Below are 144,179 nucleotides of genomic sequence, written 5' to 3' on the forward strand. Positions count from 1 at the left end.
CTGGACAGGTCGTCAGTCCATCACAGGGCAAAGACACAGACAGACAACCACTCACGCTCACATTCATACCTCGGGGCCATTTAGAGTCGCCACCAATTATCACACCAATGAAACAGTACAAACAGAATTGTTTTTAAATACTCTGCCAGTGTCAGGTTTGGCAGCTCACATGACATTTGGAGTTATAAAATGATTCAGATTATGAAATAAACTGTCTCCATTGGGAAAAAAAAATCCTTGTTGTGATCAAGCAGTAATGCTGCAGACACGAAAGCTACTGAAAGTGTGCATTCATTCATTCATTCATTTAGTTCTTTTTTTTTATTAGAAAATGGATATAAGTACAGGTATAGCATTACAATATGATAAAAACAACAACTATGTACAAGTCATAAAAAATAAAATACATCTTGGTTTCAGTTACTGGATGAAGCATTGTAGTGTTACATTGATGAATGAATCAGCATCAGAACTAATGCGGTGTCACTTTGTTCACTAGTGTTTTAGATGGGTTGCTACCTGAGGATGCAGAATATGTGACAGTGACCTTTTAGAAACACCTGATATGAACAGTCACACGTCCACTCTAGTGATTGATGATACAAGGACCAAACAAAGATGGGATCCCATTTTCATATTCAAGCACTTCCCAATAAGTTAGTAATAGGTAGATGTAGATAAAGAAGGGAAGTAAAACAGTTGAAATCTCCTTTCTGAGCCAGTGGTGGACTTTTTTGGTGTTTAAGGGTTCCATCTGATTATCTTATTACTTATACATGTGAGAGTGGGCAGAGACATTAACAAGACAACAAGCTTTTGAATGACCGGCTGATGGGAGGTTTTCCAGCGATGAGAGCCAATAAACTGCCGGTTGAATCCAGGTTTTCTCCAGGCATCTTCCAGGCGTCTGCTTCTGGTCACATACATTTCGTCATGTGCTCGTGGCTTAATGCACTAACCGGCCACTCTCCCACATCCACTCTTTGTGCTTCTTGTTCAGTCAAGGTACCGATGGTGGCCGTAAACCACCGCCGCTCACTCGCACTATGTCACTGTTTCCAAGGAGCTTGCAAACAACCTTCACGCTTGTGTCTCTTTAAAGTGCTCTCAGTAGGGGTAGGCGGAGACAGCGATGTAGACAATGAAAGTTGTCTGGTATTCGATGCCTCCGTGCTCGTTATAAGAGAGGGCTCGCACCTTCATGCGGTACGTATGCGGCTCTCGCAGCGCCCGTGTAGTGAACAGTACCCCCTTCATGTTCTCATCTCTGAGGGCAAATGGCAACGTGACGTCCTCATCCACCACTAAGAAGGTGGTCCTGGGGTGCATTACTCCGTCTTGTGTGTAGGCCACCAGCCTGATGAGATCCTGGTTGGCTGCGATGCCAAAAGGGAGGGACAGCAGCTTGTACTCCAGGGCATAAGGACTCAGGGCACACTCCAGATCATTAGGAGGGCAGTTTTTCAGGCAGAACCTGCAATAAAGTGGATTTTAGTTCAAGAAGGTGGGTGTGAGAGAAAAATATCCAAAATATATAATTCTGACTGCATTGCAGTGGATTTCTTTTCATATTCACTTAAAATCCCGAGTTGAATTATTTTCAGAACAGTAAGATGCTTTACTGTTTTCCACAGGCTTGAATTTATGTCTATCTATCTATCTATCTATCTATCTATCTATCTATCTATCTATCTATCTATCTATCTATCTATCTATCTATCTATCTATCTATCTATCTATCTATCTATCTATCTATCTATCTATCGTATCTGAGAAAGAGCAAACATTTTTCTTTCAGGAGTGTTTTTATCCTATCTACTAACTAAGCTATGCTTTCTGAGTGGTGACTGTGGGTCAGTGATGTTTTACCCAGTGGCCGGATCCCTCTGGTAGTTTGGTGGACAGGGTGTGTCGATGCACTGGTAGCTTCCTCTCATATTGAAGCACATTCGGTTTGCGCCACACTGGATGTTTTGTTCCAGACACTCGTCTACATCTGCATATGCAGCAAAAAGGTGAGTGAGTACAGGAAGTAACATATGAAACCTGCAGCTTTGGTTTCCCTGAATGTTTGAGGTCAAGAAAAAGAGTGGCATAGAAAAGACACCTGGCTAAATAACTTTAGTCTATGAAAAAATAACAGAAGCTGAGAGCTAAATTTTGTAATGGTTATTTCCGTGTGTGTTAACAGAGTCAAGGGTGTGGCCACACAAACGCAGACATTTGCTTTATTTATAAACTTATGGACATTCTGCGTTTAGCAACGTTTGAATTTGCCTCTGGGATTAATGAAGTGTTTTTATTTGTGTTTTATAGACCGCTCTGAGACTGAGTCTCACCGGTCATCAAGGACAAGTGAAAAATAAATTACAAACTTCATCTCTAAATATGTATGTAATATATAATGCTACAAGCTAAGTTTCTGTGTGATTTGCTCAATCAAAATTGCTAAACCTGCATATTTTCAGGTTAAAGTGTGAGATGACGTTTCCAAGCCATGCCTCCACTTAGATTACACAATCCCACACACATTGATTTGAGCCTATGAACTGAATAATTTCTTTTATATGCACTAAACTGTCAAACGTAATCAAGGTTTTTCACACATGCTGATCATTTTGTAGATTTAACATTAAACAGTGCTGAAAAGGCAAGAGGTGAGGCTAACAGTACCACTGTGTCAGTGTATGGGGCTGAACTGGACACACGACCTGAGAAAAGGGACTGATGGTCTCACCTTGACATGTCTTGCTGTTGGCCATCAGGCGATAGCCCGCAGGACAGAGACATCGGTGGCTCCCTGGTGTGTTCATGCACTCGTGCTGACAGGTGTCTCTCACTTCACACTCATTAATGTCTGCATCACACACACACACACACCGAACACAGCATGATATAAAGAACACTGCAAAACACAGAACAACCTTTCTTAAGCTTAATTTGTTAAGCTCATAGTTTATAATTCTGATACTTTTGATCCTCTCTCTCATCTCAACCCTGCCTGTCCTCCATATTTACCTAAACAGTGGCCACCTCTGGGCTCAAACCCTTGCTGACAAGAGGAGAAGGTGCGTATGAGGGTCTCTCTGCGACTACGGCTCTGGTAGCGCCTCTGTCTGGCGGCAGCGTAGGAATGGTAGCTGTGAGAGGCCAGGTTGTGGTACACTCGCTGGCGGGCGCTGAGCTCAGGAGAGGACTGAGACGTGCGGTAGCCATACGAGTAACTCTCATAGTTGGGAAGGCGCTCGAGCCCAGCACAGGACTTGCCATCGCCCAGCAGGTGGCGCCCCGGGGGGCAGGTGCACTTGAAGCTGCCAGGAGTGTTGATGCACTGGTGGGCACAAGGCTGCGGAAGCCGCTCACACTCATTTATGTCTGCCCTCAGCACAAAGACAGACCAGCACCAGGGAAACATGGAAGGTCATAGAAAAAAGGTCAGAAGGACAAAAAGGTGCAAACAAAGAAAACAAAAGAAAAAGAGAATTAAGGTGATAAAAAGGAATAAACGAGTTGGTGCAGGTCATGAAAATAGAGGAGAAAGATAAGGGTGAGGGGGGGAAAAAGGGGATACGTCAATTACCCCACTCTGTCCCAATACATTTTCATGTCCCTGAGAAAGAAATGTATTGAGTCTAAACACATTCATTTTTAATTTGAAAGAGAGAAAGATAGATTCCCCCCCCCCCCCCTCTATATTAAAAAAGTTCTAAGGACAGTTCTTTCTTTTTAAATGTAATAATATCTGTTATGATAGATATATACAATGTTGAGATGAAATAAGCATCCAGTGTTAATGAAACATAGGACATAGATTTTAAGCCATTACAAAGCAACACTACTGAATAGCAAGATCCAAACAGTAAGAGGTAGGAAACAGTTTGAAAATAGTGTGAAATAAAAGACAGTGAAAGGAATATGAAGCTGTGATGTGATGGTGCTGGTCCTTTACTGGTCCAGAGGAGGAGCCACTTATTATCACTTCTCTTCCCCCCTAAACTTTTCTCTACCACTTATCCAACAGTGCAGGAAAGGAGAAATAGCACAAGCCCAGACCAGGCCAAACCCAGCATCATTGTAGGAAAGCAGTGGCACCATATGATCACTACTTTCCACTTCAGTACTCGGAGACAAGTATAAAAGCAAAAGCAAGCAAGCTCAAGGGAATTGTGCAGAGAAGCCAGTGCAAAACATTCCACAGTGTTTAATGGCTGGCCATTCTGCATGCTTTAGCAAAGGCATTGCTGAAGGAAGCGCTTAAATCGGTACGCCAATAAGAAAATAAGCATCATCCTAATTTGCCTGATCAGGAAGTCAATGGGATTTTTAAAATACATTTTAAATTGCTGCGGAAAAAGAAATGCGACTAACCAAAGTTTATCGTAGTTGCAGGTGTAGTTCAGCAAGATAATATACATAAACAATAACTTCCAGCTTGTAAACTGACTTAATGTACAAACTTACAGAAAACCCTCTTGTCTTGGCTTATCATTAAAAATACTCAAAATGTGTGAATGTATGATTTAGAAAATGTGAGCGTCTCAAAGAGGGTTTAAACATGAGGCAGCGAAGGTGGTCTAGTCTCTGTTGTGCAAATCTGGTCTGTTTTTACATGATGAAGGTTCTTTTTCCTGCTTCCAGGAAACAAAAACGATAAATCACAAATGAATATTTGTGATATATATGAAAATGTTGCGAGTTGATTTGGAACCCAGATTCAGATTTCATTTTAGGTACGCCGCCAAAACATATGAAATAAAATGGACATGCAAAAATAAGACCTTCTGTCCAGAATCCAGGATGCATTCCTGCAGCAGTGCAGCACAAGGTAATGAGCTGATTGAGAGTGCACAAGCAGAGTACATACCAACACAAGGTCGTCCTACTCCCTGGGATCGGTACCCGCGTGGACAGGTGCAGTGGTAGCTCCCTCTGGTGTTCTCGCAAATCTGGTTGTATCTGCACTGGTGGGTGCCATCGTTGCACTCATCAATGTCTAAGTCAGACGAACAGCACAAATAGTCCCTTCTTGAGTAACTCAGCACACAAATCTAACATCAGTCGGTCACTGCCTGTCTACAGCCGCTGCTCTGCTTCCTCGATGGTGGACGCAGGACACTCACCAACACATGTTCCATTTCCGCCTTTAGTCATCCCACTGGGGCACAGGTCAATACAAGTGTAACCGCCACGTGTGTTTTTACACTGCTGGTCTGAGCGACAAACCCTCTGTCTGCACTCATTTATATCTGAAGAGAAAAAGAGAATCATTTTCATCCAAATAGGCTTCATAATATTTGCAGCACTACAGCTCAAATGTTAAGACACATTATATAATTTTGCCAAAAACAAAAAAAGAGCCACATAAATTGTGAATAATTTCAACACATCTTATTCTACATAATATGTCATGTTATGAAAATCAGGTGCTTGGTATTTTTTAATTCACTATCAGATTTCTTACAAAGGTTTTATTAAAAATATGTTTGTCAGTAGTAATATGAAAGGACAAGAATGAGCAGTGGTTTTGGTCATGGTCATCTTTTTTCCCCCCCAAACAAATTGTACGTTAACAAGAAAAACTTTTAAGGGTTACAAACATTCCATATGTTCTATTGTTTACATATCATTCATAAAAGAAAGATGAAGACATTGCCCACAGCTGTCACACAGCACATACTTTATCTTTCTATGTTAATTATGAACATTCATTGTTAGCAGCGCTTGGGATCAGTAGTCAATAAAAAACGCGACTTTTCCATAACTGTTCATGACTGCCATAAAAGACTTTTAGAAACATGCTAAAGAGCAATAAAGTCATTATAACCAAAGGATTGCACACACAGTATTTGTAGCAGAACTTCAATGTGGAAAGTGTTTCACGTTAAGCGGTTAATGAAGAGGAGGAGCTGCCTCACCGATACAGCGTTTGTTCCTGAGTTGATAGCCTGGCTCACAGGCACAGCGATAACTTCCAATAGTGTTCAGACAGTGTTGATTACATGGATTGGACTCCAGACACTCATTCACATCTGAGCAACACATGAAATATCTCATTATTTTCATGAACTTTAAATGAACTTAAAAGCTCAGTGATGTGTGCCGTCATACCTGTGCAGCTGAGACCATCAGCGGTTCTCCTGAAGCCGCGTCCACAGCGCATGACACACCTGTAAGAGCCGATGGTGTTCTCGCAGTCCTGACCATTGTGGCACACGTTCCCACCCAGCGAACACTCATCAATGTCTAAGACCAAGGAGAACAGTTTGTTAGCTGTTCCGGTCGCTGTCATATAAAATTGTAAACTTCTGTAAATGTTTCACTTGGAGTGTATTTTACCCTGACAGGTCCTGCCATCAGCTGAGATGGTGAGACCTCGAGGACATGAGCAGTAGTAGGTGCCCATTGCATTGTGGCAGGTGTGAGAACATGGGTTCCCAACTTCACATTCATTCTCATCTGTGGTGCACAAGTGAGACATAGATTTATAACAATGTGGCAACAATAAGAACACACAGATTTCAAACTCATGTGTTATCGTTGTTTTACTGAAACAGGGTACAATGGATGTGAATACCTGAACAATAAGGTCCATCAGACACCAGAGTGAAGCCATTGGGGCACTGATTGCTGCGCTCACCTGAAATCATGAGAGGAGCAACTAAACCCAGACTCCATCTGATTCACATAAAAAATCTTTTTTTCTTGCTTGCAAATGTATCATTTCAATAGTCAAGCCATAACGCTCACCCTTGGTGATGCTCGCTTGAATGCTATACTCCAACACCTCCTCCAGAGGGTGGTAGTGAGCACTGATGGCTGTGGCCTGCAGCATTTCTACCAGGTAGGGCATCTTCCCTTTAGACAGGTCGTAAGAGATGGTGTGGTTCCAGGAGTATGGTACGCTCTCCTTGTCGATGCTGAACATGCGAGTGGACAGAGCGTACAGCTGGCCTGGACCCGTCTGGATATAATCCTCCGTGTAGTCCTGAATCAAAACAGTGTGCAAAGAAAGACTAATGAATACAGTTTGTGCAATTAAACAGGAGATACATTATTTCTTATTTTTTCTTGCATTTATTTCCTGTACCTTGATGCTAATGTCCGCATGTGACGGAAGCTGTAAGATGTGTCCATTTAAGACAATGTCGAGAAGCAGGGCTCCGTCAGAGTCCAGGCCTCTGGCGATATGGGTCATCCTCAGGATCTCACCTGGTGACGTTCAATCACATCCCGTCAAAAAATTTGGGGAGCCCACTTACTTAGCACACACTAATGTTACGTTTTCTCTGTCCATAGGCCCCCAAAAAACATTCCTACCTGTAGCAAACTCCACCTGAGTCTCTCGCCTGAAGACCCCCCCTGTTAGTGTGTAGCCATTGACAGCCTCTCCCATTTCCTGTGCAGTCGTCCAATAAACAGGATTCAGGATGGAGATAAGCTTCCTCATAGCCGGACCTTTGGTTTAAATATTTAAATTGAGTTTTGATCAGAAGAGTTTAGTGAACAGCTCAGATATGGACTTTGACAATGTACATAGAAAACTGCAGAACTGACCTAATGACCTGGGAACATTAGAAATAGTAGCTTTGATGATTCTGCTACCGGAGGAGCCGTCAGTGATGGTGGCATTGAGGATGGAGATGCCAAATTCAATATCATTGATGTTCCCTATGATGCTTCCTCGAGCTCTCTGGGGACCACCTGACAATGTCAAACAATTAAAATGTATACTTTATACAAACATACCCATGTACAGCGCTTTTATCACATGTCTTACCTGGACAGGCTTGAGTGTTACACCTGGACAGCTGGGTGGTGTCACCTGGACACGGCCGGCCGCCGTTGCTAGGAGACGGACTGTTACAGAGTCGGACACGTGTCCTCTCCCCACCTCCGCAAGAAGTGGAACATTCTCCCCACGTCTGCCATGGACCCCAGTTACCATCAACTGCAAGGACGCAGTCGACAACGACACATTAACGCAAAAACACACAAATCACAGTTTGTACATGATCGTGAGAAATATTACCTCATCAATAATTCGAGAGCAGTGAGACAGATGTGACAAAATACAGAAATTATGGATACTTCTAATAATAAAACAGTCGCTAAAGTATTTTTGTAACCAATTTTTTAATTGGTTTTAAGTTAATTAGTTTGAAAAGGGATGTGCGAATCAACCAATTTTGTCAGGCTTTTTGGAATTGGTATGGTGCAGTTTTTTGTATGAATAAGGTGTTTGCAGGTTCATATTATAAATTCCATTGCTCTTCAGATATTCCCCAAAACAATCACTGGATGTGAATTAAAAAAATTTATTTATGAACACCGGTCACATGTTTCAGGGACACTTCCTGAGCAAGCATCATGCTTTTGCTTAGTATTTTAAATAAATTTAAAGATTTAACAAAATGTAAATGCAAACTAAATGTAAATGCAAATTAAAGTAATGTGCATCTATCAAAACAAGTGTCAACTGTTTAAGTTGAGATCTATGGAGGCCTTTAAGGTCTGCAAATTGCCCAATAAGGCACCGATAAATAATGTCTTTCATACTGAAAGTGCTTGAAGGTCTATATCCTCATTAATTTTATTTAGATGGATGAAATATTTTGTAACAGTCATGTTGTGATAGATTTTCACAACCAAGCTGAATTAGGAAAAAGAAAAGAAAATAGGATAAAAGTAAAGATTATCTCTGGTCCTTTTCTGTTAAACAAAGCTACATTTCTTATTTTAGCAGGAAGGGCAGAAATTCAACATGCGTAATGCATGACATCAACGCGGCGGTAAACATTTTGACTCACCAGGGCACGTGGCTGTACTACATCTCTGTATTTGTGTATCAGCGCCGGCACATGCTCTCCCGCCATTGGCGGGTCTGGGGTTGTCACAGGTCCTGTAGCGTCGCATTTGACCACTGTTACAAGTCTTGCTGCAGCTTCCCCAGCTGCTCCATGGACCCCAGTTACCACTGACTGACACATGGGAAGTGAAAAATAATATGAAACATAACTTTAAGGACACAATTTCTCAAAATAGAAAACATTTGAAGGTGTTGAAGTGATTTTCTGTGAAATAAAATTGAATATCAGAACAGTGTGGGTTAAAATAACTCACTTGGACAGGGGTCGCTGTTACAAAAGTCTATTTGCACATCATTGCCCTCACATGGCCTTCCACTATGCTGTGGGGCAGGACTGGCACACAGACGTGTTCTCTGTCTGGTCCCACCACCACAGGAAACACTGCAGGCTCCCCAACTCACCCAAGATGACCACTTTCCATCCACTGGAAAATAATAGAAAATAAATTTTAATAAATCTAAAATTGTGCTAATCGCAATTGCCTGTGCATATAAATTCATAAAAGGTTCCTGAAAGCATAATCCAGCTCTTACCAGGACAAGGTCTTTCCTTGCACACTTGTGTTTGGGTGTCTGTGCCCTCACATTGAAACCCATGAAATGCTGGAGGAGGGTTGTTGCACAGCCGGATCCTGGACTGCATGCCTTTACCACAGGTTTCACTGCACTGGCTCCAAGGTAACCAAGACCCCCAGTTTCCAGCCACTATGAGAGTAAAGATTAGATATCACAGGTCTACATTTTATTATCTGCATACATATTCATTGCAGCACAAAATGTTTTATCACACAAGTTCAACAGTGATCACTCAATAGTTAGAAAATAGAGAACATTTCTTTGTGTGGAGTCAGAAAATCATTTTAGGAATCAAAAAGTAAAGAAAATCAAAATTTTATACAAAAACATGAGAAATAAAAAACAACAATCTTCATGAAACAGGTGCTGTTTAATAAATTCAATTTGGCATTTATATATTAAGTATTTTCTCACCAGGACAGGGTCTGACACTGCACATAATGACCTCCACCGCCTTGCCCTCGCACGGCTTGCCTCCATGCTGAGCTGGAGGATTGCTACAGGTCCGGACTCTGGTTCTGTTGCCCTGCCCACAAGTACGTGAACACTCCTCCCAGACAGACCACTCCGACCAGTTACCATCCACTGCAGTGAGAAAGAGGAATACATAATGTTTCTATCTTTGTTTATGAAGGATGAATCCTTTGAATGTGCCCTTTAAGGCAGTCTTACCTGGACAAGGCTTTCCCTGACACGTCCGTGTCTCCAGGTCTGCTCCAATGCAGTGACGGCCTCCATTGGCAGGAAGAGGATTGTTACACTGCCTCAGTTTGGTCTGGGCTCCGACACCACAGGACACACTGCAAGGACCCCACTCTGCCCACTCTGAGTAGCCTCCATGAACTGCAAAAATATGTAACTGAAATTAGCTGTATGGTATGTCTCAAATCTTAACCTGCAATTGTCACCCTTTTGGGCAGGTATAGATATCCTGCAGTTAATGGCTTTTCAGTTCGGACTGAAAGCACTTTTTTGATTTATTGAATTTACAGAACACAGAAGGATGAATGCTTCATTCAGAAAAAGATACAATGCAAAACAAAATCATGGTGTAGTGAAAAAGCCCAACATACCTTGTACAATGAGAGTGACTCTGACCAGCACTGAGCCAATCAAATTTCTGGCCACACACTCATACTCAGCCGTGTCCTCCTTTTGGGAGCTGCTGATCCTTAGCGAACCATTCGACAAAGTGGAGAAGCGGTCATTACCCAATAGGGGGCGGCCCTGACGGGACCACTCTATCATGGGAGTGGGTTCACCATCTGCCTGACAGTTGAGCACAGCGGTGGTGCCAGCATCCACTACCGTCTCAACTGGCTCTACAGTAATGATGGGTGCACCTGCAAGAACACAGCAGTGCTTTTCTTAGTGCTTGTTGTAAAAAGTTTTGTGAAGTTGATGTGAAATTTGACTGACGCAGATAGACTTACTTTGTAAAATAAGAGTGACACTTCTTTCCACCACTCCCGCATCATTTGTTGCTACACAGATGTAGCTGCCGGAGTCTTCACTCTGTATCAACAAAGACGACAATGATTTATATGTGTATGACGCAACTTTATGTCAGTACGTTTCATCATATACTAAATAGTAATGATGGAAGTCTATAATCATTGTCGGATGAACACTTAACAGACCATTTTATCGAGTGCAATTTTTGATGGGGACCACAAACTGCATATCAGAAGGTGCACATAATTAACGTGACTTATGCCAATGGTCCCAAGGTGGCTGCACACTCTGCAAATTGGTGTGTAGCTTTACACTGCACAAAAAATAAATCACATAGTTCAACTGCTGCCATTAGCTACAGTTACTAACCAACCATTGGAAATTAATAAGAAAATGACACAATCAAAGCTACACTGGCACAACAACACAGTTCTGGTTTGTTGGGATTATGACATTTGTGAGCAGTTGTTCAGGAAAGTTTATATTGGTTAACAGAATTGCATAACAAGTAAAGTAGACATAAGACATGTGTATGGTATTGCATTTAGAATCCATCTATTGTATACACGTGTTTACTGCTTGTGTCTTGTGTTTCAAGACTGGGGTCAGAGGTTTGGCTTTTAGAAATAGACTTAGACAGGTGTAGAAGGAATGCACCAGTCGGGGGGTTAAAAGCAGACTGAAGTTACCATCCTGCCTTAAAAGTTGTGGTTATTTACAGAAAGTCCAAAGGCTTTCCTTTTGAAGATAAGGCAAGAGGCATCCTACCACATATGGAATTTCAGGAGAATATAAAAAAGAGGAAAATAACACGTTTGTCTGTCTGTATCATGATCTGACTCGGGTTTGTCTGTGTGAGAATAAACTCTATTTCTCATCAAGCTCGGCATATTTCTTGAGTATCTGTTTGCCAACTGTACTCCATGTTGACTTTTTGGGGAAATAATGGGTAAAATTTTGGTCCAGTGATACTATTTGGCCCAAGTCAGGTCTGTCGGGCTTTTGACACGACACAGTATGGCACGCAATAAATTGACATATTAAATTGAAAAAGATCAACTGTCAACGGCATAAGTCTCAAGTGTTTTTGTACCACTGTCCCATAGATTGCCAATGAGCCGTTATCCAGTTGGCGAATTCGGTTGCTGATCTGGATGTTGATTCCATTTTTACTCCACTGGATGGTTGGCAGCGGCTCCCCTCGAACTTCACAGTTGAGAATGGCATTACCACCAAGAGGTTCAATGCGGTTAGCGTGAAGGTCGCCATCAATGATTGGAGGCTCTGGAGAACAGATGATAAGGAAAAGAGAATATCTGGTTTTACCTTACACATAAACTGGTTTATTTAGGGGAAAGTTTATTGTGTAAAGGAGCAAATATGAAGGTACGAGTTTGGGTTTACCTTTAACATAGACAAAGGACAAAGACTTGATGGTTCCTACACTGTTTTCTGCGACACATGTGTAGGTCCCCGAGTCGTCTTTGCTTACTCTCTCGATCACCAGCTCACTGTGGCCATTCATGTGGTCGTAGTGAACTATAGCATCAACCAAAAAGCACTGTTAGAGAATTGGATAGTAATACATGGTGATACAATGAACACATGGAGAAAAAGACTCATACCTGGGATGATGTTATTATTGAAGGCCCATGTGATTCTGGGTAGGGGGATGCCTTTTACCCCACAAGCCAACAGGAGGCGCTCTGCCTTGTTGAGCGCCACATCACTGAGAAGCTCAGTGAAGACTGGATGAGTGTGAACTGACAGGGTTACCATCACACTGTCCTGGCCGACTGGATTAGTGGCAACACAAGTGTAAATGCCAGCATCACTGGGCTGGGGCCGAGAGGGAAGGTTAAGAGAAAGGAGGACAGTGAGAAGGATGAAGGATTTACAAAAAAAGGAATAAGAAAGGAGTTCTCAAGCCAATTTTTAATATGACCCTTATACTACTAAAATGGGTGAAATGCACTTTAACCTTTACAAAAACAGTGCTCTCTCTTTTTGATACATACCTGAGCCATGTCAATCACCAGCTCCCCAGAGGGCAGGATGGTATACTCCCCTGCACCTTCACTGAGCGGAGTGTCATCTTTTTCCCAGGTTAGGCTGGGCTGAGGGATGCCTTCTGCCACACACACCAGCTGGGCCTGATTGTTCTCCACCACCACAACCTCTGGTTTTCCACCACGAATGGAGGGAGGAACTGACAATGATATAGAAGAAATTTAAAGTAACAATATCTTTCACTCAAGCATTGGTATAGTCATATATTTAAAAGTATCATGACTGCTGGAAATGTGCAATGAAATAATGAAACGTGATTGAGGTCTTAATAGAAAAGTAAAACAGTTATATTTCTACAGTGCACAACTGAAGCACTATAATTCTAGTTTGTGGAACATCGGTGTGGTACCTACTTTGTACAGTAAGACTCATTTCCAAGCTGGCAGTGCCTGCTGCATTGGCAGCTGTACAAGTGTATCTTCCTGCGTCATTTGGCTGAATGAAGGCGATCTGCAGGGATCCTGAGCTGAGCACCCGCTGACGGACAGACTCACTTAGACGCTGCCCTTCTCTATGCCATGTGACAGAAGGAGGAGGCAAGCCTTCAGCTTGGCACTGGAGTGTCACCGAAGAGTCCACAGGTGCAACATACTTCTGTGTCTCTGAGCTGATCAGTGGAGGTACTGCAAAACACAGTGCAAACAGGTTGTATACGATGAAAGTATTCCAACAATGATGGAAATTAAAGTATGGATGAAGTAAATGTTACTTATCAGGATAAATAATAAATAATAATAAAACTAATATTTTAGTTATAGGATGCAACACAAATATACATGTCAATAGCATTGTTATATAAAATGTCAGACAACAGTTCTTTCTGTTGAACAGATTTTGAATACATGGTAATAATGAAGAGTGTACCGTACATTGCACTCTGAGTTTGGTCTTGCCCAAAGCAGTGCCAGCAGGATTTTGAGCCACACATATGTATGTCCCAGTGTCTGATGAAGAAGCTTTGGAGATCTGCAAACTTCCATTAGGAAGTATTGCGAAACTACCACCTAGCAAGAAGCAGAAGGCACAATGTCATGACTGATCACTGACAGTGAATGGCACCCAGAGATAGCAGTAATCACCTGTGTTTGGTATGTTGATGCCTTCCTTCTGCCAAGTAATGGTAGGCCTTGGCGAGCCAGTGGCCCTGCAGGGCAGAGTGATGGGGTTATTGAGGATCACATCCAGGGTTGATGGATGGAACTGGATTGCTGGGAGTTCTAATAGGAGGGATCAGAAACAATTGGGTATACAAGATTTAATAGATCCATGTTAAACATAGCCACCAAAATGAAAATACCAAGGGTACGGACATTAGAAAATAGACTTGTACCCACAACCCAAAATGCAATTGGTTAGTGAAAGTTATATATCTTTTTGCCTTTTGCAGAAAAAGTCTTTAGAAAGCCATATATCTCTTGATAAACATGGTTTTACCTTGCACGGTGAGTTGTACATGTCGATGGGTGGAGCCCGCAGCATTCTTAGCTGTGCATGAATATTGTCCAGAATGAGAAAGCTCTGCTGAAGTGATCTCTACTGGACCTGAGAACCAATCAACACATATGTATTACATACATGTACTTCAAAAAGCATCATAGGTACATCACTCATACTTTTAAAGTAACCTCTAATTTATCATGTAGAGTCTTCTCATACTGCTTCAGGTTTACTTATGTCATAAAGAATAAGGAGACAGTACTAAACTATGTTTTATATTTGGTCATTGCTGAATGATCCATGCAAACTTGTGTACTTCTTTGCCATATTTTCCATGCGTTTGACCTGTTGGCAGGACGATGTATCCTCGTCCCTCTCTGGGGAGTGTCATCCCATCTTTGGTCCAGTGGATGGAGGGCTCTGGGACACCAGATGCAGTACAAGCAATGACCACTGGGGACAGTCTGTTTATTACGAGCTCAGTGGGCTCATCTGCTATAGATGGAGGAACTGTGGACAAAAGAACAGCAAGAACGGTTGTAAGGTGGAATGGAAATGGTTTAATGTGTCCCTTATAAAGGAGCCTTAAACAAACTATGTTGAGCCACTTCACAAAGCAACATTAATGAGCATTGATGACAGGAATATCGTCGATACTTATAAACTATTGCATTACCTACCATTGACATTGAGGTTGATGGATCTGGAGTCTTGACCTGCATCATTTGAGACCACACACTTAAACACTGCTGTGTCCTCTACTGTGGGAGCTATAACTACCAGCGAGCCTGATGAAAGTAATCTGGGAAAATTCAGAGATGGAAAGTTAATAATTCAAAGCACTTTCATAGTTTGTCCTACAAAGAAACAAACTCAGAAAAAAACTGGTTATGATTATTTTGTAAAAATTTGGGAAAGTAAGCAGAGTACATATTGCATAAAGGGTGTTTAAATTTCCTATATTGTTTTCTTTCCCAGGAATAGGTTTTAATATTTAAAGTTAGGAAAGCGAGACAGAAAACCTGGATCAACCTGTACATATTCTGGTTCTGGTCAGTGTTGATGGCTCGTCCATTTTTAGTCCAGTTAATGGTGGGCTTGGGGATACCAGTGGCCTCACAAGGCAACGTTGTCTGAACATTGACAATCACTGTTATGTTGGTGCGACTGTCAGTGATGGAAGGAGGCACTAAAACATGAAAGCAATGTTCAAAAGTTAAATGACTGAACTTTTGTGTGACTTTACCATTGACTGTACTTGTCACCACTCACCATATACTTGCAGGTCCACTCTCTTGCGTTGGGTCCCAGCCTGATTGGTTGCCATACACAGGTAGCGACCAGTGTCGGTCACCTGAGCTGAATGAATGTGTAAAGAGCCGTCCTCTTTAAAGGTGTACCTGCAAGCGTGTTTAAAAGCTCAGTGAAATAGTGAATCTGGAAAAATGCAAACAATAGAGAGGACTTCATAGCAGACGCCATTTTGTTTGCTTTACCGAGGGTTGTTCGCTCCCAGTATAGCACCATGTTTCCTCCAGGTGACCCGAGGTGGTGGGACGCCGCTTACTATACATTCAAGCACTGCAGGCTTGCTGATGTGTACTGACACTGTCTGTAAGCCATCTTTGATAGTTGGGGCCACTGAGGAGACAAAAGCACATATTAGATTTCTTCTTTTTGATGTCTACATTTTCTTCAGGTCTAGAACTAATCAGACATGCGTTCCTTGAATTAATAATCCCTATCTGGTGGCATATTTATCAATCATTTTTGCGGTGGATGTCTACATAAATGCTGTAGCAATACCATTGACTGCCAAGTTAAACTGTCGTGTGGTTTTCCCAGCGATGTTACTCGCCACACAGGTGTACTGAGCCGTGTCACCGAGCTCTGCCATGTTGACCTGTAAATAGCGGCCACCCGACAAGATTCGTACACGAGCAGAAGCCTGCAGGAAGGAAATAAGAAATGCTTTACAAATATACCTAAGAAATATTCCAGGTGTTGTTATAGGAATGTTTTGTTTGACTTCCGACCTGTAATGGTTGGCCATCTTTGAGCCAGTTGAGGGTTGGAGGTGGAACGGCATCAGACTTACACTCCAGGGTCACCTGTCTGTTCTGCAGCACCGTCACATCCTGAGGCGTGCTGTCCCCGGCAATGTTAGGGGGAACTGAAAGAGGAATTGAGAGCAGAGAAAGGTTGATGCAAACTGACAGAGGCTTGTCTCACTTCTAAAACTGGAGTTTTATATAGTTGCAGAGAAATAATGACAAGGAGGAAAAACCCTGTGGCATAAGATAGAATCTTCAATGGCACACAAGTCAGAGCTTATCTACTTTGCACATTGCTATTTGTTTGTTACCCACCATGCACTCGCACCAAGAAGTCCTTGTCATCATCACCCGCAGGGCTGTTGGCTAAGCAGCTGTATCTGCCCGTGTCCTCCAGCTGAGTGAGATTAAGTATGGTAAATGTCAAAATAGTGGACAAAGAAAAGAAAAAATTTTTACCTCATGTTTTATATACAAGATGCAATAGAAGTATTTGCTATTTTCCAAGGAAAGTAGAATATTCTCGTTATCAATATTATACCATGTACACTGAAAAAAATTATTCTCAGTCATTTCCACAAACACAAAAATAATTTGTTGAGTTAATGTAATTTTTTTTTCATGTCACATATTTCGATCTATTCATATTAAGGAGATTGAATCTCATTTATTCATATTATCTGAACAACGTGTATTAGAATGAACCATTTAACAACAAGAAACTCAATATGCTCATGTTAATCAAACATATTTCTGATATGTAAACTGAAAAACTGCATAGTTGATTGTTTTGAGTGTATAAAACAGGATATCACTGTATTAATCCCAGATTACTAACCTGCGCTGAGGCCAATCGGAGCACCTCCCCTCCCCGGAGGAGGCGCAGAGTGTCTGTCTGTGGAAGTGGGCGTCCATCCTTCAGCCAGGTCAAAGAAGGAGGTGGGATACCAGTGGCCTCACATACAAGCTCCAAGGCATTATTTACAACCACAGACATTTCTGCTGGGACACCAGTTCCCTTGATGTGTGGAGGGTCTGTCAATATAAATCATGAAAAAACAACAAAAAAATAAAAAATAGTTATTCACAAATCAGAATTGCAATCTTTTGAGTAAGAAATAAAATCTGCATTTTACACACCCAGGACTTTCAGATTGAAGTGGCGGCTTGCTTGACCAGCAGTGTTGTTAGCAATGCAGGTGTAGCGTCCTGTGTTGTTGACCCTTGCCTGGTCAATCTGTAAGGTGGTATTCTGGTTGAGGAGGATGAGGTGGCGATCAGGGATGACAGGCTCTCCATCTTTAAGCCATGACATGCTGGGTGTTGGTGTCCCATCAGCGACACACAGCAGAGAAGCCAAGTTTCCTTTAACTACAGTCACATCCTCTGTGCTCCCTGCCCCATCAAGACCTGCAGGGACTGAACAACATCATTTAATAACTTGTTAGTCTTTGCTCCTCAGTTTGACAGCAGTTGGTCATAAGCTATAGTTAAAAAAAATAAGAATAAAATAAACAATATGGTTCCAAAACATGCAGTTCACTAGAGTTTGATAGCTTTCCATCTCACCATACACCTGCAGGTTGTAATGTCTGTTGTCCACTCCAGCCCGGTTTGAGGCCACACACGTGTAGCTTCCACCATCAGAAACCTGGATCCGTGTAATTCTAACAGAACAAAAATGCAATGTAGAAATTTTATGTTAAAGTCGAACCACAGACACACAGTAACAAGCTTTTCCTCACGTAAACATAGATTATTGTTTAACATTGTTTAAATGAAGGTATGAATGACATCACAGTGATATGACTCTAACACCAGCTAGGTTACATTGTAAAAAGAAAATCTATCAATGAAATATTTTATTGAAGTTAACATCACCAATTATATTATCATTGGCATTCCTGTAATTACAATTATCACATTGAGTGGAGGAGAGTTAAACAAAAAAAATAAAAAAGGAGGGTACTCTGTGTGCCCTGTCCGCAGACTTACCGAAGTACCTGTCCAGCAGAGAGGAGTCGTATGTGGGAGGAAACAGGCAGAGGGAGGCCATTTCTCAGCCAGTTGAACTGAGGCAGGGGAGAGCCTGTAGCAACACACTCAATATTGACAGAACTATCCAGAACTGCTGTCAGCTCTTCCACACTTTCACTGTTGCCCTCAATCACAGGAGGCACTGGGAAACCAAGCACAAAGCACTTCCATGAGAAACTGTTTATACCAGATGACACGTAGAAATTTGCCTCTGTAAAATTATTTGGACCCACCATACACATTGAGATTGAATATTCTGTCTTCCTCTCCAGCAGCGTTGGTGGCCACACAAGTGTACTTGCCACTGTCTGTGGTGTGAGCTCGGCTCACAGTCAGCGTGCGGCCGTCTGGGCTGATCCTGATCATATACAAACCACAGGAGTTTGTATATATTTTATATGTTGATGATGAAAGCATTGTTAATGCCTATAATATTTTTCTTTTTTTTACCTTAGCTCTTTGAGTCTAATATCATTAATGGCTTCTCCATCTTTCAACCACTGGATGGTCGGAGTCGGTGTCCCTTGTACTCGACAAATTAGCTGGATGCTCTCATTGAGGAGAACTCCCACTTCACTGGGCATCTCTGATCCAGAGATACTTGGAGGAACTGAAAAATGAATTTGTTTCATGTTAGTAAGCTTTAATTCAAACACTCTCTGAAAATGTTGGTCAAAAATGGGATCATTGGTAAGTTTACATTTTAAGTGCAAATTAAAATATACAAGGTAAAACAAACATTTGACATTTTTTTCAATACTGTATATATCAAATCCATCAATCCAATGCATTTTACTGACAGAGGGCCCTGACACACAGGTGATGTATGTACCTTGTATGTTGAGGTGGTAGTTCTTGCGTGCTTTGCCCTCCACATTCGAGGCCACACATGCATAAGTGCCACTGTCCGAGAGCTGTGACCGTGCAATCTGTAGTTTGCTGCCGCCTGAAAAGATGTGCATCTCCAGAGACTCTGAGCTCTCTAAAGGAAATAAGCAATGTGTTTTGTAAAAACAGAGTAGAAGTAAAATCAAAGAAAAGTTCTCAAAGCTGATTCTTTATAAAACCAAGCATGTTTATTCCACTTGTTTTTGCACATGCATACATAATGCAGAACAGAAAGTTAATATACTACATATGAAAGACAACTCTTGTGCTTTGCATGTTGCCAATAAAATCTTTCAGCCTAGCTTACATAGATCTAATTACCTATGGGACGACCATTTTTCAGCCAAGTAAGAGTGGGTGGGGGGATTCCTGTAGCATCACAGGCAAACGTCACTGGGTTACTGATGGTTTCCACAACAGTTTCCTCTCCTGGGCCCTCTATACTCGGAGGTACTAAAGACAAGACGAGTTAAAAAGCATTGTGTGATTGTATGCCATGTGATGTTTTTTTTGTTGGTGAAATTAATATTGAGAATATCCTACCATAGATATTCAAGTGGAAGTTCTTGTCTACTTGTCCAGCAACATTCGAGGCCATGCAAACATACTGTCCTGTATCAGACACCTGAAGAAAACAGGTAGATGGGAAAACCAAAATCAGTATGGCACAGTTTATTTTATTATCTTTAAATCTCGAAAGCGGTAGGTGTCACAGCTGATGTGACAAACAGACTTAAGTACTTTGGTTATAAGAGAAAGTGGGCAAATAGGTGAACACAATGGTAAAGGCAGAGATCAAGAAGGAAACCAAAAGGTGTCCATGCCTCTCGCACCTCTGAGCTTTTAATCTGGAGGATTCGTCCCTCAGACAGTATATGTAAGTTGGGACTTTCTGTCACCACTCTGCCGTTCTTGTACCAGGTGATGGTGGGAGGAGGGATGGCATTGGATTCACATTCCAGAGTCACTGATTTCCCAACAAGTATGTTCACAACCACAGGAGAGTCACCTGTATTATCCCGAATGCTGGGAGGAACTGCAGGGCAGAGGAGCAAAAACGGCATTCACCTTTAGTTCATGATACAAAATGAGACCAGTCAGTAGTACCATATTTGTATCTATAATACTTGTTTATACATACCAAAAACTGTGAGATGGATGTGTTTGTGTGCCTCTCCCGCGGCATTCATTGCCACACAAGTGTATTTTCCTACATCCGACACTCTTGCTTTTAGTATCTGTAAGGTACGGCCACCTGAAAGCACAAGTGACCATGAAGACACTTTCAAAATCCAATGGAACTTTGTCTTCATCTTGCTCATTGTTATGACATGTAAGCATCCAGATAGTTTTTTTTCTCTCATAGTCCTGCTATAACTAAAATTGTGTGTTTCCAAATTGTGGGTTTGGGCCTTCTTTACAGAGATTGGACCACATCACTCTTCCCGAGTCATCACAACTCATTATCTTCATCTCAACACCAGGCAGTAATCCAAGTAGTAATGTTTGGTTGATGTTGGACTTTCTCAAGTCTTTCACATTATAAGACAATATTGTTACAATCAATGGGATCCACAAGCAATAAAAAGCACACTGTTCTATATAAGTGTATTTCAGTTATATTCCATGGCTCTTTTCTGCTACTTTAGCAGCCCAAAGTGCTTCACGTTGTCCCACATCCATTCAATGGTAACAGCTTCCATGGAAGGCCTTCAATACATCCATTGGTTGCAATTTGCTCAAGGACACTTTGACATATGGACGGGTGGAGATGGGGGATTGAACCTGCATGCCTGGATTGAGAGACAACCCACACTACCGAGCAGGCCATAATCACCCAAAAGTTGCAACTGTTGACATATACTTTACATTAAACATATATTATTTCTAATAATTTTTGATGTTGCAGGAGAAAAAAGTGTTCAGACACTCAAAGGCTTTCAAACATATATTGTAAACCTCCACCTCCTCTATTGTACAAACTCCATCATGCTCTATTGAAATGCTTCCGATAAAATTAGAATAATTAAAAAGTACCTGGCATGATGAGGGCATTGGCATTGGCCTGAATGGGGCCCTTGTCATTTAGCCAGCTGAGTGTGGGAGGAGGAAAGCCGGTAGCTTCACAAGATAGAGACACAAAGTTGTTCACCACCACTGTCACATTCTCAGGACTCAGGCCGATAATTGAAGGTGGCACTGAAAGAAGGAAATCAGGAAAAATTCAAAATGAAAAATTTTAAATCTGTGTCCATCCATTCATTCATTCATCCATCCATCTATTCATCCATCCATCCATCCATCCATCATCTTACACTTTAGTCGGAGCCTGCATGACACACTCTGTATATTTCTATATTTCAATAAAATAAGAGAATTCCTATAACCCACCATGAACATTGAGATTAAAGAATTTCTCTGCAGTCCCTGCCACGTTGTCAGCCACGCATGCATAGCGCCCTGTGTCAGACAGCTGAGAAGTCAGCACCTGGTGGGGAATATATTGACTGTAACAAGCAATAATACAGAGCAATTTTCTTTGTCTGATCAAATTATGTCTGCTCTTCTTTTGTCTTATCTCATAAGTGTCTTAACATTGTTCTAGGATTCAATAATCTTTTTCATTCTGCCAATCTTGTCAAAAGGAACATGCAGTGAGTAAACTATAAGTGAAACATAAAATTAGGTTTAAATGAATGTCTAATTGATCAGTGTTTCCTGGTTTTTACCTGAAGTACTCGCCCATTGGACATAATTCTATATGGACCATTGGGAGCGATTGGATGGCCATCCTTAAACCAGCTGATCTTAGGGGAGGGGTTTCCATCTGCATGGCAGTCCATCTGTGTAGTTTTGTTGAGCATGACTATGACTTCATCAGTCAACTCGCTGTCTGTGCCTCGTATGGTCGGAGGTACTGGGAGAAGACAGATGTACATACACCATGAGAAACGGTTACATTTAGGGAGACTTCAAAAAGCGTTTGTGTTACGAAAAAATGTTGTTACTCACACAACACTCTGATATCATACTGTATCGAGTCCTCTCCTGCTTCGTTGATGGCCACACATGTGTACCTGCCTGAGTCCTCAGCCTGAGCTCTAGGTATCTGTAACACCCGCCCACCTTTAAGTGAAACAGAGAGATTGGTATGGTTTTGTTCTTTGTTTGCTTTCCCTCTTTCTTTTTTTTAATTGTTTTGCTTTTTCTGTCACCTGGCAGGATCAGAACTTTGTCATTTGATGTTAGCAGTTGTCCATCTTTGTACCAGGTGAGTGTAGGGGGTGGCACAGCGTTGGTCTCACAGTACAGAGAGATGGGATTGTTAAGTATCACCTCTCGGGCATCACCTCCAAAACCTGGAGGAAATGTGGTATCACCATTTCCACCAGGCCGGCTGAAATTAGGTGGAACTGAGCAGAAGGAGGAAATAAAGAGAAACATATGGTGTGAATTCTACTTTGAGCATTATCTAAACATTGTTCTTTGTGTTAGGTGGTTAGTTTAAAGTTCAGTTCTTTTCTAAGAGATAACTGCAGTAATTAGTAACAATCTCAGTTAACACATCAGCAGTAGTCAACCCAGTTCACCTTGTATATTTACATCAAAGTCCTTCTCATCCTCTCCAGCTATGTTGGTGGCTACACAGGTGTAGCGGCCCGTATCTGACACCTGAGCGTGCTTGATCAGAACAATACGACCATTGGCTGTAATGGACACATGTTCATCTGTCCTCAGGACCTGTGGATTGTAATCATTGGGAAAAAAAAAAGAATTTGTTTTCCCTTTTGGTCTGAAAGAAATGTCCGCCATATTTAAAATGAAGTTGAGCAATGTGAACAACTACCTGTCCATCCTTATACCACTGTAGTGCCGGGGTGGGAAAGGCCTGAGCGACACACTCCAGGGTCAGTGTGGAGTTGACTTTGATCTTCACTTCTTTAGGAGCCAGTCCTTCCCCAGGGATGTCATTTTTATTGATCTGAGGAGGGACTGTAGTAAAAAAAAGCAACACATACCAGAGGTTATCATATAGAGATTATTCACCGTTTCTATCTAGTTCTATCACTTATAAATGTTACACATTGCAGAAGTGGGAGTTTGGTTTTCATGCTAATATATATTTTTCCAAACAGACATATATATAGAGAGATATACAATATGTCCAGACTCATTGGACTCTGTTAGGGAACTGAATAAATATCAAGCTTACTAATATTGAATTTAACAAAATTTACCAGAGACCATCATCATGTATTCGTCTTTGATTTCATATTTATGCTATTTAAAACACTTTCCTCAAATGCTTAAAGTCACAGTAACCCTGACCTCTGACCACCACAACTACTCAAACTAATCCAAGGCATCAGGGGCTCTTCATCGTCTATTTAGAAGACTGGATTAATTTCTGGTCTGATTCAGTCTCAGTACACCTCCAAACTCATCTTTGAGTAACATTACTTGTAAAAACCAAATGGAAAAAAAAAATCCTTTCAGGCAGTGATTGTCAAACTGTGGTACATCTACCACCAGTGGTACATGAGCTCCCTTGCGGTACGTCATAAATGTATTCTTTAAAATAAATGTTTTGTTTTTTTAAATATATAAAAATATCAAAAAGTGCAACATACAACGTAAAAAACATGTTTTTGATGACAATATTGGTCATTTTGTTTATGAAAAGGTCAAAAATTCTGGTCGGTATAATTTCAATGTTGCAAATCTTAACATATAGAAATATAAACTACATTAACAGGCTATTCTTTATTTCAGCTAGCAAAGGCAAATTGATAAAATTCCGAAAACAGGCCAATCAACATATAACTATAAAGTTGTATAGTGTTCAGGATTTCTGAGCTTAATTTATATTCTTGTGTTCTGTTGTAGTTGATAGTTTCCACGTCAGTTTTGCAAGGTCTGCTTGGAATTTACTGTTATAACAAGCCCATGTGTTCCTAATGGTTTATTCATTTATTGAATCAATATGTAAAATGTGCAATCTTATGTCACACTTTTTCAGATGACCTGGGAATATGTGATGTCCCTGACTACTTCCAACCTCTGACCTCTGACCTGATTAATGGCCTCTTCATCATCCTCCTGTCTCCACGTGACTGTTGGCAGAAGTTGGCGCTCTTTAAGGGAAAGACTCTTCAAACATACTGAAGAATAAAACTGTATTTTACGTGTTCCTGTACTGTGTGACAGCTTTAATAATAGGCTGCATCTTGTCACTTTAACTACGAGCAGTGACAAGTGTTCTTGGATCTTATGTTTCCTTTTTTTGCTAATAAAGTTTATAATGTGTTTTTTAAGAAATGTTGAAGCCTATTCCACCAGTTCACTTCTCTCCTGAGTTTTATTGATTGTCAAAGCCATCTCCAAACAGATATCTGCAGAGCTACTACTACAATCAAACAAACAATTTGAGGAATTCAGGATTGGTCAATATTGATAGTTTTAATGCAGCCTAATTGTGGGTCCGGGTCTTCATCTTATCATAGTAATCAAACAATGGGCTTAAGAAAAGTTAATACGAGTCAGATCTCAGACAAGACATTTTCATGCTTACCACATTCTGCTTGCTACAAAAGAAGTGATGTATTTTTTTAATCTTTCTCATCATTTTGTGTCTCAGTCACTTTACAATTATTATTTAGTTCGGGAATGGAACAAACCAAAAACACACTTTGTGTTTTCGTATTTCTGAAGCACATAAAAAAAAGAAAAGGTGTGATCCCTATATAGCTGAGTTCCTTTTATGATTTTAATTGCACTGAATAGGATTTATAATCTCATACAATCTGAATAACATCAGATTCCACCAATGTTACATTTTCATCACCCTTCAATTGAACGTATAAACTATTCTTCATTAAAGGGAGAAAACAAAACAAAAAAACCTTCTCTACCAGATTTGGTCCGTCAACATTTCTTTGAAACTATAACATGTAATCCATCACATGAGGTCACTATTAACATAATAAAAACAAAAACAAACTTTGAACTATCCAAGGTTTCTATAGTGCTTTTTGGAATATTTGTTGTATATTGTCGCCCCAGAATTGTAACAGAAACTATAAATATAATATAAGTCCTTGTTACTGGCCAAATGCTTTATTGCCAAATGAATTCAACATGTTTTAAAGCCCCATTACCGCTGACCAGATCACCACAAAGTCATCTCAGCACAATGCAACCCCACACACTTTTTTATATTCCTCAAATGAGTGAATTACTTAGGCTCTTCAGTAACGGTTTGATTGCACTAGAAACTGTGTTATACTTTTAAATGGTGACCAAGGAAAGGAAAGCATGCTTTTGTTTTAATTGACCAATATACTTTATGTGCAGTGATTTACTAGACATTATTTTAATCTGTTCTGCTGCCGAGTATGCAGTATTTCCTATGTATTATATGGTCCTCAGTTTATTTCTCACAGATATTACTAATGCTGTGATAATGCTGATGTAATAAAGAACATCAAATGTTACAATAAGTAACAATTATTTGCATTTATTTAGTCTTTTGAAGTCAAAAGCTACATACAAAGCAAAGATACATAACATTAAAGAAAACTGAAACCATGAACATAACACTATGCTAATATTTTTTTATTAAAAACTGTACTATCACAAAGATAGACAGAGAGGTCTTCATTTTGCTTCACATTACCTAAGATAAATACAGTAAATAAATGTCCTGTGAGGACATTCTCTGTTTATGAGAGTTCAGAGATGGTCTGAGAGAACATATGGTTATAGCAGCAAAAACATATTACAATAGAGATTTACTGTCCTTGGACACTGATTGGAAGTCTGCCATCTTTGTTTTGTCTCATAAGCAGTCAGCATGAAATGAAGACCTCCATTCAAGAATACGTAAGAATTGACTGTCTCGTTGATTCTCAAATATTCAACAGATTTAGAAAAGAAGCAAGAGATCCCTTAAATATGATCACTGAGGTGGCCATGCAACCTCTCACAAGCAAAGGTTAAAGAAAAGAGTAGAGGAAGAGTAGACGAGAGTTTCCTTAGTCATTTTTTGATAGAAAGGTGCCAGCTCACGTGAAAGGGAGGGTTTACATGATAAGGTGATATTCGGTATTTTATATGTTACGGTGGAATTGAACAAAAGACAAAAAGGGAGCTAAACTGGAGGTGGCAAAGCTGAACTTTATGAGGTTTTATATGAGAGTGAGCTGAATGGATATTAATGAATACATTAGAGGGACAGTTTATCATTAAAGTCATAGAAACAAGGTTGTGATGGTTTGGTCATGTATGAAGGAGAGATAATTGCTAAATAGAGAACAGGATGCTGAGGATGAAGCTGAATAGAAGAGGAAGGCCAGCAAGGAGGTTGATGATTACAGATGAGGACATGCAAGAAGAACAAGCAACAACCAAAAACATCACAAAAACAATATATATATAAAAAAAAAAAAAGGCAATAACATTCCTTCAAATTGCACCATTATGTATTTTTCTGCTTGCAAAAAGTGCTTAAGTTTATCTATGACATTCACTCTGGACAGGCAACTGTCAACAACCCAACACTTGGATGATTCTGAATTGACAGGTTCAATTACATTCTACCTGTAAGTAAAACACATATTTTTCAAGGATATCTTATCTCTTGAGAATAGTCTGTAACGATAACTTGAGAGAATTTAAATTATGAAAGCAATTACTCATCATTCATCACTTTCACATTTAAAAAAAAAGTGCAATAACGCTAATATAACCTCTTGCCATTGTCACTTTGTTTGGATTTTAATAAAAAAAAACAAAAAACCTCATATAATGGTTTTAGGGTGCAAGTTGCGCTTTAGTATTATGCTATCTCTGTTGAAAATTTGGAAGAAATCTGGGTCATATTCGCTAAGATTTAAACATCATATATGTGGAATAAAGGTATGTATAGCTATAGGTAGCTGCTATATTTAACCTATATGAATACATACTGTATGTGTATAGGTATGAATGCATGTTTACAAAAGAGAAGCACAGAAAGAATGCTGTATCACACGGCCAATCCCAACCTGCATTAAAGCACAGAGTTTTGATACTGCAGAGCTCATGTTGTACTCTTGTTCCTTGTGAAGAAAGATACAGCGTGTTCACAGAGATGCAGGAGTCTCACCATAAACCTTGACCTCATAGTGCTTCAGTGTTTCTCCAGCCTCATTAGTGGCCACACAGGTATACCTCCCAGCATCCTCTTCTTTAGCATTCAGAATCTGCAGTGTTCGCCCTCCTGTAAAAGCAAGGGTAGAAAATGTACCACATCTATGGAATCGTTAAAGTTTTTTTCCTGTGTCCACTGTGATCGCAAACCTGGTAGGACTCGGACATTTCGTCTGGATTCAAACGGAGTGCCGTCTTTAAGCCAAGTGATGAAAGCGGGAGGGTAAGATTGGACTTCACAAACCAGGGAGGTGGGGCTGCTCAGGGTTACCGTGACCTCCTCTGCAGACCTGTCAGGGCCAGACCCAGCAATGGTGGGAGAAACTGGAACAAGAAGGGGTCGGATATACACAGCAGTCACGTCACAAGAAGACCTGCATTGCTGCAGAAAAGCTTGATTTATTTGGAAAAACCTTTCATAACAGGTTTGTCTTTGTACCCAGGACATTGAGGTTGAAATGTCGGCTGCGGTCTCCTGCACTGTTCGATGCCAAGCAGCTGTACCTGCCCGTGTCTCCAACCTGGGCTCCAGAAATTTGTAGAAAACGACCATGGGACAAAATTTGGTGCCGCCTGTCAGACACTAACAGCTGCCCGTCCTTCAGCCATTTAATCTCTGGTGCTGGATTTCCTAAATAATTAAGAAGAAAAATTTGAAGATTGGCAAAGTACTGATTTTATCTTTACTGTGACAGTTATTAAAAACCAACAACAATGTTTTTTAATAACTGATCATGTAAATTACCTGATGCTTCACAATTGAGAGTGACGTTGTGTTTCTCCTTCACTTTGGTATCCACCAGGGTTCCCTCCTCCACAATATTTGGAGGGACTGCCAATCCAAAACAAATAAAAAATGACTGTATCTCCTCAAGTTATATAAACGTCTAAAACATATTTCAGTTGGCACAGTAACTTTAAACAAGAAAGCAACAATCATAGATATGGATGGTGCTCTTACCGAGGATGTCAACATCAAAGCTCTTCCTCTCCTCTCCAGCACTGTTAGAGACGATACAGGTGTACCTCCCAGCATCCTCTACTGCAGCATGCATGAGACGCAAACTGCGTCCTCCTGCAAAATAACAAAATTAAATGAGTTACATTTATTTTGTCATTGTGGAATGCCCCAAAAAAGTTGTTTCCCATGAAAACAAGCAACTGACCTGAGAGGACACGCACTGAACTCGTAGTTTTAATTGGCCGTCCATCCTTCAGCCATGAGATGTCAGGAAGCGGGATGCCAGATGCTTCGCAGTGAAGAGCAACAGGGTTCTTCACTACAACACTCACATTTTCAGGAAATTGTACCTGGCCGATAATACTTGGAGGGACTGAAAATGTAAAGGAGAAAAAAGGAAATAATGATTAAAACGCTCCAAAATTAAGACTTAAAAGTTGACTTAACCACTCATTAACACACACCATGAACACTGATGTCATGTTTGCTGTCAGCTTGTCCTGCTACGTTCACAGCAATGCAGGTGTAGCGTCCCGTGTCTGACACCTTGGCGTCTTTAATCTGCAGCAGTCTCCCTTCGTTCAGGACCTTGGCACCATGGTGGCCCGTGATGGGACGCCCGTCTTTCAGCCATGTGACCGCCGGTCGTGGCACGCCCTCTGCGGCACACTGGAGGGTCACATCACCTCCTTTTGTCACAGTGATGTCGTCTGCATCATCTTCACTGTGTCTGATGGAGGGGCGAACTGAAGTGAAGAAAAGTATGAGGTTTTTGTTGGTGTTTTTTTTTGTTTTTTTTTTTACAGAAACCTAAAGAATATATTGAAGATGTTTCAATGACAAATAAAACTTCATGGCATTTAATTGATTACTCTGACCCTGATGAACCAGGGTCATAATAAGAAATATCCATGAATGGATTGTTTTTTAACTAAAAGGCTCTATTTCTCTGTCATGCAATCAGTCAAAATGTAAATGAATGTATTTTAAATTTTTTTCGGTTGTAAAAATACACAGATTTGCAAAAAACACATTTTTTCTGTTTAAAGTGGGGATCGATTGATCTATACGTTTATCATCGTTTTGATGGCACTTGGTTCCTCTCCTAAACCATCACTTTGTTTGCTGCAGAAGAGTTTCTTTGTGTTAAAGGCAGAACTTTATTATTACATTACCTTGCTCGCGTTACAAATTCCAGGTATTTTGCTTTTATAATACTGTAAAAAATAACAATTTCATTATCGTTACCAGATGATTTCGTTATGTAAACTTACCATAGACCTGGAGGCTGAACTCCTTGGAGGTGGTGCCTGCTGCACTGGAGGCTGTGCAGGAGTATGAGGCTGTGTCCGACTTCTCAGCACTGGAGATCTGCAGCTGTCGACCACCTGACAGAACTCTGACCCGCTGGTCAGACTTAACTTCTGAACCTGAATGCAAAGACAAAAAACAGGTCAACCACAAAGCTAATTTACACATTGTACATAAGGCACAATTGTTTTATTTTTCTACCATATTTACACTTACTGTCCTTCTTCCATGAGAGGCTGGGAGGAGGTATTCCACTGGATTCACACACCAATGTGATGAGATTTCCTTCAATCACTGTCAGAGGAGACACCGCTTCTGAGCCACGGATGCTGGGAGGAACTGTTACATTGAGAGGAAACAAAAAAGAGGCACTCACATCACATCACATCACATCACACTCAAAAACAGAAACACGTTTTCACTGGAAGAAACAAGATTTACTAAACGTGAATTAAACAGTTCCGGTCACAGTAGATGTTGGATGTGTAGTGGTTAGAAATCTCTGTTTCCAAGTTCAGCGGCCTTGTTGTGAGAAGTTGATATGCTCTCTTTATATATGTGTGGGGTTTTTCTGTTCTGTTTTTCTACACTAGTTTCCTCCCAGAGCATGGCGATGTGCCTCATAACCTGGCGCCTCTAAATTGCACTTGTGAATGTAAATGTGAGTGTCTATGTCTCCGTGTTCTCACTGCAATGGACTAGCATCCTGTCCAAGGTATTGTTATTTGTCAGCACTCCCGGGGACCGTAGTGGATAAAGTGGGTGCAGAAGAGGAATGAATTGAGTTGGCTTTCTTCAAATAACTCTGCCTCTTTCACATTTTGTGCTCTCACCAAACTGGCAAAAGGAAGAGAGGACACAAAACTATTTAGGACTGCAGATCATGAAAGACTTCAGAGAGAAACAGACACAAAAAACTTGTGTCGCAGCCCCAGTGTTTATTCCTGTCTACGTTTTTTGTGTATCGTTAAGTGCCTGCCTTGTCATCTTGTTTTCAAAGTTTCCTTCTCCCATGTTCCAGTGGTATAGTTTAAAGTTAATTCCTACATGTTTGATCTTAACAATGTCCCATTGTGAGTGTGCGACGTCACTTCATGTCGGTCTGTACCCTGCCTGCTTCACTCTATCATTAAGGACTTTTTAGCTGCGATCTTTCAATCACTTTTATCCTTGATTTTTATTTTAGTTCACAAGTGGTACTTTTTTTTTCTTTCTTACATTTATCATCATCTAATATGTTTGCTTTTCATGAATGGTGTCAGTAAGTATGTCCTGCATCATGACTCATGACACTGTGATGTTACAAGAGGAGCCTACATGCTTTGCAAATAGTCTGTAGCTGAAATATGGACAACAGTGGGCTGCTTACAGTTTCAGAGTTAATTCACAAGTGAAACTTGACTTTTCATTGCAAACAAAACACACAAACAGCCACTGATTATGATTAGAATAAACTCACCCCAGACATTGAGGTTGTAGTTTTTCTCTGTTTTTCCTGCGACATTGGTGGCTTCACACGTATACCTGCCCGAATCCTGCACCTGGGCACTGTCCACCTGCCAAATAGATTTACAGTTTAGAAAACACAGTGATACCTCATGGAAAGTGAGTGATGCCAGTTAAGTTGTGGAATACATGAATGTCCCACATAGCTTTCTACGAAAGATTCCCTTCTTTCAAGATGGCTGTATGATTCCGATGAGCTGTACCTTAAGCAGACTGCCATCTGCTGACACTGTGAGGCTTGGCTTCCTGAAGAGCGGGCGACCATCTTTGCGCCAGGATAGTGTGGGTGGGGGGATTGCGTCACTCTGGCAGTGGAGCTCCACAGGACGACCAAACATTACTGTAGTATTCACCTCTTCACCCTTTATGTTCGGTGGCACTGTGGTAGACACATGTGAGTAAATATAAGTCACTTCAAATGTTTCATGGTTAATATTCACTGGGACACATTTATGTCTGTTAAAGATTGAAAACATGTCAATGTCAGAAAGCCCATTTGTTTACACTTTGATACTTTGCCGATATGATGTAGATAATATTCCTTTGTTTTGTTGTTACCATGTAACTAATGATTTCCTGATGTTATTAAACCCACGGAAGTATCGACTTTCAGAGTGCTGCATCAATCTCGCTGTCATTACATTCAAATCACTTTCAGATCGTTTATTTTCCCTGAATTGGTAAATGTCACCACATCGGTCCCTCCTTCAGCTGTGTGTCCATACTAGAGTAATTCACCCCAACTGAGAGTAACTAACTACCGAATGTTGTGATGTGGTTGGTGCTTGCATATTTAGTGTAATAACTCAAGTCTTTAGTTACAAAAATGAACAGTACATTGTATTTCAGAAGATTATGCAATTTTTAATAATATTATTATATTGATTATATTGATAGGTAATCTATCATTTGTCATTCATTGTTGTTATTCATTTATCATCGATTATAAAATAGTAGTTTATGAGTTCAATACATTGGAAGATTTAGTAGCCCACCGTTCAAAGAAAATAACTGAAAATAATTAAACTGGGAAGTCCGTGTTTGTGTGATTTAACTGAATAACACACCATATTCTTGCGGCTCTGAAATCACACTGCATCAAATACACAACACTGTTTTTATCAACTTGTTCTTCAATTATAGTAGCATAGGAGGGTCACAACTCAAATACAAAATACGCCTCTCAAAGCCGCCAAAAGACTTTCCATTTGTGATGTGATCTGTAAAATACTTATTTGTAGCCTGCAATGTTTCGACATTCTTTCACAGTAGTTGTCTCTCAATGTAGACGTCAGCCTCCTCTGTCAGTCTCCATGCCAAAAACTTTGTAGGCTACCCAATGAGTGAGCAGAATAATTGCTTCCTAAGATACAGAACCTCAGTTAGGTTCTGCATGTGGTGCTCTTTAACCACTAATTCAATCTTGGATTATGGCGGCGCCATAAAACCAATTCTTCATTCAACATTTGGTTTGTAGTATAAAAAACGAGAGTAGCTTCATTTCCCAGAAGTTGGTGAAATTTAATCTCCATGGAAATTACTACCATGTGCAGAGATGCATAAATAATTATGTTTTGAAGAAAAGAAGGAACAAAATTGTTGTCTGATCATATCAACAATGTTTGTTGCTGTGACGTCCAACATAATTTTCAACACTTAAGAACTCAAACAAGACAAACTACTTCCAAAAAATAACTAACAACCTTTGATACCATGAGACAGAATATATCTTCAATTTGATTGGAAACAGGAATCCTTAGATCATGCGGAGACTATTTAGTTAAAAAGGCATTTTTCCTGAGCTCATGTTTATCTATTCCTCATGAGGCAGTCACCCTTTAGGGGTGAATCTGCATCCAGGAAATGACTGCAGGTCGGTTTCCCTTGCATTATGGTCCATTCAGACAAAGCTGAGGTCATTAGGAAGGACAGACCCAGGCTCTCTCTCAGTGGTAGTCCAGACACAGGAAGCTGCTGAGGAATGGTAGCAATTACCACAACAAATCTGCCTTCATTTCAGTGCACAGGTTTCTTTTTTTAAATCTCTTTGAGGAAACATCTGATGTGGATGTTGGGATTTTCTATGACCACATGTTCAAACACACATATCTGGTTGAACTCATACAATCCCAGACTTTGCTATTTGTTATATGTAAACCACGTGTCTCATTTTACCTCAGCCACATTTGCTTTGATTAGAGCTGTATAACAAATAGTTTACCATCAAGCTCTGCTCTCTACAGTAAACTGACAACATTTATTTAAATGCTGATTTCATTTGAAGCATACTTCCTCTTCATGCACGTTTTGCTCACTGCAATTTGTTGGATATTGTTTCAGTATTTAATTTCATGTTTGTTCTGGTTCACCGAGGAAACCAAGGAGGGAGTGAAGAAAAACAACATCACAAAGATCAACAAGAAACTTTTTTCATAATTAGAAGATGTCAAAACACGTGAAATTATGCATTTCCCAACACTTTTAATCTTAATTATGTATATATTTTTTTTAAATATAAATGTAAAAAAGTGTTCTTAAATCCAAGACAAACAAATCTTGCTGCATTTCTGTAAAGCTGGAGATGATATTGATGAAGATGGTGTCATTATTGACACATAAATATCATGTAAACAAAAGGAAAATTGAGCAACATTTGAAAATGAACACTGAGAGGTGCTCACATAACCTCTGGAACTTATAGCACTTAATCTACTAATGTTTGCATGTTTAAATATGGGTGCAGAATTGATATTGTGCACACACACATGTGGAAGCTGATGTGCTAACAGGATGCATTGAGCATTGTGTGAAAAATAAAGTTGAATGATTTTCTCACCATACACCCTCAGGTCGTACTCTCTGTGTTGCTCTCCTCCGGCATTGACAGCCACACAGTTGTACGTGCCTGTATCACTGACCTGCGCACTGTTCAAGGACAATACTCTGCCACCAGATAGCACCTGGGATGAAGAGGAAAACTTATGAGGGATCAACTCACTTAAGACACAGCTACGGAAAAATGTGTAGAGTGAGTTTCATGCTGACATGAAACAACTCTCTAATGATATCATGCACACCTGAATGCCATGTGACACGCTTGCCACAGGGCTGCCATCTTTGAGCCATGTGAGACTGGGTGAGGGGACACCAGTGGCCTCACACTCCAGCTTGGCAGCCTCATTCACCACAACTGTTACAGTCCCACCTCGGCTGGAGATGACCGGAGGCACTGAAGAGCACAATAATAGTTAAAGCGGCAAGCATCGTTGAACGGGTCCTCGCACGCAAACACACACATTGGAACGTGGTGCATGCTGAGGTTTGCTGCACGTCACAGTGTGATGGAAATGTAAGGTGGCGATGTGCTTCAGTGTCAATAAAGTCAAATTCCTGATACCACAAGGTGGCGCTATGACTGTGAATGGACATAAGCATATGGATGTGATCAGGGCAGAATTGTAATGACACAAGTTTGAAGCAGATTGAAGCTTATAGAGCAGAGTTACACATCACTTCCTGTTTGATGACAACAGGTTGATTTTCAGTGCGCCGCAAGCAACACGGCCTTTGACTTATTCAGAAGATTTTGATAACCTTCCATCAAGAAGGCCTGTTGTATATACTGACCAAATTTGTCACAAATGTTTTCGTGTGGCCAGAAACGCTGCATATGCCAATGAAAATCTGCGGTTGTAGGTGAAACATGCCGCCCATAGTAGATGTTATAAATGTAAAAAAATTGTAGGGGGCGCTATGGAGCCACTTTGGCACACACATGCATAGTTTCCATGAAATATAAAATTGTTCGCCACTTTTCATACTGATTTTAGTATGTTTAGGCCGCCAAAAATGCAGCAGTTCCACATGGAAAAAAGAAGAGAGAATAATATTAATTCCTTGCATTTCAATAGGCTCTTTGCACCACTTGGTGCTCGGACCTAATAAATGATGATGATGAAGATCATGACAATATTACTAATAATGACGGGACACATCTAGCAATGTCCACTATACTGCTGGCCTATTAAAAAGTAGAAGAAGGACATTTTAATTGTGTGTCAATGACTCATTTCCTGTTTATTTGCATGTACTTTTATTTGTTATCTGCGAAGGATAACATCTAATGAAAGACATGTGAAAAAGTCACTCACCCAACACCTGCAGGTTATGAGAAATCTCAGCCACTCCAGCCAGGTTGACAGCAACACATTTGTATATCCCTGCGTCAGACAGCTGCGCCCGTTCAATCTCCAGCACCTGGCCTCGCTTCAGTATTGTCACACCAGCTGCGCTGGTCAGAGGCCGACCATCTTTGTACCAAGTAATGGCTGAGACACAAAAGTAATAAAAGGCGCGTTCACTTGAATGAAATAAAGCAAACTATCAGAATACACTGCAAAGCAAATGTTTGCAATTTGAATATCCTTCACACCATTGTGTCCAATTATCCCCCTATTATGCGTTACAGCAGACTGAGCTCATAAAGAGGCAATACACACGTGTATTTTTATTATCTGCCTAAATAAATAAAAAACACATTTAAAAAATATGTTCCTTTTGGACACATATAAAATGGCACTCGAACAGATTGATACTAAGACATTTTTGCAAGATACATGGTTTCACAGATGTCATATGTTTGGGATTTAACGGCTGTTGCAAAAATAAAGACATGGGTCTTGAAAAGAGTGTTTTAATTACACTGGAATTTATGCGCTTATCTGTACTGAGCGTGTGGGGAAGTACAGTTGTCCAAATGGAAAAGAAGGGAGTGAGAGGAAAGTGAAGAAGCCTGTAGGGAGTCATCCAAGATATTTTTTTTGCTCTTTCTTCAATGGTTAAAGATAAGGGAGGCTACAGCAAAACCAATTTCTACTTTACGGTCAGAGGAAACAACGCCCTGCAAGCTGTGACAGAGCACAGCAGGACCTAGTAGGAAGACGGCGGGTCATCTTACCAGGTAATGGGCTGCCTGTGGCTTTGCACTGCAGCTCAGTGGGGAAGCCTGACAGGATGGTTTGGTTGATGCTCTGTCCAGAGTCTGGGATACTAGGAGGCTCTGAGGGGCAAGAACATTACGCACAAGCAGCGGTTTATTAGATGATATTCTCACGTCTCCACCTAGTCTCTTGATAGCAGCAGGAAGAGAGAAAGGAAACAAACGTCTAGAGTTCTTTGTGTTTTTGTAAGTTACCATGGACACTGAGTCGTATGTGCTTTTGAGCTTCACCAGCTGCATTGGTAGCAAGGCAGGTGTATCTACCAGAATCTTCAAGTCTCGCCTCTATGATTTTTAGTGTCCTGCCTGCTGACTCCAGCTGTGGGAGAAATAAGCACAGAAGACAAAGAGAGTCTGAACAAGCAATAAGTGGACAGGGATTGCATGCGATGTAACTATGTCAGAGTTTCTGAAATATTCGCTTGAAACATTTTCACATGGGAGTCTGAGTGCATGTGAACCTGTGTTTTCTTTTCTGACATAATTTCTTGAAGACGTTCACAAACCAAGGCACAGTTCATCACTATGTAGTTTCAATTCCCATTTGAAATGATAAACAATAAATCCTGTGCTGCCTCACTTGAACTGTTGCCTGCAATGCAGACATATAACAATCCATCTTTGTGAGTAATGCAAGTGGAGTGAGGTACTGCAAATTAAGTGAGTTTGATTCCCCTGTGAATTCCAGCTGATGCACAGACTTTAGTGACATGGATATTCAGTCAGTCATGGGATCAACCTTCAGGTGCTCCTTTGTTGTGTCGACAGGTCGGCCATCTTTAAGCCAGGTGATACTAGGAGGAGGGATGCCATTAGGAACGCACTCCAGACCAATGGATTTTTGAAGAACCACTGAACGTTCAGCAGGTCCAGTGGTGCGGATAGATGGAGGCACTAGAGAAGTACAAAGCACAAATGTTTGTTTTTTTTCATTCATCATTGTGAGGTAAGGAAGGTATTATAGAGAGACGTATTTACCCAAAACAGATGATTTCCTGCAGCTTGCATTCACAGTATCGATAGTATATTACATTCACAACATTTGCAAAACTGTTTACATTATTGATCCATGAGAGCATTTAAATGTTCTACCTTGAACGATGACATTGAAGTTTCTCTCATGGTCCCCTGCTTCATTAGAGGCCACACACTGAAAACGTGCGGTATCAGAGAGTTGAGCGCGGGAAACAACCAGCTGTCGGCCATTGGCTGCAACCCGCAGTCCTTCACCTTGTTTGACTGGTTTTCCATCCTTGTACCACCTGGAAGAGAGAAGTTTTGAGAGATATTTTTGGTGTGCATACACGTCTGTTCACATCTTCATAATTGTTTGTGCGTTAGATGAAGTTCTTACCTGATGGTGGGTGCAGGTGTTCCCGTGGCGTGACACTCAAGTTCCAGAGGGTTGTCAACAATGACAGTGGTGTCTGTCACACTATCAGCTCCGTCAATAAAAGGAGGAACTGGGAGTGAAAAGATTCAGTTTAACAATATATAGGTTTGTGTAACCCAATCTTAAATACAGTAACTGAAAGTGAAAAGAGAATCATTTACAATAATTTGGATAAATATTCAATTCATTGATGAAAATGCCTAAAAGTTACAATACATTTCATTCATTTGTTATTATGCAGTGTGTAGAAATCTAGTAATACTTTTTTATTTTCATGTGATGCCTGTGTTGACAAGCGAGGTGAGCGGAGCAGTGCAGCAATAGCGACAAATGAGAAGCAGTTGAAAAAAATGATAAAAGGAGTTGAAATGCATTTTTTCAAAAATTTGGATTATCTTTACACTCTGCCTGGAAGGGAGAGCTTAAGTTACACAGTTTTGGTGAGTCGCATGTTGTGGACGAGATGCTATGACGTCATTTTACATAAGCATCTGTGGGTAATGGTGGGTTACTTTAGAGATTATGTACAGTTAAACATTGTGTAAAAAGAGACTTTATTTAATTTTTGTGTTTTTTTGTCTCGCAAAGGGGAACTTCATGCCCGCTTGGTGGCTGCAGACGGTTCAGGGCTGCATGTGCTGCAGCACGAGGTTGTAGTGTTCCTGCATTTGACCTGAAACGGCGAGCCTGACCCAAGGATTTGTGAGTACCTGGACTTTCGTTAAAAGACAACACCACTGCTGGATTGTTGCTATCTGCAACACCCCTGTCACTGTTGGACTGTGGATATGACTCAAGAGATAATGTCGATGGTAAGTAAGATTTACTTGCTAAATTAAAGATACAAGGGACACAAGATAAAAGGGAATTTGAAGAAATGGTCCAACCTAAACTTAATTAGAATTTGCATTAAATTCCATCCAAAACCAATTAGGAATGAGTGTAAACTTAAGTAATGTTCACCCAGGGCATAAAACAAGTCAGGTCCCTATTATCATATGGTTGTGATCTGTTTCTTCTGTTTGGATGTATTTGTGTTTGTGTATATTAGTTCTGGACTAAACAGCCAGCTTGTTCATTCATAAGTGATCTCTGGTGTGTTTTCTGTTTTCCTCACTCTTTTCGAGCCAAGAACTGGTCCAGTAGCTTCAGTTGCCTATGATATTGTGACACAAGTGCACATATGCATAAATATTGATCAAATAGAAAGACAATAATTTTCAGGGTGCAGCTAAACTGAAAAACTTCTACTGCATTATGAAATGTCAGGTGTCAAATTCCCATGTGAAACGTGCACATGCCAACAGCTCCAGCTAAAGCCAACTGCATCAGCTCGTGTCGACATGAGTTGTCGTGGCCGAGTGGTTAAGGCGATGGACTAGAAATCCATTGGGGTCTCCCCGCGCAGGTTCGAATCCTGCCGACAACGGCATACTGTTTTCCCAGCTGTTACTGCAGGAGACTTATCAGTAAATACTGAAGGTGAATCCCTTTCACAATCCTCTGAACTAACTGGATAAATAGGCTATATATTCGAGGCTTTGTCATATTGCAATACTATACGGTTCTGAACATATATGCTGATTCTGGAAAAAGGAAAACATTCACAAGTCTGTGGCCATTTTTAAGTTTTTAAGTAATTTCTGTGCTTTTCTTACATTAAAGAATGGTCTTCTATTAAAAAGATGTCTTTGTTAGCATTACACTGTGTGTGTAAATCCATGTTTTTGTTCACAGATTTAAAAAATCAGTTAAAGCAAATAAAACAACATGGAAAAAATGAGACTTATTAAAAGTAAACTTTAGACTGCTACTTGTACCTGCACACAAATGAGTCTGCCCTGAGATAAATTATGCATTTAAAGCTATTAAATGTCTTTGCATTGCATTGACAAAGTCCAGGGTGATTTGCTCAGCCATTACTCTCAATGTGTCATGTGGAAGTAATATTTTTTGTGCTTTCATTACCTAACACTCTGACGTCATATTTGACCTCCTTCTCTCCAGCCACGCTTGTAGCCACACAGACGTAGCGTCCCGAGTCTGAGATGGTGGCTGAGAGGATTTTGATTTTCCTCCCCCGATCAAGCACTTGGACACTTTCCCCGTCACGCACAGGTACTCCATCCTTCAGCCAAGTAAGGGAGGGTGGAGGGTGCCCCTCTGCCGCACACTCCAGGATCACAGGTTTACTGAGGACCACTTTTCTCTCAGTGGGCCCCTCGGCTCCTCCTGTAATGGTAGGAGGCACTGTGGAGAGATGAGATGCATGAACAAGACAGATAAAGGCTGCTTTCACACCAGGGTAGTCTGGGACTCAGTTTGGTTGGATCAAATCGCTTGGACAATGTCATGCAAGTACAACAGCTTCTCCTTTGAGGGTGCTATCGCCCAAAACGTACACTGACCAGAGAGGAAATAAAGTATGAAAAGAAGAAAAACAGCTCATTGATTGGTCTGGACTAAAAGCAGAAGTCCCGTGAACCGGACCTCAGTTAATTTGCAAGTGAACCAAGACCAATGTTTTCAAGTGGACCAGAGTTCAGTTGTTTGATCTGGATCAGATTTCGGGAGAGCGTTCACACATGCCCAAACAAAGCGGACTTTCCATGAAAGTTACTAAAATGAACTCTGGTCCAGATCAAACAAGGCTGGGGTAAACGCACACAAAGCTGAGTGGATTTATATTTGTGTTTGACTTTTATTTAAAAATATATATAACACATATAGTCCTGTGTTAGGTTTAATATCAGTGACGATATCATTTGGTCTTCAATAATCATATGTCTATTTAAACACATCCGTCATCAAACCTGATTTTGTGTTGAAGTTGTGCTCTACATTTTCAACATCTTGAAATAAAGAAAAGTAACTAAACAGTTTTAATTTTAAGATGATGCGCAGTGGGGTAAAATCTGACGTGAAGTGTCAAGCTCTTACAGTAGACATCCAGCTTGTAGCCCTTCTCGGCGCTCCCGGCCTCACTGGTCACCTTGCAGGTGTACTGACCAGCATCCGATGCCTGGACCCGAAGGATCTTCAGGTAGTGACCTCGCTCTACGTACTGAGCCTGACGGCTGGACAGGATGGCCTCCCCTTTTCGGTACCAGGTGATGGTAGGTAGAGGAACCCCACGTGCCTCACACTCCAGCGTGACCATTGTGTCCAGAAGAGCGGATATATCTGTGGTTAGGTTACCTCCTTTGATGGAGGGGGGCACTGGGGTAAATCAAAAGAAGAAATACTGGTTGAAATTGTGGCTGAAATTTGACACTGTAAAGATTTATATGTAGTGTATTCACAGTTGGTTAATAAATGAAGTATTCTGGGTTGCTTAAACACATTGTTCAAGCCAACTCTGATTTGAAGGTGAAGTTAAGTTGTTATTCTGTGATTGGCCTCCTTTCTCAGCATTCTAACCACCAGTCAAGGTTGCAAACTCCCTGAAGATCATTTTGTGAATCTGGGGCTCAATTTGCTCTTTCTTCTCCTTTGGCCTCATTTATAATTCAATCTTTGTCTTCAACTGTTCAGACTTGTGACGCAATTAATTATTCCGTACCAAATTTTAAAATAGAGATCACAAAGTTCATAGATTTTTATTCAGTCTTTTGTGGTCACACTGGGACCTTTGACACAATTAACAGAACACTTGCTGGACCTCTACATCATGCATTCATTTATTCATTCATTCATTCATTAGCAGATTATGCATCTATAGCCTCTCCAGGTGTTTAAAGGACAATATTGCACCAAAAGTCACTCTCTTGAACACACCAATTAAGAGCTCTAAGAGTATGGTACTTCTGTGACAGGGCAGATTGTCACAGCCTGTTTTAGGTTCATTTAGAGGTCATTTGTCTGCACCATTGTTATGCTTTTATCAAAGAGGAATCAAATAATGTTTGGATAAATACATTCAGGAGCACCCCAAGAGCAAGAAAGAGCCTAAAAAGAAAAGAAAAGAAATGGGCGGTTTTCCACATGTACAATGTGTCGGCCTATGGTCTTCGTAGACAGGTTCAATTTATTTAGGTTCAATTATTTCTGGCTTCACAGCAAGCAAATCCTCGGGCCTGTACTGTCCACTTGCAGATGGAGCCAGCGTCAGGAATCATTAAATAAAAAGAAATATTGTAACAGTAACATACACTCACCGTGTACATTAAGGTAGAATTCCTTAGACTTTTTTCCAGCTGTATTTGTGGCAGTACATTGGTAGTGGGCTTCGTCTCCAAGACGGACACTTTTTATCCTCAAAGCCTGACCTCTGTCAGTGACCTCCAGATTGGGATCACTCAGGAACACCAGCCTGGAAGGAAAATAGGAGTCAGGAAGAAGGCGGCAATGAAGACACATCAAGCTGAATGTTGTATTCTGTTTGTTTAAGCACAAAGAGAAGTCATACTTTCTGTCCTTGTACCACTGGATTGAGGGGAACGGCCGTCCTTGCACTTTGCACCCCAGAGTCACATCTTGTTTGAGAATTGCTGAGACAGCCTGAAGAGCTTGAGATCCGAGAATTGTCGGTGGGACTGAGGCACAGAAGGAAAAACGTACGTATTCGTTATCAAAATGGAAACCCATTTTCCCTCCGAGTAAAACATTAAAACACATGTTTATACTATTTGTCTAAGTAGAGTTAAGAACATGACATTAAAATACCTTGTCGGAAACACAAGCACTTATTAAAAGTGAGGTGAATACCCGCTCTCTTTACGCACCTAATACATCCAAGAAAAAGTCTTTATCTGCACTGCCTGCGATGTTGATGGCTTTACAACTGTAGCCACCTGCATCCGCTGTCTGTGTTTTTAGCAGCATCAGGGTTTTTCCATTTCCAGTAATTAGAACGTTGCTACTCGGAACTACCTGTCGATCAACACAAAAAGTAAAATCACACACAAAAACAAAACTCCAAATCCAGAAGAATCTCTCTGACTGTAACAACCGCACAAATTGTAAGTCTTCATAGTGATGGAATCTAAACTAAAAGGGTATCTCTTAGAATTGAAGCACATCAAAAATAACAACACATCCTACAAGTGGAGAAGTTTTTGCTCACTCAGGTAAAATTAATAAACACTTAAAGAGGTCAGTTTTGGAGACAATCTTCACATGAGCAGAGTATCTTGACTTTGTTTAATTTGAATGAGCAAATCAATGTGTAGATTTCAATTTCCTCCACCGGTGCCTGGTGGGTAAAAAGCAGCCAAAGGAACAAAAATCTGCTGACAAAGTGGGATACTGCATCCGCAATTGCCAAACTCATCATAATTATTCAATCATTATAGCTTTCATCATGTAGAAAAACTAAGGCAGAGTAGTTTGTTTTGATAGGCTCTATGAGCGCCTTTGTTAATAAAAGGAAATTAAATATATTTTACTGAGTTGTGCATGGTAACATTTACAGAAAGGCAAAAAAAATTATAGAGACAGAGAAAAGCGCAATAACATCTTTATAATAAGATTCCACGTACAGGAGTACCATTCTTGTACCAGGTGATGACAGGGGCAGGACTTCCCGTGACATCACACTGCAACATGGTGGGATTGCTCATGACCACAGACTGGTTACCGGGCGTTTCATTGTCACGGATGTCAGGAGGAACTGTGGAAGTATTACGAGTGATCAATATGATATGAATGATATGGCACTAGAACTGCTCTGATGAATTATAGTTGATGAGATGCATTTCAATCACCATTAACTTTGAGCTGGTACTTTCTCTCTGTGGATCCAGCATCATTGACAGCGGTACAAATGTAATCTCCATTGTCCAAAGGGGAGACAGAGGCCAGAATCAGCAGCGTACCATCCTCTAGGATGGACACACCAGGCTCATTACCTGCCAACTCCTGCCCATTACGCAACCATCGAATCACTGGTTTTGGGAAACCTGCAGACGAGTCAGAGTGAAGGACACCAGCGAAAACCCAAAACAGAATCACAAACCTAAAAGCATCATCTTGCGATTTCTAAAGTCATAAAATAGGTTTATTGCTGTTCTCGCAACGTGGAAGGTGTGTGAAGATAGCTCAGTACCTGTGGCAGGGCAGGGGAAGGCAATACGCTGGTTTGCAACCCTCTCCTGCAGGGGACTGTTGAAAGGTGGCTCAGGCACCTCGACAACAGGGGGCACTGAAAGAATGACGCCACACAGAAATTTACTTAAAATCCATACACACAAAGAATGTATCTGTCTCAAGTTCAACTGTTAAAAGAATGATCGTTTTTTTCATCAATCGAGGCATAAGAAATGTCAAACCTGGTCTAAAGGAAAACATTAAAACACACATCCTAAACTAGATGTCTGGGTTTAGCATGTATTCATTATTCTGATAGGAGAATATACCAAATGGCTGAGTCACTTGTTTGATTTGCTGTTTGCTATTATTGCTGTTTTCTTAAAATATGAAATGCTCTCTAACACTGCAATGATATGATTAAATATGTCTTATCTCCTTGTTCTATGCCTCTGCTAACTTGAGTTGAGAAAACCATGTCTGTGTGTGATTAAATGTCTTTTGTAGTGAGACACTCAATGAAATTTAAAAAATAATTAGTTTTTTTCCTTGATTTGAGAAGACTTGTGTTTTTTTATCATCTGCATCAAAGATGACTTTTTTCATTTGACTTCATGTCTGCACTCTGAATAATTTTTCTGCCATCCACAACAGGGAATGCTATGTACTATTTGATGAATTCCTATTTAAAAGAAGGGTCAACAAACCCCTAAATATCAGTAATAGGAAGACAGAAGCAGCTTAAAATCAACCTTGAACAAGCAGCTGAATGCGAGCCTCATCTCTGCCTGCAGCGTTGGTGGCTACGCAGGTGTAACTTCCTTCATCATCCAATCCCACATTTGTCAGTGACAGGCTGCCATCGGGTGACGTCAGGTAACTTCTACCATCCTTAGTCCAGGTGAGTATTGGCTCTGGTACTCCTCTCACCACACAGGGCAGCTCCACAGGGTGACCCACCAGTACCTTCATTACCCTGGGGCCAGGCTGAATGCTCGGAGGCACTGTAGTTATAATGACAGAGGATGAGATTGAATGAGTCTTTTCTGCCTCAAACCGACCTGTGTTTTGTTTATCACACACACATGTTCGTGAAGATATTTTTACAGTGTAACCACACATATGTCACCACAACTGACAAAATAAACAATCGAGTGAGCACCGCTCACCTTTAAGTAATTATCACGATTTACCTGATTTGATCCAGATAATTGCAGATGTCCTTTACCTGTATGCTTTTGACTGTACATCAAACTTTACATCATCAACAGATGCAGAAAACAGGTACTCTACGAGTCATAATAGAAAAAGCTATCCTGCCGACAAGAAATTTAGAGTCGGTTTAGTTTCTCTGGGGAGGATGAAGGGGATTTCCCTCACTGTGATTTATGTATCGACCTTCAGCTGAATCATTTTTATTGTCAGGAGTGAACAAAATCCACACCCACCATCGTTCAATGATACTACTGCACCAGTGGATGATTAAGTGAAGTGCTACAACCTGACATCGGTATTTTTTTTTCTTATTTTATTCAAAAAGGTAACTCAATAAAAGCACATTCTTATTTACAGTGATGACTTGACAGTGTAGTTGATGCTGCAGTAAAGATTTGATTTTCATTCCTTGTGCTGGAGCTCATATAATTACAAAGATGAGGCCACAAAGACATTAAAATCATGCTTCTACTGTCTGAGGTCCATCAGTTTGCATAAAATGTCATCAGAGATTAAAGTATATTTCATTAACATGAACATTAAATGTGCTGGTTGACTGTGATTTCGCTGAAAAATGAGCAATCAAAACAGTGGGATGCATGATTTTCGGGTTGCAGTAGGATTTTGGCAGAAAGAACCTAAACCCACATGTAGTACACATCATCACATCTCTGATGACATAATGGCTTTGCTATTATTTGAACTTACCCAAAACAATCAGTTCAATGGACTGTGTTAGGTTACCAGCAATATTGGAGGCAACACAAACATAAAGTCCACTGTCCAACACTCTAGTCTCCAGGATCTTCATAGACCCAGAGGGAAGCTGAGTGTGCCTTAGAGGAAAATGAAAGACGTCACCATCAGGAGTCACAGAAATACGCAAACAGCAAAACATTTGACTGAGAAATGTATCTCTGATAGCTAGAAGTCCTTCAAACACACACACACACACACAAAAACAACCCTCCCACACTAATTGTTTCCACTCACAGCGTCTATTTCAGTTATTACTGTAAACAGATACTGAGTAGTTCTTACTAATCCACCTTCAACCATAATTACAGCTGCTGTGGGAGGTGCACCGTAAGTATTACAGATCACTGGGAAGAGTACGATTACTCTGTCTCCTTAGAAAAACCACAAACTTCACCCTGAGGTTATGAACAGTTGACAAACCGAGACAGAGCACTACAATCCAGACAGCACACAGGTTGTGTTCATTTTGCAGAGGTAAGACCAACTCTCACTTTGTGGTTAGAGCTTTGATGAAATGGCTCCAACATTTTTGTGAAAATACCTATAATCTGAGCAGTTCTATGTCTGACTGTGTGAGGGCATGGTGGACAACATGTCATTGATGGGAAACCTCTGTCACGTGGATGTTTAAGTTGGATGTGCCATACCTGGGAGAAAAAGGAGAGATGAGCTGCCTCTCTTTGGCCCAGCTGATGGTGGGAGGGGGGACACTGTGAACATCACATGGCAGAACAGCATCCAAACCCTCAATCACCGACATCTTGATTGGCTTCTCTGAGCCCCCAACGCCACCGGCATTGGACCGAGGTCGCACTGTTTAGACAAACACAAAGACTAAACAAACTGGATGTACACTTAAAGAGGCTACAAGGCAGGCAAGGCAAAACATGGGCTGGAACTGAGCAGAACGGAAAATACTGTAGAATAGAAAGGAGTAGAAAGGAATGGAAAGAAATGATACATGCATTCTTTAGCAGCTCACAGTCAGCAGTGCAAAATTAATAAAACATTAAATATATACAAGAAAAAATATCCTTTTTGATCTTTGCATATAACTTTTAGTAGTGACGTCATTTTTGTCATGGGTATTGTGGTGTGGCAGTGGAAATTGCTTCGACGATCCAGGAAGTAATACTGTCAGTATCGAAATTTGCTTTCTTGTAAATTGTTGACATGCTACATTTTCTCCTGTGTAGAAGTCTGTAATTGGTAATGTGGTTTACCATAGACAGTAAGCTGGACCTTCCTGGAGGCATGACCAGCAGCATTAGTGGCCGTGCAGACGAACTCGCCGGTCTCATTTCCAGAAGGGGAAGAGATGATGAGGCTGCCATCAGAATCCAGAGAGAAGGCTGGACCACCCAAGTACAGGAACTCCCCGCCCTAGAAAACAAATCAGAGCAGCGACAAGGCCAGGGGCCAGAATTTATTTCCATAATTCAGCCGTATTAATAATTATCCCGATGTTCAAGAAACAAATGTGCAGTTTGATGTGAAAAATAAAACACAGGCAATTTCAGTTTATTCATCTCTTCTGCAGTTAAATAAACAGTTTTGAATGAAACATTAATAGTATGAAATTAAATGCATCGAAAAAAGTAAGTACTATATTATTTATTATTTTATCAGTGCAATGACTTATCTAGGGACTTATCACTTTGATTTGCATTACATATAATTAACATTATTGATGAATTGAAAAACAGTAAAATAAAAAAATAAATAAAAAGGAATCATATTTTCACAGCTGGTGAAAAACTTAGCAGAGGCTACTTTTATATCTCTCTCTGCAGAACGGTTCACTTAACCAGCACAAATTTTACAACTCCAAAAAACTAGTGTCAACGTTGGAAAAGAGCGAGGGAGTTTCTACATACACACCCTGCTTTAACGGTTCAGCCTTGTCGTGTGCGTTTAAAAGCTGAACATATTATGCGAGCTGATAGTCCCATCTAAGGCCACGTTTACACGTACCCGGGTTTTTAGGAAAACAGATATTTCCCTTGTTCAGAGCTGCTATGAGCATGCAAAAAGAAAAAGTGCTTCTTTCTTTGCAAAATGTTGCAGCTGCACATAACCCTGTATAAATACTACTAAGTGTTTCAAACCAAAAGGAACTGAGGAAACATAGTTAGATATTTTCCAGGAGATACCAGAGCAGAACCAATGCAGAAACGGAATGTTTGCATCATTGATTTTAATAAAGAATTCTGTGGACTCTCATTAGTGAGATTTCATGAAAACGTAATGCAACCTGAGCAGCCTTAAACATATTTCCTCTTGATTTCTTGCCATCTAGATTTCATAATTACACAGTGAAGGAATGAAAACTGTGCGTCTTTAATGGCAAATGCTCTTTAAACTTCTGGAGGTTTTGTCAATACAGACCTTTGTCCAGGTAATTTCTGGACTTGGGACTCCACTGGCACGACAAGGCAAAGAAATGGTTGTTCCTTCAATTGTGCTGAATACTTGAGGACCATGTTGAATCGTAGGAATCACTGCAACCACAAAGACAAAGCACAACTCAAATTCACTATTTCAGTGTTTTGTTACGTAGCACATACCTTTATTACGCATTGACGTGCTATTGCTTGTTTTTCTTCTGTGTCTGACAAGCAATGGCGCCACGTTTGTGAGGAACATGCATTTGTTGGATGAGCAGTAGAAGTGAGCGTGGATTACACTCACTGATAATTTGTCAAATGTTCCCTGCCAATGCCAAAAAGGTGCCGTTGCTGCTGACCTTTACTCGGTGGATTAGATGATTGACATTGGAAGAAACAACACATGTTGACAATTAAGCCAATTATTTATTTTAACAAGAACCGAATTTGAAAGAACCACATACAGCAACAGCCTGGCACCTCCTCCTCATGGTGGGCACCGACCTGGTCACACACTGCTGTGGGATGGCGTCCTATTCTTTAACCTGCGTCTACTTAAAGTTAGCCAATGTGGCTTTATTGGTGACTCTGACACAAACAATGCGCCTAACCATGTCCCTCAATGGTTCCAGTGTGGTTAAGTCAGGATCACTGTCAAGCTGTTCAAACATCTCCAAGCCCAAAGTCTGGAGGATTTCTTTTTCACACTCTGCTCTGTGGGACTGAGCATTTCTTTGAGGATAGTTTGGTCCCAGACTCTGGAGATAATTCCGGTGCGACTGGCTGGAGAATTTCATCTTGATATGGCTGCATCGAGAAGTACCAAACAGATATCTGATTTTCATTCTGGGGGCCCCAGAAAACACTTAGAACAAGAGTTTAATAGCAACGGCATAGAAAAGCAAAGGAAAACTACAAAGCATTGGCAGAGAAGATTCAGATTTGTTTTTCATGGGCCTTAGCCACATACTCTGTTGGTCATCCCACAAATGCATCCCAAGATCCATTGCTACAACAAAAATATAATCAACCAAATACAAAATTCCTTACTATTTGTGTGTAACTTGACAATAGTAGTAGTACTAGCAGTAGTAGTAATAGTAGTAGTAGTTTATTCGGTCAACCATGTGCATGAAGTAACAAAAACAGAAAAAGAAACCATTTCTGTCAACTTCTTTTGTCCATGAGAAAGTATCTTTACTTATGTGACCGAAGGGTTTAAGGCTGAAGTTAAACTTATTTTGGATAACCCTGTACATAATAAAAGTAAAGCTTCTACAATTAGACCAACATAACTGACCCCCTTACTGAAATGCAACTACTTATTATTCGTTCTTGCCTCATTTTTTAAATGAGCATACAGTATTTTTAACAGATAATTAATTTTGTTACTTCTCCCTATTTCAATCGATATCTGTTTTGTTTGAGTTTAGTTACAAGCTACAATGTCTGCAGAAAAGATCAGAGCTGAGAGGCTTGTAGGATTCTCTCCGAGAAGAAAAATGTAATCCAACCAAACAAAAATAATTACATGTAATATTCATTCATTCATTTTCTTCCGCTTATCCATTTCCGGGTCACAGGGGTGACAGTCTGAGCACCATCACCCAGATCACAATGCACCGATTAAGAACCTTCCTGCAGGTGGTGAGCCCACGGGAAGGTGACGCCCGGCGTGGGACACGAACCAACTACCCCTGAGATTGTGAGTCTCATGCTCTACCAACTGAGCTAGCCGGGGGACGTACATGTAATATACAGAATACTAATATCTGTATCTGCTGTAGTACTTATGAAAAGTATAACCGCAGACTGAGGTATCCACTGACCTGCATAGTGTAAATGTGCTTTGTACATGTACATATGAAAAGAGGTTACCTAATCTTAGAAATGAAGACAGCCAGTACTTGTATTTGCTTCCTATTGAAGCTGGTCAAAATGAATGAAGAACACATTTACCCCTCTTGCTCTGTAATCCCCTCAGCAGCTGCTGGTTTCAATGCACACTCAAACACAATTCAAATGACAAGTTTGACTCCTTTAGCGTACAAATGATGATGGCGATATCTCCTGACAAAAAATGTTCAAAGACGCCGTGGCAGAAAAAGCAAACGAAACCTGAAGCTCTGTAACACTACGAGTCATGAGGACAGATCTGGAGATGGCAAGACTGCTTATCTTGAATTACTGACTACATTCGTTCAGAGTATATGCTTTGGCTGTTCTGCTCTATTGTCCTTTAATGCTGATTCTACCTTTGACCCAGAACGAACGCCATTGATATGTGAAATGATGCAAAGAAGGTTAGTCGCAGATACTTCTGGTGTTCTTAAGTTCAAACAAGAATTTTGCTTTTGTTTGTAACTGAAAATATTCAGAAGAACCAAAAAATGTTATAAACACATCAGGGAATCAAAATAGAATGTATTAAAGTAACATGAGCAACAATAAAATGTTGCATTATTAAAAAAAAACTGCATAGCTTTTCTTGTTACCATTCTGAAAGAACTTTATTAATATTGTATTTTAAAACTTTTAGAGAAAAATTTAATCTTTTGGAAATGTTTGCATGGTTGTATGTTTGTGTGTTTTACCATAAACGTCGACCGTGGTTGTGTGATTCATGGCTCCAACAACATTTTCAGCCAAGCAGGTGTAGTCACCCGCATCATCCAGGCGAACCCTTTCGATATGCAGACTGCCGTCCTTCCTCACAGTCACATACTGGTCTGAGGTTACCTAAATGAATTGTGTGTGAAATAGGTTTCAGTGAAAATGTTTTTATAAAGCAAAGGGAGAAAAATAGGAGCATGAAAACAAAATCAGAATCATGAGTATTGTCTTTGTGTTCTTACGAGGCCATAGTTGTGTAGCCACTGCCTCTCGGGTAGTGGATTTCCAGCCAGCAGTACACAGGGAAGAGTCAGCTGCTGGTCCTCAATTACACTGAGGAATGCTGGACTCATTGCAATGATGGGTGAAACTAAAGGCACCAGAAAAAAGGTTTTCAAAACCATAGCAGACAGATAACCCTCTGCAGCCATATGATCTTCTTCAACTACAGTATGTTGGGAACAGCTTTTGTGCTAAAAACACATAAAGAAAAAAGTCCTTTGTGCTTCTAAAATGAACATTAAAAGTAATAAACACACAAAATGTAGAATCAAACTGAAACAACTTTAATAAATGTAATTTATCACTATTTGCAATGTGTCATAAGATGTAAAAATTACGCTTGGTCACTAATAACACATTAACATGGAATTCTACTGCATAAAGCAGACATTTTACAGCTTGTCTCTGAGCATATCTCTGCAAAGTTCATCTAGAAACATCTAACATTGTCTAACATCACAGCTGCTTTAGTGATTTGGCATTGACAAAACAATGATACAATAATCTGTAATGGTTGAGCAGTATCTGTAATAATCAATCTGTAATAGAAATTTTACAGCCACAGACACACACAGACAACACACACACACACACACACACACACACACACACACACACACACACACACACACACACACACACACACACACACACAGTGGAAACACTGACTTCCTTATGCTGAGGTCCCTATATCCCTCTATTGTCTAACAAAACTACTTTGCATGTGCTTCTTCACTGGGTCTGCATATTTTCAGAGGGAACAGAGCCAGTCGGGAAATGGGGCAGTAGGGCACTAATATAAGTCATCTGTAAGGGTCTGTGCTTCCTAAACTTTGGCCCACATATAAGAGCCCTGTGTGTTTCCACTGCAAATAAACCAGGAAGCAGATATTAAGGTTAACAAGGCACTTGTGTTCAAATATACACACTGAAATGTGTTAATGAGCTCACACTGATATTTATAAACCAAAAGGGACACATGCCTATACACCCATACATGGATGGATGCAACAGTTCCAAGTAACTCAAAGTAACATGAACTTTGCTGGTGATCAAACATACTCGGAGGAATGCTGGTAGGGACATGCATGCATTTTGCATTCAGTATTTGCATTTTTTAAGTGGCAGGGTATTTTAAGGGTGTGTTATCTGGGCACTTTTCCACCTCAGAATCCCCTCAGTATTGCTTCACAAATTGTACTGCATGCATATATTAATCTAGTTTAATAGAGATGGAATTAGGATGACAAATCAATCAATTATAACATATTTAGCTTTTAAAAACCTCACTTACAAAAGAACGTTGTTCAAATGAGGGGTGACACAACTATATTTAACAACTATACCATTTAATCTAGCAGATTTTCTAATAAAAAGTGAGATCCATTATGACAACCCAGGGTACCTACGTTTGCAACTACACCAGCAATGGCCATGAATCACCCGTCTCTCATTTTAAATTACGTTTAAAATTTGCGCCATCAGAGAGTTCCAGTATAATCAATAAGATCTTTCACTGGAAGGGAAACCACATGATGTTTTAACGTTGGAGAAATCAATGAAATATTTCAAATGGACTTCTCACCCATTCCAGTCACAGTGATGTTAGCCCGGGTTTCGATCCGGCCAAAGTGGTTCTGGGCCTCGCAAATGTACACCGCCTCATCCTGAACCCACAGATCTGACAAAAACAGGGACATTTCAGGGTAAACAGAGCTTAGTTGTGTTTCATTTTAATGCAGATATTTGACTGTGACACGTACTAATGATACGTAGCTCTCCATTGCTCTGAGAGACGCTGCCGTGTTCACGAAGCCTGCTGAAAAGCGCAGAGCCGTCCTCCCTCCGCCAGCTGACCCTCGGTTCAGGGTGACCTTGAGCCCGGCATGGTAAGGTCACGTTGAGGCCAATGTCCATCGCTACATCCGACGGCGTTGTAGTGAACTTGGGCGCAGCTGTTGCAGCAAAGTATGATGATAGCAAAGGCAAAAAGTTCAAGAGGTATTCATCCATCTGTGTTTAATTTAGTTGCAAGTTTTTTCTCCTCTCATGTCAAATATCATAGATATGGAAATGTTCACACCAGATTTATAGACCTACGGGAATGATTAAAAAAAAATCTTTGCCTTTACCTACAATATGTGGGACCATATGCAAAAGTGCTGCTTTGCAACTTTATCCATGACTCTCTATAACTCTGTATAACTTTGTTTCAGTATCAGCCACACACATGTTGATATTGCAGGAACATCCTTTCATAGTAAGAGCATCCTTCATTAAGAGCACAAAAATAGGTGCTGTATCATTATACAAAGCTATCCTCCAGAGTTACTCTCTATCTTGTGAAACAATTCATCGAAGTGTTTATGTGTTGCCAAGATTCCAATTTTGGCTTCTATCTTTCATTTTATGCCATAAATATACATCGCTCATCTCAATAAAGTGTGTGCATGGTGTCAAGTATGTGTGAAGAAACAAGTATTCTAACAACATCCTCTTCAGGGACCATGTGCTTCTATCATTTGGACATCTGGACCATGAATAAAGTTTCCCAGCTATGCATGAGTTCACAGAGCGGATAAAGCCACTCAGAGGGTCAATCAGAAAGGTGAAATCCAAAAGTAATTCTAAGTTGGTTTTGCTACTTTGAGTTTCTAAGCAAATCGCGACTTGAAGAGTTCATGGTTCAGAATAGAAAACAACATGGATAAATGTCATGAAACAGACGTGAAATAAAAAAAAACCCTGTGGGAATGTTGCAAAAGAAGAAAAGAAGAAAATATTTGGTAATGCTTTACAAAGTCAGTTTAACTTGGTGCCAGTCTTACCTCCAACATCAAGGAGGACTTTTCCTGACGATGTGCCCGCAGCATTAACAGCCACACAAGAGTACTGCCCTGCATCAGTGCGCTGGGTCTCTTTGACAGTCAGTGTTCCTCCAAAAGTGTCCACCTCCAAGAGCGATGTTGAGTGCAGCAGGATATCACCTTGCAACGACAGCAAAACAAAACAACAGAGTCTAGACAGTTTGTTCTCACTGGTAAGCCTTACATATTTTGGGTGTGCAAGCAAATCATGTGAAACATTCTGATGGAGACAAACATTTCCTTGCAAAGCCAGCAGGTTTCCATAAAAGTTGATTTTCTTTTTTTTTTTTGACTATAGGTATTTGGTTCCAGTGTGCTATAGGGTCACACTGCAGTGTCGTGAACAGGTCTGGTCTGATTACAGATTTACAGACCTTCATGAGTGGAATTTGCATATTTCCCCTGCACATGCATGGATTCTCTCCAGTGTATGGTTTCCTTACCAGCCTGAACACGATTGTTAAGATGATTGAAAATGATAAAGAAATATATGAATGTGTCAATCACAAAATGTCAGCTGGGAACAGCTCCAGCCTTCTAAATGGGATAAAATGAGTCAAGTGTATGGATGAATGAATGTTACCTTTGTACCACTTGATCTCAGGCTGAGGAACTCCAGATGCTGAACAGGCCATTACAGTGGTCTCTCCAATCCCAATGAGTATCTCACTGAGTGCTACTGTCACCACAGGGGATTCTAGAAAAAGAGATTCACAATGAATTCACAACAGAGAGTCTATAAGCTGGTGCAGTCGATGAGTGCAGCAAATAAATAATACACTATATTGCCAAAAGTATTTGCTCAGCCATCCAAATCATTGGAATCAGGTGTTGGAATCACTTCCATGGACACAGATAAAATCAATCACCTCGGCATGCAGACGACTTCTACAAACATTTGTGAAAAAATGTGCTGCTCTTAATTCCGGCACGGTGCAGTGATAGGATGCCATCTGTGCCGTGACATTTCCCCCACCATAAAATATTCTACAATCAACTGTTAGCAGTACTATAACAAAGTGGAAGTGATTGGGAACAACAGCAACGCAGTCACGAAGTGGTAGGCCATGAAAAATCACAGAGCGGGGTCAGGGGATGCTGAGGTGCAGAGTGCACAGAGGTCAGCAACTTTCTCTGGAGTGACTAATCACTCTTCTCCATCTTGCAATCTGACGGATGACTTTTGGCAGTTGCATGGTACCAAGTGTAAAGTTTGATTGGGGGGTGGGGGGGTTATGGTGTGCGGTTGGTTTTAAGTAGTTGGGGTCCGCTTCTTACTTCCAGTGAAAGGCAATCTGAAAGCTTCAGCCTACCAAGACATTTTGAACAATTTCATGCTCTCAACTTTGTGGGAACAGTTTGGAGATGGCGCCTTTCTGTTCCAACATGACTTCACACCCGTGCACAAAGCAAGGTCCATAAAACATGGAGGAGCCAGCTTGGTGTTGAAGAACTTGACCGGCCTGCACAGAGTCCTGACCTCAACCCAAAAGAACAACTTTCAGATGAATTATAGCGAAGACTGTGAGCCAGGCCTTCTTGTCCCACATCAGTGTCTGACTTCCCAAAGGGCCTTTTGAAGAATAGTAAAAAATGACCCTAAACACATCCCATTGCCTAAACAGTGTGGAAAGCCTTCCTAGAAGAGTTGAAGCTGTTATAGCGGCAAAGAGTGGACCGACATCATATATTGTTATAGAATGGAATTTCACTCAGTTCATATGTGTGTGAAAGCAGGCGAGCGAATACATTTGGCAATATAGAGTATATATGAAGAATTGTGCTATTCAGTATAGTTGTTGGTGTGTGGTTGTTTGTGTTGCATTCACCAATGTAGGAAAGGGTGGAAGTCACAGTGTCCGTCCCAGCCTCATTGCTGGCCAGACATCCGTACACTCCTTCATCTGTTCTCTCCGACTTTCTTATAAATAAGGTGCCATCAGAGGTCATCCTGTGTCTGAACACAGAGAAACACAAATTGGTATTTTTTGTGTAACGTTCATGTGAACAAAAGACAAGATATCACAGCTGTAGCAGTGAAACTAAATAACAGAAATTACATCCATAAATATGATTAAAATGGGAGAAATTCACCTGCTGGATGCTGTCATGAACATGCCGTTGTGAGTCCAGACCAGGCGAGGTGGAGGGTAGCCGCTGGCCGAGCACCTAATCCTGACGTTATCTCCTGTGGTGAAAGTCTGATTCTGTGGCTCAATTGACACCCTGGGCACCTCTAAAAGGAAATTAAAATCACAGGGCTGATTGTATATAACTTAATCAAAGTAATATATGATTATCATTTTTATTTGTATTAGTAGTAGTAGTAGTAGTAGTAGTAGTACTAGTAGTAGTAGTAGTAGTAGTAGTAGTGGTTGTTGTCGTTGATGTTGTTGTGTAAGATACTAAAAATCAGTAACTGATCATACTATAACTCTCCCATCAGTTCGATTTTTCTAATGATGTTGCACATAAATACTTTATTGAATTGAATTGAATTGAATTGAATTGAATTGAACCAAACTGACCTGAACTGAACATACCTATATTTATCAGCTCAGAAAGTAGAACCGACAGCGACGGCAGTTCTGCAGCTCTACAATAGTTTTTGTCGGTGAAAGGAAGGAGTAATATAGTCGCTAACTTGTTACTTTAAAATGTCATAGTATATTACAGTAAAATGTTCGAACATGCAAAAACCTTTAACAACAACTAATAATGTTTCACAGCATATCTTTTTCTCTCATTTCCTCTTTACTGGTGAAACAGTGAGGGATATTAAAACCAGGCCCAAAGAGCTATTGCATCATGAGAGCTTTTTAAATTGATTCATGATGTGTAAGTCATCTTTTGTAAGGGTGTGTTTTGTCTGTTCTATTCCCACGGCTAGAATCTCTTCCAGCATCTGCTGTGATCTGTCCAACATTTGGGGAAAATCATTGTGAGTATCTTCTATGAACAAAGGCACTACCAATTTCTTTCCTTTTTTGAAATGATACACATTCAAGATGCCAAGCAGGCAGAGTGGACTTGTACTATATAAACTATTCTATGAGAGAACATCCCAGTGTGATTGAGTTTGAGCAGGTACAGGTTTAAAAGGTTGAAGCAACACATAAATACAGTAGGTGTGAAGGAATGTGTGGAGTTTTGTCAGAGGCCACATTTTGACAGATACATTCACAGACACATTCACCAGATGCTGACAGTGAAATTACAGGTAATACATGTAATGTACGACAGCCTTGACGTGAAAACTAAATGAAATGCTTTACCTATCTATCACAGTGATCACCGTGCGAATTGTACAGTGCTGTGAGAATGAAGGCGCACCAGACGTACTCCTTGTCCTTACGCTCTGTGTTTATAGCTCAACTGGCTTTTTGCTCACGTGCCTCTACTTCTAATAAGGTCATCCTCTCCTTTACGGAGGGGTGACACCTCTAAGTTCAGAAATGACGAGGTACCTGAGCGTCTGGCTGCATTCTTTGACCCTGACTAAACAGCCGCTTCAATGCATCATTAAGCAATGTGTCCTCAGCACCCCCTTCATCACCTGCCTTTTTTCTCCTTTCTTTATTCCTCCTTCTCTCCCTCTCATTCTGTATCTTCTTCTTATCTCAAGTATTTCTCTAGCCTCTGTACTTTTACCTTTCACACGCTCTCCCTCGTCACTTTGAATAAATAAATAAATAAAAAAATCCAGCACAAAATAATAATAAAGATTTCAATCACTATAGTTTGAGTGCCTCCAGCATTTGCACACGATATTCTATATTTTAACTGAACGTCCATCACCGGGCAAATGCAAACTCAAACCAATAGGCATTCTAGAGTGACCAGTTTACCTCAAACATATGTTTCTGGACTATGGGGGAAAGCTCAATTACCCAGAGAAAACCCACAAATAGGAAAAACATGCAAACTCTACACAGAAAAGCCACAAACAGGACTTGAACTGAGATAATCTCAGAGTACTTTGTGGCCATACACTATTCTATTCTATTCTATTCTATTCTATTCTATTCTGCAATGCTGTTGTGGTTGGACAACACACATCAGTGTTTTTAATAATAAATGAAAATTAGCCATACTGAACACTGATAGCACAACAAAAAGAAGAAAACTCTCCCTCTTGTTTTTTTTATTTATTTATTTATTAGCTTAGTGTGTGTATCTATGCTCAGGCACAATGTCTTGAGCCCAAGATGTCCGCAGCGCTGACTACTTCAAAGAAGACTAATCACTAGGAAGGGACCAACCAGAGGGTAATTAGGAAACCCTGAGGGCTCGCTAACAGCTGGTTTAGACAGAAACGCACAAAAGCTAAAAAAAAAAGAAAAGACATGCAACTTGTAAAACATTATCCATAACACACAGCAACCTGTGAATAAGATTTACTGTACAGGTGAATGAGAAAAAAAGAAAAGAAAACAATCCAGTGGAACCCAGGAAAACATTTAAGGTCAACTGTGCAACTCATCACTCAGTGAGACGAGTCAAATGACAGAGTTCCTCGTCTGCAACGCCGCACTTATCCTTTCAACTCACTGACATTTACTTCCAAGAGACAACAGTTCATTCCAAGATCACAAAGATCTTTTCAATAATTCGAATTTAGGTCATGAAGAAAACACACCTACAATATCAAAAAATAGCTTGTTGAAAAAAAAATCACAAACTGACAAACAAACAAACAAACAAACAAACAAATAAATAAAACATGACATTTAAGCAACAAATGGGCATTAAAATAACTTTGGGGCTTTAGCTGTATAGATTACACAAGCTGTTTATCAGGGATGGATTGGATTATGTTAAAAAAAAAGTTCTTTATACCTCCTGAATTTCTCTCATTTCATTCTGGATGACATCATCTGCTAATAGCTGATTTTAGCAGCTGTAATACATTGCTATTTCCTGGCTGGGTGCTGGGTGATACTCTATCTAGCTGGCCAGATGAAAGCCTGTGAAAAATGTTCCGTCCACTCAACAAAGTGTTCCTGAATCGGTGTCAGTACAAAGGTATAGGAGCTTTGCAGAGATGAAAAACTCTTCTTTAGTGCCTTTGAATGCCAAACATAAATAATTTTCACAGCTCACGGAAAGCATTAGGATGAATTATAGTGAAAAGGGGAGTGAAGAGGGGCAAAGGCTGCTGGAAGACAACCATATATCTGCTAAGTAGTTTGCGTTTGCCAGAGGTTTCACTCCCACTGTGTGTAAATCACACAGACGGAAAATGTATGCACACCAAAACAAAGTTTGACACACAAATGAAATTGCATACAATGCTCTTGTCCGCAATAATGTTTTCATTTGTCTACATTTTCACTGACACGTATGTGTATGTCCACTTTTTCATGCTATGCACTTCTGAAGGTACATGTTACATGTCTTCTGTATGGGAGCAGAGAGGTGTAGTGGCTCACACTGTCACTGCACAGCAAAAACACCACGGAGCAATTCCAGGCTTGGGCCTTTCCTAAAAGTTTGGATGGGTCTGGTTTTTCTACATATTCTCTGGCAACTATTCCGTAATTGAAAAACATTAATGTTAGGTTATTTAGTGATGAATCCATTGATGACTGGGCACACAGAGAGGGGCAGGTTAGTCCAAGGCGTTCCCTTCCCTCTGACTGAGAAGAACTGGCAAACGTAGCCATTGTGATCCTCGCTTATACTAAGTGCGTACACAGGTTGGACCGATAAAGAGATATTCATCGAAACATAACACTCTACATTCAAATAATCACTTTGCTGCTGCTTGTTGTTTTACTTATATGTACATATCTTACCACACAGACCAGTGGCAAAGTCAAACACATAATACGCAACACATTGTTCTGGAGAGTGACAGACCCTCCTTCTGGACGTCGCGCTGCTTATTAGTGAATTTACAACTCATGCAGGAGGGCTTATACTGAAGACTTATTAAACTTACAAAAGATGAGAATACTCTACCCACCTTGCACAGTAAGATAGATTCGCTCTGCAGCCACTCCTCCTTCATTTATAGCAATGCACTCATACCATCCCGAATGGTCTGGCGTTACAGTGGACACCTGCAGTGAAAGGTTGGCCAGGACGTTTGTCCAGGGGTCCAGGCGAGCGTCATGACCTCCTCTCAGCCATGTGAGGTTGAAGGTGACCGTGCTCACGACATGGCATGTGAGTATAGCATTCACACCAGGTGAAACTGTCACGTTTCCCTCTACTGTGACGGCGGGAGGAGGCTCTGCAGGGTGAAAACAAAATGAGGCAAATATATTAAAACCATATGAACATCTCACCTACACACGTAATTACATATATGCAGAGAACTTAAAACTGTAAATCACAGTAGTTAGAACTGCTACATCAATGCAAGTGGGTCCCTGTTTTAATGTTGCATTTCTGTGTGGAGTCTGCATGTTCCAATATGGAGATGTTAAAGACTTAATGTGGCTCCAAAGTAAAATCAACAAACTTTGAGGTAATTAGCAAGTATTGTTGTTAGAGGTCACTCTTTTCATAATCAAATGTAACACGTTTTATTATTTTAAACTAACTTATAACTAACCGCAAATTTTGCAGTTTCATAGGGTTGGCTCAAGATACTTTTTTTTCCAACCGAATAACTATAATACCCTGTATGTATTAAAACAATGTTGATCACTCATTAGAGCTCATTTACCCCTCTGCTTTCATTCTATCACTGTTTTTTCTCCCATCAGTGTGTAGAAAACACTCTTCTCCCGACATTTTTAAACCAGAGAAAAGAGGAAAAAAGAGAGCATAGGGAATGAAAGGGAATAAAAGGAAAGGCAAGGGGATCCTGGGGCTTTCAGCATCGCTGTTTGGGATTATGATGACATAAATTTGGCCACGAGCAAAGTAATGTGTGTGAATCTCTGTGCATGAAACAATAAGGTTAATATTCTAACTGCACTAGTCAAAGATTGTACATGTGGATCAACTAATTTCATCTTTAGAAAAGCCAGGAGAGCTTCAGTGATTTCCTCTAAGCAGAACGTTTTAGATTTCTGTTGTCATCGCAAGTATCTGAGCAAAGAAAAAAGATTTGACTGACAGCAACAAGGGACTGTAAAATGGCAAAACTCAAACTCTGCATTTCCCAATGCAGAGATCAAAACCACAACTCAACATGTGATTGTGCTGATTGTGCTGGTTTTATTGTTATTTGAAGCCACAAAATCATCATCCAAGTCTTTCACATTATGGATTTCTGTGTCTAGTTGTACTTGGTCAAGCATTTATTAGCCTGTTTTACAGTTCAAACCATCAACATACAGTTGTTTCTTTGTGTACCTACAAAGTTAGATTTGATGTTTTCTCAGTTTACACAATATCTACAGTCCATTTGTTTACCAATCAGGCACAGAAACATTGCCATGGACTCCTTGACATGGGGCATAGATTACAGCATTGTGTTGTAAACTGAGGTCAAATGTTCCAGAAAGCTGCATTAATTTTGCCACAGAGCCTCTGCATTAGGCCAACAGCAAGAGATGTCAAATGTTATAAAATGTACGATTGTAACTCCGATTCCAACCATATGTCACTAAGATTGCAAGTGTGTGTGTGTGTGTGTGTGTGTGTGTGTGTGTGTGTGTGTGTGTGTGTGTGTGTGTGTGTGTGTGTGTGTGTGTGTGTGTGTGTGTGTGTGTGTGTGTGTTCATTGCGCTGCACCATTTCACTCACGGTATGTTGAGTCTTAATAAGCATGCCTCCTTTAAGAGGTATTTTCAAAACATGATACAGGACATTAAATACAATGACACTTTTAACTGTTCACTCCCCTACAAGTAGATCCATCTCACATAAATTACTCATGTTGACAGTCTAATGCTTACCAGCCCTGAAGCATTCCTATCTAACAACCCTGGCCCATTTCATGCAGCGATGGAGGGCAGCTCACCATAAACGACCCATTAATATGAACAGTCCTACAGTCTTCTGACAAACATCTGTACTGCTTGTATTACTATTACATCATCACACATTTTGCATACACTGCCAGAAATGTAAAAAAAAAAAACATATGCTGATATGGCTTAGTTACATTGGTCATAAGAGAAGACAGGTTTCTGAGTGACTTTGTATTTTCTTTTCTAAAGATTAGAAGAGCATCTTAACAATTCAAATGATTAAAACACATTAAAAACATGTATCACACTTTGCTTACCTGACACATCCAGGAAGGTGCGAGCTCGTCCTGTACCAGCACTGCTGATAGCAATGCATTCATAGTAGCCTTCATCCTTCAGGGTTACCTGAGCTATTTCCCATGTTGCACTGTCAGAATCACTACAGTAAAAATAAAAAGATAGAAAAAGGATTCATTATCGATGTGAACGCGTCACAATTGTGAACAATTTCGCTATCGTACCATTGGGATTGCTCCTAGCTAATTCTTTGGTTTAAACTAAATGTAATCACACATATACACAATGCAACTCTCCTCAAGCATATTGAAATATTGAGATTAAATCTATTTTATTCCACATTTTGGCCTCTTTCACTGGCATTATCTCTCAAAATCCATATGAACTGGTATATAAAGTGAACATATGTATTGATGTGGCCTTTCAGCATTGAATGTTTCTTGAAACTATCTTTATTAGCAGGAAGAAGATGGTTTAAACTGATTATTACCCCAGTAAAAAAACATATTGATGGAGTACAATCAAACTGCCATTTACTCCCCAAATATTCCAAAAAGGTACTATTGAAGCAAAAAGCTTATTTGCCAGCATTTTGTACGGTACAGTACATGATATCAAATAAGAAATTTTGACACACAAAGCAGAAACGTAAAACAAAGAGAAAAAAAGGTCCTGCATTGGTGCATTCGCTCCCCACTGTCCTGCCCACCTGAAGAGTTGGTCCACTCCAAGTTGTCCTTCATCATTGTTGAAGCGCAGAGTGAAAGGGATCAAGCTCTCTACTTGGCATGTGACAGCCCCGCTCTGCAGATAGTAACCATGAGTCGTGGCTGGCATCAGCACCTTAGGAGACTCTGACGAGTAACATTAACCAGCAAAAAAGAAAATCAGTGAGCAAATTAAATGTAATTGCTGCATGTCTTTGTCTCAGTGTAGATGGCATCACTCACTGGGTATGATACTGAAGAAGGAAACACTGGAGACTCTCTGGAACAAGAAGTCATCGTGGTCGTATCCTGTCACTCGCAGAAAGAAGGCCTCATTGGGAGGAATGAACTCTGTGATGTTCCAGAGGCTGTACGGCTGGCGCTCAGGGTAGTACCTGATCGGCAAAGTTTTCATCACTTCGCCCTTGATGGAGAGGAGCTCCAGCCTGTCTAGCCGAGCGGGAGGAGAAAGTCCCGTGGTGTTCAGAAGGATGTGGGTGGGAACACCTGAAGAGGCATCGTCATATTTACTTTACTGTTTGAATACCAGATGAAAGTAAATAAGTGTGATTTCTTTTACAGTCGGTCCAACAGGTGAAACTCGCTGACCTTGAACTGGTCTACTCATGGTCCCTTTGAAGTCCATGGTGGGTTTCCTGGAAAACCCAGCCCGGAAGTCAATGGTGCTGAGGCCGGAGATCCGGACTGAATGTCTTCCTTCACTGGAGGTCTGCAGGAAGACATGATCAAACAAACAAACAAACAAACAAATACATTTGAATATATTTATGCCCTGTATCATTGCTCCAGTAATGCCACTCTGATGCTGGTCATCATTGCCTTACAAACAACAGTAACAAAATCCAAATTAAATGTTTTACAACAAAATCTCACTGACCTTCCAACATCCAAAATGCAATGAAGTGTGACTACACTGAAGTCTTTTTAGCTGTTTTTCTAAAACTCTGACTTCTGCTGGAAAGATGTTGGAACATCTGTGAAAATAACTAATTCAAGAAATCAATAAAAGTGATAAGCGAGCGAGTGAGTTTCTTTAACTTTTGTTTGTCTTTCATGCAGTCCTCTACTTCTTTGAATTATTTCAAGTATGTTGATGATAAGGAAAAAAACAAAAACATTTTAGTCCCTGTATTTATGCTTTGCAAATGATCAACTCCTTTAAATAAATCCGGTATTATTTAATATTATGTGGTATGAAACTGCTTCAATGAATGAACAGAATTTTATTGGACAATGTTAATAGAATAGAATAGAATAGAATAGAATAGAACAGTAACTAACACTATGTGCGATGGTGACAAAGCAATCAAAATAAAGATGAGTTGGTGCGTCTGAGGCAGCAGTGAGTAGCTTAAATGACAGACTTTAAGTTTCTTCTGTAACAATCTTTTGTGTGCCAACAATCCCCACATGTAGAGACATGCCAGTTTGACTCAATGCTGGCTGTCGACTGTCTTACACCTGAGCTTATAAAACATTCAAAATTCAATGACGACCCATTTGGTCTGACACTCGTACGTTTAATTAAACAAACATGCCCACTATAATCAGAGAGCAGATAATTGCTCATGTGGTCGTCATCGTGTCAGTCTTTTGAAGTTTTCCAGAAATATAGACAACATAATTACAATGAAGTATATGTTGGTGAGAGGTGGAAACTCCTCACCTTAGGTAAAACACCTCGGTGGTGTCACTGTCATTGACTCACAATGCAGAGTGAGGCACGCGAACCTAAACTGTCATTTGCAATTGCCTGAAATGAAAGACAGTGTGCGGAGTGTTTGCAGTAATTTACGATGGTTGTGTTCTGTCTGACATAAACTTAAATTCACTGTCGAGCAGAAACCAAGAGAGACTCAAGAGTGATGCAACCTAGAGGTCACCTATTGCTAAGCTAAAACTCCAACTGCTCAAACAATGAGGTCGCATCAGGACAAAGGGGATTCGGAAAGACCTTAAATGTTAATGCCTTCCATCATAAAACACAATGCCCATCGTGGCCACTAAATCCACCCTAACGGCTACTGTAGAATTACCCTGGGCCTATAGTTGGTTGTAAATGAGGCCATAGTTAGGGGAGAGGTTCTTTAAAGGTCACGCTCTGAGCACAAACAGGAGACATCCCTGTCATTAAAGCTACTCATTTCCCAATTTCACACACACCCAAAGAGACCGACTTGCCCCTTTGGATATTCTATCAGGTCTGTATCCAGACTTGCAGTGGCTTTGATTAGAGTGTTACTCTCCACCTCCTCTCTGTAGAAGCACTGATTTCACTCCTTTAAATCTATTCAATGAATGAATAGATTGTGTTTTACAATTCACAGCTCAGAATGCTGCACGTCATGAGATAATCTTTGATGCGTCAACTGAAGCATAGATTTATTTTCCATCGAGCATGAAAGCAAATCAATTTCCTCAGTTCTGCTGTTTGATTAAATCCAACACGTCAGTCCACCGAGCCAGCCAAACACACCGAGACAGGGAGAATAGAATTAAATCTTTATTAGTTGAAAAAGCTGTTTTCTATTTATTTTGCAAACTGATATCCTGAGATTTACTTTCCCTTGAAGACTCTTAAACAGTGTTCTGTTTCATGAAACAAATTCTTTCAATTCTTTCATGAAAGAGAGAAAGACAGAAAACAGAGTTAGAAAACAACGCAGACACAAAGGCAATGATGAGGAAAGGCGGACACAAGCGCTCTTCTTTTAAGTTGTGTGGATGCTTTTCAACTTACAACAATCCTAAACGATTATCACGGGCCGTAAAATTCAGGATGAGGCTTAAAAGGTCTCAGTGATGCTGAGGTCATGCAGCATAAAAGTAGTCTCACTAAATGACTCTCAGTGGAGCGCATATTTAAACACTAACACACTTCCCCTCAGTACTAAATGAAGTATTACATTATCTTGTGTTCTCGGGCATAGATACTTACAGGGAGAACACAGGATTGCAATGCCTCAAAATGAAGTCAACACAACATTAATGGGGGGAATGGAAGAAATAGTGAGTGATAATGAGGTGAACTTACACATCAACACAATATCCAATTAAAGGCAGATTAAAAAGGATGAAATTCCCTTTCACACACAATCTATGGCCAGGGCCTTACACTGGGATGTCAAGGTCCATTAGTGTTACTGAAACCCAGCATGGCAGAACAGCTAAATCCCTCTCAAGTATTTATCCACATTTCTTTGGATGTCCTGGGAAACATGGCTGTAGACGAGGAAGAGATAGTAAGCATGGAAAGAGTGGCTTAGAGAACTGAGGCTGGAAATGGCAGAATCTACAACAAAACCAAAAAAGATGGTTTCAGAGTTAAAAGAAATCTGTGCATATCTCAGCAGAGAAGAGAGAGGAAGTAAGAGAAAATGGCTGAAGCAAATGGACTGAGAGGAAGAAGAAACAGACCAACACACTGTACAAATTAAGCTGGATGAATTAAGGATGTAATGTTTCACTTATTTTGTATCCGGGTAAAACCCGCCATCCCTTCTATGAGAACTATGTATGAAGTATTGGCAGAGATCTGAGAAGAGCCAAACTATTATAATGTGTATCATTGGCAATAATTCAATATACTACTTTTGGCAGTAACTGAGCACCTTAATAGGATTAAAAAAATAAGAATTGTGGATTTATAAAAAATAAATTAAAGGCTTATGTTACATTTGTCATTGACAAAAGAGCTAAAGAGCCACTTTTACTGATGATTCTGTTTCAGGAACACGGAAATCACCTGTGTTATGGAATGAATGAATCATAAAAGAATCATTAAATGATTAGCTGATATTAAATAAAATCCAACAACATATTACTGTTGGTCAACAAAGCTCGGAATAGATTAGATGAAAATTACATCTCAGAACTTCTGTTATGTTGTGAGCCTTGCAGGCCTTACTGGTCATCTGGATCAAACCTGTTTTTGTTCCCACAGTCAGAACCAAGCATGTGAAAGCTGCTTTTAGTTTGTATGCACCAGATATTTGGAACAAATAGCCACATGTTTGAGTTCTCTGGAAACAAGAAGGCCTTTCTGTTTGCTGCTGAATCTCAGTGAAACAAGTATATATTTCGCATCGCATTATCAATGGATTTTTAAATTGTTTCCATGTTTTGTTTTTTTTTGCTTCATGTTTTATGAATGCCTTTTTTTCATCTTCTTTTGTTCTTGCCAGGTTGAATTGCGCCGTTGCTAAAATGTGCTCTTCTTATAAACTTGCTTTGCCTTTCCTTTTTGGTCTAACCCAGGTCTTTCATGTTTCTGCGAATATTTTGTTTGCCTTGTTGTGTTTTGTTTTATGAAGTCCTGTTCTCTTCACCCACCACATGCTCGTATTTGCTGATGATATCGTTCTTTGATTATTGTCACCTGCATCTCCTTGTGGGTATAAACTGTGTGCCCTGTGTGTACTTCTTCTAACCCTGTCAGTTAGTCTTGTTCTCGAACTGGTTTTGATACTCATGCCTGCTCCATAAGTTTTGAATTATCTATGTAATCTTTCCCATAGACCCACAATTTGGAATGAACTTGTTGAACATCTCTGAATCCTTCACTTCGGTCTATCACATTCAATCCTGACAAAATTTCTTTGAGCAAAGGGGAAAAAGAAAAACTCTTCACAGATTAACATGAAGGTCAAATGCAGACATTTGGGAAGGATTTGGTTTTATCTTCAGATATTCATAGTCTCCCTAAAATAGATGTTACAGCACATACTGGACTGCACAAACGCGTGGATAACACGTTGAATGTTTTTCTTCATGTTATTAGTGCCTACTGGAGTCAGAAGACAGTTTGATGAACTTTGATGAATTCAATGGCAAAAACAAATACAGACTAAAAACAAGATGCAACAAAGATCACAATGCTATTATACAATTTTTAATTCTTTATTTCCCACCGAACATTATTGTATTCTAACATACAACACAAAATGAAAGAGGTGAAAAAGTGTCCCACTAAGAAAATTGAAGGGGCCTTCAGGGTCCGGTCAACAAATCACTCAGGTAAAAATGTTCTTTATTCCCCAACATCTGTCTCTGACCGTATGGGCAGTGAAATGTGTGACCTTTGTCGCATTAAAATATCGGCGGGGTGCCAACAGTTTAAACTACTGCGGGAGGGAAACAAAACAAACGTGCAGCAGGTTGTGTTGACAGCAGTGGCCTTGAACATATCTTACATATCCCAAACACCAGGGCTGTCTTTAAAATGATCTCAGAGCTCAAATGTGTCTTTCTTCACGATGTTTTTGCTTTTACTGGATAATATGCATGTTTAGTTGAATATACATCATAGTATCTTCCCATGCTTACATATTACTGCTGTAATTCAGAGGAAGAGCTTTCCTCAAGGGCACAGCTGCCTGCTGGGGTGTGAGTAGTGACCTCATTCCAAGGTTATACTACTGAACTATCTGCAGTAAGTCTTTTTAAAAGACAGCTCGACTCTGGGAATTGTTCGAAGCCTGTAATTTTGCACACGTTTCCAGCTGAAGAATGAACTGTTTACCTTGATAGACCACATCCCAGGCTGTGGGTCCTTGATGTTGACAACTTTGGCAGAGTTGGGAATGTGCAAGAGCTCAGTCAGGCCATCACTCTTCTCCACAAGCTTTCCTAGAGGGCAAACAGAGACACGGACAATTATTTACCTTTTCAGTCAATTTAACTGATGCATATTATTTGTTAACACTTCATTCTGGATGGCTGCAACTTACATAGACAACAGCATTAACAACTTAACGGGGGAGCCAAAGGATACAAGATGTGTTTTAGATATTAGCCAAGATAATGTAAGTGAGACAGCATGTGCTCAATATATGGATGCCAGATGTTGGAATCTGTACGATGATAGATAAAAGAAAAGGTACGTTAACATTCTCAGTTTATTATTGTACTTCTGTTGTCCTACTTGAATCATCATTGAATCATCCTTTTGTGTAACTTCACTCAAAAGTCTATCAAAAACTGCATTTTCACGAACTGACACAGAAACCTAAACTGAACGCTAGTTTGTGTTCTGTGAACTTACTTTAAAATGTTATTGCCGTTGAGCTGGGAGTATTACCATGTTGTGATAACTGTGAATTTTAAAACTGATTCAACCAAACCTATGATGTTAACTGTGATGTGTAGGTGTTCAGGGAAATTCTTTAACAGCAAGCACATACAATTTGCAGGTGTTACATCTTTCATATTATGCCCCACAAATTCGGTTAAATTTCTTGATTAAAACAGAAAAAGCAACAAGGCGTTTTCACAAAATATCTTGTTGCATGAATATCTAGACTACACTTGTGGCCAAGCCTGCATGAGGTACACAGACAAACATGGGAGAATTAGACATTTTAATGAATCTCTCTGACATCACAGACGATATATGGTTGCAATCATCATACCCTGAGGGTTTGTAATCTCGATGTCGGGTGCTGGGCCGCTGAGGGCCACAGTCACTTCCTTCAGGCTGGGGTCAAAGGGCATCTGCCAAGTGTTGCTGACCCCACTGAAATGATCAGTGGATAGCAGGTGGACCTTTGAGGACTGGACCGCTTCCTCCACCCATTTAAGGACCTACATAGATAGGAAGGACATGTGAAAGAAGTGCACATGATTTACAATGTGTGCCATGCGTTCTGCAACTATAATGTAATAGAAACTGACAGACAGTATTCTTAATTAAACTTTATTTACAACAATACACCACAGACAGACAGACTAATCTTGCCAGCTACATACAGGGTCCTTCTCTGAACATGTGAAAGCTTTTATGAGGAAGTTTCTAACCTCCCTCCTGTGTCCTCACCCTCCTTTCTCCCCATGTTCCTGAAGAGAACCCAGCTGCTACCAACCCAGATCCTGATCTCGTATGAAGAGGAAGGGAATTCATGACAACGCTATATGATACAGAGCGACTGTGTCAAAAAAGTGTTTTTCTTTTTCTTTAAACACATAATTGTATTCTTAGCTAATGAGGTTGTTGGGGTTTAAAAATGTTCCAACATTACTGTCCATGTGTATTGTAACATGGTCCATGAATGTCCACGGTACTTTCAAGCTGAGTATGTCAAACAGCAATGAATAGGTCAAAATATTTGTTGTAGTCACAATTTTAAATGCATTCTTTTAAAGGTTTTTGCTTCACATGAGCCAAGAAAGGGAAACTTGAATATCAATGTAGTCTTTATACTTTTGGAAGTTGTGAAGCCTTTCTTCATAGAAAGGATTAATATCTAATGGTAATAAAACAGCAATGCCTTAGACTCCTTCCCTGTGCAGGACTATTGATTTACAATACTTGTACAATGTACATCAATCAATTAAATGTTTCCTGTACATTCGATCTGGAGTCCAGATGTCAACATGGGCAAAGCAAAAGACATGAGAGGCAGTTTAAACTCCTGCTGCCATTTTTTTTTTTAAACAGTTTAGAAGGAATGTCCTGGCCAAGTTTAAATGTTTTGCTTTGGTTAGTAAAACGTAAAGATCTGTACTTACAAACAATCCAAGAAAACAGAAATGCAGTCCGAGATGTGTGTTCCATATTGTTCCTACCTCATTGACCTGTTTCTTGTCCAGATGGAAAACCTGCCCGGAGCTTGTAGAAGCAATCTCCTCATACACCTTGTAACCAATGTGAGTCCTGTCGTCACAGTCTCCCGTTAGCACAAACACCACCTGCACAGACAAATCCAAAATCTCTTTAATCCTTAACTCGTAAAATGTATGTAACTTACAGATAGTTGATCCACAAACCTGTGACTGTTTTTGTTGAATCAGCTGTAGGACCTCATGAGTTAGCTTGTAATCTTTGGATCGAGCATCTGTGAAGACATAAATAAACGACCCTGGCAAGGAAATCTCCAGGGCAATCTTGATCGCACCAATGCTCATCTCAGGACAGTCCCCGCCTCCCTGAGAAAGTGGAAAGCAAGGGAAATCTGTCAATGCACATTCTATCATTGGTCATTGTAGTCCTTGTTTTTCGAAAATGCGGTGGGTTTACTGAGAGTATCAAGGGAGAAACAGCAGGAAGAGAAACCTGGTGGGCAGGGAGCGGGGGGGGGGGGGTTCTTTCACCATCCTTCTTTTAATTCATCCTCCTACACTCTGCAAATCTGAGCTCTGAGGTGATTAAGCATTTCCCTGCTGGTGTTCTTGGACATTCCCCAGTTAGATATTTTCTTACACAGTCTACTGACCATGAACCCTTTGTCACTACATTTGTTACGTATTCCTTTCGCTCGTATATCCTGAGCTAATCTTTTATAATCAATGTCCAATGAATTGCCACCTATTTTGTGTTTCCCCTTTTCAGAACCTTTACAACAAAATCCATTCCTCACCATTTAGTTTAATTTTTAGCATCACCTTATTCCTACAGCATCTGCAAAATTGCATCCTATACTGCTTCAAAGTTTAAAAGTGGAACTCAATCCAATAAAACGATCCTTCTATCTGTATTTTTTTCCACTGCTACCACCAGTGACCAGATGCAGGGGGTTGTTTGTCTGGGTCTTTCAGGGGATACCAGCTCATCACTGAAGTCCAATAACTAAACTCTACTTATTTCATGGTGCTTCCCGAGTTATTTATTTTCTAGATCTAATCGCTACTTCTCTAAGTACTCTAAAACTGAGTGAGAATTGCTACTTTGTAAGCGTTGCAATAGTAAGTAATCTTCACGAGGCACACTTTTAGCCTCTCGTACAAGTTAAGAAAGTTCTTTTGAATATTAGAATACATTTTGAACGGGGCACCGAGAGAAAGTCCATCCATGCAAAGGGATGTTCCCACAGAGAGGCCCACAAGCAAGGAATCAAACCAGATATATTCTCACTCTGATAGAGAATATATAGCTTACTGCATTATGTGGTCAAAGACACTGTAATAATTGCAAAACTCTGAAATGGTTTAATGTTCTTTTTGTTTAAAAATCAAAATGAAATTCCACTGAGATGCTTTGACTCTCACGAACGTCCTCAACGCCAGACTTTCCAAAGTAAATAGAAAACAGCACCAAGATTATGTCTTTATAAAGATTTAATATCCAAAGTTGAAAATGCATCCAGCAATCTGTCAGCATTTAATTAAAGTGTGGCTTCCAGAGATATCCTGCCAGACAACAACACACAACAGGATGAATATGGACTACTTACTTTTCCTACCGTACTGACAGAAATGTTGAGCATGGTCCTAAAAAATGCACGAAAGTATGTGTGAGAGTTAATCTGTCTTTCTTGTCCATTTGTCTCGTCGACCCTGTCTCATTGACGGGGTCAAATACAAACTTGTTACACAGCTTGAAAACAGATACATTCCTGTCTGTCTTGAGGCTATCGCCCTCGAGACCAACATCTGGAGGTGAGTGTCCCATGTTAGGTAGGAGAGGTGGGTGGTTGATGACACACACACACAAACACACGTTTCCCTAATGATCCGAGCCTGATAATACTTCAACTTTGTGTTAATTATTAGCTGTTTCCTTAGTTTTTCTCCCTTCAGTTCTTACCACAATTGTTTGAACGACAGAATGTTTTTCATTCTTTCTATAAAAAGTGGCTGTTACAGAGAGTATCTTTTCCATGGTCTTTGGCCAAAACCTTGTCAGAAGCTAAGCAGGTGAAGAGGTGAGGGGAGGAAAAATAAACTCAGGAATGAAACAGCAACTGAGGGGAACCTGGAGCTCTTCCATGCTACACACAACATGTTCTCACACCAGATTAACATTAGAACAACCCAATGATGCCCAGATACTTGCCAAAGTCTTCGAAATACCCTTGAATGATAGATTCCTCCATTTTTGACAGTCTCACTTTATTTTCTAGAGCTAAATACATGCACTTTTGAAGTATTTCTACTCACACATAAACAAATTCCTACTCAACTTCCCTTCTTTATCCATGTATTTACTGAAGAAAAATGGACTTGGCAGTTTCCTGTTTAGCTGTGCAGCCATAGTATGTTTTTGTTTCATACATTTGTTTGTAATAGTAGAGGAAGGAGAACATTGAGCATCAAAGCCGGCATGAGAACGAAGCTGGTAATGACAAGCCACCCTAGTTATTAGATGAAGGAAATAAAGGGGACATTAACAGTCAGTGTCTTGTAAAAGTAAAGAAAATACAGGTTCCTCCATGACTTCTTTCATCATCCAAAGTAGAATGACTGATAAAACTTCTTAATCAGCTCACAAATGTTTCTGCCCAGACGCCTGGCATGACCACAGGCTGCTGCTTTTATCAAGGCCAGATGACCTGAGCATCCAGGCCATTTTCTGCTATTCCCTTGAGTTTGTTGAACGTGATCTCGGAACCCACCTGAACGTACAGCTCCCTCAGTTCATATTGGAACTTCTTTGGGTCTGTTGTGATTGTTACAGGTCCAATTTCTGCAAAGAATAACACAAAAAAGGGTTGTGATTAATGGGGCCACAAGGATCAAGTCTGCAGTGAATGAAAAACTAGAAGTAGTCCAATTTCCTGAACTCACCTCTGTAGTCAAATATTAATGTTGGCACATGCTTACTGATGCCAAGACCAAATGTCACAAGATCAGGAAAACCAAAGGAAAAGAGGTAGATTTAACTGACAGAAAGAGAGAAGAAGAGAATGTTAAGAAACATACCAATGATGTAGGAACAAGAGGGTTAGAACTTCAATCACAGTTCAGAAAAACAAAACAAAACTACAGGCACAAATAAACACTTCATGATCATGTTAGTTTAGGATAGATAAAGTTATGTCTACAAAATGTTTCAAACTCCTGGGCATAGCTGAGTTGATGGGGGGGAAAAAAAACAAGCAGTATGTTACAATAACTCATTCTAACATTTATAGAACAACTGAGATCACTCTAAACACTCAATGCGAATTAAAATATACAGTGAATCTTTTCCGTGAGCATGGCAGTATGGGAGATTTTCATCTGTGCAACATGCAATGATGCCAATGTACACAGCATCTAAACAAACGATAATCCCTGGATGGGAAAGATTCTGTCCACAAACATTCTACTGAGGGATCACACAGTTCTTGAGTGTGCAGCAAAGCCACCCCACAACAAGAAAACACATGATTTGAGAAAGGGGTTGGGGTTGGGGTGTGTGTGTGTGTGTGTGTGTGTGTGTGTGTGTGTGTGTGTGTGTGTGTGTGTGTGTGTGTGTGTGTGTGTGTGTGTGTCTCTCTCTCTCTCTCTCTCTCTCTCTCTCTCTCTCTCTCTCTCTCTCTCTCTCTCTCTCTCACGAGTGGGATTGCATGTATCAAAACTGCTCTAAAATTAGGTGAGATAGTTGGGACCACTCATGGGTTCAAATACTGCCTGGGCCTTTCTGTGGAGTCTGCATGCTCTCACTGGGTGTGCATGGGTTCCCTCCCAAAGTCCAAAAGCATGCATTTGAGGTTAAATGGTGATGATAAATTGCCCATAGGTGTAAATGAGAGTGTGTGTGGTTGTGGTTGTCTGTGTGTTTGCCCTGTGATGGACTGGAAACCTGTCCAGATGTACCCTGCCTTTGCCCACTGCATGCCCCTTCTCTGATCTGTTCTTTGCCAAATCAAAGTCAAATGCTCATGGCACTCATGTAAACCTACAGAAACAAACACCTTCTAAAAATGCAGTTGACAGTTTCTATTGGTGTGTATTCTACATTTAAAAAATGGCTTATGGTTTCTGAGTAGGCAAAGACTCAAGGCCTTCTGTGATCTCTGGCATCCCTCTACCCAAGGGTGTTACAGACTATGGGGCTTAATGTGCCGTGCTGTTACAAAAGATAAGGCCTCTGTGTCAGTGTCCACACATGATTTTACCTAAGTGGGACCATTTTCTATTGAAGCATTAACGCATGGCTCACAGCGATAACATGGCCGTGCTCTCTCTGCCTCTGCCAACCCCGGTTACTGCTGTTTTTTGGCTTACTTTGTGCTATCCGTTAATGAGCTGCTAAGCCCTTTCTCAAGTCAAATTTTGCGACTTTAGCCACTGCAGCTGTGCTGAGGAATGAGACTGATGAGGACCTGCAAAAAGACACACACACACACACACACACACACACACACACACACACACACACACACACACACACACACACACACACACACACACACACACACACACACACACACACACACACACACACACACACACACACACACACTGCACAGGCAAGCAGATTGGAAAACAAGGGTTCTGAGAAATCTAGCTACTGAGTGCCGAGGTGCAACTTCTCAGCCATGGAGAACGTCCAGCTAATTTTTCAAAGTGTTTACCTTTCATTATTCACGTCTCTTTTATGCTGCATACAATTTGACAGGTTTTGCTAATCTCTATTTGCAGCTGCCATCACCTGGTATTTCCTCTTGAAAAGGACTCCACAGCTAATTCAAATCCTACAGTAATGTACAAAGAGGTAAGAAATCTTTTTCCAAATGACCCACATTTTGGCATCGCTGCTTTGAGGTGGAGTGTAGGAACATTTGTGGCAAAGTGAAAGCTTTTAAAGCTAACATGGAAATGTGTCTGGCAGCTCTAAACGGAACATGGATGTGCAGCCAAACTTTTCAAAGATGGAAAAGTTGACATCTCTTTTCTTGTGGGAGAAGTTCCCATGACTGTTGTAAGTATTCATTAGGCTGTTTTGTTGTGGTGCCCCAAACCACAGCCACCCTGTTTGCACCAGCGGTGTGGAAAACTACAGCTAATATTGATGATCTCTTGATAATATGAGATGAAAACACTACATCATCTAGCTGTTCTGCGATAATGACGTCTGACATTTACAGTTTGCAATTACTTTTCTTTTTAATGTGTGATAAAAGAATGTGAAGAAGCATTTATGCAGCCACAAACAGTCAAAAGGTTGCGAACGCTGCTGTGTCAATAGCTGACCACACACTTATGGGGGTTACGTAAGTGCCTTGCCCAAGGGCTCTCATTAAAACTACAGTAGTGAGGAAGAGAGAGCAATACTGTAGAAGTGATTCCTGAGAGGTCTGGATAGTGATTCAAGAATTATTCCACATTTGTTGTTTTAAAGAAAACATAATTGTACACTACAATATTCTTTTCTATTCGATTCTATAAGGATGATGACTGATAATCCACATTCTAAGGCTTACCATGAAAGAGAAATTAGTGTAACAGTGCCCTAATATTATGGCCTGTTGCTCACAAAGCAACAATGCTGTCATCAAAAAAAAGATAGATCCCACAATAGGGAACTTTACGTTTTCCATTTATATCATGACAGATGTTCATTTCATTGTTTGTTTGTTTCAACAGTAATTTCAAATTAAGTACGTTTGATGCGAACAAGTTATTTTTGGCATCACTAAAACAATCAAAGTATTTTTGTATGAGGCATTTTTGTAAATAATCGTCACTGATTGTTGTAGCTCGAGCCCTCTCACATTATGATGGTTAGAAGCACTCTGTTGAAATATGGGTCTCTAGTAGAATACTGATTTCGTGGCACTCACAGTGGTTAGAAATGTCTATTTCTGATCAATATCCATATTTACTTCCACTGGTGTGCGAACGCATTACAGGCAACGCCTACACTAATGTTGACGTGAGAGTGTGTATTTGAATATATGCATGCAACTAAGACTGCTGAAGCAGTAAAATACTCTATCTAGGTGGTGTATCTATCAAGTATGTGCAGAGGCAGTTTATTCCACAGTTCAGAGGGTGCAACAGGCAAAGCACAATCACTCCTTTTTTTTTCAGTTAGAGAAATGACCACCAGGTGCTGGTCAGCCAAGCTTCAAAGGGACATGAGGTTGCAGCAGGTCAGAGATAAGAAAAGGAGCAATGCCTTGGAACAATTTACAAGCAAACAAGAAGATCTTAAATCCATTAATAGAACACATCATGGGTCAATTATTTGAGGCCATCATAGAAGTTACATTGAGTTTGCTTGTGATTGCCAGCTAAAGGAGAAGCTGTGGCTTTCTGGACTGAGTTTAATCTGTGAGACGGAATTAAAGTGGAGTTGGCTTGGACAAAACCCAGTGATTTACAGATGAAAATGACGCAGCTATAAAAGCAGCAGAGCTCAATTTGACGGCAAGATTCCAAACTATTTGACGGGAACGATGTTAATAAGTGTATCATCGGAAACACTCAGTCAAATTTATGAATTTCACTTTAAAATGTCCATCCATCCATCCATCCATCCATCCATCCATCCATCCATCCATCCATCCATCCATCTCCTTTGCCATTTCGTCCACGTGGACCAGCCACAACTTCATCCTACTCTTTTGGGAAGTGTCCCAGGGGTGCAAAAAGGGGGTATGCACTATGCGGTGCATAGGGGCGCCATGCTAGAGGAGGCGCCAAAGCAATGGAGGAAAATTGTGTCGAGTCTGCATTTTCTGTATTTAATAGCTTTTTGTGTATGTGTAATTTGTATAATCAATAACAGAGGGACATCACTGACTTGGCGCACCTCCACTCCTTCACAGACCTAACCTTCACATCCTAATCAGATGTCCATTCCACCACAACTGACTCCTCTCAATGTGAGACTACTGGACGGTCAAGCTCCTCACTCTGTCACAAAGAGTGTGGCAATTAGCAAATGCCACATGTAGAACTATATTCCATGTTTTAATCAAAATTTTGATTTATATTATTTGAATGACACAAATTATGTGTGGCGTGGATGACTTGGTGGAGTGGAACGCCTTCCGGTCCGAAGCTTGTAAAACGAAATCAACACCAAAAAAATAAAATGGTGTTTTCTTTTTTTGGATGTGATCGCAGCTGTTTAAAAAGTCTTGCAAAACAGAATAAATCCTTGGCGATGGGATGTATAAAGTTACAATACAGGGCAAGCATCTACAAAGGACATCTACCCCTAAACACTTACGGCACATCAAAATGCGTTGGGCAATTGACCAATGGTAAACTCATTTTCACCTCCTCTGACATTCAGGCTTGAAGTAATTTGCTGGGAATCACGCAAGCTTTTACTGTTTGGTGCGCTTGTCTTTCCTTAAAGCATCAGCACCCAGGAATTCCAAGGACGGTGCATGAGAAGTTCACACACCTCAGAGTCCTCTGACCAAGTCAATTCAAAGTTTTGGCGGCAGCATTTAAGAGTTTCTTAAGATGCCACATAACAGAAACATAGGAATAACTATTGTTTATTACAGACATTTCTGCAAAGCTATGACTCCAATGCAATATGACAGTGTTGGAAATGTTTTACAATCTTCAGATGCTCTGTGTTCACTTACTCCAGGTTGGAAGAGTTAATGTGTAAGTGGCAAGAATAATATTTACAGTCAGCATCTGTTTTCATAACTTTAATCTCTGACAGCAAAGAACTGGATATTACACCACAGAGAAGCTGATTTATAAAGGCCTTGATGCAAAGCTCCAGAAATCTAGAAAGGCAAAAACCTGGGGGAAAAAAGAACTTCTGAAAACGGGTCTGGCTTTAATACCAGCCTTGTAGATTTCCACATTTTACTCAACTCCATAAAGCCAGTAGGCGTCCAAAATTGTGATTTCGAAGGCTTTCAAGGAGGTTAAATGATGCCTCCAGGCAGGGTCACATCATACCTGTCTTGTTCAGCTTTTCAGTCTCATTGTCCTTCTCTTCACACTTCACAAAGTCAAGCTTTCCAAAGTCACACGACAAGAACTGGTTTCAGGAGTGATAAAAGAGGCGATGATTTAAAATTACAAGTCAGAATGACAACCTGGTGTAGATTTTCCAAAGCCTAATTTTTTAAAAAGAAGAGACGATCACAAGACTGTTTGACATTTTTAAGCAAAAGGCTCGAAGCGTATCAAAAATGAATGGTGCCTTTTTTTTATTCTTTTTTTTCTATGTTGAGTGACGGTCATGATAACTACAGAGTTGGCTTATATAAGTCCTACAGGTCTCTGTACAATCCAAGAATGACCCAAAGTGCCTCTAAAGTGAGCTTCCTGTTTATTTTCGTAAGCGTGTAGCTGTTACAGCATTTAACAGCAGCAGAGGCTGTAGCACTGCTTTCTGTCTTTTTTGCTGATTCAGGGAAAAATCTACCAGAGTGGCTGTCATCTTGAATGTCAGTTATGGGGCATAACTCACTTTATCACCCCTAAGGAGAAAACACATGTGAAACAGCACATGGGGGAAATTGAACGATGTGAGTGGGGACAGCGTTTAACAATAAACACACTGACTACATGGAAGCAAACATGTGTTCAGACATGTATCTGAGGTAAGGCACGCAAATCCATTTATACTCTTGATTTATAAACGCACATGCAAACTGTGGAGATAAAAGGTGCTCAGTAATTACTCCAACATGTGCAACCATCAGTGCTGATGGAGTACACACATATGTTGAGTTTCTTGCAGGAATCACTCGAGAACAAGGTAGAGTTCATAGAGAGCAATGTGTGTTGCTTAATTGATAACATCCTTTCTTTTGTACATTCCTTACATCATTTTCAAATAATTTGAACTGTTAACTCTGAATGCTTAATGATTGATCGTAATGTTTTTTTTTTTATTGTCTTGCTCCTTTTGCCTTTTTTGATACGGATATAAAGACTTCATTAATTTTCCAAAGCTTTATTGAAACACAAGTGATGAAATCAGCCTGAAAGATTTTCACAAACAGGAAATTCCAGCCTTGTGAAAGATTAATCACCCTTCTTTTTACAAAGTTCATATGTGCTGTCTATATAAAACCAAAAGGCTTTGTGAGGAGGAAGTGTTTAGCTGCCCTGACTGGGTAATCATCTCCATTTATTTCAGATAAACTCTCATTATTTCTGGTGTTGACAATGACGCAGACAGTTCTCACAGCTTCAGAGCAATAATCACATTTGCACCATGTGTACTGACTCATAAATGTGTTTGTTAACAAACTAAAAAGCCTCAAATGTTAAAGCTACTTGTTACGTCACATTTATTTGTCATAGCTTAAAGCTATACCACAGGGTTATTTTTTTTTACATGTACTTGTTATTTGGTATTTATTTGGCTTCAGCCATTTATGTTTATAATTTTGTTGTAAGTATGCAGTTAAAGAAGGATTTAACAAACAAAGCATTAAAAACTAACAAGCCTAACTCTCTTTGAGGAGTAACCAGAAGAAACCAGAAGAACATTTCTCCAGCCATCTTGCCCCTTTTTAATTGCATCATCTTATCCTGCATGACTTCACCAGCTTCTATCTAATGGTCGAGGTTTACCCTCAAACAACTCCACTGTGCGCGATTTCAAAACGTGCGATGGAAATAATTTCTCACCACAACCATGCGACAGAAAGAAAAACAAAAGACTGTTTAAACTCTGCCTGTCCTGTTTCCCTTCAATCCAAACAACTGGATGTGTCTTCAGAGGCTAGGACAGAAAACCGCTGATCTCCATTAATCACATTCATAAGTTCAAATGGCCCAGCACGCACAAATAAACAGCCAGTTGCAAACACTGCAAATCGGCATGTGATCTCCCAGATGCACAGTCTGAACATTTTGACCAGTGACAGATGACGACGCTTAAACTCTCTACCAGTAATCCAGTCTGATCAGATAACTGGTGCCAGTGACAGAAAACAGAGAAGGATTCAGCCTGAGGCAAAGTCTAATTAGGTGTGTGCTATGTGCATGAGTTTGTATGTAAATTTGTAATAGGCCATTTGCGGGGATCTGTGGTGTGGCTATTCTGCAGTCAAAGGGCTTGAGACCCCTGGAGAGATAGGTAATATCCATCCTGTGTGCGCAATAGTCAGCAGAGTTGTGCAAGTAAACATTAGTAATTGATTACAGTTACCACTCCAATAAAGCAAGTTGTTCACTGCCAAGCTCATGGACAGTTTGACAAAAGGATAGGGGAATTGATGTGCAAACCTTTGACATTTGAAAATGGCTCCATCTACCATATACAATCTCAATATAACAGTTTTTGACTGCCTGGAAAGCAGATGGCAGTTTTTGAGAGTCGAAACATCTTGAAAACTTGGAACAATTCAGGTCAGTTGCCTGCTCTGGCAGTTATATATAACATTATCTGAATGACTGAGAATATTTTTAGAGATAGTTTTAGAGCTCAACAACAAATGTACAGACAGCAACAGACACCTCCGACAAAGGTAGATGTCACTCCCATGCGTACAGCATTGAACTAAGTCTTTCAAGTTACTTTATGAGAAGACTTAATTGGTTCAGGGTTAACCCTTCCCTCTTTCAGTAAACATGAGTTTGAAAGAATAATTGTTAGGACAGCTTTGGCTAATGGTGACGCTTCAGTTAACAGCTGGTTCAATGAACTGGACAGAAAGAGACGGGACTTCTACAACAGTTTTTATTGAATGACCCACTAAAACTTCCGATATTGTAACCTTCTGGCGAGTTTTGTTCCTAACATTTAGCTACTAAATTCTTGACTAAAGTAGTGACTTCACTGTGTGAGCTTACTTAGTACCAGACAATTCAGAACGCTGATAGCCTGTTTGACGTTTCAGAATTGTTGCTGTAAGTGCCAACAATAACAAATACTGCATCCATGAATAACCAGGAATTGTAGTTCTGCCCTCAAGTGGTACAAAACCATCTGAATCTGTCTACTTAAGTACTTCCAACTTGAAAGTTGGAATGTTTCTAGGAGCCTGAGAAGCAAATCTGACGTCAGTCAAAACAGCATTTGTGCATCTACGAATGGGACAACTTGTATTTCTAACGATGCCCTCTGTTTTAAGTCTTCAAAAGTCAAGCCAAATGTTGTTTCCCTCACACAAAAACAGCAAGTGAAGTACATATATAAAAATGATGTGACAATTGTTTCGTTTGTGCGATGGCGATTATAGCTGATGACAATGCTGGTTGTCTTTTTTCTGCATATTACCAGTGGACGGACATGTCAGTTGTTTCTTGTTGCTTAGTGAAAGCTCAAAATTCAGAGACGCAATATCTTCCATCACCCTCTTTGAAAGAAAAAAGGGCATCAAGTGTATCATGACACCATCCATTTAATACCTTCTGAGGAAGTATATTCCACTTCCTGCACTTTTCTTTGCAAACCTCAAAATGTTATATTCATTATGGCTTATATCCTTGACCTGTCAGCTCAACAATTTTGGCACATTAGCATTAAAATGTTCAATCTTTTTTTTTTTGATGGCTGTCACAGCTGCAGCTCATTGAAATGTCTGAGAATAAAACGGTCTGTGGTTTACCGAAGGTTTCAGAAAGACACAAAGCATCTGTCAGCACGACCCATCTGGATGCTATTATCACATCGCCGTCTTCACAAACATGATTTAAATATCATAAATGCAGAACTGAGGTTATGACCACATACTTTTTGATGCTCCAGAGATGTTGATTTTGTAGACACTGCAAAGTATTCCTTTTCTCTTCCTTTGTTTAAATTCCACATAAACACCATCACATGTTGACAGTCGGACCTTTTCATCAAATTCTCACCTGAAGTCTGATATGACTGCATGTGACATCGGGATTAGTGATGTAGTGAAACATAAAGCGTTGCCTGTAATCTGCATCTGTGGTTGGGTCGCAATCTACTCAATTCTCAATTCAAACCAGAAAAGAGGCATAAAACAGATTATAAAAGTATAAAAAGAAAGTGAATAAGGACACTTAATAATGTATTGCTATAACACTGCAAGACGTCACGTTCATTGCTTTCATAAGAAATGTTGGTGTTTAGTTTTGTTTAATTCAGAATAAAGAAAGTTTAGACATGAATCTATTCTGGTGTTTATAAAGACCTCATGAAAAGAAAAGTAAATTCCATCAGTTTTTATCTTGCATCTATGTCTAACTAATGCACTAATTAAAATGTCAGTCAAATCAGAAACAAGCCCCCTGTAGTTTATTGTCTTTTAGAGGCATTTTCACCACACGTTCTGAAACATAAAAATATGAAGTCGGGCTTGGATAGTGTTTAATATGTTCTTTGAATTTATTTTATTTTACAATTGTGTGTAAATTTGTGTAAATTTGGCAATGAGATGCATTTGGTGTTTCCCTTACTAGAAGCCAGGTGACCCCCAAACCTTCTCATCTGTGTAGTCGAGACACGTAAAACAATATTTCAGAATTCAAGAAGTTAAGTTTAAAATAAATTTGTTTTATTTTAGATGAATTGCTTCCTCTGCATTTATTCTACACGGCTGTATTTGTTCAATTATGGTTTAGGTCACTGTCCAAACTTTCAAAAAGATCACAGAAGGTCTTTCATTTTGAGTTTGCTCCTACCATTATACTAAGCCTGTTTTGTCGAATAAAAGCACAAATCTAACGTTTGTTCACATTTTCAAAACTCCTGCCAAGTCATACTTCAGCATATGTTCGTGAAAGCATGGAGAGTTTTAGAATAATTTCAAAACAGAATGTAGGTTGCTTTTCAAACATGATTTGTTGAAAGTTCCTCTTTTTTAGCGTCTGCGAAAAACGTACAAACAAATAACTTGATTAAAGAAGATCAATAAAATCAACTTCATGCGTTAGTTCCGTCATGAACATCTGTGCATGCAAACCCGTCTGGCCTCACAAGCCCACCATCCAGGAAGAAAGGCAGGAAAGAAGGGTTATATGATGTTTCGCATATGTATCTATTCCCTTATGTTATTTCCACAACCAATTAGTCTCAACTCCCTGTTTTTGATTATTGTACTAAAATCCTTCTGCCTTTGAGAACCTGTGATGTGCAGCCCTCTTTCAGCCAATCTCCATCTCATCCTTGAAGCCAGCTGTATAATTCCCACCTCTTCACCTGTTTGCTCGACCAGCCCCCTAAAAACACAAGGGTGCCCCTTTTTTTTATCATTCTTCCTTTGGGTTATAGTCCTATGATGATGTCAACATTTCCCACGGCCAAAATTTGCTAAATTCCTTTGGATCATCTCTCATCTTTTTTTGTATCTTTTCTAACTTTTATATCACTGTATCCAGGTTTATGTCAAAGAGGGCTGGGGGAAACCCCACCTAAGGATGGGTGAAGTCAGCGTACACCGTGGACAGTTCACCAGTCCATCAAAAGGCACACACAGTTAAACAGACGCACAATTTTACTTGAGAGCAATTCTGATTCACCAGCTAACCTCAAATGTGTGTTTTTCGACTGTGGGAGGAAACCGGAGTTCCTAGAGAAAATCCGCACAGGGAGGAAAAGAAAACTCCATACAGAAATGCTCAAACCTTGAGATTCTCACTGTCAGGTGAGAGTGCTAACCACTACAGTGCCGTGCAGCCTAATGTTGTTATTTGATTGTCTTTCTTTCTTTTGTTTTCTTTCTCAGTTTATACACAGAGAAATTTACTTCTGTAACCATTACGTCTTAAAGAATATGTCGCAATGAATATTGGGGTGCTAAGTAAAACTGAGTAATTGTCTTAACATAATTAACAGCATCTTACTGCTCATATAACTCCTCATAAAACAGCCTAACCAGCACTACCATGAAAACATGCTGAGAAGCTGCAAAGATGGTAAAGGTAAAAAAAAAAAAAAAAAAGCAAACCAGTGGCTTGGAAAGTGCAAAGGTAGGTGGTACTTTTGCACTTTCCAAGCCACAGGTTTGCTTTTTCTTCTCATCAAAGACTCACATGGAAGGCTATATACTCTGGCAAGAAAGCTAACATAAGGAGAAGATTGATGTCTGAGGCAAACTTTTGGGTCTCCACCTCAAACATAAGCCAAAAACCCAAAATTGGCCAGGCTTGATTCAATAACTCACTCGAAGAAATTTTATAAGTGAATGTGGTTTTACTTGCAGCAAATGTATAATTTTTCAAAGGCAAAAGAAAGACTTGAAAATAAATGGCAACATCCTCGACATCACAACCACAAAACTGCATAGCTCACAACCAAGTATTTTATGACTGATGGTATAATTAAAGTCTGCCCAAAAGAGACTGGGCGGTGTTTTCAGTTCAGTGTGCCTCTTTTGTTTTACTCAGGAAACTCTAATAGTACATGCTGAAGCAAGCAGAGAAACCTCAGATGCAGCACATCAGCACTGCCGGCCACACACAGATGCCTGTAGTTTCCAACAGTGAACCATGACACACACTGTGTGTGTGTGTGTGTGCGTGTGTGTGTGTGTGTGTGTGTGTGTGTGTGTGTGTGTGTGTGTGTGTGTGTGTGTGTGTGTGCGTGTGTGTGTGTGTGTGTGTGTATCTTGTTAGATACATTATATAAAAGGAGCACAACTCATTTGTGTAACAGTTTGTGAGATACAAGTGTGGTGTACACTGGAATTTGAAATACTGGTTAAAGATGATATCCATGTTACATGACTTCCCCCAACACATACCTCATTGACGAAGAGGGCAGAGGCCACAGACAGCCTGACCTTTAGCCTTGCAGCTTGTAATTCAGATCCTCTAAACATTTGTCTGGTTCAGACACATTTACCACAGTTAAAATGCACACAGTCTGCTGTGTCAATCAAACTGCCTCCTTTTAAATCTTTGTCCTGTCTCGATGGCGAAGACGAGAAATGTAAGTGTGTTACCAGTTGTGCTATCTTTCACGAAACACATACAGACAACACTCGAGGTCTGGATTTCGAATTAGAAGAAAAGACTTCTCGAAGGAAACCAATAACTCCGTACAAGGCAAAATTGGCCCACATTTTGCACAAACTAGTGTTTTCTTGCACACCAAGAGAGTTATTTTGATCATGATTACTGAATGGATTGCAGATATCAATCTAAGCCAAGAGTCCCACGAACAAATGTTCTACATTAAATCATATAACTGTTCAAATGACTCCACTGCTTTCACAGTGGCCCTTCAGCTTATTCAATTTTCTAAACAATGCAGACATTCTCAGCTTAGAGAGCACATTGTCACAGGAAAAAACTGTCTCATGCACAGCTATAAACCTGCGGTCCCACTATAATAACATCATTAACCTTCTACAAGGATTTAATACGTTGCTCGGTCTTTTTTCCAGTTAATCCAATCTGCCGAAGTTTACAGGATGCACGTTGAGCAGCATTAGTGTATGTTTGAGGGAGGATAACAAGCTGTAAACATATATTGGCATATTATCACCTTATAAAGATGGTGTAGTGAAGGTGTTAGATGACAGTTTCCTACTCGCACACGTTCATGAAATATATGTGGAACAACTTTGCATGTAATTTGGAGTCACATCTACAGTCAAAACACACATACTAGTCTAGCTTTCATTCACATTCATCATATCTACTGGAAAACTTTCATATCAAAACAACTTCGTACTACTTGTGTCATCTGCTGCTGCCAGGACTAATACAGTGGGTGATTATCATAATTATTTGTTGTCCAAAACAATAGATTGCATCTGTAGCTGGGAGAAAACAGCTTGGATTGGTAAAACAGGACCAAATGCAAAATTAATGTATAAAAACCACAACATTGAAGTAAAAAAAATTCGGAAAACCTTCAACGGTAAAACAACGGCATAGCTCGCTGCTTAGTCTTTATTTTTTTAATAGGAGGTCGTAATGAACTTTCATGACAAAGATAATGTTTGTAGATCTGAGGATTAAAGTCTGCTTGGCATGGCTACTTTCTTGGTCAGCTCGAATCAGTAAATTCAGAGGCAAATGGGGCTACACATCCTGCTTTGGTCTGCTTTGGTTAATCAGATTAGTGCTTCAATAATTAGTTCTGCAGACAACAATAATAACAATCAATGACAGCTCATTGGTTGTTAATTAGGAGTAGTTAATCATCATTAACTGTAAATCCTAATAGCAGCAGACTATTTCCGTTCTAATCCCACCAACCAGTCCTTGTGCAAGTGTGACTCTACAAACCTTACATGTGTTTCAACTAAACTGTACATGGCCAGCTTACATAGTGGAGCACAGTAAAAACACCCCCTCTGGAAATCACAGCCAAAGTGAGGTCATGCCATACAGAATCATGGGAATGCTTTCGCTTTGGCATCTGGTCTATAACGATTTAAATGTAATGTGTTCCAAATGGCTCCACCAGACCCTGAAAGTATTACGTAAAACAATGAAATTAAATGAAATGGGTAAAAAAAAAAAAAGGCTTTTGGTGAAAATTTTTCCTCAATAATAAAGTCTAGACATAAATCTGAAATGCCGATTTGAAAGAAGTCCTAACTGGAGGGTCAAAAGTAAAACTGCTTAGGTTGGATTAATATGGTTAATAAAGCAGTAAAAATGCTGACTCGCCAACACTGATATGATACATACACCATGTATGTACAGTCTGTGTGTAGCTGTATAGCTGGCAACAAGCAGCTTGAAACAATCCACTTGGATTGCAGGGTAGAGAGTTCAAAATGATAGCTCTGAGCCCAAACTGATTTTGCACAGTTCTCAAAAAGCTTCATTGTGTAATTCATAACTAGGTTTAAGAATTCAGAATATGCAATACAGCTCAAAAACATCAGTAAAAATGTATTTCGAACAATTAAAACACAAGTTTGAAAAGGCCATCGTTGAAAAGTTAGTTTTACAACAAAAGGCAGCCGGTAGCAGCACTTATCAAAATCACTTGAATTGCCTTGGGGAGACTTAGTGCTTATGCTGTGGACACATGGTAAGAGTTAGAATCAGGTCAGGTAAACATGTCTGGCACAGAACGTGAAAATCTCACTTAGAAAAGGTCTTTTTTTCTTGACATGCAACATAAATTGCAAATCCAGCGGACAATGATTAAATTGTTTCCTGAAGGTAACTGTTGAGGGATTTTCTTTTTTCCAATATGCAAATTAAACAGTAATATTTTCTTTTTATATGTTGAAGCATCTCTGTTAATGAAATTGGAAGAAGTTTAATCCAGTTTACAAGTAACAACACAACAATAGGATTGTGATCTGCAGAAAATCACAAAGATAAAAGTAGAACCGTGTTCCATCGAGAAGCACCTTAACATGGCAAACAAGAGGAGCAAATCTTACTTCAGGGCTTAGCAAGAATCAAAAGGACAATGCTGTGATTTTTATCTAGTTGTATGAAACAAATTGACAAATCTGCATCCGGCAAGTTACCACTGTAAAAACTATCCAGTCTCTGCTACATGAAGTTCTGATTTTCTTTTCCAGCAATTTCTGCCTTGGCACTTCACTATCATGCTCAAACCTGTTTTGTTAAAGAAAGAAACAAAGTCCAGCCACAAAGGATAAGAGGGAAGCCCAGACAGTAATTTCAAAGAGAACTGAAGGTCATATGTTGGGTCAGTCATTCCACTGGATTCATGTCAGCTGGTGTGTTTGAAGGATATTACTCCTGGCATCAGCAACACCCCAGAAAGCACTCCTGTTGTAATATCGATGGAAATACCGACAGCTCACAAAAGGAAAGATAACCCTGAACGACAATTACAAGGCCAAACTTGAGGTGACGTCAGCGTCACGTGAGAAGGTGTGTGTGCAGTCCCACAAATTAAAGGCTGCTTTAATATTCCCGTGTAGCTTTGCTAATGTTTACGACACACAGACACACATTCTAGTCTGCAGTCTCCAGTCCTCTCTTTGCTTTTAATTCTCCAAAGCCTCCACCGCCAGCTTTCTTTTGGCATTCCTGCCTAATAGCATCATTATTGACTCTGTCCAGTTAAAAGCAGGCTCCTTGTAATCTCACACGGGTGGGGCGGTTCAGACAAAAAAAAAACTACCGCTCTGGAAAAAAAGGAAACAAAAAAAAAAAAAATGGGATTGCAGAAAAGGGCACTGAACACCAACAAAGGGAGCTCTGAGATGATTGTCTTTGATCTTGCCGAGAAGGTAGAGGCCATCCAATTACCTCCGCATCCAGGGCTTCGGTCCATATCGTCTTAGAATAACTGGCGAAGGTTAACTTGTCAAGCAATCAATGTAGCGGAACCAATTTCCACAGCACATTTCTGAAAACAACCGCGAGAATCCAAAAATGTTGGAGCGAAACTCCAAACAAGATGTTTCTGATTGATTTCATTTGGAAATGTCACAAACTTTGAGTCAGAACATCTTGACGTAAGCAAGCTGCTGTTGTGCAGACATCAAGCCACACAGTGTTCAGTCTGTGTACGATTCAGTCTTTCTCTGTGTGGCCCGTGCTTTCCCATGAAAACATTCACAGCGGATGATACCAGGGTGTTTTGGTTTTGGCTTTTTTTAACTGTGTTATTGCAGTACGTCATCACATCAGGCATCTTTTATGCCTTTGGTACATATATCCATCCTATTGCAATAACATTTAGGAACACAGATGCAAAATTATGCCGCAGTTAGATTCAAATCTCCTACATTTCTGAGCATGTAATGCCATAACACAACGAAACAGGAGTTTAGTGCACGTCATTTCATTTAAAACATCATCGAGTCAGACCAGTCACATATAGACGACCAAACAAAACGATTCATTATTGGTGTTTTACACCAAATTGGTGACAATTTATTTGCAATTTAAAAAAGAAAAACCTTTGTCAACAAACAAAAGTAGAATTTTTCTGCGTATTAGTCTTATTTTCTGCTGTTAATTACCAGAATCCATGTTTTGTAATTAATTACATATCATTATACAGTATATCATCACACAAAGTCCATAATCACAAGAAAACATCTGGTCCCTCCCCGCTAACTTAATTATTTAACTTTCCTGCATAATAAAAATCACACAAAATGCTGCAAATTATATCATTGATGAAAACTGAGTGCAATAATGTAAATGTTTGTCGCTCAGTCATGTAGTAAGCTTTTATGTTTCAGTGCTTCACACAATCATCCATAGTCACTCATTTACACACAAGGGCCATTGGATTGGGTGATGGCCTGTCTGCTGTATATCATTAGTTAGGCGTTGGTGACTATGAACATATGTAAATGTGGTGAGGCATCTGTTTAAGTTTTAAGCTCTCGAATGTATCTTGCCCTCAAACACTGAAAGACCTATGTGTTATTGTGAACGGTATCTTGCTGAACAAAACCCCCAGGCAAAATAACTGTTGGGAGTTTATTTTCTGCACCGATCTAAAAATAATCCTGAAAAATCTCCTTTTCCTGGAGGAACTCGGGTGCTGCTACCTCACTTGGCCCACAAAAAAATGTCCTCCTTGGAGCGTTTATAAGCAGAATCACCATCTTAAAACTTTCCGACTGCACTGCGCGTTTGCGAGTATTGCGAGTGTGTTAGGATCCCCACTGACCCAAAGCGCTGAGCCCCGACCCATCTCAACCTCAGCCAATTAAACACTCCCACACAAACACACCCTCTCGCAGTAAGGTGGTATTTACAAGGATGAGCATGTGTTTGTAAAGACGTCAGCAGGGCTGTGAAAAAGCCAACGTTGGATCTTGGTGGATGCAAAGTAAATTGTGGACCCGAGAACCCACTCCACTCTCCACACATTGTGGGCCGTTTTTATTAACGGTTAATTGGAAAAGAGCACATGTTGGACTTAATGCTGGGATTAAGGCCACATTTCCCACCTTGGGAATGGTAAGAGTGTTTTATAGTGAAATGAGGTTTATTTGGCTGTAAACTCCCATATAAATGTTCCACAAGTCCAGAGAGTCTGTCGGTGCTACGACTTTGACTTTCATATCTAAATTGGATTAGCAGACAATACATTACTCATTGGCTTCTTCATGTGGAACAGAAGAACAACGTTCATATGTATCTCTGACACACGGTCAGTCCCAGACGTTGCCTCCAAGATTAAATTTATTATCTAGTGAAAACTGTCGATAGCATGAAATGAAAACAAAGGCGAGCGGAAATTCAACCCCACAACTGTTTCACTGGAGTATTCACAAACTGTGGTACTAAACACACAACTCCTATACCTCAGTAAAATGACTTGTGAAGTATCTTCTTTCTTCCTCTGTCTCCCTGGAGGATGGAGCGGCGGGGGGCTTCCTGACTGATCTACCCACACATCCCTGACCCCAATATCCAGGCATCCTACTGACACTTTAGCTTCGCGCACACACACACACACACTGACAGAGACACAGATAACATACACAGACTCTGATGTTTGCCGTGTCAGATAGCAATGTAAATAAAAATGAGGGTTGTGATTTAAAAGGAGCCAAGTCAAACAGGAGGAGCCGCGTTATCACACTGAGTCGGAAGAAAAGCGGAGAGAATGGATCTGTGTGAGAGTGAGACAAACCCCGGATAAAAGTCCCTATACTAATAAAAACTGATTCTCTTTAAGGGCCTCTGGGATATTGTTGGAAAAGGGCAAAAAGTGAAACAGAGAGCAACATTTGGCAAAATGTTTAGCTGCCCTTGGTTGTGGGGCCTGCAGTGTCCTGTGCTGATCATTCCTCCATTCCCCCCAGGGGGTTTTGGAGAACACATTCTGACATCCTCGTAAACGTTTTAAGAAGCAAACAAACGTCACTTTCAGGTGCGGAACCAACACAAAGATGGGCCTTTTTTTTTTTTTTTTAAAGTCCACACAGAAGGTCACCGCTCATTGTGAGGTTTTAATTGCTCCCCATAAGTACAAGCAACATTTCCTATAAAGTCCTTAAAGTTAAACACATGCTATAATTAAGGTCCTCTTTCACTGAAGCCTTGTTCAAGATGCGGCGCATCACTCCTCTGCAAAGTATCTCAGATCATTCCCCCAAGAGGCGCACAGTAATGATTTCATCATTTATTTCACGTGTTATACTGAGCATATTTTGTACTTGAGTATAATTATTATTCTAGGCACAGAGCTGGTAGAGCAATTTACCGATTAAAGAAATGTGCCTCATAAGAATTTGTGACATGCCAAAATTTAGTAGAGAGAAAACATCTGGAATAGGAATCTGTGTCTACACCAGAAGGATCACCTCTGTCCGTTCATCTCTTCTCTTCTCCCTCAAATCTCCAGCATCAGTTTGTCTTTGGAAATGCAAAGTCGGCTTTTAGATGGAATTCATCATGCTTTTAACGTATAGATAAAATAGAAAACGGAAGCCCTAAAATGATCATGTAACCTGTCTGGTAGGATATTTTGCACTTTCCAATATTTTTCCTTTATTAATTTATTTGAACGGGACCGTGCATATTGATGAACAGACACCCGGTAATGTAAATATGCCAGATTTAGCTCAGAGCTCATTTCCATCAGCGGTCCCATGGGGTAAAACCATCCCACCAAACACAAACGTACATAGGTACTAAAATACATGTAAAACATGCCACACACTAGAAAACACACCACATTATAATACAATTATGACATAACACATGAGGAAACATACCACAAAACTATGGCACGTAGTTATTTAGGTGAGTGATAGAAATCACTGCTTCTTATTTTGCTGATGATTAAGACGCAACTCATCATATCTGTCTCAGATGTCCCTCAGGTGTCTTTCACCTTTACCACTAGTTTCCTTGACAATTGTAAAATCAATTCTAGTGTCTAAGGACAGTTTCTGAGGTAGAAGAACGCTTGTTCTCATCTGCATAACATTCCAGAAAATAATCATAGTTTTGTAAATTTGTAAATTTATTTCTTAAGGTGATCATAAGGAAAATTTAACTTTAAAACATTAAATTTAGCAAACATCTCCTGCACAGCTTAACACGATTACAGCTTAAGAGCAAGTAATAGAAACGTACAATAGCCTATATATGTGAAAATCTTCAGAAATCATAAACATCGTATTCCCATCATGAAAACGTTCAAACTACAAATGCCACTTGGATTGCAAAAAGAAAGTAACGTAACTACTGTGAGTGCACACAGACAGTAGGCTAGATGCATTGATTCCTGTACTATTGTCCATGATGACTCCCTTCTTCATTACCATTTGATTTATGCTGAACTGTCCCCTCTTTATTCTTGCATTGTGACCCACACGCCAGGGCGAGGACCAAATGGCACCACATTTTGTCAGTGCGTTACTGTTGAGCATGAGAAAGCACAAATGGAGTGATGATAATCACCAAGCTGTATTGCAAACTAAAAGAGCCCCACACAAACCCCAGCGGAATGCTAATGATAGTGACCGCCAGGCTGAACATCTGTGTGCGCTGCTGCAATCCCCGGGAGTCTCCTCTGGAGGTGTGAGAGACATTAGGCTTTCAAACGGGCGGATTGAGACCAAACTATCACATTTCTTACTTTTCTACCTTTTTTTTTTTTTCTCTCTCTCTTCTTGCTGCATGCAAGGAGTAATCATCAAAGCAACACAACTCCGGTACACTTATGCAGTAACGAACGCGCATTCTGATAAACATGCCAAATTGAGAGGGACTACTTTCACTTCTGTCATTACCTGGGTCATGGAAGGGCACGAGAGCAAAGTTGTACAGAGGTCTCTTCGGTCTGCTGAGGGAGGTTTCCAGGATCTTGGATGCGCCCTCGATAACCTGGACCAAGTCGTCGTACATGGAGCCCGTCACGTCAAACACAAACGCCAGGGTGGATGCGCCCTCCGGGATGTCTTCTCTTCTGGCTCCCGCGTCCTGCGCGGCGCACAGAGCGGCTGACAGCAGCAGCCACAGCGGCGCGGCGCACATCTCCGCTCCAACTGTCCCGCTCGCTTCGACAGTCCGTGGGTTGTAGTTTGGTTGGTGCCTGTGCGGAACTCAAGGTGAGTCCGAATCCAGACACATCTGGCTCTCAGGGACTTGCCGAAAACGACTCAGCGCGATTCATGAAGTGCACCGCATCTAAGTAAAGTAAAGCTGAATCAACTTGGCGCTGTCGCAGTTATTTTGTGGTGCGCCTCTTCTCCGTCTGAGCTGCTGTTGGGGGTGGTGGGGGGTGGTGGTGGTGGGGGAGTCTGTTGAGTCAGATCTGCAGAGTCAGGAGCCCTGGTTCAGCTCTGTCATACAAAGACCACCTCTCAGCTGGTCACCAGGTCTCACAGGCAAACTTCGTCCTCATGCATCAAGCGGTGCTGTGATTGGAGGAGGCGGGTTTTATTTTTAGTTTTTTTTAAGAAGGGGGGTTTTCGAGGTACACTGTGTGAATTTTTTTTTTTACTTCAGTAATTGTCACGTCACCGAGATCGAACAAGAACGGCAGTGCGGTTGTATGTCAAATAGTCTCATAAACAGGGTCTCGGGTGTTGAGGTTTTCCATACAGCTCACAAATTGAAATAATCTAGCCTTTTTCAGAAATCAAACGCAAACTATTCATTGACGTTAAATGAATTCTGAGCTATGAAAGCATGAAGTGCATGACTGTCAACCAAACGTATGCTCCCACGCCACTCATTTCTTTTCTCGTGCCAGGTTGTAGAGTTTCGTTCGATAGTGAGCTTTCTGTGTTTTACCGTGCCTTTAATGGTCATTCCATTTATTGCCTCCCATACAGATCTGCTCCTTGTTTTACATTAGGGATTTTTTTTTTTTTTTTTTTTTTAGCTTGTCTTTAGTGCACGCACTGAGTTACTTTTAGGTGAAACACTCAGAGAGAATTAACACACACACTTAAATCAGAAGTCACAAACTGGCAGCTCTTTAAATGTTAATATCCGGTGCTGGAATTACTCAAGGACGGGGAAAGAACGCGCTGCCTGATAGTGATGAGGAGAGCTATACTGCCATCTGCTGGTACTGACGAAACCTCGCACGTAACGACCCACCGAATTATTACGAGAAATATTGCAAACACGAGTGAAGCGCAAAGACTCAGTAAAGAGTGATTTTTAAACTAGGATTTGATAACTGAATTCTCATGGACCGCTATCGTTTTTAATTGAAAAGTCTTGATGTATTACATTAGGAGTGAACCACTTTGAGAAAGAGTGGTGGGAGTGCAAAAATAGAAGCAGTAAAAACAATAGAAATGTAATATATTCCACTTTGTCTTAGTGCTGATGAGTGAATATTAATAAAAATTGGAGAACTCTATCAGATCAAGTAGGCTCTTTCAAATTGGGCCACAGCTTCTAAACCTTTTTCAGCATGTCACCTTTTCTAAACTTAACAGTTAAAACAGGTTTATTCTGTAGCTCTCGAGAAGGTTCGGTGCTGTATTGTAAGTCATTCTATTAAAGCGACTAATGTAGCTGTATCGCAACCAAAGTCACCTACTTTAGCTGATAACTTCGACAGAAACACTTAAGCCATGTGGTATAGTTACAAAATGTGTGGCAAGTACACCAAATTAAAAAGTCTGTGCGCTTAAGTTGCTTCTCAAGGTTTTTAACTGGAATAGTGTAGTAAATTGTGACAATGATCAAAATGAAACGTGTGAGTATTGAGTATCAGGTGTGAGTATAAAAAGCATAATAAAAGTGCCAATGAAAGTGAAAAAGTATCAATAAAGTACCAATAATAGTGAAAATTGACCTTATTTTGCTCCGCCCACTTTCATTTATTTAATTGCTACATCTGTATTTTGTCTTTCGACTTCCGCTCAAAGACAAAATATCTTCTGGAAAACAAAAATGCCATTTTTATCTCGTCTATAACACTTTGATAAAACAACGCTGCCACAAGTATTTTGAAGTGGGAACACACAAAAACTGAGCTGAGATGATCGGACAGCATCATATTGCCTCATCCTTCCTGAATTTTGACACAAGAGGACATGAGGAAATGGCCAGTGTACCGAACAGGCAGTTTGTTCTTCATGTAATCACTCAGCACATTACATCCAGCACTTTAAATGTTCACCAAGCACCTTGAGCGACACACAGCACTATAAGATGACATTATTTTGTGCATATAGAAGAAAATGTACATAATTGCTGGCTGGTGAAAAATTTCTTAGGTTTTTAAATTTTCTTATTCAATTTCAGCCAAGGTTAACGTTGTTTGAATACAGTGCCTTTATAAACCACATTACAACAATCTTGCCTTTTTTAGATTGAGAGAGGCTGCAAGTGATGAAAATTATTGTACTTTAAACAGCTAGTGAATAGAGACTTATTAAGACTCTTTTTTTGACATACTTATAAACAAATACAAGCAGATCGTTCATTACTCCTTTTTAGAAAATGAATGTGTTTTGGGTTTGTTTTAATTTAAATGGCAGTTAGTCTGAGTTTAGAAAAAACAAATGGTACATCAGGTATATTTTCAAACAACACATCAATCTATCTTTCAAAGCATTATAGAATGCTTTGAAAGAAACCTCAAAAAAGAATTGCAAGAAAAAAAAAACTTTTTTTAAGCTCTCAGATGTTCAGTCATTGATCAATATGAGCATATCTAAACATTTATAAACATTAACAAACCTGGACACATTTGCAAAATTCTGTTTGCGTGCATTTATTATTTTTTTATATAGGAGTATTTTTACATTGACACGAGTAAACAAACACAATACTGTTTGCGTGCCTTCATAAAGAAAGTTGAACCTGACTTGCAGCTTTTCAGCCACATTTCTCCTTTCAAACTGGTGAATTAGAAGAGATGTGACAGTTAATAATCAGAGACTCGCAGCTTGTTGTCTTCATCTCAACACCCGAGAACAAATCAGAACAGACTTTAGCCCTTTAGCGTTCTGCTCAACCAAACGGTAGAGCATACTTTGACTCACTATATCTTATTGAAAAAAACATTTGACTGACTTTCACCTCTGTCAGCCACCTCTACCGCTTGGTTGAGGTATGTAACACTAGTAAAGGCCACTAGATGTCACTGTGTCTTGAAAGGACATGCAGACCAAGTTGGCCTCCTCACAGGATTGGAGCAAGACCAAAATCACTCCGGACATGAGACCTCTGTTTGCCCTTGTTTTCAAAAATAAGTACACTTTTTTTGACATATTATAATGTCTATGGAGGTACTGAACACAACTGTTTAACTTGAAATAATAAATTAAAGACTTAAAAGGGTCAAATCATTTTTCCAAAGCATGCTCTACCAAACGGTTGATTTGGCGCTTTATGGTAAAGGTAGTGATGACATGCAAATATAGTTAAAAAGAAATTTCAGAGACAGTCTTCTATTGGATCATCCGTGCAAACAGAACATTCCAGACCGTCTTCCAGAGGCATCTGGTGCCACATGCCTGAGGATAGAGCAGGATCGTAAGTAGTCGTAGACACATCCACTCACACTGTCTGTCGGACCCTGTTTGCTTCCTGTTTTGGCTCCTTGGCAGGAAACTAGCTGTCAACAGGTAACAGGAACACCTGGCCAGTGACACAAGCTACTTCATCCCACAAACCTTGGTCCTCTGTTCTCCTTCCTTCTGACTCTTCAGCCTCGTCACTCAGGCCTCCAGCATGGACCCAGACTCGGCTCAGCCTGGATGGCTTCGAGTTTGAACTAACAACATGTAACACATGAACCATCACTCATCCACCTACATAACCACTGATATGAAGATCACACCTGATCCACCTGGTTCTTTAGCCTCTGCCTAGTGAAATGATGGTAGAGTATTGCTTTGTCTCCAGCCATTGGTTCATAATGAGTGTGTGTGTGTGTGTGTGTGTGTGTGTGTGTGTGTGTGTGTGTGTGTGTGTGTGTGTGTGTGTGTGTGTGTGTGTGTGTGTGTAGGAGGCAGATAACTATAAGATTGTTCTTCTCTCCCTTTCATCCATTCACATTAAGTAGGTTTTTGTCCATATCTTTTTTTTTTACTTTATATTAAATGAAATAAACAAAAACTAGAATAATGTGAATACATCTCTTGTTTTGCAGGGTTTTTTATCCAGACACAGAAATGCTGGAATGGAAGCAGTGCAAACTTTGTAAAGGCTGGCTGCATGTTGGTTGTGCCTTAAAATCCCACAAACATCTGGATGAGTCATCCAGCTGTGGCTGTAACACCACGAGTGAGAGCACAAGGCACTACAACAATAGTTAGTTCAATTATTCAATAGATGTGTGTCGTATGGCAGAAAGGACTGAACCACTTGGCTGAGCTATTTATTCTGGACTCTTTGTGTTGGACGCTGTATCTTTAAATGAGATCACCACATTCCCTAAAGGGGTTTTAATCATCAACAGTTGTTTGATGATCACATTGTCAAAGTAAAACATCAACTGATTCTACATCTTGTCTACAGTTGGCTGATTAATATTGTTAAATGACAGTTTTGACTTTAATCAAAGTGTAACTTTGCTGCTGCTGCATCTTTTCATTGGCTTAACAACATATTTTAATCTGCAGGATCATTGAGGTGTTGAAGGGGGGTGATCCTGACTGTATTCTCCAGAGAGCAGATCAAGGTGAGTGAAACAAACTGTGCTGTTAGTGATTCTATTCTCTAGTGCTGAATATATGTTCTCTCTCTGCTCTTTGGCTTCAGAGCTCACATGATGATCTCATGGAGTCGTGGGTCCATTCGAACAGATTAAACCTCTGGAAGATGCCGTCAGCATCACTTTCCCTTAAGCAGAACCTCAAACTGAAGATGTTTCCTTTCAGTGACCCGCAGGTAAGAAAACATCTCATCAATCAAGTCTGAGAGTTTTTATGTAACATAAGCTTGATTTGTTTACTTTTATTCCTCTGTGTTGCAGCAGATCTTGGAGACGCTGAAAGAGATGGAGGAAGTCACAGGAATCCAGAAGGAGGACCTGAGACTCATCCATTACGTTTTGATGTTTTGCTCCCAGAAGTAAGACGATCAATGGAATGGAGGACATCATAGAAGTAGAGTGCTCAATATTTTGTGTCTTTGTAAACCTCTACATGCACCTTGTCAGTGTTTTTCAGATCCTCATCAACATCCTGATGGCCAAGGTCATACAAGGCTTGAGGCAGAGGTCATCATAGCCAGTGGGAGAAACTTCTAACATGCTCTCACAGGGTAACCAACCGTACATGACAGTGGAGCTGAAGGTGGTTTGAAGCCTCCTGTCCTGATCAGTCTTCACGGAGTGGATCTCTCTCTTATCTGTCTGTCTGTCCTCTCCTCTGTCCTCTCACCCCAACCGGCCAGCAGAAAGCCTCCACCTCTGAGTCTGGTTTCTGCAGGTCTCTTCCTGTTAGAGGGAGTTTTTCCTTTCCACCGTCGCTCACGCTTGCTCATGTGGATTTATTGGGTTTTCTCTATTAAAGTGCCCTGTGCTCGTATATAACAAAAAGAACAATGACATGATTTATGATGGTTTTATTCTTTTAAAGTTGTCATAGGTATTTGTTGAAGGTTTGTCATGGACATTTACTCCTTTCCTGCTGAACAAACTAGTTATTCTCCATTCTTGTCGTTTGTTTTGCCTCATGCAGCCACACATTATCACTGGAAGAATAAATTAATGCAGATCAGTTTGGTAGCTGACCTCTGACCCTGAGCTTCACTGTGGTTACAGCTGCAGCTGAGTTAGACAACTTTGTCAATCATGTAAGCAGCAAGTGTCTGCAGAATAAACTTTTGTTACATGGCTCACCAACAATTTGGGTTATAAAATGACACAGGTGCAGTGATGTGAAATGTAAATGTTAGGGATGTTCCGATCACACTTTTTTGCCCCCGATACCAATCCGATTTTTCAGAATTGAGTATTGGCCGATACCGGTACTTTCCCGATCCGATACTTCCATTTCTATTGCAAATATACTCAATAGTGTATTTTTGGGGCAACTAAGATGTCTGAAGCTAAAAGCACTATTAGTAGAAGCTTTGTTTTGCTAGAAATTATTGTAAAACTCACTTATTGAATCAAAAATCTTCTCTTTCTCTTTAGTTGTTGTTGTAAACTGAGGGTACATCCACACGACGAAAAAACGATCTTTGTTCTCCCTGGCCTTCTCCCAAAAAACCTCCGTCCACTCCTCACTATGAACACGGCTCAACACGAGGCTTCAGGGCATGTAGTACACATGCCAGGCCTTTAGGGGCGCTGTGACTCACCAAACACAATAAAAAAGCAGAAGAAGACAGACCACATAGAAATTTAAAAGTAGTTTCTGCACATAAACACATAAACCACTATAAATAACTCTAGTTTTATAGGTCTATGGCCCCGCTCCGCCTGCTTCTAGTTTCTGCCGCTCGACCGGAGCTTGTAGGCCCTGATTGTTGTGGTTATTAGGTGACGTTGCGGACCGCGGTTTTTATTTTATTTTTTTAGATCGGCGGGGTGATCGGCTGGATTTGCCGATTTCCGATCACTCACAAATCACTAATATCGGCCCCGATACCACCGATCGGATCGGGACATCCCTAGTAAATGTAATGCAGAATTTAGAATAGAGCAGAGTGGAGTTAGATGAGACACTTTTCTTATTTTTTCCTGAAGGTAAGGAAACATGACAAATAGAATAAAAGCATATACCATTATTGCAGGATGTCTGAAATAATTCTGCCTCATTTCATTGTCAATAATTCCTTTCCAGTAATACATTATTACCTCAAATACCAATGTTTTAATTTCTTTTCAGAAATATTTGCAGTGATTCCATCTGAGCCTGGAGATCAGTCAGAGGCTGTTTTTATGATGATACTTCAATTTTCAAATCCTCCTCACAAACATTTCTTAAGTTTTCATCATTTACAGTAATAAATGACTTAAAGTAATTCCGCATTTTGTTTAGAATAAGAAGATACATACAGGTATCTAAATAAATTCAAGATCTCCTTATTTGTCTCCTTAGCCATATATTTGGCCTTAAGGGTCCACACAGAGGGATAATTGGATAATTGAAAACGTGAGGTGAGACACACAGGGGTAGGCGCAGACAGGCACCTGACAGTACCCCCGCTTTCTAGGGCAAGAGAGACAAGGGTGGAGGGAACTAGAAACTCGGGACTCGGAAGGCTCGCAGGCCAAGGGACTCGGAAAACTAGGGACTCGGAATGACTCCGAGGGCTCTTGGAAGATGAGACAGAGGGGACTCCGGGAACACAGGAAACTAATGGACTTGGGGAACACAAACACAAGCCCTGTGTTTGAATGGTGGTATACAAATAATTTTGATTGCCTCACCTTGCCTATTGCGCTGATATTTGAACAAATTGTTAACAATTTCTCTGAATGACAAACAGATAAATAATTGGACCACAGATGAAATCAAATTTCTGCAAATGTTTTTGAAAATAATGATTACATTCTATCTGAAAACCATTTTGATAACATGAGGGTGCAACTCTGTTTGAACAACATGAAGCCTCGTGAGTAATGTGGTAAAGCAGCAGGATCAAGGTGTCTCAACTTTCTTCTTATATGGTGGTCAAACTCTCCAAGAGAACTAGGATATTGGTGCTGGTGTCAAACACCCAGTCTCAGACTCTTCAAAATGTCACTCCTTCTCTTTGAGCACATTTAAAAAGTAATTTTGTCATCCAGTGGCTGATCTTTGTACATACTGGTTCTGCCCTCACTGTGATGGTGGATTGTAAACAATGTGGCTCTTTCAACGCAAGAGGGCGCTACTCTATCACTGATATAGCACTGCTGTTTAACGCATCTATAAATATCTATTAGTAAAACGACACACTTTTGATATACATTTTCATTTCCTTAATTTTTATGTTGATTTTGAAACTTATACTTCCATATTTCTTTGTTGTTATTCCTTGTTAAGGGTTTTTTTTTCATGGGGGGGGGTGTGGATGGAAACATTCAAATAAGAGTCTAAACCTCACAAACCCAGATTTTCTCAGATGGCGTAGAGAGAGTGCATCTGCACCAGACAAGTTTGCATGGCAAACAAATGAAGTTGCTCAAGCTTGTTGTAAATGCACGTGGTAAATCAATCCAGGCAGTGATTACACAACACGATCGTCATTATAAATAAATAATATTTGCCAACAGGAGCCAGAAATACATCCTGTTCCTAACACGTTCATCCAGGGAATAAAAACAAAAAATAAAAAATACAAGCTTGTTTTCATAACAATTGTCTTTTGCAAGGAGGTACTGCATGTCAAATACATGCTTATGTTTTGCACATCACTTGTTTTAAAGATGAACACCTGAATAAATTCTGATGAAACTAAGATTTACATTGTCAAAAAGTGTCTATATCACCTAAAGTTATCTGTGTCAACAAGTTCAGATGAAGTAAACCATAAAAACAGTCCTTCATGACCTCATAGGCAACAACACTGTAAACACTTAAAGAGGTGGAACAACTAATGATTTATTGATTCACGTTGAACCAGTAATACCATTTTTTTTTTTTTCATTTGGTAACTGGGTTTAAAAATAGAAAGAGTTGCACATGAAAGATTGCCTTATTAATGCTATACTAGAACAGATTGTACCAAGTGGCTTTTTGTACATTGGCTCAACGCAGTCCTGAGGTAACCACCCAGCCAACACAACTCTAATCTGAAGAAAGGGAGTCAATGATTTACTGGGCTGAGATGGATAATATGCTGTCATTGCACAAGCTATGCTTTCTTGACATCTCCAACCTCAGATCACGTTTTTACAGTGTATACTGTGTTGCTTAAACCTTGCTATGCTAAAAGTCAAAACGTTACGGGACACATTTTGGTAATGAATTTGTTTATTACGAGATTGAGGGGCCTCACAGGAACACAAATATCTGAGGCATTCGCATCAAACATTAACCAAATGTGACAAAACCAAACATTGGCGTTGTGTAATTCCTTACAATTTCACAACAAATCAAACTTTCACAAGCACACATAAACAAACATTCCTTTTCTCTCCCTCCTACACTTGGGAAACATTAAATGATTTAAATGTCCCTGGATGTCTTTACCGTGGGACAATTTAAATAAGTTAATTATCTATTTTTCGTTTGGAAATGCTCCTCCTGGGTTAAATCCCAGGCTGTTTTGTCTTTTACAGGAAAGAGTTTGCATGTTCTCTGTTGGCCTGAGCAGTCTACTTTTCAATGACGCATGTTAGTTTTGCACTAAATGTCTTGTAGGTATGAGTGATTTTCTATTTCTCTGTTTTAGTCCTTTAATGGACAGTCCACAATGCACTACAGAACTGTTACATGTGAGATGTAATAGATGCAAATTATTTATCATCTATTCATCTTAGAATCAGGGAAAGTGTCACTTTCCTTTGATGCAATAAGTCAAACACAGAAATCACATTAAGGCAACTTAATGCAAACTCCCTAAGTCACTAAGACAACAGCTAATGACAGATATATTAGGTGATGATTGGAAGGACTGAATAGCCATTTGTGCTCAAAAATGTCAGACGGACGTTTGACTGACATGCAAATTTTTTGAATAAAAATGTGCTGTCACTCCAGCTTGAGCTGCTTTTAATGCTTGATCTGATGAACTGTTGCAGATTCCTTTCTTTATTAGACAGATAAATACCTTCAAGGTGTTTCCCTGTATGTACACGTGAGTATAATTGTGTTGTTATTCTCAGTGTTTTGCAGAATGGACATAAGCTGCTACTGAGTGCAGGCTTAGAGGACAACCATAACTGTGGCACATAAACAGCAGCTCCACTGTCACCCAAACAACATCCACATGACACATACGCTATGTCCTTCCAGCAAGCCAACCAGAAAAGCCCCCCCTGGAGCCTGATGTTCTGCTGGCCATCAGAACTAATCCCCGGGTTTACTGCCCCTCATCTCTGTAAAGTCCCTCTTTTGTTGTGAATGCAATTCATCTAACCAATGAGACTCACTGGTTTTGCCCATACACACCCACATACCCTTTTGTGATCCTGCTCCATTCTTTCTTTTTATCTCTTTATCCAACTGTGGTTCTCTCCCTTTCATAGACATACACAGTACAGTAAAGACATGGGTAACCACGCGAATGCAAGCATTTGTGTGCAGAAACAATAGTGCTCATTCTCTCACTCTCTCAGTTATCCACACACATCAGTTATACAGTGTATGATAATACTTTTTTTCACCACCATTTCAATTTTCTTCTGGGTGTTGTTTTTGTAATCTATGAAAAAGAAGTGAAACATGGAAAGATGCCATGTACAATAAACCTAAACAAAATTGCAAGGTTTATTCTAACATAAATATTGCTGTCTCTAAAACCTGTTTGGAGAAATGAGACATGCTGCTCTCTGTCATAACGAAAAACACAAATGACTAAAGAAGCTTTGTCAGATTTAATTGGTGCTAGCTGGAGCAGCCAGGTGCATTTAGGTTAATATCTAGTTTAAATAGCCACTGGCTTATCTGAGATGGAGCTTGACAACACAGCAAATTAAAATGTTACCTTATGTGCTTTTTTTTTTACCCTCAGAAATATGCAGTTATAGGGACTAACTGTACCTACAAAATATGAAATCTGAAGGTAAAATCCTGAGGATGTCCACTGACAATTATATGTACGACTGAAGTAAAGTAGGAAGGCCAGAAAAAACACTAAAATCATTTTGTGTGATGGCGTAACTGTAGAAGACTTTGTGTTATGTGTGTTATGATAAACACCAATGTTTTAATTTCAGTTAGAGATGTAAAATGGTGTATTTTGTGGTTATGGATAGTTAATCATAACCATGAGAATGATTTCTTTAACTAAACATCTAAACATCAAGTATTTTGGATGTCCCATTTAAACCAAACATCCCTCCCAAAAAATTAAACATCAACTCTGTGGCCACATCATCAGTGTGTCAGTGGGTTATTTTGGTGTTGGGATAGGGAACACATTTTACCCTAACCAGGATCTTTTTTTAGTTGGAGTTAAGTCATTTAGATGTATAAATCATAACCCACAAAAAAACAAACAAATAGGTTTCGGTAATAGCTTACTAAGCTGAGTGGAAAGTCCAAAAAACAACAACATTTCATATCGAATCAACGACAAAAATAGTGCGGAGCTTTGTCAACTCATTTCTCTGTTGAATGTTCCTCTCCAGCACTCAGGGTGCTTTTCCGTCTCCACATTCCTCCCTTGAATAACCAAAGTTAATGCTGATTGCATAGTTAAGGCCTCATTCAGGCTGTGTTTTTTTCACAGGCCAGGAACACAGACTCTGGGACAACACTGTGAGTACGTGCTGGTGTGCATGTGATAGGATAGGGGCGTGCCAGAAAGTGATCAGTGATGCAAACAACAAAACAAGTGTGAGAGAAGTCACAGTCAAGGACAAGGGGTTATTGTGGCCATGATCATGTTACTGCTGCATAAAGGTTAAGTTTGTCATGAGCAGAATTTCTTCATTCAGTGTTGAACCTGAGCTCATATATGACCTGAAAATGATTCCTTCAGTTGGTATTTTATATTATAAAAACTATATTTACTATATTACTATATTTACAATTACAACATGGAAGATATATTGCTAAACGTGTCTCTCAATTCTACCACCATGGGCTTGAAATTGTGGCGTTGTAAAAAAAATAAACTAAAGCAAAAAACACAAAAAGAACAACTGAATGAAATAAGAGATCTGTAAAGCTGAAAAGTGAATGCTGTGTGAAACCAGAGATTTTAGGGCATGTATGGAAATGACTAATTCAACACTCAGGTCTGTGTAGGTAGATTTAATCCAGTCATTTAACTTGTTCTACCTTCTTAATTGCCCATGTTTGACTCCTGATAAATGGAAGCGTCAAACAGTAGCAGCTAACTGTCTGCTGCACACAATGGTGAAGGGAACAGAAACATACAGTACAGTTAATTTATTTTGTTCATTTTTCTGTCCTTTTTCCATCCCATTTGCCTGTTTATCACAAACTCTATTTTATGTAGTGCTTACTTATTCCATCAACAATGAGGCTCTGTGACAAAAGCAATGTTATGGGAGAGGGGTGATGGAAAGAATGAATAGTTACAATGACAAGTGAGAGATTTGGGTTAAGGAAAATAAGCAGCTACAGTAGACAGAGAATGGTGTGGGAAGAAGGGCGTATTACACAATCAACTCTTGGTTGTCTGTTATTCTTAGTTTGTCTGATTATCACTTCTTCAGTAAACTCACACACCTCCATTGAAACGTCCCTCACTTGTTGACAGAAACAAAAAATACAAATTAGACAAATGCAAATGTGCAGCAGAATATTGTGAGAAAAGCAGGTTATTTTGCTTCCAGCCCATTTGTTCTCTCAAAACATTTCCCTTGCCTTATCCGTCTGCGACAACTTCAAGGCAACATCTCAGTGAATTTTGCTGTTAACAAATGTGTGTGTGTGTGTGTGTGTGTGTGTGTGTGTGTGTGTGTGTGTGTGTGTGTGTGTGTGTGTGTGTGTGTGTGTGTGTGTTACATATCCAACAAAACCCATGGTTTAACGTGTTACTTCGCATGGCTTTGCATAAGCTGACTTGCAGATGTTTATCTTACGATAGATCAAAATACAATTCAATTCATTTAGAAACACATTAAACACCCTCAAGCATGAAACGTCAAGTAAACAGTGTGTTATTTAATGTCGCCTGAATGTCCCCTTTTGTAAGTATTTGTATCAACGTATTTACTGAAATTGACTATGGTCACAAACATTGCTACAGACTTGCACATGAAACTTTGAGGACATACATCAGCAACAAAAATCGGGATATGCCAGGAAATAACAGATCTGATTTAGCATTCCTATGTACCCAATCCAATTTTTATCACATCCTGTATCAGCGGTCTCAAGAACAACTATCAGATTGTAAGTTCAAATTAAAACCGTTTCAAACTTCCATTCCTCTATTGAAGGTTCCACATGTAAGATAAGAAAGCCTCCATAATATGGCTCTTTTAACTTCATGAATATAATTTCATATGAGTAGAAGTCCTAACTAAGGAACATGTTGCTGTCCTCTAAGAATGGGTTACTCATAAAGTGCACAATGTAGCAGACCAAAGCTGAAAAAAGACATGTTTATGCATTAAATCTGCATTAGTATCCTGGATATGGTAGGAAGGCCTTTTCTTTTTGCATTTTTAGTAACAAAAATAAATCTTATTTACTCCAGCCCAATCAATCAGTTGTAATCAATATATGTCTAATGAATATGACAGATGCAAGTACAGTAAGCAGTGAGCATAAAGACCAAGAGATCAAATAGGAAATAAGCAAAAATTTGTTGAAGGTTGAAAAGCATGTGCCAACCACACAGTAATGTAGGGGTTAACACTCTCCACTCCCAGCAAGAATATATCACCTGTCTGCCTTTCTGTTTGGGGTTTGCACTTTCTCTTTGGGCCTGATTGAGTATTTTTCTGGTTACCCAGGTTTCCTCCCACAGTTCAAAAATATGCATCTGAGGCTCACTTGTGATCCCAAATTGCCCATATATTTGTGAATGTGTGTGTGTGTGAGTGTGTGTGCATGTGTGTGTGTTTATCTGTCCCTCTGTGTTTGTCCTCTGATGTACTGATGACCTGTCCTCGGTGTACTCCCGGTCCCTTTGTGTGTAGTTATCTGGGATCAGCTCCAGCACCTGAAATGGTAAAAAGTTGTTTACAGGACGGGTCAATGAATTTAAAGCACATGTTCTGTAGTAAATGTAAAACTTCTCAATAATGAATTGTTTAGTCTTGTTGTAATAAGAGAGCTGGTCTCTACGCAGGAAAAAAAAATTACGGGATACACTGAAGCTGCAAAACTGCATTTAGCCTGAGAAGGGAGCATGATATGACAAAGGTATAATGAAAAATTAAGCTTTAAGAACTAATGAAAAAAATCCTAGCCTGTACAACCTGTCTGTCCGGTGATAAAACACTTTATGTTCACACTCTGTATTTGACACCATAACCCAGTTTATTCAGACAAAACTGTCAGACCTGCTTCCTTTATGGTATTTATCTTTCGAAAACTATTAACTCTGTGACTGGTTAAAGATTGCAGCCCAAATCTGCTTTCAGAACTCTGCTAAAACAATCAAAGTAAATAGAAAATCTCAATGGGGCATATTTAGATCTGTCTGTCTGTCTGTCTGTTTCTTTGTAACAGAAAATGTTACCATTAACAAGTAGACGCCTGACTTTTCACAGTTAGAAAAATCACAAGTGTTCACAAGCCAATTTAACAACAGATTTATCAGTTCTGTGAACCTTTCAAGACTTTAGCATCACTATTTTAGGATCGATGATAATTACAGTCCATCATTTATTTCTTACTCTTACCAGTGAGAATAAAATATCTGAAAATTAAAGTCAAGGTTATGCAGACTAGTCCTGTGTTTCAGGGTCCAGATGGGCAAGACGCCTTACTGTCACACTTTATGAATTCATGTGGAATAGAATGAAATATTGGTATTCTTGCCAGGCCTAAAATGCTTGGTATGACTTCTCAGTGCTCCAAACCCATCTCATTACTTCTGATCCAGGAAAATTGTCTTAATCAGAAGATGGTGGTCTGAGAGAAGATCCGTTCCAAACTGAGGTCCATCATGAACAATGATTCTCACGTCCTCCATGATGTCCTTTTCAGCAGCACCTTCAGCAACAGACTCATTCCACCAAAGTGCACAACAGAGCACCACAGGAGATCCTTCATTCCTGTGGACTTTAGACTTTATCACTCTCCCTTGTAAATTGTTTGCTGTGTTTTGGTTCATTTCATTCTTTCTGTTTATATTAGTCATGCTAAGCCTTGTACAGATCAATATTTAAAGTTACTTACTTATTTAGGTTTTATCTTGTCTTTTGTTTTATTTGATATTCAACTTGCCTTTCTATTTATTCTGTGTGTTTTATTCTGTGTGAAACAAACAATGCTTTAAGGAATTTTCCTCTGGGATTAATAGACTATTTCTATTCTATTCTATTCTATTCTATTCTATTCTATTCTATTCTATCCAGAGAACCCACATGTCAAACTTCACATGTATAATATATGAGAGTTGTATCAACAAGGTCACTGCAGGCTTTCCTGATCAAACTGCCTCTGTAAGTCAGCCAGTGTGCATGAGCCACTGTTTGTATTCACTGTATGTGTGTATGTGGGCTTTTATGAGAGGAATGTCTAACATGGTGTAGATGGGTGACCAGTGTCATGTCTCTTTTAATACTGTATATTGTTATTATTGAAAAGAAAGAAATCCATTTTTTAATGAATATTACAAGCACTGCAATGAATTGTTGACACAAGTCAAGTCCGTCTTCTGTTCTGCAGTAACACAGGTTATGTGCTGCCTTTCAGCTCTGTGACCTTGGTCATTGAATGGAGGAAAAGAAATGATTTATTTGTGCGTGCGTGCGTGCATGCGTGCATGTGTGCATGCGTGCAGAGATCTTAAAGGGAGAGTATCCATATTATGCATGTTCATATTTGGTATGTTTCTCCTTGTTATCGCTGATACATTTTTTTCAGCTGAAATTCCTTGGAGTTGTTAATGTCTACACTTTCTTAAAATTAACTGCAGCACAGTGTTCTTAAAAACTAGAGCTATGCAAACGCGCAAAGCTCAAATCCAATGGAAATTTTTCAGACGATGTTATTAATGGAACTCCTCATCAGATTTACTTGTGATCTCAGTGAGCTCAGATCTGTGACCAAATATCTCTTTATGATATCAGTATGTATCCTTATCTTCAGGTCTTCTCATACCTATTGATTATTATCTTGTTTGTTTTGTTTTTATAACACACATTTCCAGCTGTTAATTCAATGTCAAAGAAGTGGATGGTGATGGTGAGCACTCTCACCTCACACTAAGCAGAGCTAAGTTGGACTTTGGGCCATACAATATGGAGATTGCATGCTTTACCAGTGCAACCATCTTTTGCTTTATCTTTGCTTGGGAGTGCTCTGGCCTCCCACAAGCCTAAGAATATTGGTTTTGAAAGTGAGAGAAAATTAGTCCCCCTCAAAACCTTGAGGCATATTTATTCTTTAGCCTACAACCATCAGCATCACAGTGATGAAGTGAGAGTTTAACAAAAAAGAAAAGGACATTTTCATCCCAACTGTCTTATAAATATGACATTTAATTGTTTTCTGTCTCATTTATCAGTATGTGTTGATCTATAATACCACTTTTTCTCTTTAAAGTAGAAACACAACTAAAGCTCCAGTTGTATTTTCATAGTTTCACCTCTATTGGATGACAATACATCCAATAGTCACTTATTAGACTTCATCAGACACACATACATAATCCAAATCATTGAACTTGGGATGATAATCAGTACCTACATTTATTATAAGAAACAGATATAACCGTCTGTGGGATTTATTTTGACTGATGTGAAACAATTTCTTAGTATTGTTTTTGTTGACAATCAGTGTTAATTTGTCGCCAACGTGCTGGATACTGCACAGCCTCACAGTCAATTTATAAGAGCTAAGGCCAGCATACAGGAAGAAGCTTTTTACTGTGATGTTGTGAAACCCCATTGTGAAAGTGGCTGAGGAGACTTTGTATTGGAGCGAGTAAAAAAGTTCAATTAACCTTATCATATGATACTTGTGGGATCCAAATCAAAAACATTTCAATTCATTTCAACTTTATTTATATAGCACCAAATTCAACCCTGTCATTTCAAGGTGCTTTTCACAGAGAGAAAACATCCAGTGTTATAAAAATTGGCATTCGCCTTTTCAGTTTCCCGATAGAAAGAATTTAAAAAAATAGATTTGTGTTTTAAAAAAACCCAAACAAAAACTGTGGTGGTCTTGTTGGTGATGATGAAGCAACTAATAATTCTGCTTGTCCAGCTGAAACAACGAAGAAAATTGGCCAAAAATACATTTTGCCTTGAATGTCATTGTGTTGTGATGTTTATACAAGCTGTTGTGATGATAATGCATTAATAGAGAAATTATTCCAATTTTTCTTGGACTGTAGACCACAGTGACCTGAGTTGATCAACTCAGAAACTGCAACGTGTCCTCAGCCATGGTGTTTACCTATTCCACATGAAAACCGCTTGTTTGAAGCTTTAGAGAGGTCAAGAAAAGGAGTCCAATAAGGGGAGTGAATTTGTTTTTAGCCAAAACACAGGATCATGGCAAAAATATCAACATCGCTCTTCATTCCTGGAATATGACAATAAGATAAACACACAAGGAATTTAACCTCAAGGTTATTTTTAAAGAAACCTCTTTGTCTGAGGCATTTGCTTTTTAAAAGCATCTGCATGAAAGGCTGAAAAAGGCTCTCACAAAGAATGTACTATCGTGGTTCTCCCATCTCCTTCTTCCTTTGTTTTTATAGTGAAATAGGGGCGTAGAAATAAGGTCAGTGGTGGTTTGGTTGCCTAATAGAAACAGGAAGCATCAATGCCAGTTTGTATCTCTTCAGTTACTAAGAATGAATGTCAAGCATCTACGAGCTCCAGTTGAGCTAAAATATGTTGTGTATGTCCATTTTTTGTAATGCACACATTATTGAAAGATAGGCATCAAACAAACACATATCTATACATTCACACTGCAGTCTGTAAATTTGCACTTACACGAAATGTCATTGCTTTTCCTGCTACAGCTTGTTCAGTTAATCATCACATTACTAAAAGTAAGACCTGAAAGTGCCATGTTACAATGCTTGGGTATTGTTTTTGACTCAGACAAAGAGATAAGAATATATAAGCCTATAGACACTGGACCAGAGCTTTTTAAATGTATTATTCAGGGGCCAAACACGATCCATGGTAAATTTCCATATAACTATACTTTTTTTAATTGGTTTTCCACAACCCAATTCAAAGCCCCCCAATGTACAATAAACATGACTCTACCTGCATCTAGAATATAGAACGACATCACACCATCTAACAAAAACTGTAACTTTGCATGCAGCATTTAAGCTGTTCCTCAAACTGAAATGGTCCATTTTATAGTCCTCCCTCAACTACTCTGATTGTACTAGACTCGTCACATAGATAAGTAGAGGTATAAGGAATAACAACAATTACATTTTAGTAGTGCAATTACATTGTAAAATATAGTGCAATTAAATGTTTTCAAACATTGACAGTGTTGTCTGTAATTTTGTGTGCTTAGAAAAGTTGCTGTTAAGAAATAGAGGAAGCACTACTGCTTCTGATGGTGTAATGTGTTGACAGTTCCCAAAGCTGGCGAGAGCTGTCAGCAGCTTTGGCTGTCTGTGAGTGTGACTGGGGTCAAAATGATGTCTGAGTTCTTTCCTGCTGGTTAAAAGTTTACTGGGAAACTTGCTGACTGCCAACAGCCACTGCGTGCATGCATGCAGATGTGTGTGATCGTGTTTGCTGCCACGTATGTCCACACATAGATGACTGTCTCGACTGCTTGGAGTTTGATCCTTTGAGTTATCTAGGTCACATTGCATGTTGAAAAAAAAGAGCAAACAAGAGAGAAATCCAATTGCAACATCTCTGACTCTGCTTGAAGCGCCAACTTGTTTAGGATTCACCTACCCTCATAAAGATAATTTACTTTGCACAACGCTGTGTAAATAGAATAATGATTTACTGTGTATATGTTGAAATCTTGTTGTTGTTTTTTTTTGCTAGGTGGTAAAACTGTCTTCATTGCCACTGAATTGTATTGGCAATGAAGGAGGTATAGACTAACTTTAAGTGAACTATTGATTGGGCACCTCATAAAAACAAATGTTCATAATGATAACAGGAAGAGTTGAATTTTTGAAACAGCTGTGTGACAATGAGGATGCTGTTGTCAATTTACCACATTGTTAAAAACAAACTATTATAGCAAGAAGATTACCAATATGATTATTTTTAATATTTGTCAAAGGCATGGACTGCTAACTTGCTCATTATGGAAAGCACAGCGTGATGAGGTGGCTATTGGTACTCAACTAATTAAGTATAACTGGTCACATTTCACCACATGTCACTGTCACCATGGGTGAGCTGTGCCAAGAGAAAGGCAGTGAGATATCAACGTCTCTTAAACGCAACGACAACTGAATAAGACGACACTAGTTTTTCCCGTCCTTGGAGTTTAAAATAAGGTATCGCAGTGGAGTTAAGTAGTTTGTTATCAAACAAAAATATCAAGACAACTAAAGTAATAATAAGGTACACTTTACTACTTGATACAGTTTGAGCAATATGACGAGATATGTTCCTATTTTGTAAAGTACCAAAAGGTTGACTGTGTGTCCAATCGACACGTTGTTATTTATCCCAGAGTTGACAAATGATCCCAAACATTGCTGTTGATATGAGAAGTTGAGTCCTTTCATTTTCGTTCTAGTATGTTCTTCATTTGATGAGATGTTGGTCATATTTGGGACCAAATTATGGCGAAGCTGCTGACACACTTCACTGCAAGAAGACCCGAGTTCGATTCTGAGCCCGCGCCTTTATGTCTGGAATTTGCATGTTCTACCTTGTATTTAGCCCACTGGTGGCTTTAAACTGTTGTTAGCTGTAAAAGCCTTCCCATGCTCTCCTCAAGCCGCGTGTGCTCAGTGACGTCGAATTCAGCACCTCCCCCGTACGCTAGGGGGGCAGCAGAAGTGGAGATATTTTCGGGATTGTCACGTCACGTTATTGAACGCGTATGGGCATGGGAGGGCCGTCTGCTTGCCTTACAGTGTCCTGCATGTATTCAGCCCTAACCTACCCCCACCCTAAGCTGAATGAAATAAACAATTGATGGATAGACTGACGGGTGCTTTTGCCATTCCAGTATTGACCTGAACTTTCTAGGTGATGTCTGATATCTTTGAAAATGAAGTTGTTTTTTTTTATTAGATTTTTCTTTTATTTGATTCCTTGCATCACAGGAACATTTGCTTCTGGCTTTGAATAACATGCATAGGGTGCAGCTGATAATCCAATTTAAACAGTAATGAGGAAAAGAAAAGGGAGCTTGGATGGAGACAGTATTAGACCAAAATGCTACTCAGCGATATAAAGAACTAAGAATGATTGATGCTATTTTTGTGGTCCAAAGAAATCAGCATCCAACATGCTCTTTGTGCTTTAGGCAATGGCCATGATTCAATAAGTTATAGGAAAAATGTGACAAGGCAGACAAGTAGAGATAAGTAGTAGAAGCATGTCAAATGTGGTATCACGTGTAAGTCAATCGTGTTCAAACTGGTTTCTGCATTAATTAGATCACCAAGGTGAGGTGACAAGGTGTTTGCCTCAGCACTGCCGCAAGCAAAATTCTGCAAATACATTTTTGCTCATACAACAATTATGTTATACTTCTGTTGTAGCAAACTACTGTGTGCCACAGTGGAACTGCCCCCCCCCCCCCCCCCCCCCCCCCCCCCCCCCCCAACGCCACCACCACCAACAAAATAACTGCATCAGAGCTATACTGAAGAACATGAATTGTGAAATGTTTTTCCTGAGAACATATGTATGTGGCAAAAAAAATTACTCTAATTTCAAGAATCTATAGAAACACACTAACAATGATAAAAGTTTTCTAAACTGCTAATTGTATGGCACAGATTATCTGCCTGAGTAGTACAGTGCTCACATTCAGCTCAACAAGCAGAGACACATTTTTCAGCAACAGAATGTCATCAGACCTGCCAACACTGCCAGCCCCAAGGACTGTGAGGATGTGGCTGAAAAGGTAAAACAGCTTAAGAAGAAGGTTGACTCATTGTGTGAAATATGTGAAGGTGAGCACTTCATTGACTCTAGCAGTTACTGTATGTGGAGCAACTGTGAATGGACAGACACAGATTATATTGTGTGGGATTACATCTGCTGTTGAGCCAGAGATCCTTGGATCCGTCCGAATTAGAATGAAATAGCTGCTGAGCGTCAAATATCTCTCGCAATGTTTCTTACTGGTACAGCATCAGAACCAGATCCAAAGCATCGACTCCAGCCAGAACCTGGTTTAATATCACCAAAATCAGTAAGAAAAAAATAAGAGGCTTTTTACACTTATTCTTCTAACTGACTTCTGTCTGCAGAACATCTATGATCCCTTGGCTCTGTATGAAATGTATGATGAGATGGACCATTGAGAACTCAGGGAGACTAATCACACTACATGAATAAAAGACAAACACGTTCACAGTAGTAGCCCAAAAATTACAACTAAACTGAGGGCCAGGAGGAAGATAAGGAATGCAACAAACTTGTTTTCTTGACTCAATCACCTGGCAAGTCAGAATAGGATTGGGAAGGGCTAAAAACTTAACTGAGGCAGACACTACAGTGCAGAAGGTAACAATGATGTTGCCCACTAATTTGTCTATACATCTCAGCAACATGACCATCATCATTCGCACAGACTCCTTGACATACTGCAGCGATAGAGTGGTTCTGAAGTCCTGAATTAAGACTTTTCCATGATAATAGAGGACTGTAAGTCACAAAATGTTTTCATGTCAGGCCGCATGACACCGGTATGCATAATATATTGCATAATAGACAACCGATGAAAACTGGTTGAGCATTTAGTGCTTTAAAATGGTTCAGATTTTACACGCAAGATGGGGATTTTTCCATGTCAGTAGGTAATTCGAATTGTGAGCTTATGAAAATCACTTGTGGGGTTCCTCAAGGTTCCATCCTTTGGCCTCCTTCACTTAATACCTACATGCTTCCTCTGGCTAAGATAAGGAAAGATTACAGCATATCCCATCATAATTAATGATGACAGAAGACACACAGCTCTAGTGTCAGAGGAAGAGTTATGTAATGCAACTTGGCTAATAGTTCACACCCTAAAGGTTTGTGCAAGCGAACTTGACTCAGAAAAAGTTTGCATTTAAAGGTAATTTCAACATTAGCAACAGTGAATTTGTAAGTGTATGACCTGTAATCAATCGTTATTTTGGGTGTTCTGGTCAAAGTAGAAACACTTTAGTTTTTATCCTTTTCGTAGATCCCTATAAATTGAAGCTGATACAGCGAACAAGCTCTTTGCATATAGAGAGTACTTTGTACAACCAATGCCTTTAAATGTGTCATGTAAAGTAGTATAAAGCTAAAATGATAATTTTTTAAGTTTAGTGGTTTTAATTTGTTTGTGTTCTTCCACAATCCATATACATTTACCTAAATTATACAATTTCTAAATATGGAAAACCTTTAAGCTGTGTCTGTTTCATTTGCAACCAAACTAAAACATCTCCATCTATCAAATTGTATTGTATTATAGAGCGACATTCAGATTTCAACTGTTTAAATTAAACCCACTGACATGAGCATCTGTTCAAATTAGTTGGCATTCTTAACTGATTGCAGTCAGAAGTTACTTCATTAAATGCGTTCTGGAGTTACTTCGCTAACTAAAGCAATAATAACCAATTAGCTGGGGAAAGTATATTGTTCATTACTGTCTGAGTGATGTACACATACACAGTGGTTTTGTTGTTGTGAGTCTGCGACACATCAACTGAACTGTCAGCACATTGTTTGTCAAGCGAGTGACTTAACCACTCTTTATGTTGAGGGAAACTAAGATAGCTTACAAACATATAACAACAGCAGATAGTTCTTATAAAATTCCTATAAAAGCATTCCTATGGCGGCCAACCCATAACAGGCAGTGTGGACAGGTCAACTTACTTCATGTTGCATAAAGTCAGACATGTTTTGTGTTGTTCTCAAGAGGACTGACTTATCAGGATTGATAAGACTGGTAAACAAGAGTTTGTATAACTGGACTATTAAGACAATAGCTTCAGCTTTCACTATTGTTACAGCTGAAGCTAAATGTAACATTGAGCTCATGTCGCACACATATGCCCTAAGAAATAATTGGGATTCTTAGGTCAGGGGAGTCCAAGTTGATTTTTAAAAATGTGATTCCTCACAGACAAAAAAGTAGGGCACAGAATCTATGCCAATGACTTCAGCTTTTCAGCTGGCCCCAGCAAAAACCTACTGCCACACTTTTGTCTGTGTCATCAGACTGCCATGCATATAACACGGTTAACTTTACGAGTTGTATAGATTATGCAACCTTATCAGAGGATTATGCAACTCTGGACTTGTGTGTTCTCTTCTTCTATTGCCCCGAATAAGGATTGTGATGACTGTAACACAACTGTGTGTTCAATTAACTGTCACACTTTTGATGCTTTAACTTTGTTATCCCATACTGCCAGAAGAATCACAAGTGAGAGTGCAGAAAGAAGATGTGTTATAAAAGCTATACAGCAGAGTAATGTTCTTCTAACATCTGATGTTTTATTCATGCAGCCTAAAACCACACAGTTTTTACATGCTCATATTACAGGTTTCTAAGGAAAGGCAGTGCAACTTTATTTGTCTAGCACATTTCAGAAAAAAAGGCAAAGTGTTTTACATCTGCAACAATGAACAGCAAATATTGACCAGAAATAACAAGGAATCAGAATAAAGACAATAACACTTAAACACGTAAACTCAACACTAAAAACATTATTATGTTCCAAAAATGACAACAGAAAATCAGAATAAGGAATAAATGCTTTACTGCAACTCAGCAGCAAACAGAAAGGATCAGCCTAGTTAAAAAAGCATTGAGAGATGGAGGATTCTGCAGGTTTCTTCCAAATATTTGGTGCATAAAAAAATAAAAGCAGCCCCTGTGTATTTTGTTTTGACATCGAGAATATAAAACAGGTCTTACCCAGTAGACCCGAGAGGTCTATATGATTCATAACATACCAGAAGATCAGACACATATATTGGTCCTCAACTGCGGGCCTCAAGGGCCGGTGTCCTGCATGTTTTAGGTCTCTGCCAGTTGCAACACATCTGAATGCAATCAAAGAATCATTACTGGGTTTTTTTTTTACAAGCTTGATGATGACATCAACATTAGTTAGTTGTGCTGAAGCTGGGAGACAATCAAAGCGTGCAGGACACTGGCCCTTGAGGCCCAGAATTGAAGACCCTGCCCATTCACAGCTTTAGACAGTAGTAGTCAATTCTCTGAATGACAGGAGCCAGCTAACGGACATGAGGACTGGAGTCATATGAGCCATGGTTGTAAACAATGTAGTTGTACGTTTGTTAAGTGTGAGTCTTTTGTTTATTCAAAGGTGCACAGGATATTTACACAATGCAAAATTGTGTGAGATAAAGCTTCCTGAATACAGAGTGCTATTGGCTTAAAGACCTTCTAAAGGTACACTCTGGACAGGTTCTCTTTAATCGTCAGTTAACTGGATTCTGTTTTTGACGGTTATGAGATGGTTTACACAAACAGACAAACGTATTCAGAGTATTTAGATATCGTGTGGGATTGTGTCCTCAGCTCAAGGGTTGACGTGAAAGTTTGCTCAGTGAAGCACCTCCGGCAAGCATGGTCACCTGTCACATTGTCAGAAGAATCAGGATTAACTCAAAAAGATGTGTTGTACAGAAAGACGTTATTCAATTTTACAACATTACATTACATTTAATCAGCTTAAAAAGACGTTGAAAATATATATTTAATGAAATAGTTTGTTGAACAACAAATAGCATGAAATATTTCCTCTATGTGTTACATGTTCATATGTTCCCACGGTTGGAAACACTGCAGCGCCAACCGTCAATTTTGATATGACTTCAACCTCCTGCTTTGCACCAACTGCGTTCACACAGCAGATCCACACAGCAGTACAAGCCACGAGCTACTGCGAGGCCCACATACCTAAAATATTCATAGTGTCCTTGTCGGAACACATTCATGCAGCTTCACTGAACAAATCTTTATAAAATGAGGGGGATGCCAGAGTCTACAAGATGACTCAGGCAAATGATGGCTGCTGCCTTTGAGCGGGGATTAGATGGAGGCAGCACAAAATCAAAAAATCTTTATAACTTGATTAAAAAACATCTCAATGTTATACAAACATCTGGCATATGCATTTCATTAATGGTGCATTTATCACTACACTACAAGCATAAAAAGAAATGAAACCATATTGACAAGCACAGTGAAAGGAGGGAAGTACTGTATATGAGGATTAGACAGAACATGACATATATCATCAGATCACAACATAGATATACATTGCCATTCAAACAGCTTGGCCAACGTCTGATATAGTATGAGTTTGTTTTCCACAATAAAAAGTGATTTTCTTTGGTGGCAGCACTGACACTAAACATGATTAATTTGATCATGTTCATGAATAGTATTGTTTTGGTTCTTAAACAGCAGTGCTCCATGGAAGGTAAAGTCACTTTAGCTTTCAGTATTTCACATTTTCTTGTTTTAGAAAGTTGACTGACAGTCTTCTGCAAGTTCAACAAGGAATGCATCAGTGGATACAGGTTCTGTATCTAGTTGGACCTGTTTCATTTAAAAATTTCTTGGTAATGTGACTTTAAATAAGTTGGGTGTTTTTCCCTGTGCGTTTTTGTTTCCTCCGCAGTCCATGCACATTGGCTCTCTGCTGCAGAATAAAAGGAAAAAGAGGCGAAATATGATGCAGTAATCACACTTGGCACAAAGCCATACATTTTTCTTCACCATGCGCCTGCAATAACTTATTTCACCTTGTCGGGAATGTCATCCACACATGGTTGGAAGCACAATGTTTTGTGATCACAATGCCAGCACAAGAGCTGTTATGAAGAGATTACTTTGTGTTGATAAACCTAATCTGTGTTCATTGGACCTCTGGCTGCTGTTATCAGCATGGCTTCCAACACACTGGTCACTAAGCATTTAAGGCTGTGGGCAAATATGTCTGCACTGAGTTGCATCTGTTTTCAGGATTTTACATTCAGTACAACTTGACATGTTGATTAATCAACACTCAAAATGGCAAAGATGAGTCCATTGAATTTGAGAGCGATTGGGTCAAAGGTCTTGGTCTCGGTCACATAAAGGTCATAAGCGTATTTTTGTCGTAACGCGGTCATGATGCAGTGACATCAGGTGAATAGTTTTTTGTTAAAAGTTAGTAAAATTCATATATACAAACCAATAAATACATGCAAACCATAAACATAACCCTCTCCCTAACTTTGGTTGGCGAAGGTATACATAAGTGTTAAAACAGTACATGAAAATAAGGTAACTTGACTTGACTTGACTTGCCCAAGAAATAAATGACTTGAGCCTTGCCTGTGTGACTTGGTCCCCTGTCTGCACAATGCAGATGCAAAGACCGACCAGTGTGTTGGTATTGAGTCAAGTCTTATCCTTCCTAATCTAATTACTGACGTACAGAGGTAGCGTTAAGCTCTATTCAATCCCTGGAAGTGAATGGGTTGCTTCCTTTCTTGTGTGACGTCTGTGGAGTTGTAGAGAGGGTTTAGCTTGGATGTTCCCTCTTAATGGACGACTTACACTGTGGTGCTCGTCCCAACTTGCTGTCATGACTCGTGTACATGTGGAGGAGAATATGAACAACTGCAATGATGTTTTGGCAGAGGGGAAAACTGAGTGACTGAATCCTTTAGAAAGTCAGAGGACGTAACAATGAAAGACGGGAAATCTATACGTATGTGACAAGCAAAGGCCAAATGAACAATGCTGGCAGCAGATTGGAGCAATGTCTGGAAGGACTCATGTTAGTGCCTTGTCAACAAGCACCCCGCCTGCTGAAGTGTCCCAAGCAAGTGGCTGAATCCTGCAGTACCCTTTTAACAGACCTGCTCTTTTAGTTCCACAACACAGACCTGGAACCCAGTGGATCTACTATATATCATTTATTAAACTACTTTCTGTATTTTAGCATCTTTCATCGTGTTTACATTTTGCCTCTGATGTATTTACTCGTGAACCAAAATCTTTGTTCACATATGCCTGGAGCAAAGGAAATATCTGAAATTATTTTTAAGCATTACATTTTCTCCGAAGTGTTTAGTTCTTTCTTAATTTAATATTAATCAATTAATGAAATATGAATGCATATAACATGGAATGTCCTGTTCTGTATAAGTGTGCATGCATTACAATGAAATTGTAAACAGCAGAAAAAAAGTGAAAAACAAACATTGTTAAAATAAAAAACCATCACAATGCCAGTTTAGTGCAAAATACAGTCCATGACCCAGAGCTGTCACACAATCACAAGAATGTATAATATTGTTAAAAAGTTCTCAACACTGAAACAATATACTACTTCACTAGTCACAGTGTTTTGTATTGGGTTTTTTTACATCCTCCACTAACTTTAGATGGATTCCTTTTGTTGGGATGGGTCACAGCATGGCAGTTAGTACGACCCATGAGCTTCCTCCCTGTGAGCCTCACTTGCCCTCTGATTTTGTGCAACACCTGCATCTACAAGTGCAAACTTGTGTGGACTTGGAAGCCTTATTGCTGGCCAAGCAGTGCAGCCATACTTTGCTCTGCCCCCTCCCCCCCCTCGTACCTCACATTGTGGGCTCCTTGAGGTGTACTTGCAGGGGGTTTGCGGTGGAGATTGGCAGGCAGTGCTTTCTGTCTCTTCCATTTCCCATTCCTAGAGACCAGAGCACTTCTGTTGCTGGTTAGGCATGTGGGTTACCTGTACTTACACTATCTCTGTACCCCAATTACAGTAACCCATGCATGCCTAGCCACTGAATAGTCACATGTATGCTTCACATGAAGAGCGAGAGAGGTTGTTTTCAATCGAGTTAAGGAACTGTAGACCTCACCAGAAAGAGCTGTGTCAATCTTTACATTCTACAGATTGCTGATGGTCACAGTTTGTGCACTTTCAGTTCCTCCTCTCTGCTAGACTTCTATTGTTGGAGCCCCAACATATTTGGTGGCCAGGGTGCTGCCATTCAGACTTCTACTATTCCACTGTACTATATACCGAAGGTGTGTGTGTGTGTGTGTGTGTGTGTGTGTGTGTGTGTGTGTGTGTGTGTGTGTGTGTGTGTGTGTGTGTGTGTGTGTGTGTGTGTGTGTGTGTGTGTGTGTGTGTGTGTGTGTGTGCATGTGTTTATTCTCCTCTTGTTTTTGTATGATCTTTCCATCCCTTGTCCATCTCCATTCACATCAGAATGGTGATGTTTTGTGTCTGTATTGCCTTGTCTAGTGTTTATGAGTGTTTTTCATGCATCCTAGTAGGTTCTCTGTCTTTCCGGCCTGGCCTTTTTCACACATTGTTGTCACTGCTGCCAGTTGTTGCTTTGTTAAAAGAAGAAAAAAAACACACCAGTGAAGAAAGATCTCTTGTTGTTCTGAGAGAACTTAATGAGATGTGAAACTGAGGTGTCTTTGAAGAAACATCCCATTTCCCTGTTAGGCTGGACAACAAACCTTTCTCATGAGAATTTATTTTGAGGTGGTTCCACAAATGATGTATTGGGGGCATAATTATCTGTTTTGAGTAAATACAGGTGCATCTGTAAAAAAGGAATACAATGGATAAATTAATTTTCCAAAAATTTTATTCAGCTAGTGGGACCTTTTTTCTGTGAGTAACTAGCCCAGCACAGTTGGGAGCATGGACACAAAATGCACATCAAAACGTGCAGAACGTTCGGGAATAGATTGTTATGATGCTGAAAGAATCGCAAAAAAACCTGAAAAAATGTCACATACAGAGAGGATGGGAGAGGCAACTCATGGAGGAGAATAAAGGAGATCAACGGACATCAATTGAGATCAGAGTCTGCTGCCAGGGAGACGCTGATTTCAAAGGAGAGGCACACACACAAAATTTCTCGGGGATTTTTCTAGGTTTCTCACTTCTGCCCTGACAAGTATGATTGTATAATTCGTGATAAACGGCTGTTGAACCTCTTCTTCTGACTCTCCCTCTTGACTAAATCGCTCACTGTGGCTGCCGCACGCTTAACACGCCCGGCGTGACGTCAGCAGCAGCGTGGCGCTCTCGCGGCTTTTTGTCGGTCGCGCGCCCCCAGTTGCCAGCCTCTTCCTCCTCCTCCGTCCATTAGTCAGTGCTGGTCCAGACTGACTGGAGAGTGGACGTGCCGATCCTACCGAAAGAGAACAGACCTCCCCCCCCCACAAGCCGTGCCTGTAGCCGCGTCTGTTCTTTTACCCGAACCAACCAACTCTGAATTCGCACTAAATATGTCTAATATCATCTGTTGTCAAAAGCCTCAGGTAAGATATTTCTTTTTGTCTTCGAAGATTTAACGACAGATGGAGCCTGGTGTCTCTCTCGAGCGATGAGGCGCCAACGTGTGTAGAAACCGTAAAATCTGTTGAAGCGTCTGGCCTCATGTGTGGCCCTGATGATATTTTATTATTCATGTCGTTAAGGTGGATGGTCGTTATTTTATTTGGCTGGGTTGAGTAGAGACTAATGGACATGCCTCGGCTGGTTTCTTCTGATGACACCCGCGCGCACAAATGTCCCACCGCCGGGCCGTTTCCCGCATCACGTTACGATAAACCAACATTCATACCGGCAAACACACACGGACCTCCGTTTGTTCACCCTCAGGCTGGACAAAGGCTGATGAGTGCGTTCACGCTGCCCCGGTTGTGAGTGAATAATCCGGTGTGACTGTCTCGTGGCTCCCGCTCAGCAGCAGGTTGTCTTGGAGCTACGAGGCTAACGGGCGCTAGCATCTCTGCATCGTTTCCTCAAAGGTCCTCTGGAGACTAAACTATTGTTTTTTACCTGGGCATGAGTCGAACTGATTTAATACTTTTTTGAGGAGGGGCGGGGGGGGGGGGGGGGGGGGGGGTTCATGTGTTCTCCTGACCTAGTTCCTGGTGACGGGCTGCACAGAATCACTGCTGGCACGCACCCAGACGTAATGGTCTCCGCTGTGTGTCTCCCACCGGAGGAGGCGGCGGCGGCATGGCAATGCAGCGAATAGGCATACATGAAATACCCCAACTGAAAGACTTATCAACTGGGGGATGGTAGGGTGGGTACATGCCGTCCTCTACTAACCCCAGATTCGGATGATGACATATTCTCCATTGTTGATCGGATCATAGATGGATGAGTTATTGCCGTACATGATGATTTTTCTGCAGCTGATTCACAGCTATGTGGATTACCTGAAGGAGCGTGTGCAGTCTCATACATGGCTTAATTCCCTGGTGTTTGACCTACTGTACTGTTAATCCTAGTCTGAAGCCGACAACCACGTGGACATTTCCCATTTGACACATTGTGGCCTGATTGAATAGAAATAATCAAATAAACATTTAAGAGCCTCTTTACGTCGCGTCCTTGGGATTTCCTATGAAGGGTGTTATGTGTTATTGAATGGCTGTGTCAAGTCAATCCGAAAATGTTTCTACAATAGGTGGCATTAGTTTTTTCGTGCTTGGCTGAGAGAAGGTGTCGCCTTTTTTTTTTTTTTTTTTCAAATGTTTTTGTTTTATTGTGCCATAGAGTATGTCCTTATATGGCTTCTGCGATCTTGTGTTCGTGAGGGGGAATATTTTGTATATTTGTAGAGCGAAAGTTGGTGTCCTGCTTTACTGGCCCATTTTTAATTGTCACACCCTTCACAAGGTGTTTAATTTGAGCTGTAAATTTCCACTCAGTAAAACTGTGAACTACTCAGCAGTGCCTGTCTTCGCCACTAGAGGGGTGTCTACCAAGCATTGATTGTTCAGACCCGCTCGTTTGTGCCAGTTTAATCAGATGGAAAATTGTGAGAGAATACATTCAGATCCACACTGAAAGAAAAAGTTGTGAGGAGCCGCAGCCTTTGTCTATTAAGGCATTGTTCTCCCTGCTTTGTTCGGTGTTGTCAAGTGTATGCCCATATATCTGCATTTGCATTCCTTTCAGACTCCCTTGGCCTTTGTCAATATGTTAAATAAGTCCTATTTCCATGTGCCTCTGGACACAAGTATTTTCTCATTCTCAATATGGGTTTTATGAGAGGCCACTACTGACCATTGTCATTAATTGTGTGTGATGTTTCACATAGTCACTTTCTATAGATATTTTTTGTCTCCGTTTTGTATGGGATAAAGTGGTGTAGAAGATGAATGGATAAATATGATGGCACACATGTTCAGAATAGATCTGTAGTTGAAGGTCTGGTTTTCCAGACATTGCTTTGGGTTGGTTGGAGAAATGAGGGATCGAGGCAATGGGCCAGTGTAGTGGGCGCCTAGTCATGAGGAGGAGTGGAGGATTTGAGCATCCTCAAGAAGTCTTCTGCCAGATGTTGCATAATGACTTGAAACTGGGTCAGTGTTCCCTCCATCCTCACGCAGACAGGGAGAATAAAAGCTTTGTTGTATGTATCCTGGCATGTGGTGATGTGCTTGTGAACTCAGCTGTAAAAATATTTGGCACACTTTCTTTCTGTCTTGTCTTGGTAGATTTTATGATTTTGTTAATCTCTATTTTAACCAAAAACCGCGTCGTCACATCTTATGTTCAGTGTATGATTTTTAATGTTGTATGTGTGTGGTATCTGCCTGCATGTTAAGGCATGTGTTCAAAAAGTTAATGGAGAAAAAGGGATGTACTCATTAATGTCAGACCAGAAGAAATTCATTTTTTTCCAGACAACTTATATTGATCAATGTAGATTTGTTAATTGAATCATTGAATTTCTCGAGTAATTTGTTATGTTGATTTGAATAATGGGTTGAATAGCACATCCAAATAAAAAAAAAAGCCCAGAGTGAATATATTCTTGGATAGCAGTTTGAAAAGGACAGGCCATTTAAACATTTGTTTTGGTCAGTAAGAGAAGATATAGCGAAGGGCAGCAGAAAGTGCATGTGTTTTTAAAATAAATTAAAAAAAACACTTTTGTTTTGCTCTGAATTCTTTTCCATGATAAATGTAATATTTGAACTACATCTTCATATGATGTATCAAATCTGAGCACGCATGCATCTCCAAGAACACGGTCTTCAAAATCTTGTTATAGAATCTTTGTTTTTTGGCTGGTGTATTTGCAACATTACATTGTTGACCTGGAATGTTTCTTTGAGGAGAAGAGGACTGTACGCTTTTAAAATGGTTGTGAGCTACAATTAAATTTGTTAAGCAGTTGAGTTGAAAACATTTGCACCAAACTGGGCCGCTAAAAACGACTTGTTGCATAAAGTGTGGATACAATTTCAGAGAGTGGGACAGCTGCTGTGGTTTGTCTTGTTATTTCTAACCATGTGGGTGAGTCATAAAACTGCTGGAGTAGGAGTGTCATATATTTACTGAGCGTCAGTCTGCACATGGCACAGTAGCGTTGTGGTCCGCTATGGGATAACGTTTCTGATGTTTGGAACTCTTGAGAATAAGTGAGATTTGTTATGTTGGAGTGAATTGTTAGTTTTGGGTGGGGCTGTGAACCAGAGGCTCATAATATATTATATGTTTCATAGCATGAATAATTGGCAAGCCGTGAGTTCGTAGTCAAGTTATATAAGAAAACCAGACCCCTCAGCAAACCCCACCCACAGGCTGGCTTTGGAAGACTACTACAAGTAGTTTCCCTCCTGCGTTTTCCTTATAGGTCAGTGCTTGAATGAAAGGCTTCCCAATGGGAGGAGCCAGCTGAAGAGGCTTTTCACATAAGAGAGTTGAAGTAGCCTTAGTTTAACAGAGTAGATTCAGTGCTGAAGGCATGAGATGGATTAGACTCATGTTTGGCCTTGTGGAATACAGCAGCAGACGCAGGTGTGGAGACTTGGAATGACGCTGCCCTAGGTGATACTGCTATTGTTTTGTATGTGTGAGTGTGGGTTTTTTTTGTGTGTAAATGTACAGGGACTACTTTTGCTCAAGGTCTCCATCAGAATAACATAATTAGAAGCTGTGACCACACATCAAAGACCAGTCTCTTTGAATTTCATTTGAAGTGTACATGTTTAACACACTGCAAGCTCTGCAGTGTCTTCTTAAATTGAACTGTTCAAGGGGACACTGATAGACTGGAAAAAGAGACCACAGGGGAGCAGGTTTAACTGCTTTAGTATGAATCCGTACGCATGCCAACATTGCTTGGGGGAGAAAAAAGTAATCGCAATGAAAGAACATGCATAACTTAACATCTTGTTTTTCTTTTCTCCTTTTGTCCTCTTAGGTTATGATGTCTGATCAAGACAGAATAAGTACAACTCTATAGCCAACGGGATCCCGAGGACTTGATTACAGTCGCTTCAAGCCTGATAGTTTGTCCGTGCGGCTGCTCCCCAACTCCCTTCCGATCACGCCACAGTAGTCAACTGGCATTTCTTCTGACAACTTCCCATCCTTTACCTGGTGGGCGAAGAAGGCTTAGTTCCATTGTGATCTCTGTCTGCTTTGCCTGTTGCCAACATTTGATTCCACTTCTACAGCAGTTTTGCTTTCTCGGATTTGCATTATACGCTATTAGGTAAGTCTACGACTAATGCGTAGGACCTATTATAATACACTGTCCATCAGACGCCTAATCCTAATCCTTTCTTTGATAGCCAGCTATCACAATATAGCACAGCTCAAAGCATGCTGGATTGTGTGCAGATGACCAGCATGGTGTGCGATATTGATTCACTTGAAAATGACTTATTTTCTTTTTTCCTTTCCTTTTTTTTTTTTTTTTTTTGAAATAGAAAAACCCAAATCTACCAAGATGATTCCAAACGGTTATTTGATCTTCGAGGATGAAAGTTTCCTGGATTCCACTGTGGCCAAAATGAATGCTCTGAGAAAGAGCGGTCAGTTCTGTGACGTGAGACTGCAGGTACGGACTCCCGAGATACATTTACTGTCAAATCAGGAATAGCCCTTCAGATTCTGACCAATCAGTTTGATCGACTCTTGTCTTTGCACAGGTTTGTGGTCATGAGCTGATGGCTCACCGTGCTGTTCTGGCTTGCTGCAGTCCCTACTTGTTTGAGATCTTCAGCAGTGATACTGAGCCTCATGGGGTCTCGCATGTCACTTTTGAGGACTTGGACCCAGAGGCTGTGGAGATCTTGCTCAACTATGCCTATACTGCCCAGTCAGTAGCTTTTAACCTTTGGACAATGACCTAATCTGTAAAGCTGTGTTTTTTAAAGTGACTGACAGTCTCTTTTCGTTTATGTGCTTCAGGCTGAAAGCAGACAAGGAGTTGGTGAAGGAAGTTTACTCTGCAGCCAAAAGGTTCAAGATGGAGCGAGTGAAACAGGTATTTAACTTCCGTGTCTTGCTGAAGAATCAAGAGTGTTGTTATGGTAAGCAAGGCTCAATAAATTTCTTTTCACTTTTCAGATTTGCGGTGACTATCTGCTGTCTAAAATGGATTCCCAGAATGCCATCTGCTTTCGAAACTTTGCGAGCTCGATGGGAGATGGCAGAGTTTTGGCCAAAGTAGATGCTTTCATCCAAGATCATCTGCTGGAAGTTTCTGAACATGAGGACTTCCTTAAACTTCCCCGCCTCAAGGTATGCGCAAACATTTCTACGTCCATCATGTTGTCTTTAAGAGTCCTCTGAGTATGGATTGTATGAAAGCCAGAAATGCCGCTAATCCAAATGATTTTGAGGCCTGAGGGCAGCATTGACTTCAGAAGTGCAGAATTATTCCTGAGTACTACAACTATTCAGATTGAATAGCACACTGGATTACAGTTGGTATTTTTACTTTTCTGACTTGGCAGTGAGATTAGGCATACTTAACCACATACTTACTTGCAGTTAAATCCTGCTGAGAAAGTATTTTTGGCAGAGGACTTAAAACATAGTTATAGCAATGGTAAAGGTTCAGCAGGTCAGTGTGGCGGCATTTCCACAGAAGAACATACCCTCTGCACTTAATCACCCTCTAAGTTTTACAAGTCTTGGATTATCCGTTTTTGTGGTGGAGTATAGTATGATCCATTTGATTAGAAATTCTATATGGACTCAAAGTAGTTTTAACACGATGAAAGTGCACGTTTTGCTCGTCGATAATATTCCATTAATCACAGCTTCCCAAATGTACGGCCTCTAAAGTTAAATTTAATATATTTAAGGTTTTGATCCTCTAGTGAACTGTACGATATTTAATATGTGGGGAAAAAAATGTAATTAGTGATTTGTTTTAACTTCATGAACAATTACAATTGATAGTTTTTTCTCGTGTGATTTTAAGCCACTGAATGACTCCAGCCTGTCACAGTGTCAAAATATTTAATTATACCGAAAGTAATGATTCAAATGCTCCTAAAGATCAAGTTTGCCATCTAACCATTACATGCAACTCTATTCCTGCTGCGCATGAATCTAACCGGTTTGAACCCTTTGTGTTTACAGTTAGAAGTAATGCTAGAAGACAACCTGACTCTGCCCAGCAACGGCAGGCTTTACTCCAAGGTGCTCAACTGGGTGCAGCGAAGCCTCTGGGAGAACGGAGACCAACTCGAACGACTGATGGAGGAGGTCAGTACCAGAGCATGGATTCCTAACTCTTAGGCCAACCTTCACTCTCACGCCGCCCCTTCCCCGCCCTCTAACTCCTCCTGTTTTTGACATTAAGAAGTCGCTATGGGGGCTGAAGTAGAAATGGCATGCCATTGTCATGCTTCTGTGTCAGGATTGTACTTTTTTTTTTTTTTCCCCCTCTGTGTTGAAGTTTTTGCAGTAAGAAACTCTGTACCCCTGACCCATACTGCAAATTAGAGGTGAGCCAACAAGAGCTTCTGTTTGCTCTCGTTTTTTGTTTCCACTGCTCTCTTTGGGTATGTGATTGGTTTACATGAGCCCCATCAGAGCACTACAGTGGTCCTCTTCTCTGAAACTGAAAACACTGAGGGTTCTCAAAGGTCTGACTCTTGATTCTGCCTTCTCATTGCCACTTTGCTATTTGAATAGGTGCATATTTGTCGCTCCAGCACTAACAGGCACCCCTCCCCATTGATTTATCTCTCCTGTAGGTTTATTAGCAGCAGCAGGAGACCAGACTGAGGAGCCAGGACTGAGCCACCAGGGTAATGAGTCAGAGAAAAGAGAGGAGAGGAGCACTACTGCCTCTCAGCAGCTCCCCTTTGCAGCCAAGCAACACTGCGCCCCCATCTGTCTATGCCATTCATGAACACAAATCTCATATTTGCATTCACCAAAATTCATTGCTCCCAAAACTTAAGCAATCAAGAGATCCGATTAAATATCTTGTTGCAGCATAGAGTACAATCATATACGTGTCCACCCAACCACTTACACGTACAGCGATTTATCAGATAAGATATCTGAATTTGTCTTTGGCATGATCCCTGTGATTTGCTCGGAATGGCTAATCACGCATTCCCTTTACTTTCCTGTTCCCCCTTTTGCTGGGAGCTACAAAGAAATCAACACATTCCGTCAACATGCACATGTTCACGTCACCCATTCACACAAATATCTGGCGATTCAGGTGAGACTGGCTGTCCCATATAACCAATTGGGGCACTTTCACCTTGTGAGGCCGTCCAGGACTCACAGAAATTGTCCAGTTTGCTATACAGCAATTCTACATTTTAGGAGTGATCTATTTTAAAATATGATACAAATTTCGTATACATACCAAACGAAACCACACCATTTTATTGATTAAAATCTATTTAATCATCTCTTGAACTAAAAACAAACCAGGACGAGAAGCACGGACTCTGTATGCCAATGTACCTTGGTGATTTTTCGAGCATTAGCTGGTTGTTGGTATAACAGCATTGCTGTTGTGTCATCTGGATCTGACTGCCACCATGATGACCAGCTTCTTCAGCTAGAGGACCGTTTCCAAGCAGCAGCAGAGAGAAGCACAGCTCCTCCTCCTCTTCATTCTTCACAGAAGATCTTTCCAGATGCAGCCTCTCAATTTTCAACAGCTCCCTCTTTTCATTGATGCAAATTAAGGAGACTCTCAGCAGATCCTGCCTTCTTGGGCTCCAATACTTAACCCACTCTACGCAGCAGCAGCGGCGGGAGCAGCATGTGTCTTTTTGAAGGAAGCTGTCCGTATTAATCAAGTGAAGACCTGGGCCTCCGTCCCCTCCCCCTCTTCCTCTTCACAGCACTGCCTCCCCCTCCTCTACCTCCTCCTCCTCTTGCCCAATATGCTGGGGCTCTGTGTGTTGCCATGGAGACAGCCACATGGGTGTGTTGTTGCTGTTTGTCTTTCAGGTGCAAACGCTGTACTACTCACCTGACCATAAGCTGGTGGATGGAGGGCTGGTGATTGAGGGGCACAATGAGGTGTTTTGTGGCGAGGAAGACCACCTTCAGTTTGTGCAGGTACTCGGCAGCTTGTGCCTGGCTTCATTTGCAGCTTTTTTTTTTTTTGTGATGTTCTACAGACTGAGCCTGGCCATGCATACAAAATGTCAGCCTGTACCAGGCTAGACGTACATGAAGTACATACACCTTTTTCAATAACATAACGACACTGGAGATTAATGTTGGGCGATTAGTAAGACATGGGTTATGTTTGCCTGGCGTTGCTGTTGAGTGTACACTAAACCGCCAGTTTTTGGTTAATCTCCACCAGCCACATGTGGGCAGTGACGGCTGTCTCCACTGTTATGCCTCCATTTTGAGCTGTGACTGAATTGTGTGCCGTCAGATCTGATCGCAGCTCAGTCTGTGACCGTAGTGTGCAGTGCTGTTGTGTTGGCTTCACATGGCGTGACATTTCAGTACATGTTTGAACAAGCTGAGGGTTCACTGTGTCACGTGCACGCTCGATCAGTTGGATCGCAGAAATAGGTTGAGATCTAATTAGCTGGTGTTGGCCACCGGAGGGCCCGTGGTGCAAGCTTGGCTCCTGCAGCTGCGCTGTGCTCTTGCAGAAGAAACCTGTACGAGAGAGCACCCAGAGACAGATGAGCTGCAGCTCTTCAGGAAGCCTATCGCCCTCCAACCAAGCAGCAAATGCCCCAAAGCACACCGCCAGGAGGGAATGGAAGTACATCGCCTCTGAAAAGACCAAAAGTAAGTTAAATAACTGCAGGACAGCAAAATATGAAATCTTATTGCATACTAACCATGGATAAGGCCAACATCTGTCTTGTTTTAGCTTAAGGGTGATATATCTGAATCGTTTTATTTCCTGCACCTCTCCAACAATCTCTCATTTTCAACCCAGACAACACCTACCTGTGTCTGGCTGTCCTGGACGGCGTGCTGTGTGTGATCTTCCTGCATGGACGCAGCAGCCCGCAGACATCTCCCTCTGCTACACCTTGTCTGATGAAGAGCCTCAGCTTCGAGGCCCAGCCAGAAGAGCTTGAAGAGCAGCCCCTGTCACCCATGCACTACGCTCGCTCTGGTTTGGGCACCGCAGCTCTAAATGGAAGGCTCATTGCAGCAGGTTGGCATCAAGCAGGAACACAGTATGAAGCCCTTTGATTGTTCTACAACAAAGACGGTTACTCCGTCTTTGTTGTATTGAGCTTTCGTTCCAACATCTTGTATCAGACAAAATACCACCGTTCCTTCTGTAAGGGATAAATTCATGTTGAATTGATTGTAACTACTGGCTCAACCCTCCAGTGTTCTGTTTATCATTAGGCCCCATTTAAAACAAAACCAAAAAAAAATACTATTAACCTGTTTCTGGAAGTTTAAGACATTTCTGTGGAGTTTTAACACAGGAAGCCAATTTAAATCTGCTCTGTTAAATTTAGCGGTTTGCCACTAACGGTACTATTATAAACTTTGAACCCCATGTGGTTTACAAATGACCCCTGTATTTCATTTTAAGTCTCTGGGGTTTGTAGCTCTGCAGTGTGGATGTTTATAAGCGGCTCCACGATAGTTTGTGTGAGCAAAGGAAAGCTATCACTATTACATCGCCATGATTGACAGGTCCTGCGGTCAATCAATGCGCAAATACCATCCGTACCAGTCATACTCGTGTACTCTCACCGCGGTATGAAAGAAATAGGGAGACTGGATATGGATCTTCTGTAATGTAATCTTGAGCCTCTGATTGTGTAGGTGGGTACAACAGAGAGGAGTGTCTGAGGACTGTGGAGTGTTACAACCCCAAAGAGGACCGCTGGACCTTCATTGCACCCATGCGGACTCCGAGGGCTCGTTTCCAGATGGCTGTGCTCATGGTAGACTTGGCTATTCATCTTTATTTACTCTACAATAAACTGACATTCAAAATATTGGCATCTCCATGTGCCAGTACTTGTTTGAACTGTACTTCCTGCTTCACCAGTTGGTTGTTAAAATCCTGTTCTTTTAAGTAGGACATACTTTCAAATTTGTATGGTCTTGGCTTGTTAGTGATGTTGCATTAACAGATATTTGTCAAGATTGTACGATTGCTGCTACAAACAGAAGGCACTTAATACTGCCATGAATAGAACTGCTTGTACACTTTCAAGGGTTTTTCTCCCTCGTGGTTCAGGGTCAAGTTTGTCAGGTTAATGCACCTTTTTTAAATTTAACTGTCTTGTCTACCCTCGCCAGGGTCAGCTGTACGTGATTGGAGGTTCAAACGGTCATTCGGACGAGCTGAGCTGTGGGGAGATGTACGATCCACATGCTGATGAGTGGGTTCAAGTGCCAGAGCTGAGGACCAACCGCTGCAATGCAGGTCAGTCAGTCCACCCTTTGCAATGGGAGCCGTTACTAGATGGATAAACTGAATGATCGTCTCTAGTATGTGTGGGTTTGCTCAGTCTTGCCGTCTATATCTTCCAGGTGTCTGCTCCTTGAACAACAAACTGTACGTTGTGGGAGGGTCAGACCCCTGTGGGCAGAAGGGCCTGAAGAACTGTGATGCTTTTGATCCTGTGGCCAAAACCTGGTCCAACTGTGCCTCCCTAAACATCAGTACGTGTCCAATCCGTTTAAAATGACTGGCTTTAAACATAGAAGATCTGAGATGTGACGAACATCAGTGCAATTGTCTGTTTTGTTGTACCTCCTCTAGAAAGGAGTAATGGTAATAGTGAATTGTGTTGCATCAAGGTTTAACAAAACAAAAACTACCAACATAACGGTTGAACAAACTTCTTTTAGAAAACATGTTTCTTGAGGATATTTCATAGGACTGATGTAGTCACGGTAGCTCGCTGTGCTGAGATGTTGACTTCAATCTGTTTTCAGGGAGGCACCAGGCAGCAGTGTGTGAGTTGGACGGCTTCATGTACGTGATTGGAGGGGCAGAGTTGTGGAACTGCCTGAACACCGTGGAGCGCTACAACCCCGAGAACAACACCTGGACTCTCATTGCCCCCATGAATGTGGCCCGCCGTGGCGCCGCGGTCACTGTCCATGCAGGTGAGACCAGAGGAAGAAACATATTATCAATATGCCGAGCAGCGTGAAAACTGAATTCTCACCGAGGTCCGTTTCTCCCGCGATCTACAGGAAAACTGTTTGTTGTTGGCGGATTCGATGGATCCCGCGCTCTCCGCTGCGTGGAGGTCTACGACCCCGCCCGCAACGAATGGCGAATGCTGGGCAGCATGACGTCATCACGAAGTAACGCAGGCGTGGCGATGCTGGGCGAAGCCATCTACGCAGTGGGCGGCTTTGACGGCAACGAGTTTCTGAACACCATGGAGATCTACAACCCAGAGACGGACGAGTGGAACGACTGCAGCAAGGCTTCCCCCCTCTCCGACTGAGGCTGGAGAGGGGAGGGAGCGTGGGAAGGGTGTTGGGGAGTTTCACAGTGCTTCACCATTTTCCAAACTAACAGGCTTAGTGACGTAATCGTGTTTCGTGATGTTCTGTGTGTGAGCGGATACGTGTGGGGGGGGCAGGCTGAGGGGTCTTCAGTGAAGACTGGCTTATCTCTGGAGGGTGGGGAGGGAGGAGTTGCCCAAAGCAACATGACGCCTTTGCATATTGCATACAATTTTTTTTTCTTTTTCCCGTGCTGTACATATTGTTTTTCTTTCTTTCTTTCTTTCTTTGTCATATGCCAACATTTACGACACATTTAGTGCTTTTCAGTTAGTTTAAAGGTTTGTCAGTTGAAGGGTTTTTAGATGAGCTTTCCACTGCTGGCCACTTGAAGAGTGGCGATATGAAGTGTTGACAATTGATTTTTTTTGGGAAGTTAAAAGGTTTTAAAGGATATTTCTGAGGTGGAAATTTCTTTTGCTCACAAATTTAAGGTCAAGGGATTAAAGCCTTACTCAGTGTTCGAGTTGATTCATGGCTTTTTCTTTTTCTTTTTAACACACTGGATTGCTTATTGAATCCTAAACAATGGCCTTTTTTATATTTTTATACACTGCTGGTTTACCAGTAAAATGAAAAGTAGTAGCAGAAAGCTTAAGTCATTGAATATAACCAGTGCCAGATTTAGATTTTTGGTTTTCGTTTGGTGCACAGATCACACACGCACAGCCATGCTTCCGCTAACTTTTGTTGTTGTGATTTAACTACTTGATGTATGTAGAAATGCAGTTTTCTGAAGATCTGTTTTTTTTTTTGTGTTTTTTCTTGTGTTTTAAAGTGTCAGGCATTGGCAGACTGGAAGGAATGTAGAGCAAGATGATTATCACATTTGTTACATTTCTTTTGATTATTAAATCATTTAAATCTGACTTGTGTTCTGTGTTAACTCTGCGTTTGGCACCAAGTTATGCTGAGAAAGTATCGAACGCTATATATGAGAATTAAAATTGTATTCGTTTTAACATTTGGTTGTCCAGTAGCTAAACTCGATGCTTCAATGTTCGTGGGAACTGCTTCCCTCACTCAATTAAAACTCTTTTAAACACCCACATTTGACATTTCTATAGATTTAGACCTTTGAGAAGAGCCTGTATGTAAATAATGTAGGTTCACAGACCCATAAAGGCATCTGCATATATACGTGTGCACATTTATATGAAACTAGACATTTATTTAAATAAAACGTCCATTCATGCAACATATAATGTGTCGTTTTGTCTTAAGTTTTCTTCAACACTGCAGGAGAGGGCGGGTCACTGTGGTGAAACTTAAGTCGAAGGAATTCCAGATAGGATCTGATTTATACGTCCCGATAAATGTCAACCGTAAAAATAGACTCCCATACTTTACTATTTGGTGTGAGACCAAGAATGGAATGAGTACGAGTTCAGTCGGAGGAAGAGGGACCTGGAACAGTTTTATCAACTGCAAAGAGGAGCAGCACACAACTGAGATGGAAACTTACAAAGATGCAAAAATGCATTATAAAGGGGCGCTCACATTTAGGGTACCCACTGTAAGTTTTATCTTCTTTGTGCTCCTTTTGAATTATGTAAGCACACAATGGAATGAGCTTCATGAAATGAGAAAAATAACATGATTGAAATATAGATGAGAGTATCACTGGTGCTGTACAAGAATGTGGTGGTGTTACTGTTGGACATGATTCATGATGTCAGGAGGACTGAGTTCACGGTTTACGATGCCCTTCTCTAGGTAGGACAACCGCCTTAATGGAGCTTAGTGAGCAGGAAACCAGAGACCGCCACATCAAGCCCACGAAAGCCTCAGTAATTATAACTACATCATCACAGTAATCGGTTACCAGTGAGTTCCAGCCAAAATGACCACAGACAAAGTCTTGAATCTAAGAGGATGAGCATGAAGTTTAAATATCAACCAAGTTTCAATGACTTGTTTTCCAGCTCTATTGAAAAGAGGAAATGTTAAAGGTATCGTTAAAGGTACCTGTTCAAACTATAGACAATTTAACTGCTAAATTCTTGAGAGCAGACACCTGAAATAAACCGGTAAATGTTAGAGATTTGTGTTCTTTAAAAAGTCGTCTGGATTTTGATCCATTTTACTTTGTTTTTCCAAAGTGTACCACCAAAAAGCATCTTTTAATCTTCCTTTGTCCTTTGGCTACTCTGTTTAATTGTCTTGTCTTCCTTTACTGCATCACTGATCATCGTCCTTCTTCACCACATCCACGGATCTTCTTTTCTAAGGTCTTCCTCTTCTCTCTCCAGTATGAACTCTCAGCACCTGTTAAAACCATTTCATGGTCTCTTTAACTTTAACCCTCAACCTCAACTTTCAGTCTCAGAACTAATTCAGAGGGACTTTAATCTAAAGAAAAGCGCCGATGTACGTTGAACCTGCTTTTCCCCACATTTCAGTAAGAGCACGGCCACGCTGAACAACACAAAGTCACCTAAAGCTGAACTCGGCGCTGCAATGCTGAAACAGATGACCAAAACTCCGATGTACTGACCCTAAGCATGGCCTTCACTGCCACCTCATCCTGACTCTGCTGTGGCAGCCGAGTCAGCACTATGTCCTGCTGGCTAAGCTTGCATTGCCATTTTCCTCAGGGACTTCCCACTAATCCAGATTTTTTTTTTTCCTCCCCGTGCTCCTCTAAGTGTCTTTTCGAGCAGATTAAACTAAGCTGGTTAGCAGACCTCACCAGGAAGGGACGTCGACAGTCACTCAGGGCAATAGAGCGGCCGGCTAAGCAGACTGCATCTGCATGACCTCAGGTCCCAGTGGCTGCCCGCCCACACTCATTCACAAGTTAGACTTGGATAATCTCTGCTCGCACACCTGACAGGAGCGACTTCTGTATATAAATAAATGAATTAGAAAAGCAGTTATGAGCCACACTGTGGCGTAGTGGTCAGTGGCCTCATCTATGTAGTAGACTTGTACTATTGTGTTCAAAGAGTCGCAGTCAGAGGTGAAATATCCCGAATATTTCGATCTTGATCTTCTGGCTCATTCGGGTCACTGTAGTGGTTAAACAAGGTTCTCCTGAGAGGGAATGTTGAAGTCCGAGAATGGCCGTTAGGCCAGAAAACACATTAAATCTGCATAAAGGTGAGTGTGAGGAGTTGTCAGCAGTCACAGATTCCTGACCATCAAGGTAAGGAGTTTTCTCAGAAGGCAGATGGTGAAGAAAAGAATCTAAATGTATAAATGAAGCAATGAGCATTCCGTGCACACTTCTAAACAGTATTGGCTGAGCTTCGCTGTGAATTCACCACAGGAGTCACATCTGGAATGTGAATGGATGTGAATATGGATACAGCAAAGCTGCGTGTGCACAAGACAGGAAGTTGAGATCATGGTTGGTTCTGGATATCTGTCACTCGTCTGATGCCTCAACCTGTCTGAGTCACACCAGCAGCGGGCGTAAGTTCATCCTGTCTGCTGGCGTCACCTGCTCCTAATCTCTTTAGTCGCTCACACACACGGTCCATCCAACGCAGCACACACTGAGCTGCTTCTCCTTATAATTGGAAGATTCATGAAGGCCACAAAATATGTAATTTCTAAGACATTTGATTTCACTTGAAGCTCAATTCAGAAAATCTTCCCATCAACAGTTATCTACCATCAGTGTTTCCAGTTGCTGACATATGAATTTTTATTTTTAAAAGAAATCTGTTCCTTATCCTCAAAATACTTCTGATAAAACATTTTATTCTATAAACTCACAATAACTTTGTGTAGCGTGTTTCTGCCTACATCACAGGAGAAAACTATTGTAAACAGAATTCAGCCTACTAATGCCTGTGAAGAACACACTGTCAGAAATACTGTGAGGCGCCACTAGAATGCTTTTACTTTTTCCCACCATAAAAATCAAATGCATGTATATGAGAATGTCATACTTCATTTTCCACCTTGAAGTTTTACTTTAAACATTTAGTGATAGAAAGACACGAGGGCAGCAGCGATCTCAGAGGGTCCGAGCTGATTGGACAATAACAACAAAACAAACCACAGCGGGTTGACCTCACTTTATTTTCGCAGAATGAAAAACAAACAAAAAACAAACAAACTGGGTGTGTTTTGTTAGATATGGAGATTTTTTTTAAAATAAATACATTTCATTTCTATTGCACAATTTTATAAAAGAAAACAAATAAAGTGTTAATGTCCCCTCTGGATGGAGCAAGGCTCCCCGCCTCTAGCCAAAGATGACCGCAGTGAAGCTCAGAATCGATAGTAACCAAGAAAAAAACAAAAAAACTAAACTGCCGTTCACCAACCTGTGATTTGAGGCCTTAATACACATTACTACACATTCATCTGGTCCAAAAGTATCCTTACAAAAACATCAGAAACTCTGTTTAAGTATTGATATTTTATAACCATCTTTAGCTTTTGAAGAATTCAAATAACATGAATTTCTAAGAATGAAATTCATCTCAAGTACAAGAATTAATTATCCCTGCTAATCAAACATACCAAATAACTGAACGGCTGAACAGTGAAACTTGTTTGTTGAATACAACATACTGGAAAATACCAAGTGTCCAATACTGTCTGAACGATGGAGAATGTGTGTAAACAGGTCAACAGACGTTATAACCCTTATGTCCAGTTCAACTAAATTATCTTTTCAACTTCAAAGTGTCATTAAATGATTCAAAATCAATATTCAAACTTCTGTGCAGGTTTATATCCTGTCATAATTGAAATTAAATTTGTGCCATATTTGTGTCGGAACTGTCAAACCACATGTTTTGTATAACTTCCATCAAAAATACTTATTTGGGTCGCCACCGAGATCAGGTTTATAAAACTTAACCCAGTTGTTTCAGTGCATCTGTTCACAGTTCCAAACACAGCAAAAACATGCCAAACAAAAATAAATGCTGTGGATATAAACTAATCTGAAAAACAAAATAAAAAACAAACAAAAAAACAACAACAATCATTTCCTCACAACTTTTGGAACCAAGAGGAAAAAAAAACCCCCACAGCAAACATCTTAATGTCATTTACAACAGAACTTACAAATTGCCTTCACGGGACATAAGGGCTAAATATAAAGTTGGACTTAAGTGGCAGAATTGCTTATTTCAAAGCATCTGTGAAGCAGTGCAGAGCCGGCGGAGCCGTTTCAGTGCTACGTGGTGAAGCTGAGCGCGTTGGCCTGGACGCAACAGTTCAGGGCGTCTTGTAGATCCACCAGCTGCCTCCCGCCGAGCTGAAGCTTCTCCCTGGCAACACAGGAACAGATGATTGGTGGACCGATGAAGAGCGGGGACCACAGACTGATACCATGTTTAGTTAAACTAAACTAAATCTCCTGGGTTGAGTTGGACGTTCACACGGCCACTGACAGATCGGATACGAGTCGCTTGTGAGCAGAAAATCCGAACGGAGACGCGTTTCCTTGGGGTGTGAACGAGGCCTTGGGTTGCACTAGAAGCCTGTCCACCAGGTAGATGTGAATGCTGAGCAGAGCATTGTGATGGCCAGAGGAAGGAGAGAAGGCTGGATAAAGACTTGTCTCTAAGTCACATTGAACACAGCTTCAGATGGTTCTACTAAACCAACTATTCAGCTTTGGACTTTCTTAAACATATAGTGGAATATAATACCCTTATATTGTTCAAAAGAAATACAAAAGCCATTTTAAATATAGAAGAAAAATGCATTCAACTGTGAGGAGGTGACAAATATTGTGTCAATTTGTCTTCTGTCTCACTTCGTCCTGCTCAGCTGACTGTGGGCAAGGTTCACCTGGGGGCAATTTAGCGCCATCAGTTGACCCCACCTGCATGATTTTAGACTGCGGGAGGAAACCGGAGTACCCGGAGGAATGTCAAGAACATGCAAATTGCACACAGAGAAATTGCTGGCCAGGATTTGAACCCATGACCTTCTTGCTGTAATGTGAGAGCGCTAACCACTGCTCCACCATGTGGCCTACAGAAAAGGGTGTGATTAACTAAATGTAAAGATATCAATGATTTCACACCAGAGAGCCACAGGGCAGAAGTCAGAAGTAGAGAAATGAAAAAAGATAATAAAGTCAACAAAGTGGTGTGTTTATGAATTGCCGCTTGTGGGAACTGCAAATGCGCATGTGATGGAGAAAGATAAAATAATCACAAATAGATTACAGAATCCAGCCACAGCTGGTGTGAATGAGCAGAAATGGAAAGTTGTTCTGAAGAAGAAACCCCCAAAGCAGTAACACTGTGTTCTGAAGCACTTCTATTTACCACAGATCACACTGTTGCAGCCTCAGCAGGAGTGCAGAAATTCATGAGGTCACATGTTGTGGATGAGCCCAGACTTTTCCACACAGACGTGTTAACTGAACTTATGTGCTGGATACATTCAGCAGACGTCCACCGAAGACAAAAGAGCTTCTGTGTAAACGGCTGCATTCAGAACGCCTGGAATCCAATGGCTGCTGTTTATTCACATCCTGCTGCAAGCGACATTGTTTCCCCGCAATACCGCCACATAGATTCTGACAGATACAAATGCACAAGGGAAAAACAAAACAAAAACAAAAACCCACACAGGTTCATTGAATGGAAACTCTTGACCTCAAACTTTACTGGGTGGATTAACCATAAATTTTAAAGTAAGGCTTTTTTTTTCCCTCGCAAAAAAAAATAAAACCTTTGAGATTTCTGTAATATCAAATGATTTTCCCGATGGTGACTTTGCATATCATATCCACAAAGATAAATCCCTATAATGTTAACGTGTGTGCAGATTTAAACCACACGAGAGTGAGACACAGGACAGACGCACACAAAGTAGAGCTGGTGTTGGTTTGGCAACGGCTGCTCAGCAGTGGGGACACTGAGGGAGCTTGTTTGCGTCTTTGTTTCCACTGAATCGTTGCGTAACAGCAGGAAGAAGAGAGGGAGAAGAATTTGCTGCCAATGTTGCCCGTTTTCACCCGGCGTCCATCCATCCACTTCCTGGGTTTTTAGAAGCCGGTGGAGAAGCCGGGTTGCATTACTCTTTCATGTCAGGTTCGGGCTGTTTTTCAGGATGTGCTTGTCTGTCACAACTGACCTGTTTTTTTTCCAACATTCCTCCGCTGTGCGCAGTGGGACTCTGAACCTCTGTGAGAAGGTTTCCTGTCAACCTCTGGACTCAGTAGAGCAACACACTGGTCACGTCAAGGAGTATCACGCTCCTGTGTGAAGCTTCTTCAAACAAGCCACAAAGTCAGTGACGCACTTGAGCCGTGCGCCGACTGTGTACACAGAGAGTTACAGAGCTGACGTGCCGCTTTGTTACATAACACCCTACATGTGTGTTGACAGGTAATTAATGACTCTCCCCAGGGGGCACTAATGATTTGCATTCATTTAAATATTGGGTCACACGGTGTGGACGGATGGCAACGGATTACTACTGGAAAAACATGCACGGGAGGGATACTGCCGACTGAGGAAGAGAAAGAATGAGGAAGCAGAGTACTCACAGGGGACCTGTGGGCAGTCGGACAACAACAATGACACAAAGTCAGAGGTGGAGAAAGCCAGTTCAATCTGCACACTTCTCTAGGTGAAACAGTTCAGCTGATGTTTGTGCCACCAGGCCGGACTGGAGTACGGGTATGAACATCCAGTCAACGATCACATGCGATCGTCACTCAAAACTTTCCACAGAAATACTACTGTGAGGATGTTTTGCTTGAGTCCTGAGAACACCGTTTAAATGTTTCACCTCACGCCAAAGGCTTTAGTCACTCAGTTTTTCCTTTACATAAAAACATCTGGAAGCAAAAGGCCGACCTTTAAGAGAGTGCTGAATGCGTAGTGACGGAATGTCAGACAATTATGTGCTGGCTTGGCAAGAGTATAATTTTGATGTATTACCATGGAATCAAAGATGAAAGCAAATACTTCATATGACTGCCCTATGCCATAGCCCTTATGACAAAGATTCGTTTTATCACATACAATGCAGTATTTTCTTCAGTGCAGCTTTGGAATACAATGAACAGAAAATCAACTCATGTCCGGCCTTGGGCTTTTTCTCTATTAGATAACATGTTCCTCCCTCTGGGTTTTTAAAATAAGAGCTGTGTTTACCGCTGATGACTATTCCGCTGAGTTACACAAAATTATCTGTAAATATTATGACATCTAACAATGGCAAAAGGGGTGAATGATAAATGTAAGCAGCTTGTGTTTAAGGCAAGTGACTAAGTCAGTGAATTATGCAGGAATATAGAAGTTAAACACAGAAGCCAAACATGAAGCCACATTCACATGCAGGATATAAAAGATGAGAGCGAAGTCGCGGGCACTGCCTTGGACTCAATTACTTTCCCATGTCAGCTGTGAAAATAACCCAGGTGCAGCAAAACCAGGAACTCGCACAGATAAACTGACTTTGGTATTTGTGAAAACAAAGAGCCCCGTGTTTTCAAACTGCCTCTGGGAAATCACAAACAATTAAAGAGGCTCACATGCACCAATAATTCTTTCCACACGGACAGACGACACTGTTTGGGCTGCGTGTTTTTCAGAATGTCTTGCACCCAAAAAGTAATCGAGCAGAAGAAAAGAGTCCTCACTAAGACAGGACGATGGGATTTGCTGCGTTTTATTCCTTTCCCTCTTACTGTTCCGGGGGGAAAACATTGCATCATGGCCATCAGAGGAACCTACAGAAACATTTCAGTGAAAAGCTATTTCCAAGGACCAATAATTGATCTGCGTGCCATACATTCAATCTGCCTTTGTTCCCCCTGTATGCATATATAGATAGAGATTAGAATAATATTGAAACCTGACAGCTGATGAATTAATTTATGTCCATTATTCTCCTAAATAGGAGCTCGCGCAGACCATCAGAACCATACACTACGAGCAATCTGTTTAAGAACGGTAAGTCACGGAGGAAACATTTACTTAACTGAAGGCTGCCTGCTGATGACCGAACATGCTCTTATATAACACATGACATCATGCCACCACAGTGTAGATATCAAATATTTAACAACATGCAGATAATGCACTCACTGAGTACAGGCCGGGATTACTTCACAGTCTATGTAATGGACAACAAATGTACAATCTCAACAGTCGGCTTAACGGAGCCCGTCAGTGGCGACCTGTTGTAACAAGAGCTGGATTGTGTGACTGATAAAGAGACCGCAAAGCTTTTCTGCAAGTGGCAAAGCAGATGTTGCCTTTAATACCACATAAGCCATCACTTTCAGTATAGCTGAAAAATTATCAGTCCATGTGACTGAGTGATTCTTTGAAAAACATTATGAGAGGGTCAATGATGTCCGCGAGTAAATAACCTAGTGAGTACATTTAGCTGTGGCTTGTTTCCATGGCAGCTGCTGCGTTCAACCTGCATGTGGCTGCAGTTTAGCTTCAGACGCTGTGCGGCGACGAGACAACGGCCTAGTTTGTGTCGTGTGTCACTGCAGGTGTGCAGGCTTGCGCTGCTTTCTCGGGGTAGTGCATCAAGTTATCTTTCTTCACAGCAAAAATACTCCTGTTAGTGAATAAACGTGTGCAACATTTGAGCATCAAAAAAATAGAAGTGAAGACTTATTTTTTGTTGATGCCATGTTTACAACTTAAAAAGCATTGTGACTTTAGTTACAGTGACGATTATGGTGCAGTATAGATTGATCTTTAAAATAAAAATTTCTCCACTGACATTGCAACCAATGAAATCATGAAATTAGTCAAGTAGCAAAATAAGAATGTCATAATAATAACAAAAAAAGCCTTAATGCACGGTGACTAAACATGCAATAATAGGAGGACTTTCTTTGAGGCCAAGTGTCACAGGAGCAGGGAAACTAAACACTTGAATAATCAATTCAGTGGTGTGAAGTCAACCATCCACAGAGGCTCATCCACCTTCCTAAGCAGCAGTCTACTACCTCCAGGTTCCAGAAATACTAGCGACCAGCCACACCAGGCTCCAGTAAAATCACCTGCCAAAAGGCTCTAAAATAAATCTTAAACTCAGTACGCACGGCTCAATCTGGTAAATAAGCTCCTGAGTCAATGGAAGGCACAGCTATGACCATAACATAACTTTATAGGCTCCGTACAAATTATTGTGAACCCTACAAATTCCAGACAGGGAGCAATAACAAGGGACCTAGACAAAATCAAGAGGATTAAAGGTGTACGCCATCAAAGAGCTGCAACACAATGTAGGTACGTGTGTGATAGCTCACTGACTTGGACGGACCGACCAGACAGAACAACTTGATATTTGACAGAGGAAAAACCTGGGCAGACAGTGAAAATAAACTCAACGTTCTGGTGGAGAAACAACAGCTGCAACAACAAATCCCAGTGGACG

General features: G+C 40.4%; 3 protein-coding genes across 4 annotated transcripts in view; 1 reads left to right on the forward strand and 2 right to left on the reverse strand.

The window, feature by feature from the left end:
* Positions 1–326: 326 nt before the first annotated feature.
* hmcn1 (hemicentin 1) lies at positions 327–93,469 on the reverse strand. Its single transcript, XM_080473483.1, has 107 exons — positions 93,008–93,469; positions 73,118–73,188; positions 70,554–70,712; positions 70,353–70,475; positions 69,200–69,371; positions 68,311–68,417; positions 63,378–63,498; positions 63,012–63,275; positions 62,771–62,915; positions 62,082–62,203; positions 59,862–60,131; positions 55,988–56,129; positions 55,723–55,850; positions 54,477–54,590; positions 53,855–54,013; positions 52,790–52,981; positions 52,612–52,707; positions 50,987–51,114; positions 50,726–50,870; positions 48,133–48,245; positions 46,968–47,127; positions 46,392–46,557; positions 45,694–45,821; positions 44,523–44,774; positions 43,790–43,885; positions 43,449–43,643; positions 43,224–43,354; positions 42,468–42,615; positions 42,152–42,278; positions 41,901–42,055; positions 40,684–40,962; positions 39,712–39,993; positions 37,705–37,813; positions 37,443–37,612; positions 37,090–37,244; positions 36,546–36,669; positions 36,309–36,410; positions 35,503–35,679; positions 34,429–34,580; positions 34,188–34,311; positions 31,555–31,730; positions 31,305–31,401; positions 30,062–30,184; positions 29,809–29,964; positions 28,999–29,280; positions 28,740–28,907; positions 28,535–28,648; positions 28,319–28,405; positions 28,013–28,204; positions 27,724–27,897; positions 27,530–27,643; positions 23,231–23,376; positions 22,974–23,124; positions 22,599–22,796; positions 22,396–22,509; positions 22,113–22,300; positions 21,775–21,871; positions 21,421–21,582; positions 20,525–20,638; positions 20,217–20,419; positions 19,927–20,008; positions 19,705–19,836; positions 19,328–19,477; positions 18,946–19,105; positions 18,729–18,853; positions 18,454–18,637; positions 18,028–18,125; positions 17,599–17,877; positions 17,297–17,493; positions 16,774–16,855; positions 16,441–16,577; positions 16,211–16,352; positions 15,901–16,045; positions 15,677–15,804; positions 15,437–15,593; positions 15,085–15,206; positions 14,750–14,914; positions 14,402–14,509; positions 14,047–14,184; positions 13,837–13,971; positions 13,321–13,590; positions 12,916–13,106; positions 12,523–12,736; positions 12,302–12,436; positions 11,991–12,181; positions 10,876–10,957; positions 10,516–10,785; positions 10,115–10,285; positions 9,857–10,027; positions 9,401–9,571; positions 9,121–9,291; positions 8,808–8,978; positions 7,778–7,948; positions 7,555–7,701; positions 7,318–7,455; positions 7,088–7,209; positions 6,748–6,985; positions 6,575–6,637; positions 6,337–6,456; positions 6,109–6,243; positions 5,916–6,029; positions 5,121–5,246; positions 4,865–4,993; positions 3,019–3,375; positions 2,738–2,857; positions 1,870–1,996; positions 327–1,474 (listed from the first exon to the last, which is right to left on the reverse strand). The coding sequence occupies exons 1-107, from the start codon at positions 93,249–93,251 to the stop codon at positions 1,108–1,110; spliced, it is 16,851 nt and encodes a 5,616-aa protein (XP_080329609.1). The 5' UTR covers positions 93,252–93,469; the 3' UTR covers positions 327–1,107.
* A 28,734-nt stretch (positions 93,470–122,203) lies between these two features.
* ivns1abpa (influenza virus NS1A binding protein a) lies at positions 122,204–134,707 on the forward strand. 2 transcript variants are annotated; one of them, XM_080473014.1, is made up of 15 exons: positions 122,204–122,377; positions 126,292–126,585; positions 126,803–126,933; positions 127,025–127,194; positions 127,287–127,362; positions 127,446–127,619; positions 128,469–128,594; positions 130,314–130,424; positions 130,979–131,120; positions 131,275–131,499; positions 132,129–132,250; positions 132,612–132,738; positions 132,846–132,977; positions 133,254–133,427; positions 133,518–134,707. In XM_080473014.1, the coding sequence occupies exons 3-15, from the start codon at positions 126,823–126,825 to the stop codon at positions 133,775–133,777; spliced, it is 1,950 nt and encodes a 649-aa protein (XP_080329140.1). In that variant the 5' UTR covers positions 122,204–122,377; positions 126,292–126,585; positions 126,803–126,822; the 3' UTR covers positions 133,778–134,707. The 2 variants fall into 2 exon arrangements, with proteins under 2 accessions (XP_080329140.1, XP_080329141.1); XM_080473015.1 differs by lacking the exon at positions 122,204–122,377 and adding an exon at positions 125,718–125,915.
* Positions 134,708–137,851: 3,144 nt separating this feature from the next.
* The window catches only part of swt1 (SWT1 RNA endoribonuclease homolog), a 23,432-nt gene continuing 17,104 nt past the window's right edge, over positions 137,852–144,179 (reverse strand). The window contains exon 17 of the mRNA XM_080474021.1: positions 137,852–139,075. Within this exon, the coding sequence (XP_080330147.1) occupies positions 138,982–139,075 (94 nt within the window). The 3' untranslated portion in view covers positions 137,852–138,981. The remainder of the gene's footprint in view (positions 139,076–144,179) is intronic.

The sequence above is a fragment of the Lipophrys pholis genome (genome assembly GCF_963383615.2).
Source record: "Lipophrys pholis genome assembly, chromosome: 10".
NCBI classification, from domain to species: Eukaryota; Metazoa; Chordata; class Actinopteri; order Blenniiformes; family Blenniidae; genus Lipophrys; species Lipophrys pholis.

Bases quoted from the DNA above. Each gene is read 5' to 3' on its own strand.
- hmcn1 (XM_080473483.1), bottom strand. From the start codon at position 93,251: ATGTGCGCCGCGCCGCTGTGGCTGCTGCTGTCAGCCGCTCTGTGCGCC. The intron at 27,898-28,012 runs GTACAAAGACAA...TTCTTGTTCCAG, and splicing joins TTTCAACCTCAATGTCCTGG to TTTCTCCCACCATTGCTGGG. The intron at 16,046-16,210 runs GTATTGCTACAG...TTGTCTCCTCAG, and splicing joins GTTTAACTTGGCAGTCAATG to TGGCCCCAACTATCAAAGAT.
- ivns1abpa (XM_080473014.1), top strand. From the start codon at position 126,823: ATGATTCCAAACGGTTATTTGATCTTCGAGGATGAAAGTTTCCTGGAT. The intron at 127,620-128,468 runs GTATGCGCAAAC...TTGTGTTTACAG, and splicing joins TTAAACTTCCCCGCCTCAAG to TTAGAAGTAATGCTAGAAGA. The intron at 131,500-132,128 runs GTTGGCATCAAG...CTGATTGTGTAG, and splicing joins TGGAAGGCTCATTGCAGCAG to GTGGGTACAACAGAGAGGAG.